This window comes from Cervus canadensis, chromosome X (assembly GCF_019320065.1).
Source record: "Cervus canadensis isolate Bull #8, Minnesota chromosome X, ASM1932006v1, whole genome shotgun sequence".
NCBI lineage: Eukaryota > Metazoa > Chordata > Mammalia > Artiodactyla > Cervidae > Cervus > Cervus canadensis.
Genome location: NC_057419.1, coordinates 142,286,391 through 142,424,774, shown reverse-complemented (window position 1 = coordinate 142,424,774; position 138,384 = coordinate 142,286,391). Strand labels below are relative to the sequence as shown.

The 138,384-nt window shown below is 55.3% G+C and overlaps 4 protein-coding genes and 1 non-coding gene across 18 annotated transcripts; 2 read left to right on the top strand and 3 right to left on the bottom strand.

The window, feature by feature from the left end:
- Positions 1-3,131: 3,131 nt before the first annotated feature.
- LOC122436181 lies at positions 3,132-3,268 on the top strand. Its single transcript, XR_006267939.1, has one exon. It is a non-coding gene; the product is annotated as a small nucleolar RNA SNORA8 (small nucleolar RNA).
- Positions 3,269-24,011: 20,743 nt separating this feature from the next.
- Positions 24,012-33,602, top strand: CCNQ (cyclin Q). 4 transcript variants are annotated; one of them, XM_043459227.1, is made up of 7 exons: positions 24,012-24,328; positions 25,680-25,870; positions 26,812-26,995; positions 28,288-28,420; positions 29,880-30,107; positions 30,924-30,959; positions 33,106-33,602. In XM_043459227.1, exons 3-7 carry the CDS (start codon positions 26,826-26,828, stop codon positions 33,193-33,195), a joined length of 657 nt encoding a protein of 218 aa, XP_043315162.1. In that variant the 5' UTR covers positions 24,012-24,328; positions 25,680-25,870; positions 26,812-26,825; the 3' UTR covers positions 33,196-33,602. The 4 variants fall into 4 exon arrangements, with proteins under 4 accessions (XP_043315162.1, XP_043315163.1, XP_043315161.1 ...); XM_043459228.1 differs by lacking the exon at positions 25,680-25,870 and having other exon boundaries at positions 24,012-24,324; XM_043459226.1 differs by lacking the exons at positions 25,680-25,870; positions 30,924-30,959 and having other exon boundaries at positions 24,026-24,328; positions 33,166-33,602.
- A 4,514-nt stretch (positions 33,603-38,116) lies between these two features.
- Positions 38,117-99,510, bottom strand: ATP2B3 (ATPase plasma membrane Ca2+ transporting 3). Of its 7 annotated transcripts, none has more exons than XR_006267340.1 (23): positions 99,277-99,510; positions 80,896-81,223; positions 77,375-77,572; positions 76,849-77,106; positions 76,518-76,643; positions 76,275-76,400; positions 73,476-73,517; positions 72,205-72,369; positions 71,700-71,914; positions 70,985-71,227; positions 70,419-70,660; positions 67,892-68,126; positions 63,122-63,301; positions 62,918-63,005; positions 62,127-62,233; positions 61,125-61,316; positions 59,554-59,767; positions 58,610-58,821; positions 57,337-57,444; positions 55,849-56,031; positions 55,083-55,179; positions 50,729-50,882; positions 40,862-41,000 (listed from the first exon to the last, which is right to left on the bottom strand). XR_006267340.1 is itself a non-coding variant. In XM_043457566.1 (23 exons), the coding sequence occupies exons 2-22, from the start codon at positions 81,101-81,103 to the stop codon at positions 50,797-50,799; spliced, it is 3,525 nt and encodes a 1,174-aa protein (XP_043313501.1). In that variant the 5' UTR covers positions 81,104-81,223; positions 99,277-99,510; the 3' UTR covers positions 40,862-41,000; position 50,796. The 7 variants fall into 7 exon arrangements, 6 of the variants coding, with proteins under 6 accessions (XP_043313498.1, XP_043313499.1, XP_043313502.1 ...); XM_043457566.1 differs by having other exon boundaries at positions 50,796-50,882; XM_043457563.1 differs by lacking the exon at positions 55,083-55,179 and having other exon boundaries at positions 38,117-41,000; positions 50,796-50,882.
- A 4,893-nt stretch (positions 99,511-104,403) lies between these two features.
- On the bottom strand, positions 104,404-118,254 carry BGN (biglycan). The gene is made up of 8 exons (XM_043457596.1): positions 118,101-118,254; positions 109,501-109,752; positions 109,111-109,223; positions 108,161-108,374; positions 107,529-107,639; positions 107,159-107,252; positions 106,917-107,055; positions 104,404-105,538 (listed from the first exon to the last, which is right to left on the bottom strand). Exons 2-8 carry the CDS (start codon positions 109,739-109,741, stop codon positions 105,341-105,343), a joined length of 1,110 nt encoding a protein of 369 aa, XP_043313531.1. The 5' UTR covers positions 109,742-109,752; positions 118,101-118,254; the 3' UTR covers positions 104,404-105,340.
- A 6,777-nt stretch (positions 118,255-125,031) lies between these two features.
- LOC122434340 (extracellular matrix protein 2-like) lies at positions 125,032-133,036 on the bottom strand. Of its 5 annotated transcripts, none has more exons than XM_043457579.1 (9): positions 132,686-133,036; positions 130,967-131,290; positions 130,521-130,577; positions 129,891-130,006; positions 129,440-129,572; positions 129,075-129,232; positions 128,077-128,216; positions 125,909-126,235; positions 125,032-125,470 (listed from the first exon to the last, which is right to left on the bottom strand). In XM_043457579.1, the coding sequence occupies exons 1-9, from the start codon at positions 132,849-132,851 to the stop codon at positions 125,290-125,292; spliced, it is 1,602 nt and encodes a 533-aa protein (XP_043313514.1). In that variant the 5' UTR covers positions 132,852-133,036; the 3' UTR covers positions 125,032-125,289. The 5 variants fall into 5 exon arrangements, with proteins under 5 accessions (XP_043313514.1, XP_043313510.1, XP_043313511.1 ...); XM_043457575.1 differs by having other exon boundaries at positions 125,033-125,470; positions 130,293-130,577; XM_043457576.1 differs by having other exon boundaries at positions 125,033-125,470; positions 130,293-130,577; positions 131,039-131,290.
- Between the last annotated feature and the right edge of the window lie 5,348 nt (positions 133,037-138,384).

Sequence of the window (138,384 nt, the reverse complement as noted above, 5' to 3'; positions counted from 1 at the left end):
ATGCTAACTGATGTAGTCCCTGTTATTACCTAGTGTGGAGACAGCCATTTGATGACACTGTTATTATTATTGCAAAGCTATCTATTAAAGAAAAACATAAGGCTACCCCTTAAGTATTCTTCCCTGGAGAATCCCATGGACAGAGGAGCCTGGCGGGCTACTGTCCATGGGGTCACAAGAGCTGGACACGACTTAGTGACTAAACTATTACTACTACCCCTTAACAAAAAAAACAAGAATGAGAGAAAGAGAAATTCATCTTGGATGAATTTATCGAGATTTTTGCAATCAGAATACCAAGAAGGAAGTCATTTTTATGACAAAGTACATGCAAGGTTTGTGATCTTTCAAAAGGTGTAAGTTGATTTCTGTTTTTTTCAGCATTATAAACTAGATGCTCTGTGTGACCTTTCTGATGAAAATAATTAAAGTCACTGAATAAAAGATCTAAAAAATCATCTTTTTAAATGGACCAATTAGATGGTAAAAGAGTAAGGAATCCCAGAGTCCAAAAATTCAATCAAGACAGAAACTCAGAGAGGGAAACAGAATGCTGAGGCCAGTCTTGAGAACATTTGTGGATCCTGGTGACCTTGAGCTTCAGTTTTCACAGCATCATGGATTAACTCTAGATATTCAAATGATCAAATATAAACTTGAAAATAGCTAACCATACACAGTTCAAAGATATAATTGACAATATTGATAATTATGGCAGGGAACTGGAGCTATAAAAAGAGCTGCTTAAAAATTCTAGAACTAAAAATGACAGTAATCAAAAGTAATAAACAAATGGGTGGGCTTAAGAGCAGACTATGTATAGCTAAAGAGAGTATCAGTGGACTGGAAGGTAAGTCAGAAGGAACTATGCAGAATAAACTAGAGAGAGACAAAGAGATGGAAACTAAAAAAAGAGGAAAAGAGAGATAGGATATAGAGCTAAACAAATGGATAATTAGAAGAGGAGAGAAGGAAGGGGACATGACTAGCATTAAAAGACCTAATGGCTGAGAACTTTCCAAAAACCAGTGGGGGGTACCTCAAACCACAAATTAAAGAGGGCTTAGAAACTACTTGAAGAATAAATGAAGAGAAATGTGCACCTAGAGATATCTGGGTAAAACAACTAAAAACCAAATCACTGAATTGTGAAATGTTGAAAGCATTACATTTGAGGTCAGATACAAGATAATGCTACAGTCTAATTCCATTTGACATTGTACTTGAGCTCCTGGCCAGTGCCATAGAGCAATCCAAATTAAAAAAGAAGATTTAGACATTCTTTGCAGATGTTATGATAGTTTATGTAAAAAGCTTGAAGATTCTGCAGATAAATTATTCAAATTAATAAGAAAATTTAGCACAGTTTCTGGATATAAATCAGTGTTTAAAAATAAGCAGGGACAGAATTTATGAATAAAGAAAGATAACATTTACAATAGCATAAAATATCTACGTAGGAGTAAATACAAAAAATGACACGTAAGACCATTATTTAGAAATTGACAATCATTTGAGAAGACATTGAAGGAAAAATGAAATAACAATATAACAATAGAAATATATGCTATGTTCATGAATTGGAACACATACATATTTTTTCACTTTAACTTTTTTAAACATAACTTCAAATTTGTGAAAGATTACAAGAATAGTAGAAATAAACAGTGGTAGGGGGACATCTTCAATGTGAAATAGGGCATGTAGGAAAAAATACAGCTAACATTATACTTTATGGTGAAAGACTGAAAACTTTCCCCCTAAGATCAGGAACAAGACAAAGTTGTCCACTCTTGTCACTTTCAGGTAACATTGTGCTGGAGCTTCTAGCCAGGGCAATTAGTCAAGAAAAAGAAATGCAAGGCATCCAGATTAGAAAGGAAGAAGTAAAACTATCTCTAGTCACAGATGACATGATTTTGTATCCTAAGGAATCCACTAAAAAGCTATTAGAATGAATAAATGAGCTCAGCGAGTTGTAGGATACAAGATCAAGGTATTAAAATCAATTGTGTTTCAATACACAGTAATAAACAATCCAAATGAAATTAAGAAAACAGTTTATTTATAAATCACAAAAAAGAATAAAATGCTTAGGAAGAAATTTAACAAAAGAAGGGCAAGTCTTGTACAACAGTATGTTCTTAAAAGACAATAAAGAAGATATAAATAAGTAGAAAAACATCCTATGTTCACAGATCAAAGAACTGATATAAAGTGGTAGTACTGTCCAAACTGATCTATGGATTCAATACAATACTTATCAAAATTCTAGCTGGTGTTTTTGCAGAAATTGACAAGCCAATTCTAAAATTCACATGGAAATGGAAGGGATCCAGAACAGGCAAAATAATCTTGAAAAAGAAGAAAGTTAGAAGACTCACACGTCCTTATTTCAAAACTTCTAACAAAGTGTCAGGAATCAAGACTATACGGTATTGGCATAAGGATAGACTTATAAATTAATGTAATAGAATTGAGGTTCAGAAATAAGCCCTTACACTTATGGTGAATTAAATTTTTTGAAAAGGAAGCCAAGACAATTCAATGGAAGAAGAAATGGTCTTACAACAAATGGTGCTGGGATAACTGGATATGCACCTGCCAAAAAATAAAGTTGGATTCCTACCTCACACCATACACAGAAAGTAACTCAAAATGGATCAGAGACCTGATTATGAGAGCCAAGACTATAAAGCTCCTAGAAGAAAACATAGGTGTAAATCTTCATGACCTTGGATCAGGCAACGATTTCTTAGATATGACACCAAAAGCAGGAGTGACCAAAGATAAAATAGATAAATTGCACTCATTTAAATAGTTTTATGCCGCAAATGATACTACTGATAATGTGAAAGCACAACCCACAGAATGAGGGGAAACGTTTACAAATCATATATTGGATTAAAGGGGGTATAGTTCAGGGGCATATATTGGACAGAGGGTTTGTATCTACAATATAAAAAGAAACCTTACAACTCCATGATAAAAAGACAAAAGATTCAAATCTAATAATGGCAAAGCATTTGAATAGGTATTTCTCCAGAAATGATGTATAAGTGGCCAAAGAACACAGGAAAGATGCCCAACACCATTAATTGTCAGGAAAATGCAATTTCAAAACATCATGATGCACTGCATGGTATCTGCATTCAGCAGTTTGTTCCTGCTGGCTGTTCAAAAGACAGTGCGATATAAATTCAGTATCTGGCATCGTTGGTTTTTTTGCTTTGTGCATGTCAGACCTGGTATTTCTACTGATACAGTATCCTTTTAGTTTCTTATACTGTTCAGTTTGACATAATCTTCAATAGTAACTAATACTTTTTTTTTCTGTGGTTGTCATGAAGAACTAGACATCCCATCTCCTGACCCTAAACAGGTATTTCGCTTTTCACTTTCTGTTGCTTTTAGCAGCTTTCCTTTACTGATAGCATGCTTAGCAAAACAGTGGAACTTCTATATAGGTGCTACTGCTGCTGCTAAGTCGCATCAGTCATGTCCGACTGTGCGACCCCATAGACGGCAGCCCACCAGGCTCCCCCGTCCCTGGGATTCTCCAGGCAAGAACACTGGAGTGGGTTGCCATTTTCTTCTCCAATGCATGAAAGTGAAAAGTGTGCTCAGTTGTGTCCAACTCTTAGCGACCCCATGGACTGGAGCTGTACAGGTGCAGAAGAAGTCTTTCGCACATTCTCTTAAGCTTGGGAAACTTACTTATAAAGCCTCATTCTACTGAAAATGGGCACTTGTTCATGGTGTCCATAAACTGTTAATGTGGCTACATTGAGAAGAAAAAAAAAAAAACAAACATCATGAGATACTACTCTATACCCACTAGCATGCTTGGAATCAAAAAGATGAATGGGGACTTCCTTGGAGGTTCAGTGGTTAAGACTCCATGCTTCCACTGCAGGGGACATGGGTGTAATTGCTGTTCGGGAAACTAAGATCCCTAATGCCATTCAGCGTGACAAAAAAAAAAAAAGAACAAAACGTGTTGATGAGAAAGTGGAGAAACTGAAACCCTCATACATCACTGATAAAAAGGTAAAGTGGTGCAGCTTGTTTAGAAGTTTGATAGTTTCTCAAAATGTTGAACATAGAGTTGCCACATGATCCAGAAATCCACTCCTAAGCATAGTCCCAATAGATAACTTGCATGGCATATGATTTATATCTCACTATAGTTGTTAAAAGAATAGTAGATAGATTTTTTTCTATACCTTTCATAAAGATTTCCCAAATGTTGACATTTTACTGTTTGCTTTATTCTTGTCACTTTTATCTGTAAACACACACACACACACACACACTCATAAACACATTTTCTGAATCTTTTAAATCAATTAAGACATGATGCTACTTTATCTGTAAATACTTCAGAGCACATTTCCTAAAAACGAGGAACATTCTCCAATCTCAGCACAGTTCAGTTCAGTTCAGTTCAGTCACTCAGTCATATCTGACTCTTTAAGACCCCATGGACTGCAGCACGCAAAGGCCTCCCTGTCCATCACCAACTCCCCGAGTTTGCTCAAACTCGTGTCCATCAAGTCTGTGATGCCATCCAACCATTTCATCCTCTGAGGTCCCCTTCTCCGCTTGCCTTCAATCTTTCCCAGCATCAGGGTCTTTTCCAAGGAGTCAGTTCTTCACATCAGGTGGCCAAAGTATTGGAGCTTCAGCTTCAGCATCAGTCCTTCCAACAGTTATTCAGGACTGATTTCCTTTAAGATTGACTGGTTTGATCTTGCTGTTCAAGAGACTCTCAAGAGTCTTTTCCAGCACCATAGTTCAAAAGTATCAATTCTTTGGTGCTCAGCTTTCATTATGGTCCAACTTTCACATCTGTACATGATGACTGGAAAAAACATAGCTTTGAGTATACAGACCTTTGTTGGTAAAGTAATGTTTCTGCATTTTAATATGATGTCTAGGTTGATCATAGCTTTTCTTCCAAGGAGTAAGTGTCTTTTACTTTCATGGCTGCAGTCACCATCTGCAGTGATTTTGGAGTCTGAGAAAATAAAGTCTGTCACTGTTTCTATTGTTTCCCCATCTATTTGCCATGACGTGATGGGATCGGATGCCATGATCTTTGTTTTTTGAATGCTGAGTTTTAAGCCACTTTTTTCACTCTCCTCTTTCACTTTCATCAAGAGGATCTTTAGTTCCTCTTCGCTTTCAGACATAAGGGTGATGTCACCTGCATATCTGAGGCTGTTGATATTCTCCCAGCAATCTTGATTCCAGCTTGTGCTTCATCCAGTCTGGCATTTCGCATGATGTACTCTGTATATAAGTTAAACAAGCAGGGTGACAATACAGTCTTGATGTACTCCTTTCCCAATTTTGAACCAGTCTGTTGTTCCATGTATGACTCTAACTGTTTATTCTTGACTTGCATACAGATTTCTAAGGAGGCAGGTAGAGTGGTCTGGTTTTCCCATCTCTTTAAGAATTTTCCACAGTTTGTTGTGATTCACACAGTCAAAGGCTTTGGCATAGCCAATGAAGCAGAAGTAGATGTTTTTCTGGAATTCTCTTGCTTTTTCTATGACCCAAAAGATGTTGGCAATTTGATCTCTGGTTCATTTGCCTTTTCTAAAACCAGCTTGAACATCTGGAAGTTCTCAGTTCATGTACTGTTGAAGCCTGGCTTGGAGAATTTTGAGCATTACTTTACTAGCATGTGAGATGAGTGCAATTGTGTGGTATTCTGAACTTTCTTTGGCATTGCCTTTCTTTGGGATTGGAATGAAAACTAACATTTTCCAGTCCTGTGGTCACTGCTGAGTTTTCCAAATTTGCTGGCATATTGAGTGCAGCACTTTAACAGCATCATCTTTTAGGATTGGAAATAGCTCAGCTGGAATTCCATCATCTCCACTAGCTTTGTTGGTAGTAATGCTTCCTAAGGCCCACTTGACTTCGCACTCCGGGATGTCTGGTTCTAGGTGAGTGATCACACTTTTGTGGTTATCCAGGTCATTAAGATCTTTTTTGTATAGTTCTTCTGTGTGTTCTTGCCACCTCTTCTTAATATCTTCTGCTTCTGTTAGGTCCATACCATTTCTGTCTTTTATTGTGCCCACTTTGCATGAAATGTTCCCTTGGTCTCTCCAACGCTAGGTCTGTGAATCAAGGTAAATTGGAAGTGGTCAAACAGGAGATGGCAAGAGTGAACATTGACATTTTAGGAATCAGTGAACTAAAATGGACCAGAATGGGTGAATTTAATTCAGATGACTATTCTATCTACTACTGTGGACAAGAATCCCTTAGAAGAAATGGAATAGCCCTCATAGTCAACAAGAGTCTGAAATGCAGTACTTGAGTGCAATCTCAAAAATGACAGAATGATCTCTGTTCATTTCCAAGGCAAACCATTCAATATCACATTAATCCAAGTCTGTTCCCCAACCTCTAGTGCCGAAGAAGCTGAAGTTTAACAGTTCTATGAAGACCTACAAGACCTTCTAGAACTAACACCAAAAAAAAGTCCTTTTCATCATATGGTACTGGAATGCAAAAGTAGGGAGTCAAGAGATACCTGGAGTAACAGGCAAGTTTGGGCTTGGAGTACAAAATGAAGCAGGGCAAAGGCTAACAAAGTTTTGCCAAGAGAACACACTGGTTATAGCAAACACCCTTGTCCAACAATACAAGAAACGACTCTACACATGAACATCACCAGATGGTCAATACCAAAATAAGATTGATTATATTCTTTACAGCCAAAGATGGAGAAGCTCTATACAGACTGGGAGCTGACTGTGGCTCAGATCATGAACGCCTTATTGCCAAATTCAGACTTAAGTTGAAGAAGGTAGGGAAAACCACTAGACCATTCAGGTATGACCTAAATCAAATTCCTTATGATTATACAGTGGAAGTGACAGATAGATTGAAGGGATCATACCTGATAGACAGATTGCATGAAGAACTATGGATGGAGGTTCATGACATTGTACAAGAGTCAGTGATGCAAACCACCCCCAAGAAGAAGAAAGGCAAAATGGTTGTCTGAGGAAGCCTTACAAATAGCTGAGAAAAGAAGAGAAGCAAAAGGCAAAGGAGAAAAGGAAAGATATACCCATCTGAATGCAAAGTTCCAAAGAACAGCAAGGAGAGATAAGAAAGCCTTCTTCAGTGATCAGTACAGTACAGTTATCAAAATTGCGAAAATAACACTGAAATAATACTATGATCTTACCCTTGTCCAGAGTTTGCCAATTGTCCCAATAATGCCTTTTCTAGAAAAGGAGCATATTTTATCATGAATTACATTCAATTACCATGTCTCTTTAGTCTCATTTAATCTGGAGCAGTTCTTGGGTCTTTGTGGTTTACGGCATTGACATTTTTCAAAGGCGTAGGCCGATTATTTGGAAGAGTATCCTCTGTTTTGGTTGGTCTGACATTTCCTCACCATTAGATTCAGGTTTTACACTTTTGGTAGACGTGTCAGAGAAGCGATGTGGTGGCGCATGAGACATGGAGGCACACAATGGCGGTTTGTCCCATTACTGGTGAAGATGTAACTTTGATGGCTTAGTTAATGGGATGTCTGCCAGGTTTCTCACCTGTTGAGTTGCTATTATTTTGAGACTATTTAAACATTTAAGTATTTAAACTATTTAAACATCCAGTTCTTTGTCAAACTTAGACCCAGCAGTTTTTTCAGTCACTGATCATTTTTGCTTGAGTCAGTCATTCCTATGATGGTTTCCAAATGGTGCCTTTCCAGTTATATCATTCCTTCCACATTTATTCTTTGGCTTTACTGTGAGGAAGAACTTCCCTTCACCTCTCCCCATTTACCTGTTTATTTATACCAACACTGAGTCATGGATTCCTTACCTTCTGGAGGAACAGGATGTTTTAAGATTCCTCCAGACCTTCCCTGACCCCCACTCCTAGGATCTGCCATTTATCCTAGGATCCCTAGTTCATTTTGAGTGGATAATTGTTGCAGTTAGAAACCTATTGGGAAATTACACCCACACACACTACATACATTTATGTATAACACATTCATGCATACATGTAGATGTATGTGCTTAGTCTCTCAGTCATGTCCAACTCTGTGCGACCCCATGGACTGTAGTCCACCAGGCTCCTCTGTCCATGGAATTCTCCAGCCAAGAATACTGGAGTAGGTTGCCATGCCCTCCTCCAGGGGATCTTCCCAACCCAGGGATTAAACCCAGGTCTCCCACATTGCAGGCAGATTCTTTACTCTCTGAGCCACCAGGGAAGCCCATGTAGATGTATATCTTTGGATATATATGTACACTTTCACACATCTGTATTATCAATCAGTATTTAATGTCTATCTATTCTCTATCAATGATCTATCTCTGTCTCTCTCTCCACGAGTTCATACTGACATCTCTGATTCCAGGTTCACTCTAGCGTTCTTCCCACTTGCTTACTTGTAACTTCTCTCTCATTGAGAAAGCTGGCTCACATCACCCTCAATTCATGTGTGTATTTGCTCAACCCCAGAACACTCTGAAAGCAGTTTCAGAATTGTCAACTCATGTCTCTGCAAATAAGAAAGCTACTCTCTGGAGTTCAATATTTGTTTGTAGTTCTTTGTCTTTAACTTAAGGGCAGCAAGGCCAAGGACTGTGTTCAAAGGTTACCTGGCTTGCTTCTTTTCTTCCCCTTTAGGGTGGTTATACATTGATACATGTGTTGCTTAATTTGTTTTTGTTTGTATTTCATTTTTAAGAGATTTCCCCCTGTCCTTGTGATTTTATTTATTTTAGGTAATTTGAAATTTGGATGCTGTCTGTCTTCTGGTTATGCTGAGGGGCATGGGTTTTGTGTGGTCGTATTTGTTCTTGTTTTTCTTAATTGATTTTTGGTTTGGAAGCTGTATTGAGAGTTTCAGATATATGGACCTTGCCACCATTATCTTGGCTACCCAGAAGTCTCCAAAAAATCAATGTTTTGAGCATGTTTTGAACATTTCCATTTGATTTATTGATTGACTACAGTAGCAACCTAAATGCCATTTTAAAAATGGAGCTTGACAAGGTAGTTCTTAAATGTATATGGAAAAGTAAGCAAATGGTCAGGTGGACGGAGCTGCCTTAGCAGTTTCTGAGATGGATTCTGAAGGGACAGCATTTAAGCAGCTGCGGTGTTAGCAAAAGGAGGGACAAACAGACCAAGGTGGCAGAATAGAGACAGTGGAAGCAGATGAGCCGCGTGGAGAAATTCAATGTATGACGAAGTTGGTACTGCAAGTCAGTGGAGACAGATGTTTTTCAATGAAAAATCCTGGGACAGTTGGTTATCTGCATGGAGGATAAAGTCTGACAATATCAGGCTCTCTGGGCAAACCACGAGAAAACTCAGAGGCTGCAGGTCCACAAGCCGTGGGAAAGAGATTCATCCGATCTTAGCAGAGTGGAGGGCTCATCTGACATGTGGCCCAGGGGCCTCCCCCTGCCTGTGATCATTACAGAAACTCGCCCTGAACATCAGGACACCTGTCCATGAATGTGTCAAGCCACTCTGTTTGTAACACCACAAAAGATGGACTCAGGCCCACTGTCCATCAAGCTGACCATGGAACTCAGTGTCAGCTCTTAGGGGGGAGCATGGGTGAGTCTCAAGATTCCCATGTTCAATGAGAAAGCAGGTTCGAGAAGAATACACACAGCATGATTCCATTTATGTACACTTGGAATCTGGTGAAAGGAAACATGTTGTTGGGGGATGGACACATATAAAGGTGGTGAGACTGTAAGGAAAAGTCCAGGAGTGATCAGTGCAAAATTCAAGAAAGAGGTCCCGTCTGAAGCAGGGGGGGAAGTGGGGTGGGGTGGACAAGAAGGGACACCCAAGGTCCTTAAAGGCAATGTCACCTTTCTTTTTTCCAAGCTGAGCAGTGAGTAAGCAGGGCCTGCTGGCATTGGTCTTCCTAACCACATACGTTTTGTTGGTACTCTTTTTTTTCTTTCAATTTTTACTTTTAAGTCTTCATTGTTTCCTAAAGTGTTTAACTGTTAAACATTTTAAAAGGAAAAGCAAGTTTTCAAAATTTTAGGCCCTTCATTTAAGCACCTCCGCCAAGTCCAAAATCTTCTTCGCCACCCTGGAAGCAAGACATTCGCAAAGAACCATGTTGCTACTCTTTTTTTTTTTTTATAGGACAGGATAGGATATCTTTTATTAAATTTTCACATAAAAAGAAAAAAGTACACAGGGCATTAATTATAAGTAATACCACAATTAATTGGGCACCATCTCTCTGTAAAGAATAGGCAAGCAATGTATCACTTTAGTAACATTTTTTCCTGGTCTTTCACTTTCTGTATTCTCTTTTCTTGATTTCTGATCATTGAAGACATTGCTGAAAATGTTGATAAAACAAGGTTAGAAAAGCGACATATACTCAGGCTTTAAACACATACTTCTATTACGTATTTCTTAAAAGGTCAGCTTGCTACCATAGAATAGATACATGCTGAGCTCAAAAAGTTCTTAAAAAGTGCAAAGTAGCGTATTAAAAAAGACTTTAATTATGAAACAGAGCTGAGAGTAAATCTTTGCTCTTTTAGCTGTTTTCAATGAACATGATAGGGAATTCCCTGATGGTCCAGTGGTTAGGATGCTGCGCTTTCACTGCCAAGGGTATGGGTTCAATTCCTGGTCAGGGAAGCAGCACTGTGTAGCCAAATAAATAATTAAATAACATGATAGTTATTGTTACAGAAGTAATACATACTGTTGCTGCTGCTGCGTCACTTCAGCTGTGTCCGACTCTGGGTGATCCCATAGACAGCAGCCCACCAGGCTCCCCCGTCCTTGGGATTCTCCAGGCAAGAACACTGGAGTGGGTTGCCATTTCCTTCTCCAATGCATGAAAGTGAAAAGTGAAAGTGAAGTCGCTCAGTTGTGTCCGACTCTTAGCGACTCCATGGACTGCAACCTACCAGGCTCCTCCGTCCATGGGATTTTCCAGGCAAGAGTACTGGAGTGGGTTGCCATTGCCTTCTCCACATGTTGCTACTCTTTTGTGCCTTCTCTTTATCTAGTGGGCTTTCCTGGTGGCTCAAAGGGTAAAGTGTCTGCAATGCGGGAGACCCGAGTTCGATCCCTGGGTGGGGAAGATCCCCTGAAGAAGGAAATGGCAACCCACTCCAGTATTCTTGCCTGAAGAATCCCATGGACGGAGGAGCCTGGTAGGCCACAGTCCACAGGGTTGCAAAGAGTTGGACATGACTGAGCTACTTCACTTCCTTTCTTTTTTCTTTATCTAGTAGAAACAATTTTAGAGACTAAGACTTCTGTGGAATTATCTCTGGTGAGGTGCTGGGATCCTGTCCTGGCTGAAAACTTCAGAAGCCGGGCTCTGGCGCCTTCCCAGGGAGGAGGGCCCAGTGTTCTGGGCCCACGGTCCTGATCACAGCAGCTGGAACCCTGGGAAGGGCGGTACCCGCAGTTAAAATGCTGCAGGACTTCTGCACACATCAGTAAATTGCAGTTCAGATGCTCCTGGTCTGCTGCTCCCCTGCCCCCATCCTGATCCTCTAACAAGGGTTGTGTGAGGCCCACGAGAGGCCCCCTGAGACCTTCTCTTTTGCCCACCCCCCCCACCCCAGGCCTGGGCCCCCGGGGTTGGCAGCATGGGAAATTGGAGCTGCGCCTCCTGGGGCCTCTGGTCTGGGAGGAGGGAAGATTTAAGGTTATGTCTGCTCACCAGGTCCCTTCGCCTCCCTGTCCTCAACCAGTTTGCCTAACCACCAGGTCACCTCCAAGCCTGCATTTGGAATTCAAATGACGGAGTTTATTTCCACCTTTTATTCCAACAGCCGCTCCAGCTTAATCAGTTTTCTAATGATCAATTTGCCTAATTAAAAAAATGAAGCATTTGGAAACCAATTCACTGACGGCCCTTCTGTCTCTGCAGTGTGTTTCCAAGCCTTGCTTTGTGCTGGGTTAGGGGTGACGGCTCTCTTGGGGAAATCTCTTGCTTCTTGCAAAAGTAGCCGTGTCTAGCTGTAAAGCATCTCCTAGAGCAGCCCGCCTGGGTCTACACAGAGAAGGGGCAAGTGGGGCAATGAGGTACTGCCCTCAGTACCTTGGTACCTGCCTGTCACTCCAATCCACACAGGAAAACAGGACTAGGAGACACGAAGCGATGTACAAAACCCCTGAATACTTATTCTTTTTCCTGGAGCAAAACAACTGTAGGGGAAGATCTTTATATCAACACACACACACACACACACACACACACACACGAAAGTCCTTCAACTTTTCTAGGGCGGCGACTGAGTCTGTGGAGCCACCCCAAGAGCCGGAGCTGCCATATCCCCTCTTCCACTTCCCGCTGCAAACAATAAAAGGTCATTTGTACAGTAAAAAAAAAAAAAAAAGTCCTTCAAGCACTCCAGAGATGAGCAAAGGGAAGAAAGGCCAGTCTGGACCCAACAGCTCTGCTGTCCCTGGCCTTTGACCCTGGGCAGGTCACACCAGCCTCCTCCTTCATAAAATGGGGCAACAATGGTGTGTCCTTCACATAGGTGATGAGTTAATCGGGTTAATCCATTTACTGTTTACCGTGGAGCTGGCCTGGAGATCCATTCAACGGCTGTAGAAACACAGATTAATGCGTACTGCCCTTAGTTAGAGGAGTGTTCTTTTTTTTTACATCTTAAAATGCTGACAACTTGGGAGAAAAAATCGGGCCCCATAGCTGCAGCCCCAGCCTCACAGTACTTTCTGAAAGGACCCTCACCACCTCCCTGGGAATGTTTCTGCCTTTCCTTGAAAAGCTCCATGCAGGTCTCTCCATTAGCATCCTCCCCAGGAAGCCTTCCCTGAGTCCCCTACCCTTCACGCAACTAACAGCCTTCACCATCTTTGGGGGGCAAGGCCTGTACCCCTCTTTTTGCCCCCTTCCCTCACTCAGAAGTTGTTAATGGTTTAATGGTGGTGGGGGGATCACCCTCCACCATCAGGCTAGTCACCCCTAGCCCGATGGAAGGGTGACTCAGAGAGTGTCACTCCCCACTCTTCCAGCTGCCTTCTGAGGGTGTGGTGTGGGGAGAGCTGGCTCTGTGGTCTTGGGAATGGGGGTATCCGTATCTCTCCACTGGGGTCTCAGGAGGCTTGCTGGAGTGCCCCCCCCCACTTGCTTGGCCAGGAGGGACTGAGAATGCATGTTGAGAAGGAAAGCTTGGGACCCCTGCTCACCTCTGCCTCCGGGGGCAGGAATTGTGGGTGGCCAGAGGGCCAGTGTCGGGAAGGGGGCACCCACCTGGAGAGGAAGCTGGGCTGTGGACATGGCATGGGGCAAGAAGACAGGGCTGGCTGGCTACCTGAGTCCTTGGTGAGGGGGCGCTGAGCCCACCCTGGGAAAGGGGTGACCCCTCAGCAGGAGTCACAGTCAAGATGGAACAGCCCCCACCCCCTCGACCTTGGGCCGGTGGCACCAGACAAGGCTGGCTGGCCCCAGCCTTAGGAGCAGGGCGGGTGGGGGGGGTTGGGAGGGGAAAGGAGGTCAGAGCTACTTGTCTCCATTCCGGTCCGTTCCAGTCCTGGGGAGGTGGATGGGGCACTTCAAATGAGATGTGAGTCTGGGCTGAATTTTAATCACCCCCAAGGACTAGAAAAATGAATGAGTCAGGGGTGAGGGGGTAGGGACGGGGGGAGCTGGTGAGTGGCATAAACAAAGCCTTTTGAGTGAGTTCCACCGGTGGGGAAAGTGGGAATGACTGGTAGAGACCCAGGAAGTGCCAGAGGGGCTGCAGGTCTGGGTGTGATTCCTGTTCCAGGCTCTGGGTGCCCAGTGCCCCTGCCAAGCCTTGGGGCAACCTCCTCACCCCAACACACCATGGTGCCCTCCCTATCCCAGGAGACCTTTCCCAGAACTAAGGCTGTGGGGACAAGGTGAGTCCCCTGAGTCGTGTTGGAAAACTGAGTAGAGAGAGGGTTCCCGAGCTAGCACAGGGGCTGCCTGCAGGTTTGGAGACTGGAGGGACTCTGATTCTTGCCTACTCTCCTGGGAGGGTGGTGGGCTACCTACAGGGCATCCTTGGGCCCGTGGAGAACAGACCGGGTCCCAAAGGGAAGCTGCAGCCCCAGCTCAGAGCTACCAGCAATTTCTAGGTTCCAAATGGCAGGGTGCAGAGGGTGGGATCCCAGAGTCTGTTGCACTTGCAGGCTGTGGACACCCAAGATGTTCCTCCCACTCACTGTGTTCTGGCCAAAAGAGAAATGGGCTCCTCTGTGCCAAGAACCCATGCCCAGGGCCCAAACCAGCGGTGCCTTCTGCCCAAGCACGTGTTGGCTCTAGCATTTGGATTTTTTTTTCTGTGTAGTATTTTTTGCAAGGCCTCTTGATCTGTGTGCTCAAGGAGTGTATAATGCCCTGATGTTTACTCTCTGGCCCTGGGGAGAGATCTCTGGGACGAGGTTTTTTTTTTTTTTTTTCACCATTTCGCTTGCTTTTGGCCACCGCAGCTGCACACCCAGCCAGCACCAGCATCCCGTTGCGGGAAATGGCTTCCACCGCGCCCGCTGCTTGGTAGCAGAGTGGAAACCATGGCAACAGGAAGCAGGGAGGATCTTCCCGTCACCCTGTAGAAAGGGCAGCCTATTTCTGGGACCTGAGCCCAGTTATTCACTAGTTCTGCATTTTGATGTGAATTTCAGTTGTCGAGATCTGGCTTGGAGGGTGGTGGACCTGAGTTTGTGGGGGCTGGTTAAGTGGCCTGCTCCCTTCTCTCTCTGAAGGAGACCCAAATCCTGGCTCCAAAGAGGGCTGTTTGTGCTGCCACAAGACTCAATCTGTAACACCCAGTCGGATCCCTTCTTTTGCCTGAACGGGGGAGATGGGTGCTTTGGGTGTTGACTAGGGTAACAACCGGATTGCATGAGCTCTTTCTGTTCTGAGAGCCTGTGTCCAGCAGAGAGGAGGCTTTCAGCCACCGTGGCAGCACAGAGGAGGCTCTAACATGGTTGGTGAAGAAACTCAACCCAGCAACGAGCATACCCCCAACACGCCTGTACACACACTTAGACACACACACACTCGCACTCTCCAGCTGTGTGGCCTTTGATGTAGTCGACTGTGCCCCCTGGTGGTAGGCTGTGGCCAGCACACTGGGCTCAGGGCAGCACGCTAGCCCTTAACTCACTGGGATTCCTTCTAGCCTTGACTTAGGGAGACCGTCTTTGGAAATCAAGGAGATAGGAGACTGGTCCTCGGATACTACGTCCAAGGAGAAAACTTCAGGCTAAGGTTGGGGTGGGAGAACTTCTGAGAGCATCTGCAGCTGGCCTCCCCCAAGCCATTCTTTCCACCCACCACCTGCCCCCACCCCTCTTTGGGTGACCTGCACCCTCTCCTTGGGTGACCGCAGCTCCCCTCATGGCTGTTGAGGCTTTTCCAAACTGGTGACAACTCTTTGATGGCTTCCCTCCTCCTCCCTAACACCTAACACCTAACCCTCACCCTTCTGGGGGTTTACATCCCAGATAGATTTTAAATAACCCACTATGATAGGCATAATTTTGACTCTCACGTCCTTGGTCCTCTGATGTCACACCCATGAATATGTTGCACTGCACAGCTGAGGCGACTTTGCAGATGTAATTAATGCTGTTAACCAATTGACCTGAACATAGGGAAGTTAGCCTTGATTATTGGCTGGGCTGTGTCATCACAGGGGACCTTAACAAGCAGAGCTTTGCTGGCTGAGGCCACAGGGGAGTCAGAAAGATTAAAAGATACTGAGAAGGACTCCACTCGCCAGCTTGAAGATGAAGGGACCACGAGTCAAGGAAGCAGGGAACTTGGTCCTTCCACCTCAAGGAAATGGATTCTGCCAAGAACCTGGATGAAGTTGGACACAGAGCCTGGAGTTAAGAGCCCAGCCCCATCAGCTGCCTTTGGTTTTTATTTTGAAATTGTTGCAGATTCACAGGACGTTCCAAAGGCAGTCTGGGGAGTCTCGCGCGCCTTGCTCCCAGCTTCCTCCATGGTGACAGCTACGTGACCACAGCGCAGGCGTCAACTGCTTCTGCGATGAGGCTTTGGGGTCTTCACTTTGCCTTCCAGACAGAGCTGCCCCCGGGCGGCAACAATTTAAGGGTTCCCTTTGGGCTTTCACTTTTAAAAAACAGAGCTTTACTGAAATATCACTTACATACTAATTCACTCATTGAAAGTGTACAGTTCAATGCTTTTAGAATCTTCACCACCATCACCACATGGTTGTGCAAACATCACCACTCTCTTAGGCCAGAACATTTTCATCACTCGCAAAAGGAAGCCCATATTCACTGAGTGGTCATTCCCTAGTTCCCCTCCCTCCAGCCCCTGGCAGCCATGAATCTTTTTTTTTTTTTTTTTCCAGTGCTGGGGGGCCAGTCAGAGCTCAGGAAGCCCCGCCACGCTGCCCTGCTCAGAACTGTTTACTTTTGATGAAGTACAATGTATCTGTGATTTTAGAGCTCCAAAATCTGCAGATGGTGACTGCAGAGATGAAATTAAAAGATGCTTGCTCCTTGGAAGAAAAGCTATGACCAACCTAGACAGCATATTAAAAGCAGAGACATTACTTTACCAACAAAGGTCTGTCTAGGTCCGACTAGTCAAAGCTATGGTTTTTCCAGTAGTCATGTATGGATGTGAGAGCTGGACCATAAAGAAAGCTGAGTGCTGACAAATTGATGCTTTTGAACTGTGGTGTTGGAGAAGACTCTTGAGAGTCCCTTGGACTGCAAGGAGATCCAACCAGTCCATCCTAAAGGAGATCAGTCCAGAATATTCACTGGAAGGACTGATACTGAAGCTGAAACTCCAATATTTTGGCCACCTGATGTGAAGAACTGACTCACTGGAAAAGACCCTGAGGCTGGGAAAGATTGAAGACAGGCGGAGACGGGGACGACAGAGGATGAAATGGTTGGATGGCATCACCGACTCGATGGACATGAGTTTGAGGAAGCTCCAGGAGTTGGTGATGGACAGGGAAGCCTGGAGTACTGCAGTGCATGGGGTTGCAAACAGTCGGACGCGACTGACAGACTGAACTGAACTGAACTGACAATGTATCTACTTATGTTATTTATTGGTATCATATCTAGGAAAACATGAACTTATCCAAGTTCACGAATATTTAAGTCTGTTTTTTATAAAAGAGTTTTATAGTTTCAGCTGTTACAATACATTTAGGTTTATGATTCATTTTGAGTTGATTTTTCTATATGGTGTGGGGAAGGGGTCCAAAACTTCATTCTTTTGCATGTGGCTGCTATCCTGTTGTCCCAGCACCATTTGTTGAAGACACTATTCTTTCCTCATTGAATGTCTTGTCACCCTTGTTGACAATCAGCTAACCAAAGCAGTATGGGTTTCTTCCTATTTTGTGGATCTGTATCTCCATTTTCTTGTCAGTACTACATAGTCTTGATTCCTGTGGCTTTGTGGTAAGTTCTAAAATCAGGAAGTGTGAGTCCTTCAACTTTGTTCTGTTTCAAGATTGTGTTGGCTAGTCTGGGTCCTTTGCATTTTGGTATGAATTTTAAGATGGGCTTGTCAATTTCTGCCAAAAAGCCAACTGGAATTTAGATAGTGATTGCATTGAATTTCTAGACCAATTTGAAGAATATTACTATTTAAACAATTAAAACCTTTTAATATATAAACACAATATGTCTTCCTATTTAGATCTTCTTTAATATCTTTCAGTAGTATGTTCTTGCACAAGTTTTGCCCTCCTTTTGTTATATTTATTGCTGGGTATTTTATTCAATTGATGCTCTTATAAACAGAACTCTTAATTTCATTTTTGATTGTTCATAGGTATTGTGTAGAAATACAATAGATTTTTTATACTACTCTTGTATTCTACAACTTGGATGGACTATTTATTAGCTCTAGGTAGTTTGTGTGTGTGTGTGTTCCTTAGGCTTTTCTTTATATAACATTGTGTTATTTGTGCATAGAGGTAGTTTTATTTTTCCCTTTCCAGTCTAGATGCACTTTGTCAATATTTCAATGGCCTGCCTTCAACGTAATACTGTAACTCTTCAGATACTTGCCTGTGCATCTCCAGACAACTGGCTTTTTCCCAGCTATTTCTTCATCTAGCAATTTAGACCACCTCTATTGACTGCCTGCCAAGAAAGTTGAGGGCTTTATTTCCTTGCCCAGTGAACAAATAGCAAAGACAAGATCTCTGGCTGACCACTGAAAGGTGGGTGATGACACCCTTTTCTCTGAGTCCCTTTCTAGGTGTATGGGGGTGGTGCACAGAGCATAACACCTGAGGTCGTGGGCTCAGATGTGCTGAGACTGACCCTGCCAAATGGGTGTCTTTGGGTTCCTGGGTTGGCATGCTGGTCACTGCCGATCTCCCACACAGCTTCCCTAGGAATGTGTACAGACACTGAGCCAGCCCACCCTGCCGCTGATTTGACCAAAGGTGGCTTCCTGTTTCAGAGGGCTGTGTGTTCATAATGAAGATTCATCCCATTAGATTCTCCCTGGAGATTTAGACCTTTAGAGACAGACTTGGTCAAGTGATGGTGGGCATGCACATGAGGAAAATCTGGGCTGCATTACCGCCCAGTCTAGGCAGAGGGCAGAGACAGCAATAGGTGTGTCCCTGAGCCTTGGTGATTGCAAACACAGGAAGGGCTCTGCTGGTTTGACATTGACAGGGTCTGGTATAGATCGAGATGTTTGGGGCTAGAGAGGCATACAGGAGAGCGGTGTCTGGCAAGGATGACCAAACTGTCAAGAAGTTCCCTTTCTAAGATCCCAGAGCTAACAACCCCGACCCATTTGGGCTGGCATCCACATGCTGGGAGTCTTTGAGAAGCCTCCCGACCTTCTTGGATCTGACTGCTTCATCTGCAGTCTTTTTATCTCTTTTGTTTCCCAGTGCTCTGGGGTAAAGATTATGTGCCCCTCAGGCCTTCTTCCCTCCACTGGCAGAACTTGTGAGGGGCCCACGCAGCCATCAGAAGCCACAACCATCTTCTCTACTGTCTCTGTAGCAGATGGCAAGGTGGGGCTTAATCACTCCTTCCCACACCCCTTTGTGTGAGTTTCCTTGGGCTGTGGCAACAGAGGACCACAAACCAGGTCAACAGAATGGATTCCCTCCCATCTGGAGGTGTTAGGGAAGGACCCTTCTGCATCTCTCCCTTCCGCATCTCTTCCAGCTTCCAGTGGTTGCAGGCATTCCTTGGCTTGTGGCCGCATCACTCTTAAGCCCTGCCTCTATCATCACACAGCCTGTGGGTTAAAGTCACTGGTGAGAGGCACTCGGGTCAAGATATCTCCATCAGCCCCCACTCAGGCCGGCGGATCCTGGATGCATGGAAGTGTCAGGCCTGGATGTTTCCCCATTTCCAACAATCCACTCAACTACCCTCCCCAAGGGGGAGCAAAGTACTGTGGACCATTATCTACCCTATTTCAGGACTTTGAGGGTGGGTCTGTCAGTTCACTGAAGAAGGAAATGGCAACCCACTCCAGTATTTTTGCCTGGAGAATCCCATGGGCGGAGGAGCCTGGTGGGCTGCTGTCTATGGGGTCGCACAGAGTCGGACATGACAGAAGCGACTTAGCAGCAGCAGCAGCTGTCAGTTCACTTGTCTCTGAAGAGCACAGGAACTTTAAAAATTAACAGCTATGGAGATATGTCAGATACCATAACATTCACTCATCTAAGCTGAACAGTTTGACATGTTATTTTTTTTTAAATATTTACTGAGTTATGCACTTATCACCATAATCTAATTCCGGAACATTTCCATCATGCCTTCAAAGAACCCCTGTGCCAGTTACCAGTCCCTTCTGTGGCTCGTTGGTCCCTCACCCCCACTGATCCACTTTCTGTCTCTGGATCTGTGGCAGCTGTTTGTGCATGTCTGTGGCTGAACTGCATCTACTTCTGACCCTCATACTGACTCTCAGCCTTACTTCTGAGGCCCAACTTGGCCTCATAGATCTCATAGGTGCTCAGAGCTCATTCCATTGTTCTCCGTATTGAGTCTGTCTTCACTTGAAACTCGTGTAGTCCAAAGGAAATAATCCCAGGCAGTAGATAAACCAAGAACTGTAATCTCACCAGTGTTTGTGCCTGGGAGGACACTTGCCGGGTAAATAGAGCTGCCTTCTGGCAGCCGGTATGGCTCTTGTGGGGGTTCAGAGAGGGAAGGGCACTGATTGGACTTGGTTTTTACAAAGGTTGTTCTGTCTGGAGCCAGGGCAAGGCTACTGAAGGCAGACCCTGTCTGATCTGTCCCAGCACCAGGCCTGAGCCCGACTCGCCGGGCACTCAGCTGACCCAGGAGGAAAGAGATGAGCCAGGAGAACAGGCCCGGAATTCAGGCCCGGAATGCCCGAAGGGAAAGCATTTGGGGCAGGAGGGCGTGTGTTGTGGTCGGCGTGTGTTGTGGTCACCGTGTGCAAGTGAGATGGACCCCCCTGCACCCCGAATGTGGTTTGGACATGGAGACTGACGGCCCCAAACCCACTAAGAGGTTATGAAAAAACTCCCTGGCTGTGAGTCTGAGGCCCCCCAAGGTGCTTGGAAAACAGCTCGAGTGCATGGTAAACTCTTTGCTCTGGCTGGGGCTGGGGGGAGGGTATCCTGATCAGCTTGTCCAGATGTGGGGGGACAGGGAGCATGAGGCTTCAAAGCTTGCCCAGACTTGGGGGGCGGTGCCTGAAGGGACACGGAGCACAAATCTTCAAGCTGTCCAGGTACAGAGCCAGACCATGTACCAACCAGTCAACTGCAAAGGGTGCCGCGGGTGGGAGACAGCTCAGACGTGATCCTTGACCTTGGCGAGGGCTATGGTCTGAATAGGCCCTCCCCCAGATTGATCTGGTGAAGTCAGAAGGCCCAAGGTGATGGTGGTACCCGGAGGTGGACTTTTGGGAAGCAATGAAGCAGAGCCCTTGTGGAATTAGTCCCCTTCCAAAAGCATCTCAGGAGCTCCCTTGGCTTGTCTCTCTTGAGAGGCCAGAGTGAGAAGCTGGCTGGCTTGTAACCCTGAAGGGGGGGTCCTCCCTAGAACCCAACCCTGATGGCATCCTGGACTTCCAGCCTCCCAGAAGTGGGAGAAATCCGTGTCTCTGGTGGTTTTGTTCCAGCAGCCTGAATGGACCAAGAGGATGGAATGGGGGCAGGGTGGGGGACTGAGGGCACAGTATGGAATCCAGGGACACAAGTAGCTTCAAGGATGCGGTATTGAGAAGGGTGGGTGGGCGGAAGGCAGTGGCGGGTGGGCAGGGAGAGGGACCCACAGGGAGGCTTGAGCAGCTGCCTTCACTGGCCCGGAAAGTGCCAGTGAGCCGGGGTGGGGGGGGGGGTGGCAGGGAAGAAATGGTGATAGTGTGATAGTGGAGTGAGAAGTTTCCAAGGAAAAGTGGCAGGGCTTCCACTGACTGGTCCTTGGGTGGAGGACCCTGGGGAGCAGGTGGGCAGGGCAGGCACTTCGGAGGTGAGCCCTGCCTTTGAAAAGCATGTGGGCTTTCCTGAGGTCCCGCCCGGGTTCAGCTTTCCTCTGTGCCCCAAATGCCTCTGCCCTCCTCTGCCTCATCTTTTGAGCTTCAGTGTGACCCTCTCACTCACTCATTAGTGGACAGCCCCTTTGTGAGGAGGTTGCGGCTCCCTCAGGATCACAGAGCACGGTCAGGGGTAGATAAGGAGTCTTGGCAAATATCAGAGTCCTCTTCCGAGATGATGTCCACCCTGCCTTTATTGGCCATCTTCTCTGTGCAGGGCCTGGAGGTTATCCCCAGGTGAGGTCGGGTGGGGGGGGATGAGAGGGGACAAGGCAGGGAGGGCCTCCATAGCAGGTGTGGCTTGCCTGTGAGAGAAGAAATGCTACCCCGAGGTTGGCTGGCTCCAATTGGTGGCTAGTGAATGATTCATTTATCAACCGCTGTGCCCAGGCGGCCTGCCAGGAGGGTGCCCTGTGACCCAGCGCTTTCAAAATTAATGTGTTCATTGAGTCATTCCCTTGAGTCACATTCACAGGCACCTATTACTCACTGAGCCTAGACTCCTCACACCACAAAAGGCTCAGGGGAGAAGGAGGAATCCCAGGGGCACTGTTTAACCAGCAAGCCCAGTGGGCAAGGAGGTGACAGGCAGGCCGATGGGCCGTGGGCCAGAGGGAAGAGTGATACAGTTTGGGTGTGTGCACGTGCACACCCCAGCGGACGAGAAGGGAGTGTCTGACTCGTGTGTGCGTCTGTGTGCGCATGCGTTTTGGGGAGGGGGGGCATGTGCGTCCTACACAGATGTGGGGAGCTGGGAGGGGTCAGGGGGGTACTGCTCTGGGCCCAAGGACAGACAGCAGTTACAGAGTGATCAAGGCATGACTTGATCACCTAGATTGCTGGTCATTTGTTATAGCAGCCCAGGAGGCTGGGGGCCCCAAGCCCCTTGACAAGCATGCACACGCATGCACACTCAGACATAATCAGCCCAGAGGGCCTGCCTCTTGCCTTGGACAGAGGGAACCAGGGAGAAAAATGTGGGGAGCAGTTCCTTCACTGGGCAGAGAGACCATAACCTTCGGTGAGCTGCCCAAGGCCTTTGCCATGAATGACCAGTTAGCAGGGTGACTCCTCCAGGACTAGAAGGTCAGGCAAGGCCTTGGGCTTTCTCCTGAGGTGAAGGGGCCCTGGAGGCTGTTAGGCCAGGCAGGGTCCCCTTAGCCTCACCTGCAAAAAACTCACTCTGGTGGCTGCTGTCATGGGCAATGGTAGCCACCCCACTCCCACCAGAGATGTGTCCATGTTCTCATCCGTGGAACCATGTGCATGTGGTCTTATTTGGCAAAAGGATCTATGCCGATGTGCAGATGTGATTAAGGACTGCAAGTTGCTACCATCCTGGATTAGTCCATAAATGCAATGACAAGTAGGGCAGAAAAAAGAGACAGACACAAGGGAAGAGGCCATGTGACAATGGAGGCAGACACTGGAATGATGTGGCTACAAGCCAAGGGACATCTGGGGCCACCAGAAGCTGGGAGACAAGGAAGGATGCTGCTATAGAGCCTCTGGAGGGAATATGGCCCTGTTGATACCTTGATTTAAAGTTCTAATGTTTTAAGTCACCTACTTTGCTGGTGATTTATTATAGCAGCACCAGGAAACCAAGCCAGCTGGTGTAAAGAGAGGACCAGGTGGGGGAAACTGACTAGGGAGGGGCTAAAGAAGGTGAAGGTTGGTCTTAAGGTGGCTTTTTCCTCTCAACCTTCCAAGCTCTCTCAAATGATAGGAACTGTCTGGCTGTATCAGAATGACCAGAGTGCACTGTCTATCAGTAGCTTGGGGGTCCCTTTGGGGTTGTACATCCCTAATGCCTGGTGCAGAATTTCCTGTTTGTAGAAGACACGAAGTGTGGGATTGCACTGGGAGCTGGATATTCAATTAACACTCATTGAGCAAACATTTCTTAAGCTCCTCCCTTGCTGCCAGGCTGGAAAGGAGAGCAGCAAGCAAGTCCCCCAGGGATGCTGGGCCCCTGGAAAAGCGTGACACAAACAGCCCTACTAACTGTCCTCATTTTGTGCACAGTGGTTCCTTCGGGGCTCATCTGTAGGTCTGGGAAACTCTGGCAAAGCCGGATTTATGTTTTAGGAACACTGAGATTGAGCCCCACGTCTTGTCTGGTTGGGAGACACCGTTGTGAGCTCTGGTAAGTGCCGCCTCGGCCCCACGCTGGGCCACCAGCCCGGAGCGACACTGTAGGGACTTGTCGCTCAGGCGTTAGGGGGGTTGTTTTCGCGCTCTGGCCCTAGGGCTGTAACCTCCCTGCGCGTTGGAGGAGTAGCCTCCCAGGTTCCCGAGGCCGCCTGTGAGCTTCCAGGGGCGGAGTGTGAGTCTCCGGGGGCGGGGCCTACGCCTCCTGAGGCGGTGCGGGATGACTTCCGGAGTCCAGGCTGAGGGGCGGGGAGCGCGACAGTCGCCTGACAGACGCCTGACAGGGTGGACCTGTGCGCTTGCGCTTGATCTGGAGCCTGCGCAGTCTGCCGGGCTCGCCTTCACCCTCACCCGTGGGGGTGGGGAGGGCCGGCCCAGGCAGGGCGGGGCGGCACCTCGGCTCCCGCGGCGAGGACCCGCGGAGCCAGCCGCCACGCGTCTGGGCGCCTCTCCTTCCGGTGGGGGGCTCTGGGTCTGTGGGGCGGGGCCTCATGGAGGCCGGCGGCCCCGGGACCTGCGGAGGAGGGGCTGAGACACGGGGCTCGGAGGGGCGGCTGGCACCTGAGTCGAGGGTACACTTCCGAGTGACAAGGTTCATCATGGAGGCAGGTAACCGCGCCAGGAAGAGGGCGGGACGTGGGGGCCGGAGCCGCAGTGCTGCCCTAGCGTCCAGCCGGCCCCTAGCCTGTCACGGGAGCCGAGAGCGGGTGGGCAGGGGCTGCTGGAGTAGGGGACCCGCTTCCCGGAGGAAGGGGACCTGCCAGACGCGGAGCTGGCGTGGCTGAATGAAGGCAGAGATCGGGCCTGTCCTGCCCGAGTGGAGGCTCGGCCTGTGCGTTCTGGCCTCAGCCTTGACGCCACACCCTGCCTCCTGGGCTTTTGGCTATTTCACAACTGGCGCCTAGGCCCCAGGAGAGGATGTGGCAAGTGACTGGCCCTAGCTTAGAAGGTGCCTTCCGACATACCTGTCTTCCAGCATAAGGGGACGGCAGCACTTGGTCACATAGAACCTTCTGGAACACGCCATTGGTGGCGCTCCTGACAGGTCCCGTCACAGTGAGGACCCAAGGCGCACCCTCTGTTCTGAACCCTGACATGGTGTCGCCTGTGCTGTTGGACGCCCCTGCTCCCGAGGCTGAGGCTATGAAGCCCGTTGTATTTCCTTGCAAGCATGTTTCTCTGTCAAAAATGCTAGGTTGTTTTCGATCTTGGTTGCTTTGTGTACACCCTGTGGAAGAGGGGTTTGAGTGTTTCCAACCCTGACTTGGCGTCCACTGTAGTGTTGAGCGCCCCTGTTCCCAACAGGCGAGGAAGCCAGTTGCATTTCCATAGAAACATTTCTCTGTCAAAAATACTGCACTGTTTCCATATGTACACTCTGGGGAAGAGCGGTTTGAGTGAGTCTGCTTTCAAGTCAACATAAGCAGACTCTGGAGAAATAGTTTAGGACCATTAATCCCAGTGGTTTGTACATTTAATTTTCAAAAAGTTTTGAAAAGTGTATAATAAGGAAGGATGGCAGTGGCCCCTCATATATGCCACACATATGCTTGGAAGGTCCATGTAAACCAGGGAAACATGCCACCCTTTGAGGCTCACATGTAGCAATACCACCTCATCTGACATCTCTGAGAATGACGGGTTCCATGTAGGAACTGTCTACATAGAACTTCACTGTCTAAGGTCAAGTTTAAACCTTGAAATGCTAAATCTAAGTGCTAAATGCTGAAAGCTAATGCTAAAATGTTTGCATATGTCCTTCCTCTCATGTTTTGCATATGCCCTTGCTCTCTGTGTGAGGCTGAATACTGGTCCAAAGAGTGCCCCATCCTAATCCCCAGAACCTGGGACTGTTACCTCATGTAGCGAAAGAGATTTTGCAGGTAGGATTAAGCATCTTGATGTCAGGGAATTGTCTTAGATGATCTGCTGCATCTGATATAATCACACCCATCCTTAGAGATAGAGGCAGGAGAAGTAGACGGCAGAGGAGAAGGCCATGTGATGATGGAAGCACAGTTAGAAGATGCTGCACTGCTGGCTTTGAAGCTGGAGGAAGAGGGCACGAGCCAAAGATTGCAGGCACCTCTAAAAACTGGAAAGGGCAAGGAAATGGATTCTCCCCTGGAACCTCCAGAAGGAACCGGCCCTGTAAGAGAAAAAGCGTGTTGTTTTTAGCCACTTTGTTTATGGTAATTTGTTCCAGCAGCTCAAGGGAACTAATACATCTTTTTAGGTAGAGGATGTTGAACACAGTTTTAATGATTATTGGTTGTTCTCCACCTTCCCTCAGTCTCTGGGGTGTCAAGTTAACCTTCCCTTGTTAATACTGGTCACTGTGAATTTGTTTTAGTTCTGTGACCCAGTGCAGTGATTTCATTAGTAGCTGTCTGAGGGATATAGGGCTTTTAAGGCCTAAATCAAACTATCATGCTCCAGTTTTTGAGTTCTTTCTGTTCCCTTTTCACTATCTTGCTCTTCCCTCAAGCCTGGCTGTGGCCATCAATGTTCCTTTTCTCCTGCTCGGCCTGTGGTTGCCTTTAGCAGTCACCCTGCTTCCTTTGCTTGCCTTTTCTGACCCTGTGGACTAGTACCCCAGTGCATCAGAACCTGTGGCATCTGTGTGGCACTAAGAGGCCTTTTTTCCTCTTGTCACCTTGGCAGGGTTTTGGTTACGAGCTGCAGAGGTGGGGGTGACCTCTAGTTAAATGCCTCCTCACGTGGAAACAGACACACAGCTGGTGCTTTCAAGATGTGCAGAAAGGGATATGCCAGGCACGGATCGGGGAGAAGTTTGAAGCTTTGGGGGCTTGGGAGAAGTGAGGAACCTGCAGAGCTATGAAGGGAAGGTGGCACTTGAGTGTGAACTCCAGGGGCTCATTAGCCTGTCAGAGTCTGACAAGCCTGCCTCTTAATTCCTCAGGTCAAGAACCCCGTGGAAGGGTCAGCAGCCCCTGTCAGCTGGGCCCTGGGCTCTTGGTGCTGTCTGAGCAGGCGTGTGCACCCTCAGTGCCCAACTGAGTGGCGCACCTCACACTTCACAGGGGGTGAGCTCTGGATGAAGATCTCCCCTGCGTGTTTTCTCTTGGTAGGTGCCAAGCTAGGGATGCGGTCCATCCCCATTGCCACCGCCTGTACCATTTACCATAAGTTCTTCTGTGAGATCAACCTGGATGCCTACGACCCCTACTTGGTGGCCATGTCTTCTCTCTACTTGGCCGGCAAAGTGGAGGAACAGCACCTGCGCACACGTGACATCATCAACGTTTCCAACAGGTAGCAGCTTCTGGTGTCTCCCAGGTGCCAGCAATCAAACTCAGAAGGAGGCACTTGGGTGGCCTTGAACTGGGGCCAGGAGCCCCAGCAGCAGAGGCAGGAGTGAGCACAGTGTCAGAAGTCGAGGGGCACCTGTGCAACAGCAACTGGGGCCAGATTTGGGGGAAACCTCAGAGGCCTGATGGTGTGCAGAGAGGGGTGGAAAGAGGCTGTCACAGGCTGGAGCACAGGGAGCTTGCAGAGGGGCACCAAAGAAGATTCTTGAGGAGTCTTGGACAGGACAGATCAAAGCAATTGGATTCTGGGGCCGTTGTCCTATTTAGATGGTGTGGAAACTGGGTCAGAGTCACCCAGGAGTGTCTCTCGCAGCCCTGGGCCTGAGTAGCCATGTTCCTGCTGGGGAAGAACATGGGGGTCCAGCTGGCTGGGTGGGCTGTGCCAAGGCCCAGCGGGTTTGGGAGAAAAGCAGTTTCTGGAAAGTTACTGACTAGCAGTGTGTCATAGCCCTTCCAGGAACTCTGTAATCGTTAAGGAAGAAAGCTATTTTGTGCTGCTTCTCTTTTAATAAACAGTTAATGGAAAAGCACTCCCTATCCCATAAACATGACAGGTTCGCGATGTACTGAGAATGACTAGGAAAAAAAACCAGAGAGGGCACTGTTGGGGTGGGGGCAGCTGGAGTCCACCTGTAATTGCCAGGGCCCAGCAGGGAGGGCGGGTGGGCATGAGGGGAAGTTGTGGGGCTCACTAATTGGATGTGGGCACCCAGGTGGGTTCTGTGGGGAGCTCGGAAGACGAGAGGGGAGCTGAGAACAATGACTCGGTGGCTGAGAGTTCTGATCACTCGAGTGTAAATCCTGTTCCCGTACATCTTAGTGATCTTGCATAGATGGGAGTCTTGTAGACAAATAAGGTGTACACAAGGACAAAAAGATCTAGAATGAAAGAAAGAAAATCTGGGAAATAGCTGAAATACTTTCATGTTTCTGAGTGTGTATCATCCCTGTGTTTAAATACCTTCCCTGGGCCCAGACTGAGTGCCCTGGGCATTGCCACCCCCGGGTGCAAAGAGCCCATGTCTTGCTGAGTGCCATGGCACAGCCATTGGGGCTAACACTGGAGGCAGCTTCTTTCCTCCCTGGTTCCTGTTTTTATCCCCTATGCAGACATGTGGGTGGACCGTATGTTGGTCGATGGCAGAGGAGCCCTGGTGTGTGTATCTGGACACTCCATGACTGGGGGCTCCTGGGGGCACCCCCTTCTACTGCCAGCCATGTTGTTTCTCTGTTCAGATACTTCCACCCGGGCAGTGACCCCTTGGAGCTGGACTCGCGCTTCTGGGAGATCCGGGACAGCATCGTACAGTGTGAACTACTCGTGCTGCGGGTCCTGCGTTTCCAGGTCTCCTTCCAGCACCCGCACAAGGTTTGGCGGGGGTTGGTAGAAGGGCAGCAGTCACTTATGGTTCCCAGCGGCATGAAAGTCTTTGCTCTTTATCCGGAAAGTGCAGTCACCTGAGCCTGGAGCCACACGGGGCCCCAAGGAGGCGCAGTGACGCTAGGGTGGCCTCTCTCATCCCCACTCCCAGGGTTCTCAGGCAGCTCTGATTTCAGCTTCTGCCTTTCTGCCCACTCGGCTGTGGCCGAAAGCTGGGATCCGTGTGCCCTCTGAAGCCTGTGCCTGTCTCCAGACCCATATAAATTGTGTGTTCACTGACCCACAAAAGCGGAGGCAAGGCTGGTTTCATGATCTGCTGGAGTCTCTGTTCCTGGGAGTTGCTGCTCCGCCTCACAGCTCATACGCAGCTCATCTGTGCAGAAAAACCCTGAGAAAAGTCGGGTCACTGACTTCACTGTTAGGAACACATTCCTCCCAACAGCAGAGTTATCACAGAAAGCAGCCCTGCAACGGTCTCCTTTGGGGACCTGAGGCCTCATGTGGGCAATTGGTGGGTGGACTGCAGAGAGAAGGGGGAGGCGCTGTGATGTGGGCCTCTGCACTGTGGTTTTGTCTCTTTCCCATTGGAATTTTTGTTGAGTGAGTTGTAGATTTAGAAGGAGTCAGAAGAAATAGCCCAGCCTCCCCAAATGGCATTTTGCAAAACTCGAATAAATATAAGATAACAGTCAGGGTGTGGGTGACGATACAGTACCCCTGCCCAAGTTCCGGGTGTTGCTTGCTTGTCATGTGTACTGGTGGCCACTGCCTCGGTTAACGTATGAAACAACAACTTGGTCACCATGGAGGCCTTCCTATTGCCCCTGTTATCATCTCTTCCCCCCACCACCTCCCTAATCCCAGAACCCATGGTGAAGATGCTCAGCAGTCATGGTTTGTGTCTGTGTGCAGTGCAGGGCTGCCCTCCCCATGGGCTCAAGGAGAGCATGTGTTCAGGCAGAACAGGAACTGACAGTTGAGCTGGAGGGTGTTCAGAGACTCGAGCCCCCCTGATGTCCTGTCTCTGGCTGGCCCGTGGGGGCTGTGGTCTGTTCTGCAGATCAGGCCACAGTTTCTGGAGCTTTATGTTTGAGCTGGGCCAAGGGGAGGAGCAGAATAATTGCTGATGGTGTCCAGGGCAGGGCCATGTTGACAGAGAGGCCCAGGCAGGTTTCAGGAGCTGGGTTCAGAGGACAAGAGCGGGTGAACCCGTGGGGACCTGGGGTGGGGGCTGGTGGAGGTGGACCTGGTAGCAGGGTGGGGCCAGGCCTGTGGAAGTCACTGGGGCTTTTTTCCCCAAGTGACACAGGGAGACGACATCTGATCTGTGATGTATACACACTGTGGCAGTTTAGGAGAGAGAGGCTGGCAGGGGGAGGGCCTGCAGGCTCCCGGTTAAGGAGGCAGGTGATGGTGGGGGGCGGCTGACTGGCATATGTCTTTACAGTACCTGCTCCATTACCTGGTCTCGCTCAAGAACTGGCTGAACCGTTACAGCTGGCAGCGGACCCCTGTCTCCGTCACCGCCTGGGCCTTGCTACAGGACAGCTACCACGGGGGGCTATGCCTCCGCTTCCGAGCTCAGCACATAGCTGTGGCAGTAATCCACCTGGCCCTGCAAGCCTATGGGGTCGAAGTGCCTGCTGAGGCCGAGGCCGAGAAGCCATGGTGGCAGGTGAGGTGACTGCATTGGTGTGTGTCCCCTCCCCCCCTCCTCGCCTTTTCCCTCCCTGAGGACCTTCAGCAGTCCCCGCACCAGGTGTCAACTGTCTTTGTAGTAATTACCTGCAAAGAAAGATACAGGCTACTGGAGAACCTTGAAGTTTGAAAATATCCTGTCGCCATAGCCTAAGCTGGGCTCTTCCCCCTTGATAGTGTGGATGTTTGGGGGGGGTCATGCTCGGCACTGTTGGGTGCAGGGCGGCATCACCAGCCTCCACCCACTGGACGCCATGACAACCCAAGCAGTGTCCAGACATTGCCAAGTGTCTCGGGGTGGGGAGGGATGCCAAGTGTCACCCCTGGTTGAGAACTACTGAGCTCAAGCGAGCGCTTTTATTGCATTGAGTGGGAGCTTTCTGTAGATCAGACATCAGTAAGTCTGGCATCACATCCAAAGTATCGGGGGTGCCCTTAAATGACAGTGGCTGGTAGGTAGGTGGATAGGCGATAGATACAGAGATGGATCAGTGATGGGTAGATGGCTGGCTGGATAGATGTTAGAATGGGAATGTCGATGGATGATGGATGGGTGGGTGGATGAATGGATCAACAGAGGAGATAGATGACAGCCCTCCTCCTCAAGACTGGCTGGACCCAGGGAGCAGTTTATTGAGAGCTGAGTCAACTGTGTCCACCAGAAAGGCTGCATGCAGTCCTAGCAGGTTTCCCTCAGTAGTCCCACCGTTATTTAAAATGGGATTTTGAGATCATTCTCTGTTTTTCCTTTCCCATGCTTGAAATCCGCTGTTCCTTTCTTCATGAAACGAAGCTCATTGTCCCTCCTCGTCCTGGAATGAGATTCCATGTGAGCAGACTGAATTGCTGGAAGACTCCCTCTCTTTGTGCACCACCCCTCCCCTGCGAACCTACAGTGGCTGCCTCCCCCTTCCTGAGCGCCGCCCCACCTCGGGCTGCCCTTCCTCGGAGATAGCAGCTACTCTCTGTGCTTCATTGTCCTTTCCTGCTTGTCTGTCCTTCCCCCTCCCCTGAGGCCAGGGATCTTGTCTACTTCATCAGAGGCCCCAAGCCCAGCGCCTGGGCCTGACGGGTAGTAGGTGTGCAAGTGTCCTCAAACAAAGGCATCTGTGGCCCCAACCTCAGGCCGGATGTAGCCTGATGGCAGCTTGGAGGGGGGAGCAGGAAGGGTAGCTGTGTGGACAAAAGCATTGCTCCATGCTGGACTTCTTGGGGACTTCCAGATTGTGTGACCCCCTGCATCCCCCCTCCGTTGAATCAGGTAGTGGGCCTCTTTTCTGGGTGACACACTTCCCCTGGGTGAGCCTACTTCTCTGGACGGTATAGCTGTGCTTCCCCCGTTCTTCACTCTCTTTGGGTGGCTCTGGGCTCCATGCACCAGAGCCCTTGGACCTCCTCTGGGCATGTGAGGGCCACTTGCTTGCTGATGAGAGACACCTCCTGCTTGCGTGCTCCCAGCTGCCACCTTTCTGATGCCACTTGTCTGCTCTGAGTGGGCTTCCCATGCTGCTTAAGAGACTTGACATCCCCCCTGAAGCCTGTCTGCCCTTGGGTGTGGTGGTGGCGATGGGGCAGACCTTAGCACCCAACTGTGTTGGTCCTCTGGGTGGATGACGCTCCAGCTCTAAAGCAGTAGTGAGTTGTAGCAGGACTCAGAATTTCCATCCTTTTTAAGGCTGAGTGCCGTTCCATGGTATGGCTGGTCTGAGTCATGTTAGTTCATCCTCTGTGGATGGACTCTTGGGTTGCTTCCAGATTTTGGCCCTGGGCTACTTTTTAATGGTCATTTCTTGGCTTGGGGTCTCCAGAAGCATTCAGGTAGTGGATCCTGACAAGCAAGCCTGTGTTTCTGAGATATTCATTTTCCACCCAGAGTGCGGGGTTGGGGGGGGGGGGCATGGCTGGATCTTCCTGAGCTGGATGGGGAGGGCGGGGGTTTTTCCAGGTCACTGTCTCCCACCTGAGATGATAGCCCATGATGGGTTCAAGCTTCCTTGGGTGTCCATGCAGCAGGGGGGACTCAGGTCCAGCTTTTGCCCCAGCTCAGCCCCAGACCTGGAGCCCAGGCAGCAACCCCTAGGCCTAGGGGCCACAGCATCCAACCAGGGACTCCTTTTTTTGCCTTTTACTTCTGGTGTTATCAGGGGTCCCCAGGAGCACCCTTAAGCTCCATGTGTCACTGGGAGGATTCCCAAAGTTCAGAAAAATCATTATACTCATGGTTATGAGTGTCAGGGTTAGTTCTTGGGGAAGGATGCAGGTTGAAATCAGCCAAGATAAGAGGAATGGAGGTAAGGTCCAGGAGAGAGCAGGTCCAAGCTCCCAGGTCCCCCTCTCATCAAGCAGGGACTAGCAGTCCCTTCCCAGGAGCAGGGCCAGGGCCAGATCTTACTTGGAAACAGGCAGGGTTACCCCTTTCATTTGGGCCCCTGGGGACTCACCTTGCAATTTTATAAGTTCTGTGGCACAGTCAAGGGGCAGTCTGAGCAATTTCCTGGTGGTCCAGTGGTTAGGACTCTGCACTCTCACTGCTGGGACCTGGGTTCAGTCCCTAGTCAGGAACTAAGATCCCTCAAGCTGAGTGTTGCCACTGAGAAAAAAAAAAAAAAGGTGGTCTGGTCCAGGCTAGAGAGCAGGTCCATGTGTTCCTCAGGGGCTGGCCTAGGGTGGGGTGTGTCCAGTCTACTTCTGGAAATGGACCCCCCAGAAACCATGGAGCTGAGAGCCCAGGGTGGAGGGTAGGAGCTTGTGCTCTGGGCCCAGCTCTGTCACCAGCTCCCCACGTGCCCAGGACAAGTCCCCTCTCCTGTGTGAGCTGGATGATCACCAAAGCCTCTTCTGTCTGGAATGGTCTCCCATAGCAGAGTCCCCATGCCGTCCATACTCCCATGTACTATGGTTCTGTGCTTTGTGGCAGGTGCCTTGTTTAACCCAGAAGCAGTCTAACCAGAACCTGTTTTCCTTCTCCTTTCTAGGTGTTTAGTGAAGACCTTACCAAGCCAACCATTGATAACATTGTGTCTGATCTCATTCAGATTTATACCATGGACACAGAGATCCCCTAGAGCCCTGGTCCAGGCCTCCCCAAAGAGAAGCCCGGGACGCTTGGCGGCCTGGGACGGCACCGCCACAGGGCCGTGAAGGCCAGCCCCCAGAGGACCAGCTGGGAGGGCTGGTGAAGGCAATGACTGTCCCCAGCAGCCGTGGTCGGGACAGTGACGGGAGTCACGCCTTCAGCGGGCAGGCTGAGCGTGTACCAAGTGGGGCAGCTCAAGGCCAGTCGCTGCATCAACATTTGTGCTTTGAGAGGACCTGACTGCCATTGAAGAGTGATGTCATCGGCAGGAAAATCTAAGAAGCTATGGAACTGCACCCCTGGGGATTTTTTAAAAGCCAGATTTATAGAAAATATGAATGAATGTTCAACATAGATGAAATTTTATTTTGTGTAATAAAAGATGATAGAAATCAACTGAGACGCCCGGTGTCTGCTCTGTAGCCCGTGCTGCCCTGCAGGTCTGTGGGTACCATCCAGACTCGATTTCTCCTCAGAGGCTCTCCAGGTGGAATTGCCCTTCCTACAACCTGAGGTGCCAAGGGCAGGCCCTCCATCACTTCTGGAAGGGCAGGATGACACAACTTGTACCCATGTCACAATGGCACCCCCTAGAGGAGCCAACGTGACCTTCCTCTGCTGGGACGCTTGCAGGGCTTGGCAGTAATTCTGCTTGGTGAATGAACTTACATTTTGGAAGGAGGGGTTAAGGACTATCATTTGAGATTAAGAAATCTAGATCTGACCAAAATGTATCTAGAAAGTTACAGATTTTTTTTAAAATGCTGAAATGGTGAGTCTAGATGCAGAGTCTAGTTAATCTCCGGCCCAAATGTCCTTCTGGGAGAAAGGGTCCAGGCTCCACACGTACTGGTGGGACTGCCCTTCACCATGATAGTGTGGGGCCTGGTGGACTGTCCCAGACACTTCACTGCATTTCCGAGCTTGTCACCCAGGGAATGTGGGCTCTGGACGCCAGCCACTGTGCCCCCTGGCACCCACAGGTGTGGGAGCTGGTTGGCATGCCTGGGGTCCACTGGGTCAAGGGCATAAGGAGGAGTCATACCTGGGTGACAAGTCAGGCAGCAGGGCTCCCTTGAGTTATGAGTGACTGTGTTCTTTGGCTTCAGGGTGAAGGATATGAGCCAAGGTCCCCTTTTCCACTTTGTCCTTCCCTTTGAGAACAGAACTGGTGCCCAAGCCCAGGGCCTGGGCTCTGAGTGTGGACGGCAGAGGGTGAGGGCCTGGCTGGGCTCTGAAGGTGGCTTTGGCTTTCTTGCCAATCCTTTTCACCTTGTGCTTTCTAAAAAGGACCTTGCCTCCATCACCCCCTTCCTCCCCACAGGCTGGGTGTGGCCCCCCACCCTGGGACTTGCCTGGCCTGCGTTGACGAGCTCTGTCCTTGGTGTCCCCACTCCATCTGAGAGTCACAGAGCTGAACTGGGTGAGCTCTGGGCTGCGGGGCTAACAGCAGCCTCTCTGGAGGTTTTGTGGCCCTAAGTTTCCTCTCAATGATTATCAGGTATCAGGCAAGTTCCTTTGTCTCAGTGGGACTCAGTTTCCCACTGTGTAAATCAAGCAGGTTAGACCAAAACATTTCAGAATGTGATGGCTGTTTTAACTCCCTTGACCCACGTGTGTTATCTGTCACATTGCCCTGGGGACTTAGGGGGTCACTGAGGGGTTGTCTGTGTGTGTTGTCATTGGAACAGAGGTAAGGAATGGTATTGGGACATATGTGACACTTTTGGGGAATATGTGACATGGCCAGCTCTGCTTTGTAAGGACAGTTCAGTCACACAATATGAATTAAAATCCGGTGCAGAGTTATTTTCTTTTGTTTGCTTTGGCTTCCTATTACTGAGGCTTTGTAAAAGATAATAGGGATTAAAGAGATACTGTCTTCTGTTTTTTTTATTTTAGGTTCAAAAAGGTCAATAATGAGAGATGAAGATTTTCTAGAACCCCAGGCCTCCAGGAACTTTTTAGTCCAGAGCACATCTTAATTAAAGTGATAAATCCTTCCTTGGCCTGTCAAGCCAGAGAAAGGAGGGGGAAAACCAGGTCCTGGGAGGGGCTCGGTCCATCTCTCCATCTCTTTTGTAGCTGGGATGGGGTGTCTGGTGTCCCCCAAAGACATGGTCACGTCCTAAGCCCCAGAACCTGCGGAGATGGGACCTTATTTGCAAATAGAGCCTTTGCAGTGTCATCAAGGTAAGATGTGATCCTACAGGAGTAGGGAGGCCCTCGTACAATATGCCTGGTGTCCTTTATAAGAAGAGAGAGAGACAGACACATACCAGGTGGAGACACAAGCTCATAGGGACAAGGCCCCATGATGATGCAGGCAGAAACTAGACTTACTTGTCTATAAGCCAAGGACTGCCAGTGATGCCAGAAATTGGGGAAAACTAGAATCTGCCTTCTGGCCTCCAGAAATAGGAGGGAAGAAAGGCCTGCTGCTTAGGTCCCCCGAGTTCATGGCACCCACCCGTGTTCCCAGGCTGCCGGCTAATAAGAATGGCTCTCAACTTGTGAAGGGATGGGTGTTGTAGTACTTTCCCTGCCTCAAGGCATTGGTGAGTGACCAGTTTTTTTTGTTTTTTTGTTTTTTTTTGGTTTTGTCTTGCCTCTTGGCAACCTGAGTCCTATTTGCTCATGGAAGTCCACGGAAAAGAGAACTCAGATATAGATGAGTAATATCTCCCCAGAAGGCACAGCTATCTTGATACAGTGTTTGTCCCTACCTCCACTGACTTTGCCTTCTTATTTGAGAGGACCTTGTATATCAATGAAGCCAGAACTTCTTGCTATTCATTTCTCTGCTGTTTGCTGCCATTTGCCTTTGGCCTTTTCTGGAAGTATAGCCTCAGGTGGTTGGGAGGGAGCTTAGGAGCCATTTTGCTTGTTTCTTGGCAGTTTCCCTGGAAAATGCTCCCTCTGGCACTGCCAAGTCTACCAAGGTGATGTGCACAGTGGAGGAATAGAAATATGAGGAAATAGGATGCAGGGACTTTGGGCCCTGTTTCCACGGGAGTCATTTGTAAATCATGAGTCAGGGTTGCCCTCGTGGCTCTGCTGGTGGGGCAGAGGGGCTGGGCCATGCAGCCCGGCTGTCCCCAGGACAGATGTTCACACAGCTGGCCCCAGCACAGATGTTCAAAGACGCCTGATGTGTGAAGGCATGAATGGTGCAGTGACCCTCGGAGCCAGTGAATGAGGGCAATAATGGGCTTTCTTTTCATGGCTTTGGTTTAAAGAGGAAATCTGTGACGGCAACCCTTGTACACTGCTGGGGGGAATGGAAAACGGTGCCATGGAGAATGGTCTGGCTGTTCCTCCAAAAAGTAAATAGAAGATTACCATAGGTGGAGAACAGTGTGGAGATTCCTTAAAAAACTGGAAATAGAACTGCCATATGACCCAGCAATCCCACTGCTGGGCATACACACCAAGGAAACCAGAATTGAAAGAGACATGTGTACCCCAATGTTCATCACAGCACTGTTTGCAATAGCTAGGACATGGAAGCAACCTAGATATCCATTGGCAGATGAGTGGATAAGAAAGCTGTGGTACATATACACAATGGAATATTACTCAGCTATCAAAAAGAATGCATTTGAATCAGTTCTAATGAGGTGGATGAAACTGGAGCCTATTATACAGAGTGAATGAAGTGAGTCAGAAAGAAAAACACCAATACAGTATATTAACACATATATATGGAATTTAGAAAGATGGTAACAATGACCCTATATGTGAGACAGCAAAAGAGACACAGATGTAAAGAACAGACTTTTGAACTCTGTGGGAGAAGGTGAGGGTGGGATGATTTGAGAGAATAGCACTGAAACATGTGTATTACCATATGTGAAATAGATCGCCAGTCCGGGTTCAATGCATGAGACAGGGCGCTAAGGGCCAGTGCACTGGGATGACCCTGAGAGATGGGATGGGGAGGGAGTTGGGAGGGGGGTTTAGGATGGGGGATACATGTATACCCATGGCTGATTCATGTCAATGTATGGCAAAAACCAGTACAGTATTGTAAAGCAATTAGCCTCCAATTAAATAAATTAATTAAAAAAAAGATTACCATAGGATCCAGCAATTCCACTTCCAGGTATCTACTGAAAAGCAGTGAACACAGGGGCTAAAACACATATGTGTACACCCGTGTTTACAGGTACACGCGGTTCACAGAAATCAAAAGGTAGAAGGAACCCATGTCCATCGATGCATGCCTGGATGAAGAGAACATGGTCCAGCCTCACAATGGAGTGTGATTCAGCCTTAAAAAGACAGCCACTACAACACGGCTGGACCTACAAGGCGTGATGGTCAGTGAGAGAAGCCAGACATAAGGACAGACCCCATATGACTCCATTTGTATGAGATGCCTAGAGTCGTCAGACCCTAGACAAAGAGTAGGATGGGAGGACACGGGCTGGGGAAGTAGATGTCGGTGTCTAATGGGGACAGAGTTTCCATTGGGGAAGATGGGCAGTTCTGGGGATGGCCGCACACCCACGTGAATGTACTTAATGCCACCAACCTGGACACTTAAAAATGGTCAAGATGCTAAATTTATGTTATTTGTACTTTGCAGCAGTGAAAATAAAAAGACACCATCTGCATGTGTACCAGGGTTCTGGCATTTGGGTAGTGTTCCCTACCCCACCCACCTCTGAGGATGCTAGTCTGGACATTCAGGTGAGGCCCTTCCAGGTCAAGACCATTCAAGCCTGACCACACAGAGCAGGTGAGCCGAGCACTCTCCTCCTTCCATTAGGATCAGCAAGGTGGCTGCACCCCCAGGAACCCTGCTGTTCCTGGGGCTCACCCCAGCTTAATGAAGGGGAGAATGTCACCTGTCTAGCTTCAGAGGAGAATTCACCAAATAATAAATCACACACATTACCCAGAGAGAGACTGTAGGAGCCTTGCATTTTTTTTTAATATACAGAAATTTTGGTCTAGTCTTAAAATTAGGATATTCAACTACAGACTTTAAATTATGATGCATCTGTGGTCTTCCTCATTAAGTTATTTTTGTTCATCTTTTTTAACAGGCAGATAAAAATGTAAAACAGATTTAATAACTGAACACAGTTGACCAAGCCATTCCGTATAAGATAATGCTTTAGAGAGAGGGGCTTCCCAGTGAGACAGGGCCCCCTGGTCTGAAGATGCACAGAAACGAGAGCAGCGGTCTGCACCCCACACCCCGTGGAAAGGCACCCGGGGACTAAACGGTCGCCGAGCACAGGAGGCGACTGGATAGCAGCAGTGAGGCTTGCGCTATATGTCAACCATGTGTCCTACCAGTGTGTCTACAACAGAGGATGAAAAGAAGCCCGTGAGCAAAGTGTTCTGCGTGCATCGTCTTCCATTTCAACATCTCCAGTTTGAGTTCTTGTTTAAGAACACACAGACCTGCGACAAATTGAGTTGCCCTGTTTGTTGTTGTTTAAACAAGGACATTGGGGAACAATTTACAAATGGGTAACATTCTCAATGTGCCCTTTGGAAAAAAGGGATGGCTTTAAGTTATCTGTAGCTGGCATTGTGAGTGGGATTTGCCTTTCTAACTGAAATTCCTTGGCCCAAGATATGGTGTTATGTTAACAGTGGGGACATGGTGTTATGTTAACAGTGGGGACTTGAGCGTGCTTGGGATGCCACCCATCCAGACATGCACAGACACAGGTGGAGGTCAGGCCAGCCCTGGCCAGGGGCTGTGGGATGGGCCCGGGATGGGCGAACCAGCCTTGCCAGCGGTCTAGCTAATGCCTCTCCGCCCCTCAGCTCCCAACTGTCCCCCAGAGGCTCAGCTCCTAGGCCCCAGCCGCAGGCTGTGGCTGGACCCCAACCTCCTCCATGCAAAACAGGAGACAGAAGAAGATTCTGAAGGTAAAAGAACCGCTGCTTTTTTCTGCATTTCCCTCCTGGGATATCATAAATTTGAGAAAATTGAGGGCACGCTGGGTGCTTACACTGCCAGGAGAGATCCCCAAGGGAACTGTCCGGGGAACCCAGGCCCAGCCATCCATGTGGGCTCAGTCAACCACGTGGCAGAGCTGACCTCCTCAGCTTCCCACCTTTGCAATTACAGCCACAGAGATGAGGTACAATTGCCCCCAGGGGCTTGGCATCCCCGAGGTCACCATAGGTGGCTGCAGACCCAAATCCATGCCCTCATGCATCATAGTTATCCTTGAGCGAGAAGACCAGGGTCAGGAGAGTGCTTTGGTGAGGGGTGACTGAGAATTGATCCCAGTCTCTTTAGGGGCACCTCAGCGACTTCTTGGCATTCTCCAAACCAGAGTGGGAGTCCAGCTGGAGGTGCCGACGGGGGCTGAGGTCTGTGCTGTGGCCGAGTCAGCTCCTCCTGGGTTTGGTCCCTCTCTGCTTTCTTTCTGACTCTGCATTCTGCCCCACCTGCACCTGCAGACCTGGCTCTCCTGGATTGTCCCCAGGAGGTCGGGCACATCCAGGGCCAGGCTTCGTGCTCTTCAAGTTGGAGATGCAGACAAAGAAAACCCACCCACTGGCCAGAATTCAGGACTTAGAGAATCGGAGTTGGAGCCAAAGGAAACCGAAATCAAAACTCCCCCTTCCACCTACTGGAGGGGATCATTCTCAACAATACTTTGGTATTTTCCTTTGAAAGAAAAATTTTGACTTTTTTTTTTTCTCTATAGGCAGGGGTCTCAAAGTGCAAATGTTCCCAGTGTTCTGATTTTGCCTGCCTTCCGTGACCTTCCTTACTGCTCCCAGGAACTGTGCTGGGAGGATGGGGGATGGAGGGGACTTGTGGGGGAAGAGCAGTGAACGGGGGTCCCAAGCAACCAAAAGGAGATTCTTGTAGTCTAGTTCCCTGAAAAAACAAACAAACAAACAAAAAAAACCGACCCTGGCACAATAAATAATGAAATTTCAAAATGAAAATACCGGATAAGAGGAATGGAAATATCATGCCAATAAGCAGTTCCTTATTCTTGAGATATTCATCTGGTCCTCTGTGTGCACACACATGTATATATGCACACACACGGGGCTACGCACACATGCACACACAGACCAACTGCACCCATCCTGGAGAGGGGGTGCTGGGCTGGTGGGCCGCCTGGGTGAGAGCATCCTTCCTGCAGAGTGGCGCTCCCTTGTTGAAACTGTTGATCCAATTGCTCTGCAGTGAGTGCTTCCCCCCACCAAAATGACAAGGAGACCTCTGTCCCACCGCACCGCCAGAACAGTGAACATCTGGTGGAATGACAGTGTTCATTTAAAAAAGCTTCCATAGAAAAAAGGGGGGGAGGACACACAACTCTTCTCACTCTCTGATCTCTCCTTCCTCCTCCTTCCCCTCCCAGAATGGATTGGCTTCAGGCAAGGGTGGTCAGGCATCTTCAACAGTCCTCGCGGCCCGTGACCCCACCCATCCGAGTGCGCGTGTGTGCATGGTGCGAGTGCCCAGAGCAGTCCTGCTTAGAGGGACGTCTCCACGCTGTGGAGCGGGCTCCCGGGTCTGGAAGAAAACAGTGACGAGGTAGCTGACTTGGTGCCGCGCGTGGTCAGGTAGACGCCGCTGTCTATGGCATTGTTATTCTGGTTGGGAGAGGGCGGAGGGGGGGCTCTCAGGCGTTCCTCGTTCTCATCCACGTCCGTGTCGTCAATCAGCGGGATGTTGTGGGTGTAGTCATTGATTAGAAACTCGGGCGTCGCCATGAAGTTATGGATGGAGGTCTTGGATTCTGGTTTCTCCAGGCCTTCATAGAGGGAGCTACGGAACGCTTTCACCACCCGAATCTGAAGGGGGACAGGGGGAGGGAAGGGAGGAGAGAGGAAAGAAGGAAGAAGGAAGGAGACCATGAGCGGTGGGCTGGCGCTGCCAGTTGTGCCCACATCCATGGCAGGGGTCACTGCATGACAAACATTGGTCTTTTGGAAGAGAATGGTCGGAGCCCTCTGTCTGGGTGCGGTTACCTCCCATCACCTGACATGCATGCAGGACAAATGGTAGATATTCTGGAACTCAAGAGCAACGAATGCAGTGGACTGCTGGCTACACGGGAGAGGTGGGGAGGCAGGGGATTCCAACATGGGAGATGAGAAAGTTGACTGGGAAAAGGGAATGTGATGGGCCCTGGGCTCTCTACTTTCTCCTCCCGAAGAATCTGGAACTTTCTGGCATGAGAAAAGTCTCCAGCCTCTGGGCAAATGGCAAGCCTTTCTTGAGTGGGTCCCCCTCTGGCTTCTCCAGGTCCTCTCCTCTGTCCCCCAGCTCCGATGCCTCAGCGACTGCCCCTCTTTCTGGAAACTTCCATGACACCGCCCCTTTCTGGCCCTCCTACCTCACGTTTCTGTCTCCCTCTCCTCCACTCTTTCTTACTCTGTCTCAGGGTGCCTAGAGTGCTGGCCTGTCCTTGTCCCTCCTCCTCCCTGACCACACTGCCAGGCCAACCTCTTGGCCCTGGCCACAGCCCAGGGCTCATCTGGCTGAAACCAGGGATTGGGGCTCAGGCCCCTGCCAGTCCCCCATCTGGAGGCACCCAAGGTGGAAAATGGCTCCACTTTTGATTTCTACCCACCAAGTCTGTCCTGCTCGGATGCCCAGCATTTGACCAGGTCATCACTTCCTTTCACAGACCCTTTGCAGTGTGCTCCTAACCTGCCCCTCTTGCCTTTCTCACCCTCCTCCTTTTCAGTCTCCAAGACACACAACTTCTTTCAGTCCCTGGAATCTGCCATATTTGCCCCGTTCTCAGGTTCTCTGGCCACCTCACTGGCATCTGCAGGCCTCAGATCAGCACAGGGGTCCCCAGGAAAGAGCTTCCCACAATGCCTTGCTCCCCAGCTACCGCAGCTCCAGCTGCACTCAGGCAGCCCTGAGCCCCACACCCCCTGCAGGCCTAGCCCCTTGACTTCTGCTGGCGGCCCTGCCTTCACGTGCATGCGTGCTGAAGTCTCATCGGGTCTACAAAGCCGTAGAGCTGCTGCCTCTCTCTGCTCCTTCCTTGGGCCCCCAGCCTGGCTGCCCTCATGCTTCTAGAAGGCAGAATGGATGGGAAACCCTCAGCTGGGCCCCATGCTAACCAACTGGCCCTGTGCTGAGATTCAGAGGCCTGACCCTCCCTATGTGAGTGAATGGACACATGTCAATTCTAAAGCTACTTCCAAGTCCAAGGTGCTAGGGTTGGATTTTCTTGGTTTAGACAAGATATTGGCAACTGTGGCCCAAGAGCTAACTCTGGCCCTCAACATGGTTTTGTTAACAAAGTCTTAGTGGGGCCACAGCCACACCCATCCCTGTGAGCATTTTGTCTGGCTGTGTTGGAGGGCAGAGATGTGTAGTTTCCACAGTGACTTGGACCACAAGCTAAAAGTACTTGCTCCCTGGTCCTTCATAAGACAACTTCACTGTCCCCTGGTTTCGATCATGAATCCCACTGTTAACAATGAGTCCTTTGCTACCCTCTAGTGTCTGGACACCAGGGTTGGCATTGCTCAACCAAGCTCAGTGCTCCATGATCAGTTTAAACCAGGAGAACCTCACTGTCAAGTGCCAAAAAATGAGCCACACTGCGCCATCAAATTGGAATTTTCTAATTGCATGTCTTAAATCCCGTGAAGATTTTCTTGGAATTTGGCGAAGACCCATCTTCTGGCTGCTAGATGGCCATCATTTGTTGTCGGCTCCTTCATTCCCTAGACTGGTTTCTGAGACAGGGCTGACACCAAAATTGAGTGTCATTTTGACCTTTTTAATGAAAAGGAACAGTTCACTTTTTGTAGCCATGGCAGATGTGGCCTCATCATTTGGAGCTTTTCTGGTGCCAGGACTGTGGGGGAACCACGGGCAGCTTTCAGGCTGCAGAGTCGTGCTGGAGGACTTGGTTTGGCTCTCAGCCACACCCCCCAAGCCACAGAAGCTGAAGCAAGTGGCATCCTGCCACCCTCAACCCTGGTGGCCTTCGTGGTAAGTTTACCAGCAGTCATCTGGTGCCCTGGCCACCTCCTTTGCCCTCCCTTGGACCTGGGTCGTGTGATCAGGCCAGGCCTCTGCTCAAACTCACCCACAGCTCTCCCAGTCCACCCTCGCCAGGGCCGTCGTCCTGGCTGTACTCAAAGACTCACTTGAATGCCTGTCACTAGCCTTCTTTGCTGCCTGGTGCCAAAGCCTGGCACAGAGCAGCTGCTCAGTCACCAACACGAGGTGCCAGGACTGCCTGCTCAAACATGTGCCCCTGGCTCAAGTCAACCTGAGTGTGTTTATAGCTGACCATGAGTCAGCTTCCCTCCAGCTTCCGTTTCCCTGTATCCTAATCTTGGGCTCTTAACAAATGGCTTGAGATGGGTCTTACGATGGGATGTTTTCAGGCCACCTGCCACCAAAGGGCACAGCCAACCTCTGGGGCATGGGTTTGGTGGGAACTGGGAAGACAGGACCACCCTGGAGGCCTGGGCTCACACCCGGGGGCCTGAGAATGTCCCCATGGTGGAGTTGGTGCCTCCCTGTGAAAGCCCGGTCACAGCCAAGTGGGTCCAGCACCCTTCCCTAGCTCCTCTCCTGGCCTGGGACTGTCCCAGAGGCTGGGGCAAGGCCCTCAGGTCACCTCTCCATCTCGAGAACCCCAAAAGGATGTCACTGTGCTCAAGGCTGCCAGTGTCGCCCACGGCTCACAGACTAAGTTGATGCCATCAACACCCGCTGTACCACGACCACCTGCAGCCAGGACCCACCCTTCCTGGCACCTGCTGCCCCTGCACTTCCTGTGGATGGCTAATAGGCCTCTCGAACTGAAGGAGGTCCTGGAGGGACCCCCCAGCCTTGCCTCTGCTGACCCTGCCCTTTGCCTCGTCTTCCCATCCAGGGGGCAGGGCTCCGGCTGAACCTTGGAGGCACCCAGTACTGCGACCCCAGGACTGAACATCAGCGTGTCTTGCGGCCCCTAGTTCTCAAACCTCTCCCCAGTGGAGCCTTTCCCACCTCCATGGCTGCAGCTGTGTTCCCCGGGGACCACAACCCCCAAGCACAGAGACGCTGGGAGCCAGGCCCTTGGATCTTCCCTGGGTCCCCAGGGGTCTTCCTTGTCCCCATCCCTTTTGTCTGACACTGAGTCAGGCCCTGCCCTCGTGTCTAGCAGGTGAGGACTCCAAACATCCCAGCAGCTGCTGAGGTAGCTCTGGGTCCTACTGTGGTGGCACTCACACCAGTCTGTGCAGTATGGGATACCCCCCACCCCCGAGTCCAGATGACTGTAAGATAATTTAAAGGTGAAAGAAAGACATGAAAAGCACTAGCCAGTGAAGAGGACTCCTAGGTTAGGGCAGGTCTGGCTGGAGCTGGACGCCGTTTTGCAGTTTCTTGCCCCATCTCTCATGAGACCCGTCGCAACCCCCACCTCCTGGCATCTGAGAACTGCCATGTTTTCTCCTTCACTGCCTGGGCGTGCCACCTGGCCATCTCCCTGTCCCTCATCTAGGTTACTCTTTGCCCCTCTCTTGGTGCAGTGGTCCCTCCAGCTGTGGCCACGCAGGGCCCCAGCTTCATTTGGCTCTGTTCTCTTCTGTCCCTTGCTCTCCACACCAACCCCTGTTTCCAGGCTGGACACCGGGTCATCCAGGCCTTTTCTTCACCCATGTCCATGCATCTCCTGGGTGCTTCTAGCTGTCTGTCTGGTAAGGAGGCCCCATCTCTATGTCCATACTCAGGGCTCTGCCTGCTTCCTTAACTTTACCTCCCACTCCCACACCTCCTCCCTTGTCTGGCTGTTGCCGCTCTTGACCTCCGCCCTCTCTTGGCATGGAAGCCTGAGCCATGTTTACAAACAAACACAAGTCAGACTGCGTCTCACCCTCCAGTGCTCCAAACCCTTCAGTAGCCCTGTCTCCCTCAAAGGAAAAGTACTGCCAAAGCCTGCCTCGGGCCATTGTCTTCCTCTTCCTCCTTTACTCTCTGCAGCCCCCTGGCTCTTCCTCAAGCGGGACACTCCTGCCTCAGGGCCTTTGCACTGGCTGTTCCCTGTGTCAGGAAGGCTCTTCCCCAGTGAGCCTCATGGCTCCCCTTCACCTCTTTCTGTGTGTAGCTGCAATCCACCCATCTTCCTCAGCAACCCGGCACCTCTTCTGCCTCCTTTTCTCCCCAGCACGGTTCGCCTTCAAACAACTCACACATCCTATTTATTCTCTGTTTCCTGTCACTGGAACATAAGACCCCTGAGGGCAGGGGGCCCACACATACTGGCACATGTCTCCCATCATAGCTTCCCCAACCAGCACTCTCCACCTGCGTTGCTCAGAACAGTTAGTCTGAGTGTCCCACAGGGCCATCACACCTGCCCCCTTCCCCCACCTAGACTTTTCTTCCACCAGGTCATCCCGTCAGCCTTGTCTCCTCATTTGGAACTCAGCTCACAATCCACCCTCTAAGAGGCTGTCTCAGACAAGCTTTATCCCAAACAGTGCCCCTAAAGTTTCTCTTGTTCTCCTTCCTTTTGTTCTGAGGCTGGTGAGCATCTGCACTGAGCGAAAGCTTACTTCTATATTGTCTGCTGCCTGGGGCCTGCTTTCTCCTCACTCTGAGCTCCTTGAGCAGGGACCAGCTCCTGACCCACAGGACCACCGGAGCCACATGGAGGAGGGGTGCTTGTGTCAGACTCTGCCATGGGGCCATGCTACTGATGAAGAGTTGGGGTCTGAGGAGGCGGGGTTGTGAAGGTCACGGCTGAAAGTGGATGGACTGTGCTTTGGTTTTGAATTTTAATCGCTGGAGTTTGCAATGGAGGTGCTGGTGGTGGCAGGGAAGGGCCATGAAAGCAGACAGGAGGTGAAGGACTGAGGGAACACCTACCCTATTAAAGGAAAAGAAAAGAAGAGAAAACTAAAAGCAATGACAACAGTCACAACAGAAACTGGGCCTGACGCCTTCTGTCCTGTGGGATGAACAGGCCCTGGGGGGTTGACATCCTCTCTACCCTCTGCTCCTGTCTCAGCACGAGGCTCACAGAACTCAGAATTTTTCTGGCCAACTCCTGCCCTGTCTTGCTCTACTCCCTGAAAGCGTGTACATGATTGATGGACATGCTTGGCTCTGGACCAACCACTAATCCAGACTTTCTGTAGGAGGAAGGAAGCTGGCAGCTTCCCTGGCACTGGGGCTTTGGATTTAAAGCAAATTCTGAACACAGCAGCCGGGGAGAGCCATGAGGCCTCCATGAACTTCAGGTTCTCAATTCCCAAACCCTCCCCATAGGCATGAAGGTGAATCATGACTTGAAAGCAACACAAAGACATGTAAGGTGATGGAACCACAGTTGAGGGGACAGAAAGGGGAAGGTTCCCTTTCCTCAACCATGGAATTAGGAGATGTGAAAATGCAAACTCCAGAGTTGGCCCTTTCACTGAGGTACTGAATCCCAAACAAAAGACGGATTTGTGGGTGTTGGCCAATTGAAAATGCTGGTGACTGGTGAGATTGTGAAGATAACCCCCCATTCTGTGGGCATGTGTGTGTGCCCAGGACTGGACAGTCCACCCTCAGTGGCTGGCATCAGTACAACATTGCACTCAATTGACCCAGGCATGGAGAGTCTTGGGCTTTTGGGGATCTTGGCCTTGCCTCTCACCCCAGCCATCTTCAGCTTCAGGATCTCAACTAAGTCTCTTGAGCTGTCTCAGCCCTGGCTTCCAGCCCCTGGAGTTGGCCTGGAAGTGCCTACTGGGAAGGGCTCCAGAGCAGGGCTTCCAGGGTCGGCCTTAGGCTTTCAGCTGGTGTGTGCTTTTGGAATTGCCTGCAAGGTCCTTCCACATGGTAGGGCCCCCGGCTGCATGAAGGCTTGGGCAGGGTTGATAACTGCTCCTAGTGTGGAGACAGTGTCCACACTGTCAAAGAGCCAGCTGCAAATGCCAATACACTATTCCCAGAAACCCACAAGGGCAGAGTTGGCTCGAAACCAATGGATTTCCTGAGAAGGAAGCAAACTCCAGCAAATGAGACAGCTTTCACTTGCAAGACTCCTTCCTCCATCTTCCACAGGGCTGCCTTAACTACTGCTCTGTGAGCATGTGAGGAGCATGTCTCCCTGCTCTCCAGAAGGGCATGTCCACAGAAGACCCAAGGCCCCACCTAGTGGGGCTTTGCCAAGTTGGATGGAATGTTTTCACATTGCAAAAGCCAATTAAAATAAAACAACTGCCATGATATGTTTCTGGCATGGTTGATCAGAACAAAACCGCCCTGAGGGAGTCCTTCTGGCCACATCTGACCAAACTCACAAGCTGCCCCTGCTACAGTAAACACTGGAGTATGGATGGCTGGACTGATGTGGAACAGGCTTTGGATGTGTGGCTGGGGAGGGCCTGGGGTGTGTCTGTGTGTCCCCCCTCACACCTGGGAGCAGCCACCTGGCACCCTGGGCTTGCTGCTCGTAAGTAAACCTGAGTAAATAGACACTCCCTGTCTGGTTGTACCTTGGGCATCCTGACAGCCAGCATTATTGTGTGAGAGTGTAATCAGGGCAGGAATGGGGGTGACTGACACACTAACAGAGGATAGGATTTCACACCCCTTTCATTTCCAAAAGACTGAAGGTGGTTAGTAAAGGATGGCATTTCCCTAAGCCACTCAGATGGGTGGCCTCAAGGCCAAGCATGGCTGAGGTCCTGTGAAATGAAGTGGCAGGCCAAGAATGAAATGGCTGTGGTGGGGCAGCCACTGAGCCAGGCGGGAGAAATGGCTGAGTGAGCAAGGAGGAGGCAGCCAAGGGCATTGTGGAGCTGGGAGGTCATTGCCTGTGACCAGGGGTGTGGGGACCGAGTTAGGACTCCCGAATCCAGGAGCAGCAAAGACCCGCATGCACATATGGGCATGGGGAGCCCGGTTGGGGGGGGGGTCAAAGGTTGACTAGGAAGCGTGGGTGGCTGTGAATGTGGGCACGTTCAGCCCCAAGGATCACTGCATCTCTAGCCTCCCCCCAAAACACCCTTTGGAAGGATTCTCCTCCCCTTCAGATTCTGAGGACATTCTCTGGCCACTTCTTCCATTGATATTACATGCTGGGACCTGCATTGGGTGATCTGTGTCATGTTTCATTCTGGCCTTCAGGCTCCTTGTCCATACCCTGAACCGGGCCTTCCACCTAGAGAGCCCGAGGTTCTCCGTAGAAGTGACACTGGGCTGGGACTGGCTGTGGTGCTTAGGATGAGGCGTGGCCTGGCCAGGTGGTGGGCAAGGCGGACAGGAGACTTCCTGAAAGAGCCAGGTTTTCCCGAGGAAACCTTGTGCCCCATGACCACTGGTAAGTTCTGAGAGGGAGAGTGAAGGCCTGGGGCTGTCCTCTGCTCCACCAGGCCTTCCCCTGATTTGCATGATGCGGGTGCCAGGCTTGGTGATTTCTCAGGGTCTTTGAAGCTCAGACTGGGAACCAGTTCAGAGTTCCAAGCCAACCTGCCACGTGGTGATGGTGGGAGGAAGCAGTTTTGGTGGGCAGTATCTGGAATCTGGGAATGTCCCCTGGTGTCACCTGGTCCTCCATCCAGCATCTTCCTTCGCAGAGGGGTCCTTTCCGAGGTGCTGTGCCTTTGAGGCCACCCCTTGTGAATCAGAACATCAGAACCCTCCGCAGGCCGAAGGCACTCATCTCCCAGTGGCACAAGGTGTGGAAGGGACAGCGAACCTTCTTCTGGCCAGGAGCTACTTGGGTCCCTGTCGAGTGGCTCCTACTCTGCACTGCTGGACTCCCAGCAGTGGGAAGGGAGGTGCGGCACGTGGCCACAGAAAGAAGGAAGGCACTAGGAGCCAAGGAAGACACAGGAGAGACACTGCCCCAAGGGAGGAAGCTGGAGGCACCCAGACAGACAGGCAGATGGACAGACAGACAGAGAGAAAGCACAGAGAGAGATGGCAAAGGAACACATGGAAGAAGTGGGGCAGGGGGAGGGCAGCAGCTGCCCAGTGGGCCCTGGCCAAGCCTCCTGTCTGTCTTCCTGGGTGGAGTGGTGGCAACTCCCCTGTGGGATGAGGCTGGAGCTTTCCAGCTCACCCATGAGGGCCATCAGCCAGTATTTGTGGCTCAGGTGGGTGTCTCAGTGAGCATTCTAGGTAGCCGGATGTATGTGTGGCCTGTGGGATGGAGAATGCATTTGTGTGTGTGTGCGTTCACGTGTGTGACATTTTCAAAGGGGACAAGGTGACCCCAGTGGGGACCAGTGCAACCCACACCACTTCCTTAAAGGGCAGAGTGGCCTGAAACGACATCTTAAGCAAGAGGAGGGACACTCTCCACTGGGGACCTCTCACCAGTTCCTAAAAAAAAAAAAGAAGAAAAAGAAGAAGAAAACAAACAAACAAACCAAAAACCAAAAAGAAAGTACAAGACAACAGAAAAAAAGGAAAAGAGAAGAAATCAAGGTAAAGGAAAATCCGAGTCTGGTGGGAAAAGCATAGTTAACGACTCTTGTCTGTGGGGAGTGGTGTGTTCTCAGAGTGAGAGCTGCCAGGTCCCACTGGAAGGAAAGGAAAGAGGCTCATACCTGAAGGTTTACTGTTTTGTTTTTGAAAATGTCAAGTTTGTTATGAGAAGTAGGTGACCCTGGGTTGGGGGGCACACATGGTTCCTTGCATTGTCGTTTGGGGGACCATGGGGTAGTGGATTCAATGGTCCAATGGCTTTTCCTTTGCCTTTGTGAAGAAATGTGAGCAAATGTGGAAGTTTCTACCTCTTCAGGTCCGCCCCTGGGTTCCTTTCTAAATGTGATGACATGGCGGGAAGTTTTCAGTGGAACGTATAGCAAGGAATCAATGTCTCCCAACTTCTTGAAGGAAGGAGGACAGAGAGTACGGACCAGATCAGGTTAAGACCTTCCAATCCTGAAGCCTGCTTGGAAAGAGCAAAGATGCATTGGGGACAAGTGGAGATGTGGCCGAGGGTGGATCTGGGGCATGAGGAGGGCTCCTGGGGACACCTCTAATGCCTGGTGGCTCAGGTCTACTGCCTTTGGAAACCACTTCAAGGAGAGTTCTGGAAGCTGTTTCTTTAGTCCCCAGTGGGTGGGCTGGGTTCTCCACTGTGAAAGATGCTGCAAAAGCTTCTCCTTCGAGTCCCAGAGACGGCCCTGAGCCCGCGTGCCAACATCATGCTGCCCCGCAGAACACTGACCAAGTCCCCACCGAGTCCCAACGCCACCAGAATACGGCCCAAGTGAAGAACCATCAGCAAAGGCAGACCAGTTCAAGAAAAGAAAACCAATGACAGAAGGAGCACCAAACGAAAATTAAAAACATAAAATAAAATAAACCAAACAAAGAAAAGAACGAAGGTCCAGCAGTGCCATGGATTCAATACATTTCATAAGAGGCTATGGCTTTGGAGCGACACACCGTCTGGTGGGAAGGACTGAACGGGGCAATAAAGAAAGAACGGAAAAGCCACGGTGCGCGGAGGATGCAAGACTGGAAAAAAAAGAGAAGGAAGAGTTGGAGGCTTTTTCCTCCCTAGAGATGCCATTTATGAGAGAAAAGGGGACTCAAGACTCACTCCCAGCGGCACTGGTGGGATTGGCAGCAGAGAGAATTACGTGAGTAGGGGTAGAAAGATTGGTTACGTCATGGAGCTGGCTGAGGACCGAGGACCGCCGGCGCACAGCACCCTGAAATGAACCGCTTCTCTTGAAGGTACTCACTACCTCCATCTGTGGGAGAGAAAATGAGATAAAGGTTGGCTTGCACTGTGGTCCTGGGGATCGCATGGGGGTGGGGCTGGGTGGGGACAGGGACCACGCTGGGCACATATCGTGACAGCAAAGCCTCATGGGGGTCGCCGCGGTGCTTCCGACGGGACCATGGCCGAGGCCCTTGGCCTTTGCATCATCCATCAAGAGACGATTTGCTGAGTGAATGATTTGGGCTCAGAAGACTTGGGGCACTCGGGGATTAGTGATGGATCGGGTGCACCACAAACAATTTTAGGGAGAGCCATTTGCATTCACGATATGCTCATTGCAAGCCACTCATCAATAAATACCTGTGTCTGGCAATACTTTGTTATCCTAGGTCAGTAGTGCTCAACTTTTTTGCTGCCCCAACACACCTGAAGGATGTGACATGCTCCCATTAGGAACGAGGTCATGGATGGTGGTGACAGCTGCCCTTCCCTGCCCATCCTTGCTTACATGGCTCTAACCTGGCATCACTCTGCTTCTGTGGCTCATCCAAGTGACTGAGGGGTACTTAGAGGGAAATCTCAATGGAAGAATGGATTTTACAAGAGGGGGAGGGGTTTCCCCAAAGCCCCCGCTTTATCTTATCAGAACGCCTACCCGCAGAGCCACAGGCAGGGTGGGAGGAAAATGGAGAGCTAGGTCTGGGGAGCAAAGATGGCTTTGGCTTTGGCCCTCACCCCTTAAGCTTCCAGGGAGCCTTTGGGAAAGAAGAGCCATGGGGGTGAACTTGCCAGAGACACAGTGTCTTCAGATTTCCCGACCCTGCCTTTGGCTGGCAGGGGGACTGGGGGTGGAGCAAAGCCAGGCATGGGCTTCCAGGTAACTGTGGGTGGGTGGGCACTATGAATGTCCCACTATCAGAAATCTATCTGTCTAGATTCTGGGATGCCAGCCTGCTGTGACGCACTTGGGGTACTTCTTAGGGAATGACCTCTTGGGCGGGCTATGTGTGTGTGTGTGTGTGTTTATGGAATTTTTTGGCGTTAGAAAGTGGATCCGATTTCTAGAAAGTGCCTATCTAGAACTATTTCTAGAGAGTTCACTAGATGATGTGATCAGTATGCATTTCTGGAGCCCAGAGCACACTGGCTGCCTGCCCTGGGCACAAGGTCATGGCCCCTGCTCGCAAGCCCCCAGGTGGCTACATGGTAGCCACCAGGGTCAGTGGTGTATCTGACATAGGGCCAGGCTCTAGGAAGAAGGCAGCTTGAGTGCTCGGACTCCCTCCATCCCAACCACAATGAAGATGTCCATCATTTCAACCTTTGGATGCACTGTGAGACAGATACTTATTGTTGTGTGCCCACTGCTGAGTGCCCATGGGGCTGGCACAGTGCTGAGCACCCCAGTGCACTGAAGGAAGACGACCCATGTCATGATGTTGCCGTCTCTTTCTATTTCTTCCCTAGGTTGAGATGTTTCTAAGGCTACAGAGATAAATCTGTCTCAAGAGGGGACTCTTACTGTGGAAAAGGCAACAAAGGTAGGAAAAAACGCCTTTCCTGTCTCTGATTGGGCCTCTCTGGGTGGTGTACCGATGGGATGATGGTATCAGTCAAAATACCACATCATTTTCCCCTCACCCCCACCCCATCCCAGAAGCCCCCACACTGGGCCAGGAACAAGGCCCAGTCACTGCTGAAGCTTCTCTTTGGTTTACAATGGAATGCAAAATAGACCGTGTCATGAATGCTTCGAAAAGCCCCAAGTCCTTAGTTTTGAGGACTCATTCTGGAATGAGGGTTCCCTGATAGCTCAGCTGGTAAAGAATCCACCAGCAATGTAGGAGACTCCAGTTCAATTCCTGGGTCAGGAAGATGCCCTCGAGAAGGGGTAGGCTATCCACTCCCGTATTCTTGGGCTTCCCTGGTGGCTCAGACAGTAAAGAATCCGCTTGCAATTTGGGAGACCTGGGTTTGATCCCTGGATCAGGAAGATCCCCTGGAGAAGGGAATGGCTACCCACTCCAGTATTCTTGCCTAGAGGATTCCATGGACAGAGGAGCCTGGTGGGCTACAGTCCACAGGGTCGCAAAGAGTCAGACACAACTGAGTGACTAAGCACAGCACTACACGTTCTCAAATGATGTCCTGCCTGGCTGGTGCGCTGCCATGATGGGTGGGCAGCAGGTTAGGAAAGGCCTCCATTTAACAATGTAAAAAGTTGTGGTGGCCTCTGAAATCTTGGGAGCAATTCTGTATTTTGCAAAAGTCAGAAATAGGCTGGCTGCCTAGACAATGGCTCTCTTGGCTAGGGGTATATACAACCTGAGGGACTTTAATTTTCCTGGGCTTTATTTTCTCATTTCAAGTAGGTATTTTGAATAAAAAAGAACTTTTAAAAAGTGAGCTACAGTAACGTTGGTTCAGCATTCTTGAGAAGCGTGGCGGGTTCGATGTGACCAAGTCAAGGGGAGGGAGGCTTGGGTGACCTTAGGTAGGTCCCTTCTCTCTGGGCCCAATTTCTCTGTGTGGAAAGCAGGGGTCAGAAGTGTCAGACTCTGTCTGAGGGGACACAGCTAGCTGGGGCACCAGGGAACTCCACCCAGACACCTTGGATGGGGGCAGGGCGGCTGCCTTCAGTTCATTGATGGGATTGAATAAGCTCTGCCACACAACCTGCCTGGCATGACACCCCAGAGCCGGTCGGGGCCGGGACAGGGTGGGTAGGGGCTCACAGATGAGCAGCAGGAGGCCACAGGGTAGAGCTGGGCAGCTGGTATCAGAGGCTCCTCCCATTCTGGGTACTCGCTGTTATGGCTGGGCCGAAGACATCCTTCTCTGGCCATGCTGGTGCTTGGGATGCCAGGAGGCATGAGCCAGAGGCCGGGAGAAGCCCCTTGGGACCCCAGGGAGCTCCTTCACATGGTGCTCTTTGATGCCCCCTCATCCAGCCCTATAGGATCCCAGGCTCTGGGTGACCCAGGACCCTGCAGCTTTGGAAAGTCCCCCAGGGCATCCTGCCCGCCTCTGATGCCAAGTGGAGGCACAGATGCCCTGAGTGTGTGTGCCCTGGTGGCAGCAGGGTGGACTCTGAGAAGGCTTCACAGGATGAGGAGCTAAGGAGGCCTGGGGCCCAGAGAGCAGCCAGCTTGGAGGCACAGCAGCAGCATGGAGAAGCAGAGAGGAAAGTCTGGAAAGGCAGCAGGGATTCTCGGGGCACAGGGCGCATGGGTTAGGAGAGAGGCTGAGAGCTTCTGGCCAGGGCTGGGGGAGGAGAGAGGGGTGCCTGGAGGCTAGGACCCCAAGGTCTGTGCGGGAGCAGCTGGTGAGCCATGCACACCAGGAGGGAACTTTGGGATGAACCCATGGTGATGGGTGAGTTGCTGCAGGCAGATGCCGCGGAGAGCCGTGGGCTGAGGTCCCCGTCAAGGCCAAGGGGCCCATGGCGGGAAGTTGTCTAAACAGGGGTTGGGCAGTGTTCTTCTCTTCCATGGGTCTCCAGTGGAAGAAGCAGTTGGAGCTGGCTCAGGGCAGTGGGGCTGGGGGTCCGGTACAGAGTGTGGAGAAATGCACAGGAGAAGCAGGGAGTGGTAAGTGTCACAGACTGGCTAGGTTGACAAAGAGCTGCAGGGGTCCAGGGTGGACACAGGAAACCTCAATCCAGGCAGAGACGTGGGTGGTTAGGCCCAGAGGAGGCCGGCGGTGGCTGGACTGCAGATGCGTATTCGAAGGGCCATGGCCACGCACCCAAGTGTTCAGGGACACAGGAAGGGGGCCAGGGGCAGCTCCAGGTTCTTGGCTTGTGCAGAAGTGATGGAGCCATCCATCAGCAGTTGGGGGTCTGGGAGGTGGTGGGCTTGGGGTGGTGGGGCCTGTGGTCTGGGCTGAGCAGAGCCCCGGCCCAGGGCTGCTGGGTATCTGGCCAGGAAGAGGAGGAGGTGGTCGCCATCTGGAGGCTGTGCAAGGAGGGCCAGGCCACGGGGAGTGGGAGCCCCCACTCCCCCGCACCCCAGGGCCTATGGGATTTCCAGCAGCTGGGGTCACAGCCAAGAGGCGGGGGCAGACCAAGATCTCAGCAGGGGGTGGGAGTGACAGGCAAGGAAGAGGGAGAGGGGACAGGAAGTTGCCAGGAGAGCAGGGCAGACTGCACTTCCGGAAAGGCGCTGGGAGGCAGCAGGAGGAATGGAGGGACGGCCCAGCTTGGAAGCCAGGAGGACGTCTCGCAGACCTTGGTGAGGACTGATGTCAGGCCATGATGAAATCACCAGGGAGTGCCAGGGAAGGACCCGGAGAAACAGCAAGTATGGAACATTCTGGCAAGAAGGCTGGCCGGGAAGAGGTGGGGGCAGGAAGTGAGGGTGGCAGTGTCAGGCAGGCTCTCATGAAGCCTTCGCAAGTGCCTCCAGGGGTTACCCATCACGACTGTCTGACTTTCTAGAGGACAGCTGCTGATGGCCTGGACCTTGACTGGCACTGACATTTGGAGATTGGGATGAACAGAATGGACCACCTTGGTGGCCAGAGTGTGCTTCCCAATGAAGTCTTTCCCTAGAATTCACAATATAACCCAATAAATGGTGAGCTCATCAAAGGCTACTTGGAGTGGGCATCTGCCTCAGCCTGAGAAGGTCCCTTTCCCGTAACCTGGGACCACCCCCAGGAAATAAAACAAGTCTCAGTAGCTATTTGAATAGCAGGTGGCCTGTGCCCTCGCCTCCCCAAGACACAGCTCTTGGTCACAGCAAACACTCTTAGCTGCCACTTGCACCCACTCTGGGGAGGGCCACTTGGGCTCTGAGGGGGTGTCAGGGAGAGGCCTTCTCGGTGACATTCTGTCCCTGGGCACTGCCAGAAACTGCCCTTGCGCTCATGGCGACCAGACCCCAGGGCCACCCTGTGGTCTTGGGCTCACCTCACCCATTCTCTACCTCTGGCTTGCTGGCCCCCATCTCAAGGCAGGAGAGCCGGAGTGGCCGAGCCCCTCGGTGGCTTACCTGTGTCTGGATCCGGTTGAGGCCCCGGAACCAGAGGATCTGGCCCCTGCGGAGCTCCCGCTCGGCATGGTCAATCTCTTCTTCTCCTTCAGCCAGCTCCTCGTCAGTCATCTCATCCTTCCCGGGACCATGTCCTGCTTCCTTCAGGCACTTGAGCTGGCTGGTGGGGATGGTGGCGATGACCTGGATTGCCGGAGGTGAGGGACAGCAGGCAGAAGTGACTGTCAGAAGTGGGAGGGCCGCTGGGGCCGGGAAGGGACACACACTGCCCACCTCCCTTGGACCCAGGCCAAGGCCGCTCCCATCGCCTGCCCTGCACCATGCTCGGCTACTTTCTCAAGGCTTCCTCCCAGTGAGGGGGCAGTGTGCGTGCCCAGAGGAGCAATGCATGTCACCTTTCCACACAGCATGTGATATAAGGGACTCGCCTTACCAGACCAAGGTCTGGCTCTGGCCTGGCTCCTGGGAGGAGACCTCTAGGGCCCTGCCTGATGACTGGGTCTTGGTTTGCCCGGGGCTGAGGGCCAGTGGTCTATGCCACTGGAAATCATGGCAGCGTGATTTCTGGCAGGGCCCTGGACCTCATATACCAGCTTGACTTCTGGGGCCCAGATATCAAGAAACTGAGGTGAGCCACATGGGTGCTCCAGGCCTCCAAGAGTGACTCCCCCTCAAGTCCCCAGATGGCACTGCTCAGGGGAACTTCCCTGGTGGTGGTACCTGTGCATGTTGTTACATGTCACTTTTGGGAGAAATCATGCTGCTGGCGGCTCCTGTGGTGGGGACCTGGAAGCCTGTGCCTGCCCCCCTCCTGGATCTGCCCTAAGTAAGCTTGATCTTGGATGTCCAGCCTCTAGACAGTAACATCTGACATTGAAGCTGCTTGGTCTATGATACTTTGATGTGGTGGCCTGAGACACAGGGTAAAGCACATGCTGGTCTCAGCCTCCTACACCAATGTTCTAGAACTCTGGAGAAATGCCCTTAGGGGCCTCTTGTGTTCCCAGGGCCTGATCTGGCCCCTCCTGGCCTCTGCCCAGTCCCAGTACCCAGGCCCCTTCTTCCTAATGTAACCTTTGGCACTAGGAACTAGCTTTAGCTGCAGCCACAGAGCCAGAAGTGTGAGACTTGCCCTCTGTCAGCTCAGAGGATTTCCTCATTTCCCTTGAGATATTCTCTTGTCCTCTTGAAGGTTCAGAGAGGTGTTGTGGAGCTTCAAATATATGAGCATCTTCCAAGTTACCCAATTCTAAAGCACGATTTTCAACTCCTACTGTATAAAAGGGAGTGGCAGGTGGTTTTACCAGGGCCTGCCACATCCCAGCCATGGTCGTTTGCATGCTCTCCACTGATGCTTTCACTTGTGGCTTTGCACCTAGGTCATGGCCTGTCCCAGAGGCAAGACAGGAGCCCCTGGGCTGTCTGCACTTACCCAGACAATTGGGAAGGAAGCACAGGGCTGGAAAAGTGGCCGAGGCAGATGCTTACCTGTCCCCAAACCAGTTCCCCAACACCGACAAACAGGCACCAGAGCCACTGCTCCGTGGACAGCGGGGAACAGCTGAAGGGCTTTCCACCAAACTGGACGATGACAATCTGTGGGAGAGGGGTGGGCAGGAGGTGGGTCCAGCCAGCACCTCTAGCCCTCGGGGTACCCCCTGCCTGTGGGCCCAGCTCAGGGAGTCAGAGGGGCTCCTGATTCACCCAGAGAGACAGGCCATTCTTGGGAGAATTCCTTTCTCCAGGCTCCTTCTCTTCATCTCCCTCTCAGTCAGTGCTGAAAGAAGCTTCCCAGACCAGCTGACCATAGGCCGTGGGTGCCATGCCAGATGGGCTCAGGGCCTTGCTTGTTGCCAGGAGCCTGCTGACCCTGGTGCCCCGGACCATCCTCTTTCCAGCATGCAGGTGTGTCTTGGCCATGCTAGCCAAGTCCCCAGCATCTGTGGACATGGTGTTTGAATGTGCTAGGTGCTGGACACTCCAATGGGCCTCCTGCAGCCTCATCACTGCTCCATGGAAGGTAGCCTCTTCCCAAGGGTGAGCTTTCCAACTCCAGACAAACTGGTCCTGAGCCTGCACTCCAACTCCCTCTGTTCTGGACTCTCACCCTCCAGGTCAGTGTCCTCCTGCCTTAACCACCCAGGGCCAGGTCTTAGACCATGAAGTAGACAGCCCTATACCCCAGAGCCCAGAAATTGTTCTTACCATCAGACCCTCAGCCTGCTCCCCCAACCTCACAGGTCCTGCCTCCATTCCCCACTCTCCCTCTGCCTCCCGAGAAGCCCAGGTGCTTCCCCGGGTGTTCCCGTGGTGTGGCAGGCCTTCCTCTGAAAACTGCAAGGAAAAAACTGTCCTGGCCTATTGGCCTCGCTCTGCCTCACATTTTCTATCAGCATGTCCTGGTTTTGAATGCTCAGCACCTCCTGGAGAGCTGAATGACCAGCCTGACACAGGGAGAATTGCCACAGGAAACTTCTGGAGCTAGGGTGGCCTCTTGCCAAGGAATCGAGTGCTAGACATGGGAGTGGCATATGTGGAGTAACCTGTGAGAAGGTCAGCTCTGGGGAAGATCCACTGAAACCCTCTGGAACTGAACAGGTGAGCCTGGGGCCATGCCAGGGCTTTTGAAGATGAAGATGCTCAGAGGGCTGGGCATCGGGGAATGTGGGCAGGAGGGGCAGAGAAGCCAAGGCTGGTGTGGAGAGTCGGGTGATAGTCCCCTCTCCCCCACCTTTTCCAACAGTGGAGCCGCCCATCCTACCTGGATGGCAAATGTGCCTAGCACGATGGTGCAGAAGATGGGGTTGCTGAAGATGCCATGGAACACATTGCGCTCGCCGTGGATCTTGCGGGCGTTGATCTCATTGAAGAGCTGCATCATGACGAAGGTGTTGAAGATGATGGTGTAGTGCTCGGAGGGCGGCGAGTGCAGGGGAGCATTCCGTCCACTGTCAATGTCAAAGAAGAGCTCCCCTGCAAGTCCAGGGCCACATGAGGAGAGCCGGACCCAGGTGGGTGATACCTCACATCGGGTGATACAGGGGGAAGTCATGAGTCCCCCAGCCCCCCGGGCTAACCCACATTAGGTCACAGCAAAGGCCGGATCCTGACCAGGGGAGCTGTCACCCAGGACAGGAGTGTCCCCAGGACATGAGTGAAGACATTGAAACCCATTTGCACATCGGCTTGAGCTAGGGAAGGAATGGGAACTGAAGTCTCAGGGCAGGCCTGACCCTCCTCTGCCCTGCCTGTCCTGCCACAAGGACCAACCTTGGCTCAGCCATGAACAGCTTCTGCTCCCAAGATGGCACAGAAAGGTCCCATGAGAATACGCCCAGGGGCTGTCTTTTGGTGCCCCCAAAAGATGATTTGCGTGACTATTACCCTTGGCCAGCACCATCCCTGCACTGAGCTTCACGTCTGCTCCCAGGAATGTGTGCTGAAAGCTGAGCCACCAAGGGTCACCTGACCCATGGAGAGCCCCCTGATGTCAGGAAGAGAGGCCACGAACAGAAGTGACGATCCCACTCCATGTAAATAAAAGAATCACCTAAAAGTTGCTGATGCCAGACACAGAAGAAAACTCCCAGGACAGCAGTGAGGTGAGGGCTGAGGGGTCCTCACTGGAAATCAGATTCCCAAGTGCCTGTCCCTTCCACTGCTACACAGGGCCACCAGAGCCTTTGTGGCCCTGGATTAACCTACCGACGAAAAGTAGGGTGAAGATGATGGTGAGCTGGTAGACGGCATGGCCCAGGATGTTTTTCATCATGGTCCGTGAGATCAGGGGCTTGTCCCGGCCGTATGGCTTCCGCAGCAGCAGCGACTCAGTGGGTGGCTCTGTTGCCAGGGCCAGAGAGGCAAATGTGTCCATGATCAAGTTCACCCACAACATCTGCACGGCTTTGAGAGGAGAGTCCTGTAGAGAGCAGCCAGTCACCCCAACATGGGCCTGGAACCCTCACTGGCACCCCCCACCCCCTGGGAAGAAACTCAGCTAGGGGTCAATGTTACTGGAATTTAATTCAAGTGAAATTGCAACAAATCCAGCTTTCCTGTAACATTCTGACATTTCTATCCCTATGTTTCCTTAAGGTGAGCAGAAAGTTTTCACTGGCTCTCAGATTGCTGCTCTTAAAATGTTGCTAGTCTCCCTTCTTCTCTCACCTGCTGGCATTGATGTAGAAGATGTGGTCCCAATTGTTAGCAGGAGGTTGCCACCCCCTTGTCAGTTGCCACAGACCATAAAAGAGCGTGATGGATGGGTGCTCTCCTGTGCTCCCATGCCCATGGGCCAGGAAGAGGCAGAAACTGCACTGGGCCTTCCTCCTCATCACTTCTGACTTGTTGGTTAAAAATGAGCTTCACAGAAGATAGACACCAAGGACATCCTGTAGGAGTCCATTCCTATGAAACTTCCAGAACTGACAGATCCATGGAAACAGAAAGCAAAAGGGTGGGTGCCAGGGGCGGGGGGAGAGGAGAGTGACGTGTGGCTGCTTAGTGGGTACAGGTATAGGTAACAGTTGCACAAGATGGAGACAGCATCAAAAACCACTGAATTGTACACTTTGGTTCAAACGGCTATTATGGTACAGAAGATGTTATGAAGATTTTATCTCAATTAAAAAATACCTTTGAGAAAAAAATACCTTTGAAAGAGAGACAAATTCTGAATACTCACTAATGGGGAGAATCGGATGACAGAAAAAGGGAAAGAGGCTCCTGCAGAGGTTAACCACAGAGTTCCCAGCAGACCCAGGACAAGACTTGCACACACAAGTCCACAGTGGCCACAGGTGGAAACAACTCAAATGCCCACTGAAGAAAGGATGCAGAAAAGCTAGGTGCTCCATCCATACAATGGAACATCAGTCTGCCATCCATAGGAATAAAGTACCTGCTACAACATGAATGGATCTTAAGAACATTGTGCTAAGTGAAGGAGCCAGACACAAATGACCACCTATGATTTGCTTCCATGGAGTTGAAATGTCCAGAACTGGTGGGAGGTGAGTGGGGAATGACTGCTGATGAGGATGGCGCTTCCTTTGGGGTGATGAAAACACAATGGAACTAGACAGAGGGGACGATGGCACAGTGCTGCGAATGTACTTAGAAGTCACTGAATGGTGAATTTTTTGTTAGGTGAATTCTATCTAAATGGAAAAAAAGTCAGCAGCAAAGAAAAACCTGGCATCCTCCACTGAGCCCTGAGGCCAAGGCACACCAGGTGGGAGGGCTGTGGTCACAGAAGGGAGAGCCCCATCACCCACCTGAGTGATGCAGGCGCCCGTGAAGGCCACGATCACGGCCACCACGTTGACCGTCAGCTGGAACTGCAGGAACTTGGAGATGCTGTCGTAGACGTTGCGGCCCCACATGACAGCCTTGACAATGCTGGTGAAGTTGTCATCCGTCAGGATGATGTCCGAGGCCTCCTTGGCCACGTCCGTCCCTGCAATGCCCTGGGGGGCACACACATACCGTGTCCATAGGCCCCTTCCCCAGCCCTCCTTGCCCACTCCAATCGTGTCCTTGTACTAGAGAAGTTTGGCTCACAAATGAAGGAGACACCACCCCTGCAGTGGCCGCCCCCTGGTTTCCTATCGGGTCCCTGCATAAGGGGCCCCGGGAGTCCCAGAGTGAGAACATGGCTTCCTAGCCCACACAGGTCACCACGGTGCTGCCCAGCTGGGTTCCCTCAGTGCCGGGAGCTGGGGCTGGGCCCCCTCTGGATATGGCCCTGGGAAGGACTGCTCTGTGCCCCTGGTGCCTGCACTCTGAGGGCTGCGCCCCTCCTTCGAGGTGGGCTGGGAGAGGCCTTGCTTGGTTTCTGCCTTAGGCAGCTGAGCACAACCTGTTTCATGCCAAGGCCTCCCTGCTCAGCCATTTTTACAGAAAGAACCAGCTCTATTTCAGCCATGAGAGAGATACACAGAGGAAAAGCTCATGTGGGGACTCGGCTCATCACACTTGGGGCTGAGGTTCACTTGAACTGGACCTGGAGATGGTGAGGCAAGTGCTCAGCAGACAAGTCCCCGTGACCCCCTAGCAATGCAGCCAGTCCCTCGTCACCTTGGGTACCATCACACCAAATACCTTGGCACAAATCACCGGCAGAGGACTGGGTGGTCAGGACGTGAGAGAAAGAAATGTCTAGCACTTGGAAACTTGTCTCAATGCTAGCTCCCACATTCCTGCCCAAAGCTTACACATCCTATGTCATGGGGCCCCACCTGGCACAGTCACCCAGACTGGCACAGCAGGCGGCTTACCATGGCGAAGCCCACATCCGCCTTCTTGAGGGCTGGCCCGTCATTGGTGCCATCTCCTGTCACGGCCACCACCTGCCGTTGCTCACCCGTGTTGCTGTCGATGATCCCTGGAACATAGATCGGGGCAGGGCACGGCTCCTGCCATCTGTGGCCCTGGGTGACCAGCCCAGGGGCCGTGGGAGGCCAGTTGGCTCTGGAAAGCCTTTGAGATTGCCACCAAGCCTACTGCCTCCAACTCTCCATGCACTCCATCACCTTTGGGACCAAGTCTTGCATCTTGATTGGCAGCTGCATCCTGCTTCTCCCACCCTGGTCCCTCACCCAGTGAGATGATACAGGGCAGTGGGATTTGGTACAAGGCAGGGGCCTGGCACTGAGTGACTTGGAAAAATGTCTCCTTCTCCCGGGCCCCCATTTGCCCATCTGCTTTGATGAGAGGCTGGCCCCTACTGGCATCTTCCATTGATACTGTGAGTGCAAGAGAGTGGAGGGTTGAGCTCTGGCCACTCAGCCCTTGGAGGGAGTCTCCATTATTATCCCCATTTTCCCAATGAAGAAACTGAGGTTCAGGGAAGACCAGTGACTTCCCCTGAGACAAAATCTCCAGGAGCCATGTGTCCAGAGCTGAGTAGCCTGCTTTGTAGGCAGGGCCCAGAAACCCGATTGGAAGCTCAGCGCTGGGCATCTGGGAACAGACGACCCACAATCGAGGTGACAGCCACACCCCTCCCCTGCATCATGCCACCTGGGCCAGGGGGAAAGAGGGGCAATGAGCAAGCCCACTCCATTACCTTTAACCAGAGTATGTTTGTCGGTGGGAGATGATCGCGCCAGGACCCTCAGCTTAGGCCACACCTTGTCCAGACGCTCCTGCTCTATCTGGGAGGGGAAAGCATGTAGATGCTGCAGAGTCTTGGAGGGGCTGAACCGAGGGGCAGGGTGAAGAAAGTGCCAGAACCCTGGACCCCCCGGGGTGCTGATGGGCGGAGAACTACCTCGCCTTTCTCGTTTCGGATCCGACGGTTGAACTCTTTCCCCTCCAGGCACAGGAAGTCCTCCCCGGGCTGGATGATGCCGCACTTGGCTGCAATGGCGCGGGCTGTGTTGATGTTGTCCCCCGTCACCATGCGGACTGTGATGCCGGCCCGCTGACATTTGCGGATAGCTTCAGGGACCTGCAAGGGATAAGATGGCTGGGTGCAGCTGTCCAGGACAGACACAGCAGTGTCTGAGCTCTACCCTTTCCTCTGTCCAGATCTGCGGTGCCCCTTGTCTCAGCACGGGGCCTGGAGGTGGTGGGGGAAGTGTCCTGACCCACAGGGAGCAGGGTCCCCCCATCCCCTGCCAGGTGCCTCCTTCCTTGTGCCAGTCCTAGGGAGCAGCAACAACTCAGACCCAGGCCCTAACCCCACGAGTAAGGCCGAGAGAAGCCACGGGAACGCTGTTGAGCAGCACCACTGGGGCCATGTCCAGCAAGGTGACTGTAGAAATCACCCAGTTTCCACCAGGGAAATGGAGACCCACAGCAGCTGAGCCAGGTCCAGCCCCATTAGCAGGCTAGCTGGTGGGGTACCGTGTCTGTGAGTTCCAGAAGGACGAGAAAAGAACTTCTGGTCCCAGTTGCCCCATCAGATGGCAGGAGCCATCATGGGCCTCCCCTCCCAGGCCTTGATTCACTTGTCTCTGCATCTCTTCTTAGTTTTTTTTTTTTTTTTAATAATATAAAACCTAAGACTTTAACAGCTTCCCTGGTGGCTCAGATGGTAAAGAATCTGCCTGAAATGTAGGAGACCCAGGTTTGATCCCTGGGTTGGGAAGATCCCTTAGAGAAGGGAAAGGCTACCCACTCCAGTATTCTGGCCTGGAGAATTCCATGGACTGTATAGTCCAAGGGGTCGCAAAGAGTTGGACATGATTGAGTGACTTTCACTTTCACACATGTATATTCACACACACACATACACACACAGATGGGCTTCCAGGTGGCTCAGTGATAAAGAATCTGCCTGCCAATGCAGGAGATGCAAGAGATGCAGGTTTGATCCCTGAGTCAGGAAGATCCCCTGGAGGAGGAAATGGCAACCTACTCCAGTATTCTTGCCTGGAGAATCCCATGGGCAGAGGAGCCTGGCGGGGTACAGTTCATGGGGTCACAGAGTCAGCCACAACTGAGTGACTAACACAGGACTAACTTTGGTAAAGAATCTTTCTGCAAGGCGGGAGATGCAGCTTCGATCCCTGGGTGGGGAAGATACCCTGGAGAAGGAAATGGCCACCCACTCCAGTATGCTTGCCTGGAGAATCCCATTGACAGAGGAGCCTGGTGGGATAGTCTAGAGGGTTGCAAAGAGTCGGAGACAGCTGAGCAATGAATGCTTTCACTTTCAAGACTTTTAGAGCCAAAGGGTTGACATGATTAGGTGTTCTCAGGGGGAAATGGGCCATCGCTGTGGTTCCTCATATCTCCATTTTCCTAACATAAGAGAAGATTCCAGAAAAGATAGAACAAGATATCCCTCTGGTGCTGAGGGGAAAATGGGTTGTAGGGAGAGGAGACCAACTGGGAGGTGGTGTCCTTGTTCCAGAGAGTGGAGACACTCCTGTTTTTTCGATGAGGACGGGCTGGTGAGCCCTGAGATGGCAATGTGGAGGGGAGCCAGGGTGACAGTGCCTGAGGGCCGGGAGGGGACAGGAGTCTCAGAGCTCAGGGAACTGGATTAGGAGGTGAGACCTAGGCCTGTGACATGTCCAGATGGGGGTCTGGTGCAGGGTGCAGCCTGGGGAGACCCAGCTCCCTGCTGTGTCCACTGGCCCCAGCACAACCCTCTGTGAGCTCCTAGTGGGCACCGCCAGAAGCCTGGGGACAATGTGAGCCTGGGAACAGAGAGTGAGAAAGTGTGCCATGCCCTGGGTGTGGCCTGGAAGCTGGGCCTGGGCACCGGGGACAGAGGGGTGATCGGGGACACACATGTGCGGTGGCTGGGGAAGCATGGGCCAGGGGTGGGGGGCAGGGCATCCATGAGACCCCAGGGCAGGTGGGTGGTAGGTAGGGCCAGGTGGGCTGTGGGGGAGCCCTGGCCTGGGAGGTCGGGGCACTTGCGAGGCTGGGGGCTCCCCCAAGACAGGGGGTGGTGGCTGTGATTTCTGCCATGGAGAGAGTGGGGAGAGGATGGGTACCCAGGACTGTGACAGAGTGACCTTACACATCTTGCCAAGTGGCCTAGAAGCCCAGCCCTGGGGGCGTTGCATCCTGCCCCCTCTGTAATGTGTCTGTCTCCTCGCTCAGCCTCAATTGAGGACCCTTTCTGCTCTTGGGAGCTGCCAGGAGACACTGTCCCTTCCAGCAAGTTCCCTTCTGGCGCTGAAGCATCTGGTAGCTGGCTCTCTGCTGCCACCCAGTGGTCATGATGCGCCTGAGCATGCGGAGCTTCAATCCAAGCCTCTGCTTGTCTCTGCGCGGCTGCGGCCCCACTGGCTCCCTCTCTGGTCTGAAAGGCCCTTGGCCTCCCAGGCAGGTAGCAGGAAGCTCCCCTCCATCTGCAGGTGCCTTCTCCCTCATCGGATGACTGTCCTGCCTCCCTGCTGTCCCAGTGGACACAGCCCTGGTCCACTGATGCCCAGTGGCTCCATGTCTGCACGAGCCCCTGCGCCCCTCTGGCGTAAATACAGCATGCCTACAGGGGCCAAGTGATCCCCCAGGGGCAGAGACATGCCACTGCCAGGCCATCTTTGGGTTGCAGCTCTCCCAGGCCCACAGACATCCTGACAAGTCTAACAGTGCTATCGGTCTTCCTGCCTGCCTTTGGGACCCAGGGTGTCCTCCTTGGCCACTGCCTGCTGGCTGATCCCCATGGTGGGGGGTGGGGGTCCTGCCTGGCTTCCCTGTCCTGGCTGTGTTGGTGCCACCTGCTGCCTGGCCTCTCATGCAGCCATTCACCAGCCAGAGGCGAGCCATCTTGCCCCCAGGGCCCCTTTACCAAGGCCATTTCTGGTTCTTAAACAAGCACCCCATTACTTTGCCTTGAGGGTTCTCCCCCCCTCTGATTCAGCCCACTGGGGCAGCCACTGAGGCTGAGCCTTCATGGTGACCTTCTTGGAAATTTTATCCAGGTTTTTTCTAAGATGAAGACTTTTTTTTATTTTAATGTATCTCTGAGAAGAGCACCAACACGGAAAGGTTTAGGCCTTGCCCCACCCACATGCTGGCCTTCTAGACTGTTCCATCTAGCCTCCACCCCGGTCCTCAGACTTGAGCCACCATGGACCTGCCTCTGCAGTTCTGTCTTAGGATGTATGCATACATCTCAGGCATCCAACCTTGTATCAATGACCAGAGCTTCAGTTTGCAATGAATATTTATGTGGGAAATGAAGGGAAACTGGAAGGGCTCCTTGGCCCAGGGGGCTGAGGTGGAGGGGCCGGATGGCCTGGTTATGATGCTGTGGACATGGCCTTGGCCATGGCTCTGGGAATCTGGGAACCTCATCTTCCTTTCTGATAGCTAGGTGGAAAAGTGTAGAGCTGTTGCCGTTGATACTGGGGACAGCAGTGGCGAATGGCTCTGTTCAGAGGGGGAGGCCATTGGTCTAGGCAAGGGCCACATGGCTTTAGGACTCGGCTTGCTGTGTGGACACAGCCCTCCTCTTTGCCTCAAAGTTTCTCCTTGGTCCGGTGAGGGGAAAGGCTTGCTTCCTGGGGCCCCTGGGGTGGCCCTGCCACCCTCAATGGCACCTTCTCACCCTGCTCTCCTGGGGAGCTCCTCCCACTGCCCACCTTCTCTGGGCCCACTCCAGGGCCAGCCTAGTAGGCTCTCTTCCTCCAAGATGGAGTTTCCCATCTTGAAGGACCCACACCTCTACCCATTGCTCTTCCTCTCTAGGCCCTGATTAGCTTCTGCCCTGTTGGTGTGTTTCCTGTTCAAGAAAGCTCTGAGTGAAGTCATCTCCAAGCACTGGCTCCCTGCGCCATTCCACAGGACCTGCTCAGCTCAGGGTGGGACATGCCACCCGCCCTCTTGCTCCAGCCAACACGTTTCCCATGGTTTCACCTCCCTGCCTGGCCCTTTCCTTTGCAGGCTCCTCCCACCATCTGCTCGGCTACCCTCATGACCCTAAGTTATGTAAAGTCACTTCTGGACAATGTCCCTCTGGCTAGGACCTTTGCTCTGAGCTTTCCACCTAACCACCTCTCCCTAGGGATGTCCGGAACCCCACTTGGCCCCAGTCAAAGCCTCAATTGAGAACTGTCCTCCTCTCTCCCAGTGCTCCCCAAGTATCATGTACCCAGTTCTCTGAACCAGAGCCCAGTCACCTGTCCCTGGCTCCTTCCTCCCCTCCTCCTCATCCCCTCTGGTCCATCACTTCTGCTGGCCTTGGCAGCCATCAGGGTTCTACCTGCTGTCCTCTCTCCCCTGGCAGAGGCAGTACCTGAGACAGGCATGGATGCCAAGCCAGAGGGGACCTTCCAGAGGGCAGCACAGAGCCTCCTGAAGGGCTCCAGGGCCAGAGGACAAGGGGGCTCCAGGGTGCCTGGGAGGTCTGACCTGGGCCATGGCAGCCACGCCCCTGAGGCTCTGCCATCGTCCACCCTCCTCACTTGGTCCAACTCTGGCCAACTGCCGTGTGTTCTACCTAGAAAGCCTGGCAGGGAGGGGTGTGATGGCTAGGAGGGCAGGAGGAAGGGGCAATCCCCTCCTTGCATTTGTGTCCCAAGGCCGAGGCCCTGTGCAGACAAGGATGGCTCCCCCAGCCATCCTGACAAGCTACCTCGGGCCGCACGGGGTCCTCGATGCCCACAACGGCTATGCAGGTGAGGTCGCCCACCACCTCGTTTTCGTTGTCCCAGTCAGGCTCCTGGGCAGCGGTGAAGTCCCGGTAGGCAATGCAAATGGTGCGGAGCCCATCGCAGGCCATCGGCTCAATGATCTTCTTCACCATGTCATCCCGGTCCCGAGGGCGAAAGCTGCGGAGTTCCCCATTGCTGTTCAAGATGTTGGTGCACCTGGGGCGGACGGAGCAGAAGCCGGTATGAGACAGTGTAGAGGGTTTCTCCGGGGTGGGTGGTGCTCTGTTGCTGCGGGGGCTTAAAAGACCCCCCACCTTGTTCTCCCCAGAACCTCAAAATGTGATCTTATTTGAAAAGAGGCTTGTTGCCAATTTAGGATGAGGTCATCCTGGATGAGTGTGGGCCTTCAATCCAATGCCTGCTGTCCTTATAAAAAGAGGAGAGGCCACATAGAGACACAGACACAGGGACAAGGCTGTTTGATGATGGAGGCAGAGACTGGAGAGATGCAGCCACAAGCCGAGGAAGACCAAGGAGACACACCAGGGAGCATCCTACCCTGGAGGTCTTCCGGGGAATGTGACCCCGCCCACACCTTGACTGAGGACTTCCGGTTCTGGCACCAGGTTTATGGTACTCTGTTTCCCCGGGAGCCAGGAGCTCAGACACTTGCACAGCACATCTCTGCACACTTGATGGGACCTGGTGGCAGGGGCGGGGGTGTGTTACTCTTGCCCTGTTGAGCTTTGGGGCAAGAGGGGGGATGTGAGCAAAAACCCAAGGCCCCAGAAGGGCTGGGACGGGGAGGGCTGACGGGATTTGGGTGCAGAAAAGGAAGGAAAAAGGAAACCTGAGCTCCAGGGGCCAGCATGGCCATTGGACAAGTGGAGGCTCCGAGAAGACTGGTGAGGAAGGAAAAAATGTTGGTTATGGAGGTTCTGCTCAGGCCTTTGTCCTGAAGGCTCCGGAAGGTGGTGGGGGCGGGGGGATGGAGGGGTGAGCACTGAGGTACAATTAGGTCAAGTCTTAGGAGGTGGCTCCTCTGGAGAAGGCAGCTGAGGAGCCAGGTGGGTGAAGGAGGGTGCTTGAAGGCCGCAGAGGTCAAGGCCAAGGGAAGGTGTGAATGCTGAGGGGTTGGGGGGGCAGGGCACTTGGCAGGGCACTGCCTCAGTCTTCCTAACAGCTCTGTTGAGATCTAATTCACACAGCACACGACTCACCCATGCAATGGCTCCTAGTATATTCATAGTTGTGCTGCTATTACTACTATCACCTTGAGAACATCACTAACCTCTAAAAGGAACCCAGCAGAAGCTACAAAAGAGGAGAGATAAATTGGACTTCCCAATTGAAAGATATTTGTGTGTCCAAGGACAAATCAAGATAAAGAACAAGAAACCTATCAAGGGAGTGAAAAGACAGCAGCCCACAGAATGGGAGGAAATGCTTAGAAATCAGATACGTGTTAAGAATCTAATATTCAGAACATACAGAGAACTCTCACCGCTCAACAATAAAATGACAAAGAATTCAGATCCAAGATGGGTAAGGGCTGGAATAGACATTCCTCCAAAGGAGCTAAACAAATGACCAATAAGCGCATGAAAAGGCACCAATATCCCTAGTCATCAGCAAAATGCAGATCAAAGCCACCGTGCGATCCCGACAGCTATAGCTATAGCAGCAACAATAATCAGGTAATAACGGTGAGGATGAGAAGCTAGAACCCTTAGGCACTGCTAATGGGAAGGTAAAGTGGGACAGCTCCTGAGGAAAACCGTTTGGCATTCATCAAAAGATGAAACACGGAGTTACCAGTTTTGCTCCCAGGAATATACCCAAGAGAGCTGAAAATATGTGTTCAAGCAGAAACTCTATGCGAGCCTTCAAAGTGGCACGACTCACGGTAGCGAAAAGGTGGAAACAACTCAACGGTCTGCCAGTGGGACAACTGGATAAGTAGAAGGTGGTTCATCCATGCAATGGAATGTTATTCCATCGCAGAAAGGGATGAAGCACTGATAAGGGCTGCAATTCAGATAAACCTTGCAAACCACACTCCATGAAAGAAGCCAGGTACAAAATGACACATCGTGTACGATCCCTTCATATGAAATGTCCATAATAGGTAAATTCACAAACAAGAAAGCAGATGTTGTTGGTTATTTGTTTGGTTGTTTAGTCACTAAGTCATGTCCGACTCTTGTGACCCCATGGACTGTAGCCCACCAGGTTCCTCTGTCCATGGGATTTTCCAGGCAAGAATACTGGAGTGGATTGCCATTTCCTTCTCCAGGGGATCTTCTCGACCCAGGAATCGAACCCGAGTCTCTTGCAAGAACTGGGGGGATGGGGATAGGCATGGGGTTTCCTTTGGGGTGATCAACTTGTTCTGGGACTGAATGCACTTTAAAGTGATTTAAAGGGCCAGTTTCAGGCTACTGTCTATTGCAATAGGAAAACCAGAAACGCCATAGCCTTTGGCTAGCCCCAGTCCCATCCACTCACTTTTTCAGCAGGATCTCTGAGGCGCCCTTGCTGAAGAGGCGGAAGCCGCCGTCAGGCGTGCGGATGACTGTGCTCATGGACTTGCGGACCGAGTTGAAGGTGTACACTTTATAAAGCTTATCTTCAGGAATCCGCTCCCGCACCGGCTGGAAGTCCCGCTTGAGGTCCAGGACGAAGCCAAGCAGAGCGCACTCCGTCTTGTTGCCCACTTGGCGTGGGAGGGCGCCTTCCTTCTCTGGAGGCTGTGAGGTGAGGAGAACCATTGTGGCCCTGGGGGCCCCAAGTCTACCCACCTTACTGTCCTTGGACCCCAGGCCAGCCTTGGCCTCCAGCGTGGACTAGATGGGCAGCTTTCCCACCATTCTCTGGGCTGTGAAGGGCTTCCAGAACCTGTAGGTCCTGCCCAGGTTCCACAGATGAGGAGGGAGCCCAGCACCCCAGAAATGATTGTGGCCCTGCCCAAAAGAGTCCTTAAGGGAGCCTAGCCAGCCCCTGGCAACAGCCCACCCCACAGCCACGCCTTGCTGCCCCTGCCTGGGCCCACCCGCCGCTGGCTCCCAGCTCACTAGTATTTTGGTGGTGTAGGCACTGTTGATGGAGATGGCGTGGACCAGGAGGTCGAGGATCTTGGGGGTCAGGGCACTGGGGGCTGGAACCTCTTTGTAGTGGGTGTCCCCGAGGTAGGACTGCACCACGGTCATGCGGTTGGTGGTGAGTGTGCCCGTCTTGTCGGAGCAGATGGCCGTGGCATTGCCCATGGTCTCGCAGGCATCCAGGTGGCGGACCAGGTTGTTGTCCCTCATCATTTTCTGTAAAGGGCACAGATGGAGGCTTGGGTAGCCAGCTGTTCTGGGGGAGGGGGTTGGCCCAGGGCGTGGGGGAGCAAGAAGCACAGCTCAGATGGGCCAGGATGATGCCCCTGCCCAGTGCCCCCTCTCAGGCAGGCCCTGTGGGTTCTCCACCCACCACAATCTCTGCCTTCATCCCCTGTGTCCCAAGGGTCATCCTTCCTCTTCTCTCCCATCTCAACCCCCTGCCCCCCGGGACCCTGCCCTCATCTGGCAGATGCTGGCTTGTCATGCCCCCATGCTCAGGAGGCTCAAGGATGTCCAAACCCAGCTCTGTATCCCTGCTCGCCACCCACCACGTTCTGCCCCTGAGTGATCCCAAACTTTATCCGGTCCTCGCTTGTTCAAGCTACTTAAGGGCTTTGCGCCTCGAGTCCTGGTTCTGTATCCTGGTACCACGGGACTCGTATCCATGGTGTGTTGATTTTATTACCTTGACGGAGTAAGCTAAGGAGATGGTGACAGCAAGAGGCAGGCCCTCCGGGACAGCCACAACCAGCACGGTGACACCGATGATGAAGAACTTGACAAAGTACTGCACATAGACAGGCGTGCACTCCGCCAGCCATGCCCGGCCATCTATGACGAAGGTCTCGATCACGAAGTAGAGGACCAGGATGATAACAGTGATGGCGGACATCACCAGCCCTGCCATAGGCAGTGGAGGTAGGAAGGGAGAGCAAGACGGAAAAGATAAGGGATGCTGCAGCCTGTCCCTGGATTCTTGGAGGGTCACAGTCCATCCTCACCAGAAGGGGCAGAAGCGGGCCCTGAAGGCCATCACGTGTCCCTGGCTGGTCCCCTGGCTGATTGGCCCATGGTCCCCATCACTTTTCCCTTGCCCACTTGTTCTCCTTGGCCCAGCCTCAAGCCCAGGAGCCCAGCATCCTCCCCGCCCACCAGGTGGCCCCCTGGGCCACCCCGTCGACAGCCCCCACCTGCTTTCCCAATCTGCACGGCCAGTTTGGTGAGCTTTCCCTGTAGGACCGACTTCTCCTTCTTGGGCACGTTGGCTTTCTTCTTTTCCCGCTCCTCCATCTCCCCACCCTCTGCACTCTTCAGGGGCTGCATTTCCATGGCAACGGCCCCATCCTGCTTCTTTGCTGTGCAAAAGAGAAGCCCGAAGCCAAGGTTAGGACCTGCCTGCTGGGGTGACGGCTGCAAGCGGGGCTTTCACAGGGCAAGCAATGGCACGCCAGCCCTCCTCTCTCATCAGCCCAGGCCCTCCTGAAGCGGGCGCTGTCCAGGGCAGGACCGAGATGCTCCTCTTGGGGCCTCGCAGGGGAAGAGAAGATAGACAGAAGCACTGCTAACTGGGGCGTGCACACAGCATGGCCAGTCCTGTGACGCCCCAAATCTCAATATCCGAGAGCAGAGACCTGGGGTCCATGGAATATTCCAGAACCCAGAGCTGACTCTGGCACACTGGCGTCTAAGCCATGTCCCCACTCCCCTCAGGGAGGCCCAAGAATCCCCGTACTGTCCTCCCCTGCTCTTGGCTCAGGCCTTTGCTCCTCTCCACTAGCTGTCTGCCCACCTCCTCTCTGGAACTAGCAGTTCTGTCACAGCGCCCCTGGTGCACCCTAACTTAGTGGTGCTGTTTCTCATCACCCTTTATGGTCCCTCCACCACCTGGAGTGGGCACCCAACGCTGACACTTATCCTCGTCTCCACTCAATGGGCTCTCAGTGACTCTGCACGCCTCCTGCCACCTTGTGGGGTCAGCCAATCCCTGTGGCCTCATCTCCTAGCCCTTTGGCTGCAGCCTCAGGGACACTCAACATCCCACCTAGCTGGACCACTCTAGCCTCTGCCCCCAATGCAGTCTGCCACTCCCCGTCCCAGCCTGGGGCTCTGGCCATCGGACTATCCTCCAGTCCCAAGTGCCCTCCCAACCGCCAGCAGCCTCTGAACTCTGTCTGCCTCATCTGAGATGGCAGCAGGCCTCAAAGCCTCAGCAGAAAGGCCATTGAGCTGGGAACCCACTGGCCCCACGAGGACTTGAGTGAGTCCCCCTTCCGGAGCGTCAGATACCTCACCAGGATGCAGGCTCACGGGCCATCTTTGTGCACTCCTGGTGGGGTCTGCTGACCGGCCGCTCGCCCCACTCACCTGGCCTCCAGGTCCTGCCCCTGCAGCCGAGGCAGGCGGCCCCCCCACCCCGTCTGGCACCCTCTGCCACCCATCCTGAGTGCAGAGAGCCCATTACCTTTGGTCTGGCTACTCTCCATCGCCCCATCCTGCTGCTTGCCTACAACGGAGAGGAACGACAGACACGGAGACTTGAGAACACCACGTGGCCCTGGTAACACACATGCACACGGGACAGCGGGGCACAAGACACTGCAGCCAGTGTGTGTCGGAGGAGGGGCAGGCGGTGAACCCGCGGGCCAGAACCAGCACAAGGGGCTTGCCTGGATCGGCGGTCCCCAACCTTCCTAGCCCTGGGGACTGCTTTCATGGAAGACAACGGCTCACGTCCTGCTGTGCAGCCCAGGTCCTACATGGAGCAGTATCCATCCGGGGCTCGGAGGGTTGTGGTTCCCTGGCCTAGATGGTTCCTAAGCCCGGTGGCCTAGAGATCAGCTTTCTACTCAGCACGGCCATGGAGAGAGAGGAGTTGGCCAGGGTCAGGACACCCACAGCACTGGAGGGAGCATCAGGGCTGGACCCCAGGTGGATCTGTGCAGGGGTCTTTCGCTTATGTGCTTTGCCACCATAAAGCCTGCAGCTGGCTGCTAGGAATGGTGGCAGTGACCGACTTCCCTGTGCCAATGTAAACGGTGCCAGCCATGCCTCTGGTTCGCAAGGTTGGCAAGGACTGTCCCGCTGGGAGGGCTCAGGAGAGCCAGCAGGTGAGGGGATTCGGGCTTGGGAGTTCGGGTTCTGCACCCCAGCTTCTCTTGCTTCACCTGCACTCAGGAGAGCTCTCCAGAAGACACACATGGACAGCCCCATATCCAAAGACCACCGACCCTGGGCAGGAAGGGCTCGTGTGGGCTGGCTCATCAGCCCCCATGGAATAGCTCATGGTCATTGGAGATCCTGGGATGCAGACTGGAGGAAACGTAGCTCCCAGGTGGTGGGGTGTGGTCTGGGGGGTTCTAGGCAAGCAGGAGAGGACCCCTCCCCACCCCCATGGGGGGTTGGTTGGGCCCCGTGGGGGCGTTCAGAAGCGAAGGGGTGGGTGACAATCCGGCATGAGGAAGGTGTGTTGCCCTGTGATTGGGGGAGCCTTCTGGGGGAGGGAGGGAGGTTTGAGAGGAGCACAGCCAGAAGACGAGGGCTAGACCTGGCCTGCAGAGGGGGCAGGAGCCAAGGGAGGGGAGGAGGAGGAAAGACAAGTCAGCCCAAAGTGGACCACGAGGAGTCAAGCCAGAAGGCAAGAAACAGCCTTTAGTGGTCAGGGAGTGCTGAGCCCCGCAGGCAGGATGGATCTCAGTGGAGGTGAGGAGAGAGTGAGATCCCACCTTCCAGTCTCCAGTGTGCAGTAGTGGGTGCAACGCCCCCTCCCGGAGCCTGGCCAGGTTGGCCTCCCCTCGGGGCTCCCTTCCTCTAGAAAGCCAGGTGCTGGGGATACCTCCTACCTGACATAGCAAGCAGGGGACAGGAGCTGGGGCTGCGGGGACCCAGGGGACTGGAGGTCAAAGTTAAGGGGCCTAGGACTGAGGCCTTCAGGCCTCTGACATTGAAGGGACCTAGCATGAGGGGAGGAGCCTGGGAAGGAACGTAGAGTGGGGGCGACCTGCCAAGTAGTCATCAGGATGTCACTGGAGGGTCACCGGGGACTCCAGTCCAGCCTAGGGGAGGTCTGGGGCCCGCCTACCCACCCACTGGTCCTCCTGGGGGCCCCAGGGTGCTGACTGTGCAGAGACACTGGACTGAGCCCTGCGGGGAGGAGAGCCCACAAAGGGAACCCAGGCCCAGGCTGCCAGGACCTGGGGCCCTGGTAAGCCTCTAGGCAACAGCAGCTCACCTATCTCCTCCAAGGAACACAGTGGCCCAGGGAGGGGGACATGAGGATGTCTTTCCTTACATTGACCCGTCCCCGTGTTCCTGGGTTGGCAGACTGATCCCACCTGCACTCAAAGCCCAGTGGCTTTGATTGACTGGGGTGGAGCTGGTGACTGGTGACCTGCTGCCCCTGTCCACAGGACCCTGGCTGCAGGTGTCTGGCACACAGTCCCCCCATACCAGTGTGTGTCTTTGTACTTCTAGTGGGCCCAGGGGGCTTCACAGAGAGGTGGGGTGCACATGGAGCAAACACCATTCCTCACCTGCTTTGTCACAGGAGTGGCCTGAGGGGAGACCCAGGTCAGTGCAAGGTGAATTGTGAGCAGATGTTGTGAGGACTGCAGGGGGCAACTGCCATGTCTGGGGCTCAGGATGGTAGCAAGGGGAGGCAGCTGGGTAGCCATGTGCCAGGGTGGATACAGAGCTGGGATCTCTGAAAACATCTGTACCTCGACAGTGCTTTCCCTTGGGGTGAAGGCCCTGGCCCCCTCTCAGCTTCCCCTGCCATGATGGCCTTTAGAGAGGCCTTCCTACTTGGGAGCCCTCCACCTCGGCTGTGTTTCCCTAGCTGTCGTGGCCTGGACCCTCAACACCTCACCATGGGGGCTGAACACCCCCCCCAGGATTGCCCCGAAGCTCTCTCCCAAGCCAGGGTGGCTGGTCTCTGCCCTCCAACTCCCTTCCTACTCAAGCAGAGCCCTCCCCACACCCTGGTACACCTGCACCCGGGCACACATGCCCCAAAGCCTTCAGGGCACAGCCATCCAAAGGAAACTGCCTTGCACAAGATTTGGGGCCCCAAACTGCTGGACCTGGGGGAAAGACCTCAGAAAAGGGGCCTCCAAAAGGAATTCCAGGAGAGAGGGTATGGGTTCCCACCCGCTGAGGGCTGGTTCTCATCAGTGCCAGAACAGGGATGGGTTGAGCGAGGGACCACCAGCAGGCAGGCTCAGAGGAGAGAGCAGGCTTCATACAATGGTTAGTGCTGCATTACCTTTCTTATCCTTCTTCTCTTCCTCCTCTCCACCAGCTCCAAGCAAGGTAAAGATGATGCCCGTCTGGGAGTTCACACCCACAGCCGTCACCACCATTCTTCCAGAACCTTCCATGACATGAGTGCCTGGCACAACAACACAGAGAGGCTGAGACAGACACCTGTACCACGGGGCTGGGAGGTATGCTCAGCACCTCCAGGTCTTGTCCCAGGACCAAGAGCCCTGCTTTCCCCTGGGCTCACCTGACAGCAGCATGGGGTCCTTGTCTGTTGACTTGCGCACATGGTCCGACTCGCCCGTCAGGGAGCTCTCATCGATCTTGAGGTCGTTGCCCTGGATGAGCACGCCGTCGGCAGGCAGCAGGTCTCCTAAGGCCGGCCAGGCAGCCAGAACCACAGACCGTCCATGCGTCTGGGCAGCCTTCCTCCGCACTGCCTCCCGCCACTCCCAGAGGATGTCCCTTTGGGCCTGGGTAGCCACCCATCCCCAGTCCTGTCGTCCAGCTGCCAGGGAACCGGGCCCACAGAAGCACCCAGCTGGGTGCGCTGGAGGGGCTGCCCTGGGCGCACTCACCATACTTGACCTGGGCGATGTCCCCCACCACAAGCGCAGCCACGGGCACCTGGAGGAGCTGCCCGTTCCGGATGACGGTGAACTTCTGCTCCTGCTCTATGCGACTCTGCAGGCCTCGGAACTGCTTCTCTTTGCTCCAGTCGTTGAAGGCCGTGACCAGAACCACGCAGATGACAGACAGCAGGATGGCGGCCCCCTCGATCCAGCCCGCCTCGGCTTCCCCTTCATCTTCCGCCCCAGCCGACACGTTCCCACAGGCTGCGCCCACCCGAGGACAGAAGGGAAGGACGGAGGCGGCAGATGAATTCCTTCACTGGCTCCTTCCTGCTGCCGGTACCTCCTGGGACCCCCTCCTGCCCGCCCCTCGGTGGTGCAGCCCTCGGGCCCGCTATGCGCCTCCACGCCCCGTCCCTCCGCGTCCGCCCCGCCCCTCCGCGTCCGCCCCGCCCCTCCATGCCCCGCCCCAACACCCCGCCCCCTGCGCCCCTCCACTCCACTCCCCTTCACGCCCCGCCCCGCCCCTCACCTTCGCTCTCCTCCCCCGGAGGTGCATAGAATGAGAGGCCCAGGGATACGATGGCGGCCACCTCCAGGATGATGAGGGTCACATCCTGCAGGGCCTCCCACACCAGTTGTAGGAAGGTCTTGGGCTGCTTGGGGGGGATGAAGTTCTGCCCATAGATCTGCCTGCGCTTCTCCAGGTCGTTGGCGTTGTCAGCCAGGCCTGCGCAATGCGGGGACACAGAGCAGAGGCACAGAAGGAGACGATGGCACACACCCCCCGCTCCCTTCTCCGCATCCGCCCGCCTCCCCCTCTAGACTGAAAACTCCCAGGAAGCGGAACCACACTGGCCGAGCGCCTGGAGCCCTTCTGCAAAGCCTGGGGGGGCACATAGGGGGCGCAGGCAGCATCTCCAGCTGCCTGGACGGCACAGGTGTACGAGCACGCCATAGTGAGGAGTCCCCAGCACGAGGAAGGGCTGGACCACCCTCCCACATGCCTGGGTGGGGCCAGGAGCTAACACCTCCCTCTGCATCCTCACAAGCTAATGTGTGTGGGGTGGCAGGGAGGGAACGCGGGGTGCAAAATCCACACCCACAAAGGGGCTGTCCCAGGCACTCATTTCAGAATCTGTGGCCTGACTTCTCATTCTGGGGACAATCCACTTCCTACCCAGGTCAGCACCAAGGCCTCTGGGTCTCTGCTTTCACAGGGTGAGTCTCCTCAAGCCCATACCTGAAGGCAGCAAAAGCTTCCACGTGGGACTGGCATTCAGGTTGCTGCCTCCCAAGGCCAGACATCCGCTTGGCCATCTTCCCCAGGGGTCCCACCCTCGGCCTTTGGGCTTCAGCTTCCTTCCGGGCCCTTCCACAGGACCCCTCCACCCCAAAGCTTTCTGGCTTTTCGGTGCCCCCAAGTGTCTGGCCCCACACTGACACCTCATGGACTCCGTGGCTTGCAGTTGCCAGCCCTGAGGAGCTACAACTCCCAAGGCCTCCAGTGTGGAGGGGCGGCAGTTGGGGTGGGGCAACCGGAAGGGCTGGGGTCCCAGCCCATGGGGTGCTCCTTGTGGCAAGATGTGGTCCTAGATGACTTAAGAACATGAAGGTGCTGAGGGTGGCATAGAGGAGTCCGAAAGAAGGAGGGTGGGTGTGTGCTGGGTAGGGAAAGGTGGTTTCTCGGGAGGGGATGATGGAGCCCCTAAGGGTGGAAGGACCAACAAGAAAACACCCTCTGAGCTAGGCTGTGACTGCACACTGTCTCCCCCACCCAGCAGCAGCCACAGCTGTCTCTGCCCTTCTCCGCTGGCTTCACTGTGCCTGGGCCCAGCCGCGGGTCAAGTTTTTGGAGGCTGTGGTCTCCCACTGGGAGAAACTGAGAACCTCAGCTCCTAAGGGCCCGGGGACCCAGCTGAGGGCTTGTGTCCCACTCCCCTGACCTACAGAAGATATGAAAAGTGGGCTTACTACTCAGAAGGTTCTTGAACCCTGAGTCTCCCAGACACCCAGAGTCTCCACTACCCCCACTCTGGGAAAGGGCGCTGACTTGGAGCCACCAAGAACCACAGAGGCCCAACCCACCATCTAGAGAGCCCCTGGGCCCCTGTCACGCCTCAAGAATCTGCACGCTGCCTGCCCAGCCCCATCTGCCCAGCCGGGCCCTCAGGGCCCCTTTCCCAGGAGTTTCCTCTCTCCCTCCCTTGGCCTGTCCGTTGGCCTTGGTTTGCCCTTGATGCTGCCGCAATGCTTCTCTCTCCCTTGCCCGACAGCAGCCCGAGGGCCTTGGCCTTCCTGTTGGCGCTGGGGTCTGGAGAAGTGCTCATGGGGGGTGACCCAAGACAGCCAGCAGCCCCTCCAGTTCCGAGCACACACTGGTCCGGCCCAGGTCCAGGCTGCAGGGGCAGTGGCCGGCGGTTGGCATGGACACAGATGGGCACCCTGCCCGGACCAGAGGCCAGATGCCATCAGAATTGGATTAGGACCACATCGTGCGGCTCTCCGCTCATCTGCCCCTCCTTTCCATGAGTGTCAGCGGAGGCCAGCCAGGAAAAGGGCCACTCACCCTAGCCTGGCCTAGGCTCCCAGCTTCTGGAATTCTCTTGGATGCACTTACTGCTGGGAGGAAACCCAAAGTCCCCTCCTCCAATATAGCATGCACCTGCCTGGCCTGCTGCACCCCCCACCTTGCCAGGGGGTGTGCGGGGACCCTGGGGCTCAGCTAAGCTGTACCCCACCACCCCCCATCCTGGAGCTCAGGTCATTGTGTCTGAATGGCAGTGGGAGCATCTAGGTGGGCCAGGACCTGCGCCTTCTTCCAGATGCAGAGTGGGCTGGCTGGCTCCCTCTGCCATGGCTGGGCCACCCACCTGGGCACCTGCTCTTCTCTAGGCCTGCCCCTCCACCGGGTGAGCGCCAGAGCCGCTGTGGCAGAATCGGGCATGTTCCCAGGGGCCTTGACATTTTAAATATTTAACAAGGCCTGACAGGCAGAGGAAGGAGCTGCCAGCTGAAGCCCATCTGCTTCCTTTCATCTGGGAGAGGCCAGAGCCCTGGTGGCTAAATGGCCCTCTACCCCAGGCCTTCCCCCAGCCCCAAGTTGGGGGTGGGGGGACGGGTCAGGAGGAGGGGAGGATAGAGATCCTCTGGCTCTGAGCCAAGCCATCTGCCCCTGATCGATCACACACCCGCACCAGGCTGGGGCCCTTGAGAGCACAATGCAGGAGGGACCCAGGCGGGCCCTCAGTGCTCCTGACCTGGCCAGGTGGGTGTGCTCTCACCTGGCCTCAGGCCCACCTCCTCTGCGGGGAGCAGGGGCGCATCTCTACCCCCTGTTGCAGCCCTGGTGTCACCTGCAGACAGATGGAGCCAGGGAGCAGGAGACAAGGGCAGCAGCCAGGGCACTGGTGTGCCAGCCGAGACAGGGCTGACGGGATCCATCTGCACTGGCTGGGGACTGTCCTGGCACCGGCCTGGGGTAGCCCCAGTAGCCCTGCCAGGGAGGTGGCAGCTAGGCCAGAAATGCTCCAGCTGGTGGAATCCGGGGCCAAGCCTGGCTCCCCCCAGGGGGTCCTGGCCTCCCAGCAGACCCATAAGGCCTCCACACCCAGAACCTTCTGGAGGACACAGAAGGGGGACAGCGTGTGGGGAACACTTGGTCAAGGGCCACCCCGCTCATCTCTTGCTGAGGTTTCAGTTTATGGCCCATCCTGCCAGCATGTGCCATTCAGTGCCAGCTCCCTCCCTTACTCAGCTTGAGTACTCCATTGCTATTTCATCCAGAGAAGAGATGCGAGTGGGAACCGCTGGTGATGGAGGCAGGGGGACAGGGGGGAAGGTTGCCCCATGCAGAGCATCTCCTGCTCTAGGGGAAAATGGTTGCCCAGGGAGGGCACAAGGGCACAATCGTGGTCATGGTTTAGTGAAGAGTGCCTCTGGGAAGCAGCTGCAAGCCCGGTCTGCTCTGGGGCTATGGAGCCTCTTCAGAGAGGAGCGTGGGGAGGTAATGACCCTGCACCACTGGCATACCCACCCTGCTGGCAGACTTACCCTCGGTGGGTGAGGTCTTCAGCCTCCTGCAGAGCCCGCCCACATCCCCGTAGGCCTCCTGGACTTTCTGCAGTGCCTCAGCCCCCCGGAGCTCCATGAGGGAGCGCAGCTCGGCCAGCGTGCACCCGAAGCCGCCTGCATGTGGGGCCTCCCGCTGCTGCTGGGGTTTGGGGTGGAACTCGATGGAACTGTTGGCCACGTCGCCCATCCTGCCTGTGGCACGGGAGGGGGTGGTGTTCTCACAGGTGCAGCCTCCGTCTGGGGCAGGCAGACCCCCGAGGTCCCAGCACCGGGGTGAGGTGTAGCCGGGGCGGCCAAGTGCAGACACCTGGGGAGAAGGAGGTGAGAAGCGCAGTTGAGACGAAACCAAGGTCCCCTCTCTGTAATGTTCTTTGCAAATGTGCACTCATGTCGAGCCACAACTCACTGGGTGCAAAATTCCCCCACCCCCCACCACCCCCAGGCCACGCCAGGGCCCCTCATGCCCAGCAGGCCTGCCTGCCAGGTCACCTCTCAGTCCTGCCCACCACAAGCACACAAGCTGGCAGGGCTTGCCACTGGGGGCAGGAGGCAGTGTGAGAGCCTCCTGGTGGGGACCTTCTGTCAGCAGCAATAGGCAACCTGGGACATGGGGGCTCTCGCTGCCCCCCAAGTCCACCTGGGCCCCCACACTGGAGCAGGTGCGACATGTTGGGATGGAACGAACAGTGGGTGGTCCTGCTCCGGCATAGATGCTCCGTCACATTCCCTCCCTTGCCTGATTTAAGACTCGCCCTGAGTGGCAGGCATGCTGTAAGTCCCTGGCGGCAGTGGTCTTCGGGGGGGGGGGCCCTGCGGTTCAAGGTTTCAGGCCTGCGGGGGTCCAGGGAACAGGGCAAGCCACGGTCAGAGCCAGCTGGGCGCTAGGTCAGGGCTTAGTGCACAGGTGTTTCTGCTGCCCTGGGGGCACCTGGGGTCCAGGGCTAGGAAGGGAGAGGGTGGGGTGAACAGGGGAAAAGGAGGGGAGAGGGCCAGAGGGGGAAGGAGGCAGGGAGGGAGGGAGTGGAAGGGGAGGGTGGAGGAGAAAGCGGAAAGCAGCCACAGGTCACGGGTGACTTCTCTGTCGCCCTGCCCCACAACACAGCGCCACCCCGTCCCCCATACCCTCCAAATGGCAAAATGAGGAGCTGGAATCTCACCCAAATTAACAGCAGCTGGCTAAGTCCTGGGCCACCCACCTTCCTCCTCCATGGAGCATCCTGAAACTTGCCTGAGGAACTCTGGTACCCCTGGCTGCCCTGTCCACAGCCCTCACTGGGTCTGGTGGCACAGACCACGGGGGCCTCTGGGCTGCTGGGTCCTGGGTCCCGAGCTTCTCCAGCTAGTCTCTCCCCTCCTCTCATCCCGGATGGCAGCCTGCACGGAGTGGCAGCATCACCAAGGCCACGCATTAAGCTCCTGGAACTGAACAAGTCTCAGTGCATGTGGCCTTGGCCTTCACACCAGTGCAGACGCCTCCTGGCAACGTGGCTCAGTTGGGCTGGATCCCTCACCTTTGGGGAAGCTCCCGGCTCACAAGGATCCTCTTGGAAGCAGCTCTTGGCTACCCACCCAGGTTTCTGATCTAGAACTGCCCATGGAAACACAATGGCCCGGAGGCGTGCAGCCTCTGATCTCAGGAGAGCTGTGGCTGCTCTCAGAGGCCGGCCAATGCCAGGAGCAGGGACGTGCCCCAGTCCTCAGGGGCTGAGACCAAGTCTCTGGGAAACAAGGTTCATTTCCTTCATTGCCCACCGGCCCAAGGGGGCTCAGAACACAGAGGGGCTCTCGGTTCCTCTGGACACTGAGGCAGTCCCTGCCACAGAGGTGCAGCCTGAGAGGCATCTCAGCCAATGGCCATCTAAAGTGAGCCAGGTTGTCAAAGTTTGGGCACCTAAGTGTTAACTCTCTAGACAGTTTCTGCACGAAGCAGCCTTCCCTGCCGGAAGACGTGGGAACAAGATGGCAGACTCGCGAATGCATGGTCCTCTCTGGCTCCCACGCATCTCCCCACTGCCTGTCCCTCTTGTTCGCCATCTGACCGAGCTTTCCTGAGCACCTACTCTGTGCCCATGCTGGCCATCCCTGCTGGCTATGGAGGGGTGGGCAGGACTGAACAGGTCCTTGCACTCTCTGGCCAGGAGGTGGGTACCTAGCGGGTCCCGCTGCTGAGACACGTGGCCATAACAGCTTTGGAGTGTTGGGGGGGGGCACAGTTTCAGCTGGGGGCCGGGATGGAGGAGTGAGCCATTCTTTTTGGAGGGAAGAGTGTTCTGAGACCAGGAAGGAGGCAGGTAATGGGACAGGGTCCCGGACAGGAAAGCAGGCTGCTGACCCCATGGGACCAAGAGTGGCAGAGGCCACCACCAAGCAGAGGGCTGCTGGCTGATGATGGATGATAGGGGAGGGAGGCAGGAGATGAGGGCTGGGGCTGCAGGAGAGGGGGGAGTGGGGACCCCAGGGTGCGCCTGGAGCTCAGGGGACTTGAAGGAAGTGAGACTTCCAGGCATTAGTCTGGGGCCAGGTGGGCTTCTTCCGGGATGCTCTGTGAAGGCGCTACCCACCCAGGCAGGCACGGCAGGAATCCCCCTCCCATTTGTCACTTGGGCAGGTGAAGGGGCAGAGACACAGGGATACCTGGGTCTCCTGCTTCTGACTGCAGGCTCTTTCTGGAAGCACTGAGGCTGAGATGGCAACTTCTGACTGTCAGTAACACTCCTGAGTCCTCTGCAGATGCCCCGAACTGTCACCCCCCCCTCCCCAGCTTCCTTCTCCACCTTCACTTAGGTGCTGCCCGTGCTGGGATACCTGTTTGCCCTGCTTTCTCTACCTTGAGCTCTGTGTCCGTGCTTCGGCACTCCCAGTAGGGAGCACCCTGGATGAAACTGGCCAAGTTGGGCTCAGTTGCCCCAGCCCCTTGCCTATTGGTTGCTGGAGGGGAGAGGGGAGTCTCGTCCATCCGCGGAGGCCCCAACTTCGGCTTTGATCAGCCCTGGGCCCACGGACAGGGCACCAATGCCCTCAGGAGTCTGATCCCGGAGCTCAGACAGGCAGCTTGATCTGGGGGTCCTATGAGTTCGGGAAGCTGGGGGGCATCCAGCAAATATGTGAGTCACTTGTCCCTGAGCAGAGTTCCCAGCTCTGGCCGGCACTCACCCCAGGCTGTGATGTCCTTGGCAGTTAGGCCACTGGCCTGCATTCCAAGATCTTGTGAGTTCGACCCCGGGGTCCCAAGGACAAGCTAGGTGACTTCGCGGCCCCCCCACCGAGCCACCTCCCCAGTGCTTTGTTCTAAAAGGGAAGCTAGGTGAACAATCTGTTCCTTTTATCATTTTGGCCTCTACACTCACTCAGACAAGACTTAAGGCACCCAGGCCTGCCCACATGAGTCAGGTGGGCTCATCCAGGTGAAGGTTGCACCCTTCTAGGGCACAGCACCCTCCCTCCTGGCCCTGACAACCAGGGTTCACCCAAGGGTGCCTTTATCCTCCTCCATTAAGCAACAGCAGTTGCCCAGACCCAGCCACACTGGGGCTCTGAGCTGCTCCTTACTGTCATTGCTGTGGCCTTACTGGCTCCAAAGTGACTCCTGGTAAGGGGACCAGGCAGAGATTTGAGGCCTGGCCTTCTTCGAGGGCACAGAGCTCTCCTAGCCCCTCGCCACGGTCCCTTGGCTGGATTTGCCATTGCTCCATGCTGCAGCTTGGCCTCCTACCTGCAGCTGTGGAACAATCCCTGGCCCTCAGCGCCTGCCAGGCAGGCCCCAGAGGTCTCCCCATCTACTACCCCACAGGTCTCACTCCAGCTGGGTGACTGGTCACTACGTGGCCTCGTTCAGAAGTTGTCAGTCTGTGCCTCCAAGCTGCACTGCCCAGAAAGCATGCCCCAGCATCAGTCCTCCTAGCCCTCCCTTTTGCACATTTCTTCAAAGGCCCCCTCAGCTCCTGTCCTGTGCTGGTTGGTCAGCTCCATCCCATAGCCCGGTCAGCACACCGTCCTGTCCCCCACTCCCCTGAAGGCCTCTGATGAACCTGAGTGGCAATTCACATGGACGGTTCTCCACACAGTTCTGCCCAAACTGACTGCTGCTGAGTCTAGAATCCCAACAGCCAAATCCTTATTTCACTGTTTGCCAGGGTGCCAACCCGAGAGTGGGTCTGTCCTGTGCTTGGGTCATCATCCCTTTGAGACACGTGGTTGTTGAGTGGGTGGGGAGCCCACTTTGTGGTGGGCCGTGGCTGCGGACGGGGACCTAGACAAGTGAGTGAGTGGAGGCCTGAGTGGTCTGAGAGAAGCCAGGGGCCCATCCTGGCCCACCATCCCCCAGGAGGTGGGATGCAGGGATGATAAGTTGACCCCCCAAGTTGGAGAGTATGCTCTTGAGAATGTTCCTCTTCATCAACTCCACAGGCTACCAGGTACAGGAGTCATCAGTAAGATCAAGACCAAACAGCATATCCTTTGGTTTCCCTGTAAGCCTGGGGGATGGCCTCCCTCCACCTGAAAGAAAGGACAGCAGTCATCCTGAAATGGCCAAGAGCAGAAGTGATCAGGCCTATCAGGGCTGCAGGCCTGACAGAGACTTTCTGGCCTGGGCTGGCTGCCTAGAACGGTTTGTAGGCACCAAAAGGGCAGGGAACATACCATTTCTGTACACTTCCATCTCTCAAACCTTAATTGGCTTAATTGAATTGTAAACCTCCATGGAGGGGGAACTCAGACTTTCTGGCCTTTGCTCCATCCTGGCCCAAACTGGCCAGCACTGGTGGGGTGGCAGGAGCCGACCTGCTAGGGGCTTCCTGACCTACCTCCCCCGGTTGTGTGACTTTTAACAGGCTGCTACCCGGGGGGTGGGGGGAGGTTGCGTGGGGCACGGCCGGAGATTGCTCAAGTTCATGCTTGGATTTTCCGATGCCTCTTGCCCCTGGGCCCTGTGACTCATGCCCACCCAACCAGAAACCCAGGAGTCTTCTCTGCCTTGCACCGGCCCTCCCTGGCCACCGCTGACCGGCTTTGTGAGCTGTCCCAGCACCTCTGACTTAATCTGCCTGGGTCCCCCAATTCGCCTCCTGTGAACCCCCTCCCCCCGGGGCCCTGGGCAGCTAGGAGCTTTCTGAATGAGATGGTGCTTCTCTTCCCAAGCCCCGGCTCCAGAGGCTTCCCTCACTGCCTCTTCACAGACACCCCATGAGGGCGAAGAGATGCTTTCGCTCCATTTCAGAGAAGGCAAAACTGAGGCTCAGACCTCCAGGCCTCACCTTCCATGTCCCCAAAGGGAGGGTCAGACGACCCTGGGCTACCAGGAGAGATAGCCCTTCCGATTCCCCAGTGCCTTCGAGGAGGAGACGAGGGGTGGAGGACATCTGCGCCCACAGGGCTGACCGGGCAGCCCTGTAATTGGCACCACCCTGTAATTGGCACCACCACCTCCCTGGGGTGGACAGATCATGGCCGGTGGCCCTGGGCTAGAAGTCCCTGGGTCCTCCTGGCAGTAAGCTCGGGCTGAGAACACCCCAGCCAGGGAGCAGAACCCCCACGGTAGAGTCCCCAGTCCCATCTGAGTCCCATCCAAGTCCCATCCGAGGCAGAGTCCCAGGGCACCAGATGCCGCCTGACGCCCACCCCGTGCATGCCCTCCCGGCCGACCCAATTGCGCGGGGACCAGGGGGCTGAGCATCCAGACTCGCCATGGGGATTTCTTGAAATAACAATCCCTTCCTCTCGCTACATCCAGGCACCTGGAACCTGTAGATGGGCTTGGGGCCGGGAGCCCTTGTAGACTCAGGGAAGCGGGTGTCCTCCCCTCGTCCGGCCTGGGAGATCCCCGTAATCCCAGGCAGGTGGGCCGGGGAGCCCAGCAGCCCCTCCCCCTTGACTTCACCCACGCCACCCCTCCCACCCAGGCCCTTGCCCTCCTGCTGGCCCTACACCCTCCCTTCTGCATCATGCACCTTGGTGACCACCGGGGCAGGGGAAAGGAGGGATCCAAGGACCAGGCCTGCTTTCAGCCAGGGAGGGAGGGAGGGAGGCTGGGGGGGAAGGCGCTGAGGCAGAGAACAGCCTCATTAATATTTCAGAGGCACCATCACTGCAGCTCCTGGGCCCTCACAGCTCCGACACTTGTGCTAGTGGAGGGAGGAGGATGGGATAAAAGAAGGAACTAAAACAGAGAAAACAGATTTAAAGGGACAGCCCAGCTCCCCCACCCCACCTCCATGCCTTCCCTCCCTCCCCCCCACCTTGTTCCTGGTACAATCTGTGCACCTGCCAAGTGGCTCTCCCAGGGAAGAGCTTTGGGCAAAAGCAATAACAGCAGAAAAGGGTCAATCCTCTCCCTAAACCCGCTCCTGTCTCCACCCACGTGGGGCTGCTCCTTTCGCGCTGTGACCAGGACACCCAGGCTGCCCCAGGGACAGACTCAAAGGACTGTGTGAGGTCAACCAAACCACAGATGCACGGACTCTGGACATTGGAGGTCCCCACTGAGCACAGTCCACTCCAGAAGGATTCTAGAACCCGGAGAAACACAAGTCTGGATTCCTAGAGGTGGCAGGGACCAGGCTCTCCCTGATTCAGCTCTTGCCCTTGGGTGGGTCTCAAAAATGTAGACATACAATTACCATAGGATCCAGCAATCCTACTTGAAGGCGATCTCCCCAACAGATGGGAAGGCAGGGACTTGAAGTGATACTCGTTGCCCTGTGTTCACAGCAGCCTTATTCGCAATAACTAAAACATTTAAAACCACCCAAGACTCCATCGATGTAGAGAACGTGGTCCAGCCCCACAATGGAGTGTGATTCAGCCTTCAAAAGACACCTGCTACAACACGGCTGAACCGACAAGGTGTGATGGTCAGTGAGAGAGGCCAGACACAATGACAGTTCCCGTATGACTCCACTGGTATGAGGTGCCTAGAGTTGTCAGACCCTAGACTGAGAGGAGGATGAGGAGGGGGCATGAGCTGGGGGGGGAGTTAGAGTCTAATGGGGCAGAGTTTCCATTGGGGAAGATGGACCATTCTGGGGATGGCCGCACACCCACGTGAATGTACTTAATGCAGCCAACCTGGACAGTTAAAAATGGTCAAGATGCTAAATTGGAAGTTCTGTGTGCTTTCCCACAATTAAGAAACCTAAGAGGCCACGTGGCCCCTTTGCTCCGTATCCAGATTAGCTTCCTGTGGTGCCCCAGGCCATACAGTCATCACAGAATTTCCACTGCCTTGATAGGTAGATCAGCTGACCATTCGGCCCACGTGAATGTTAACTTCCTGGAGCAGCACCTGCCTGCACAGAAACCTAAGCAGACCTTTCTGCACCCCAACCCTGTGGCCTCAGGGGCTTTCAGCACCACCCATAGCCTGCCTCAGCTGGGTGGCTGCCTCAATACATGGCAGAGAAGCAGATGAGCTGAGAGGCCAGGCTTGCTGGCAGACACTGCCACCACTCTTGTCCCCTTCTGGAAAGCCGTGTGGCCCCCAGGGCCTCTGTGGGTGCCCTTTCTCTCCTTGGTGTGCATGTGCACTTCCTCAGAGGTGCTGATCCCATCCTGTCCTCCGAAGGAACCAGAAGGTGGTGTGGCCAGAGCAGACAATCCAGCCTTAGGAGCTGCTCACGAATCCCCAGGAGCTCGTGGCAGAGACTCGCTAGACTTTCCCTGATTTCTATTCCCGTCTTCCCACGTCGTATTTTAATCTCTAGCTAGGAGTCTAGTCATCCAGCTAACGACTATCCTCCCCCAACTCCAGTGTGGATCCTGGCCAATGCGAGCAAAAGGGACATGGAACTGCGTTACTCCCGGGCAGCACTAAGGGTTCTCAGCACATGGGACAGAGCCAACTTCAGGGTTGTGTCCTTAAAGAGAAGGATGTGTTCTCCCCTGCCCCTCTCCTCCTTCCTGCCGGCTGGAATGCTGATGTGAAGACTGGAGCAGAGGCAGTTATCTTGCCCCATTTGGCATGTGGAATCCATATGTCAAGGATGGCAATGCCATGCAAGGAAGCCAGATCCCTGATGGCCAAGTAACCCAAAGTTGCCTCCCTAGACTTTTACGCACAGAAGAAATCCTCTCTCCCTTTCACTTTTATGTCCATTAAGCTGGGTCTCTGTTACAGAGCTTAAACCTCTCTCCTGGGTAATTCAGGTGTATAGGGAGGAACTCACCAGCAGGTAATATGCCTGCCTTCCCTCCCTGACCAAAGTCAGCCCTGGTTCTCGGAGAGCCAGGAGGCCTCCCTGAAGTTTCCATGACCTGCTAACCTGTGACATTTCCATGGGTTCCCTGGAACATGGGGTGGTTCCGAACTGGGCTCCCTCTCATCTGTGTCATTTGATATTGTCCTAGAAGTTCTAGGCAAAGGAGAAGACAGAACCAGCAGAGTACCAGAGAGAGAGACACAGACAAGCCATCAGGTCATAGGCAATACTGAGCACCCTTCTGTGTCGTGGCAGAATTCCACATTCCCTCTGTGCCCCAAGCCTCGAAGGCGGGAAGAGTCATTATCCCCATGTTAGGACTAAGCTGCTGAGGCACAAAGAGGTTAAAGAACTCACTCAAGATCACACAGCCAGGGACTTCCCCTGGTGCTCCAGTGACTGGGACTCTGCACTCTCAAGGCAGGAGGCCCAGGTTCTGTCCCTGGTTGGGGAACTGGGAGGTCACATGCCGAAACTGCAGCTCCTACATGTCTCGGCGAGGATCAAGGACCCTGCAGGCTGCAACGAAAGTCTGCTGCAGTCGATAAATCATTCTTAAAACAGAAGAGGATCACACAGCCAGCAATGGGCAGAGGCCAATGTGGACTCAAGTAGTCTGATTCTGGAGAACTCTACATTGCTCATCTGCCAAGTGACGGCCCAGAGAGTCCCAGAAAAGCGATGAACACATGGTTTAAACCAATTAAAAGAGTTCACCAAAGTGACCAGACAGGAAATCTATTTCCATATACCTCAGAGATTGGGGGTGCCAGGGCTAGAGTGAGGCCCAGCACAAATCTCTCAACCTCTCTTGGTCTCCACTTTGGAATCAGGGAAAGGTGCCCTTGTTCCTCCTGGTGGCATTGCTGTGAACTCTGCTGTGAACTCACCACCACCACACACTGCCCCCCTAGGAAGGGCCCCAGAGCCCCGTTTCCCTGGAGGGTTTTCTCAAGCCCAGCAGCCACACCTGTAGACCAGAATTCATGGGTCAGGACCAGGCTCCACCAGGGAGGCCAGCCCATTCTGCTTGGCCAGGGGCTGACCCCTGGAGGGGCCTTTCACATCCTCCCCTGTTTCTGGGGCCATCCTCAAGCCAACCCAGGCCCCAAATCCCTCCTGTGGACCACAAGGGGCCTGGAGAGGAAATGAGTCCCTAGGATGCTTCTGGGGGGAAGTCCACACTCCTACATGGGTGGCCTCGCATTGCTGGGTACCCCTCCATCCCGAGGGAAGCGGGAAGCCCTTTTACTTACTGGGGCCTTGCAGCGTTATGGGGGTCATGACTCTACCCTGGGGGTGGGGGGACGGTCATTTGTTTTCTGCCAGGGAAGGCGACAGCGTGAGCGAGCAGGAGCGGAGAAGCCCACAGGCAGGAAGCATAGTGACACTAATTATCCAATTACGGCCGCTGTACCAGGAGAGCGCTGCATTGCAGCAGGGAGCCCGGGCCAGCGGCCCCACCCCCGCATGCCAGGCTGCCACACTCTGCCCTCCTGCTTTACCCTGTGAGCGGGTGGCAGCCACTGAGGTCCTGGGCCTGTTCCGCAGAGCGGGGCCTGGCTGACGGGCTCAGGAATAGTGGGCTTCAGGGGCGGGACCCAGAAGCACTCGGGCCTGGCCCCTGGGGCATGCCTCTGGCCCCCCAGAGGGCAGAGAACACATGCGTGGGGCTTGCGGAGCCCTGACCTCCAGGCTTTCATCGCCAAGAACACGTGGATAGAATGAGGGGCCCTCAATCCTGATCCCCACCCCACAAAAAAAAAAAAAAATCTCCCTGGCTCTGTCCATGGTACCACAGTGCCCACCCCTGCCAGCTTCCAATCCCCGGAGCCAGCTCCAAGCCACTGGAAGCAGCCAAGTCCTAAGCAGGTAATTAAGGAAATTACAGACAGCTGGAGGCCATGGGATGCTGCAGGCCCAGGGGGACTAGATAAGGAGACTGTCAGGACACATGCTTCCTCCTAGGGACAGCCTCTGTGGGGACCCCATTATGGGTCCTCATGGGGATGGGTCTGCTTTCTGTCTCCCCTTGGGAAGGCGGGCTTGGAAGGACTCTTCAAGTTAAGGTCAGGGGCTGGGGGACCGTCAGGGAAGAATCCCCACTTCCCCTTGGCCAACAGAAGAATCCATAAGGCCAGGCTGCAGATGGGGGACCTGAGATGCGTGGGCTAAGTTGGGCCCCACCTAGGGGGTCTCTGAGTGATGGCAAAGCAGGTCTCTTTGGGTCCCTCATAGGACCCAGCTTGCCCAGAGGTTGGAGGTAGGTTTAATGGCCAGGAGAAAGAAGTGATGCGGATCATTACCATACAGGGACCCTGGGCATAGGCCACACCAAATATGTAGCAAAGACCTTGGTCGTGGACACCCCACTGGGATGGGTGAATGGCAAGGATGCTAGGTGGGGCAGAGGAGACACGTTCAGACTGAATGTGGGAGTCCAGTCCAGCTGACCTTCTGTGACCCACACATGAAAAGCTAGCACGCTGGAGTGCTTGGGCCACATTTCCAGGCTGACCTGCTGCCAAGAGCACGGACAGAGGAGGAGAGAGTGGCCGGTAGTACCACCCTGGAGGACAGCTCAGAAGCTGCGGCCCAGGGAGGGGCATCTGCATAACTTCCAGGCTCTGCTCCAGCATCCTTACCAACCCCAGCTGGCAGCCATGGCAGGATCTGAAGGTCACCAGAGCATCAGATGGCAGGGGCCTGGCTGCCATCTGAATCATGGACCCTATGCCCTCCGGTTCCTGAAAGCTATCTCTGATGGAGGACCCTGCACACAAATGCAGAAGCCTCTCCAGTGAAGCCCTGCAGCCCCGGGGGGGGGGGGCTCGGGAGGGAGTAGGGGGTCATGCAGAGCCAGGAGGGCCCCCATCACAACAATACAGGGTCCGAGTGCCCCCCACTGGACTGATCACGGCCCACTAAGGCCGAGAGCCAGGAAGGGGCTGGTATGGTGGGGGATGAATTGGTGGGACAGGTCTGGCACCCCCTGCAATCAGATGACAGTGCCACCTCCTGCTCAGAAGAGGGATGCCGGGGGCCCTGACCAAGCCGCTCCCTTCCTACCCAGAGCTGCAGCCACGTGGGCCTCTCCAGGGGCTGCCAGGGCCAGGGTCCCAGGCAGCAGCCCCCAGCCAGTCCTTGCCCTCCAGCCCTGTGGTTGGATGGGGGTGCTGTGGGCACCCTCGCTCTGCTGTGCTCCCCATGACAGAGAAGGGGAGCACACCCAGGGCCCTCCCACCAGGTCCTGGGAGGAAGGGCCTAGTCAGCGGCTCAGGAGGGAGGGGTCAGGTAGGGTGGGGGGGCCCCCAGCACCGCTGGAACCCCAGCACCAAGGGGCCTGGACTCCCGGCCCCAGCTCACAAGCCTCCCTCCCAGGCCCCTGGCTCCAAACTAACACAGGACACTGCCCAGGCTCTTCTAGCAGGAACAGAGCTAAGGGCTGAGGAGTGGGAAGGTCCCCCTGGGCCCACCTGGCAGCTGGACGCCTGAACGAGGCAGGGAAGCAGGTGACCCAACTGAGGGCACCGAGCGTTCGCGGTCGGGCTGGTCCCACCACCACAAGCTGCCCAACGGTCATCTCGCAGAGGCTCGGCCTGGAGCCCACCGCCGCCAGCCTCACCCCCGGGGGGTCCAGGGTGGGTGTCAGCACGCAGCTGTGCCAGGATGCTCAGCACCCCATGGTCTTGGGCTGGAGGACATGCCCAGGCCCCTCGGGAAGAAGGGCCCATGGTGGCTGGGTGGCATCCACCTGCGTTCAGGGCCAGCCTGAGTTCAGATCCGCGACTCCAAAGGGAGCCAGGAGGACCAGAGCCCCAGGCTCTGAGGTCCCCTGTGGCCAGGATGGAGGTGGCCGGCAGTGACGCCTGTGTTTCCTGGCCCCTTGCTTGGTGGCCGGCTTTGTCTTCCCGCTTCTTAATCAGCAGGGTCTGGTGACCCTGGGCCGTCTGGCCATCCTCACTGTAGGCCTTTGCCTCTGATCATGCTCTCCCACCCTCCCCTGCCTCCCCTGTGTCCCTCTGTGAGGAAAACCCAGTGTCTGCGGAGAGCCAGACTCCAGCCAAGTCTGCGGGGAAGCATCCTTGTTCCAGAGGCTAAAGAGACCCAGACAACAAGAGCTTGATTCGAGGGACTGGACAAGCAGCTCTAAAGGTCAGGGGACAAAGAGGCAAGCAAGAAGAGCAAAGGAGTTTTGCTTTCAGATAACTGACATGGGACCTGCAGGTCAGGTATCAAAGGATACAGGGTGTGGGCAGACGACCCAGGGACAGGCCCTACCAGACATCAAGATCACACATTAGCCAGGGAACAAATGTTTTAATAAAAGAAATGGGAATGATGGCTTACCACTTGGGAACCTCACCTTGTACTATTCCCCAACACGCTTTTTTTTTTTTTTTTTTATTAAACTGGATTTGGCAAATTCCAGTCTCAAAGCCAAATCTGGCTGTGAAGTGTTTTTGTGAATAAAGTTTTATTGGTACACAGCCACAGTCAGGACAGAGACATTGTGATTTGCAAGGTGGAAAATATTTACTCTCTGACTCTTCGAAGAAAAAGTTTGCCGACCCCTGGATGAAAGAATTAGACATCTTAAAAATGCAGCTACACATACGCTCACTCACACACACACAATGTGTGTGTGTGTGTGTTAGTCACTCAGTTGTGTCCAACTCTTTGCGACCCCATGGACTGTAGCCCACCAGGATCCTCTGTCCATGGAATTCTCCAGGCAAGGATACTGAAGTGGTTTGCCATTTCCTCCTCCACACACACACACACAGATAGGGCCAACCCAGATAGCTCTGGACAGTTCTCAAGTTTCTGTAAGGGATTCTGTAAGCCTAGAAGCAATGGAAGGGATCACACACACAAAATTGTGAGACAGAAATCGTTCACCTTTTGCATGAAAACATGAAAAGGCAAAGAACAAAGGGGATTTAAAACTATTTGCAACCAGGATGCTAAACTGTCTGTATCTTTCACGGATCAAGTTTACCCAGAACCGCAAGAAGAAACACTTGGTCCTTCATAAATAAAGGTGAGGAAGAAATAAATCACTCAACAAGAAGAGAGACAATCAATAAACATGGAAAAATGCACACCCTAGGGAATAATTCAAGACAGAAACTGAAGTAGATATTTTGAACCTAGATATTTATGCCAGGTTGTTTGATTATAAAACTTGACACTGGCAAGGCTGCCTTGAGCCAGCCCTTCAGACGCCCAGAAAAGCCCTTTAGAGCAGAATTTGGCAGAACGAGCTTCCGTCTGGGCACTCTCTCCTTGGGACAGAGGGAGTCACCTGCCGAGATGCTCAGCAGAGCCTCACGGAGGATAGTGAAATGAATCCGACCGCCTGAATCTCCACAAATAGCCAAATAATTAAGCGAATTACAATCTCCTGAGAGAATATTATTCAGCCATTAAAATTTGTAATTACAGCCCTGAGGAGCATCCTGATACATCCTGGGTGCTTGAGAAATTGCTATCAAATGAGTGAACCATCATGTGTCATTCCTTCAAGTACTTTATTTGTGCGATAAGTACTGACTGCTTTCATAATCTTAAAAAAATTAAACCATATCCATTTTGAAAAAAAATCATTTAGAAAGGAATTGCATTAATAAAAAAAATGCTTGTGTGAAGTAAAAAATAGATTCCACAATGGTGCCCACAGTATAATTACAATAATGTGAAAATAAATAGACCATGCAAAGAAAACGGCGCAGAAATGGGTCCAATGAAATGGGAAACACTGGCTGGCATTTTGGTGATAGGATGGGGAGGGCTGTTTCTACATCTTCTACTTCTCAGCGTTGCATGAATTTTCTGGTAAGAGCATGCATGTTAAGAGCATTATTTTAAACTGAAAGGCATAAGTGTTATTAAAAAAAAAAACCCACCCAAGAGCCTCCCCCATCTGCAGAGCTGCCCAGATGCCTCCAGCATGCCCAGTGAGAGATCCTGAGCCCAGGGCAGGAGACAGATCCAGTTTGCCCAGTTCTGTGGGTGCATCTGGGCTGGCCCTTGGTAAGTATGGGAATAGACTCAGGGTCCCCATGAGGGTCAGTCTGCATTGGCTCTAAAGTGGCATGGGGTGACACAACATCCTGGACTGATGGAAATGTTCTGTGTGTGACTTCTGAGCACTTGAAACATGGTGTGTGGCCAAGGCCTGGAATTTTCAACTACAGTTTTCATCCACTTGCACTTGTGGCTAGTGGCTACCACACTGAACCTTGGCCGCTATAGGAAGCACATTTCTCATCTGAAGACAATGGTTCGCCTTTACTGAGGAGCCACCTACAGAACATCAAGTCAGGCTCAGGACCACATTATGTAAGGCGATCCCCAAGGATACTGACCACAGTACCCACTTCACACGACTCTGATGTGGACCTGAGTTGCCCTGGACTTGGGACTCAGTAGAAACCTCTTGCTCTGCCCCCCAGCTGCACTGGTCCCCCTCGTCCTGTGGTTCTGGGTGTTGGTTCTGCTACCTCCTAGCCACGTGACCTTGGCCACATCCCCTTCCCAAACTTGGGCAGTCTGATGATCCCCAGCCCCGACTCCTCTGGCAGGGAGCCTCTTTCCTCTGTCCTGGGGATGTCTGGGCTCAGATCCTGCTCTCCAAGCGGCGCTCCCAGGCCCACTTCCAGCACCTCCCACCCAACAGAAGGTGCACAGGCAGGGGAGGGCTTTGCAACCAGGCACTGCTTGGCCTGTCTTCTTGCAGCTTAACCAGGGCAGGGCAGGGAGAAACAGCCAGCAGTCGGGGTACCAGCTAAAGAACTGGCCTTCTGGGGAAGCATGGGGGTGAGACAGCATCTGTGCAGTGCAAGGGTCTGCTTGCTGTTCCCAGTAAAGTAATCACCGAGCCTGGCCCCCTGAGCCCATCTCACAGGCGGCACGCCCTGGGTCAGACTGAACCGTCTGCCTTCGCTGCTACAGCCTGGGTCTCCATGCATCAGCAGACACCTACCCACTTTTGTAGAGGTGCCCTAGAGGGGTCCCAGGGAATAACACTGAAGGATAGATAGTCCCCCCAACTTGTTCTGGACTCATATAACCCCACAGTTCGTCCATTTCCCTCAGGGGGTAGCTGGGGGCCCAGCTACTGGGTCATTCTGCAGACTCAGTGAGGTGTGAGGTGTAGGGTCTTCCCAGGACTGGAAGCGCCCTTGACCCGAATAGGCTCATGCATCCAACGCTCCGTTTTGCTGAGTTCCACCCAGACTCCTAGAGGCGACGGAACCAGTGGCGACACGCACAAACCAGACTCGAGAGTCTGACTGGCCTGCCTTCCAATCCAGCTTCGAGCACCTTCTCCTGGCTGTGTGACCTTGGACAACTTGCTTAACTTAATTCTGGGCCTCACTGGCCTCATCTGCAAAACGGGGACAGCAACAGTTGCTGCTTCATTTGGTTGTTTCACTGAAGTGAGAGAATGTCTGGGAAGCCCTGACCACCGTGTCTGGCACAAATTATCATCACTGTCAGGGCTGACATTAGTTGACGTGCTGGTGACCTCTGACAGAGACAGCAGCCATCAGTTAAATACATACAGCCTCAGTTTACAAACCGAAGGGAGTGCAGCAGGCAAAGTCCACATGTATGCTGACAACTCTGTAAGGTGGTAGGAGGAAGCTGGGCTTGGCTTTGCCCAGCTGGGAGAGTCCCAGCTGGAGTTGAGCTCTCAAAGTCCCCAGGAGCCCAGGACCCTCTGATCTCACCCACTAAGGAGGCGAGGGACTCTCTCTAAAAGCCACACTGGAGGAGGGGCAGAGAGGCTGTCGCTGACCCCAGCACCCTTCGCTGCCTCCTTGTGCACCAGGAGAAGCTGCTCTGGACTGGACGGAGAGCGCACACTGAGTCACGGCTGGCCTCCCCATGCTCCCAAATGATTCAGTCTCTGAAGCTCCAGCTCTGAAGCTTGAAATGTCAGCGGAGTTCACCAAGGCCCACCCCCGGGCTCCCTGGGCCTGCAGCGGGAAGAGACTTAGCCAAGGTCACAAAGACCAGCAGGCCCAGAGCTGGCACCAAAGCGGGGTGCTTCTGGCCACCTTCTTTGTCCCCTCGGGGCCTGCTGCAAAGTCCCCGCCTGCCAGCTGCCAGCGCTCTTAGCCTCTGGGTCTTCTTTCCCCAGAGGACTGGTTTCCCTTCTGGCTCTGCACAAAGCCCCCTCCCACGCCACCCCGGTTCCATCTGCCTGTGTTACTCCCCCAGCCCCCAACTTTTGTGCCAGAGATGCCTGCCCCTTCACTCAGACCACCTGGTGGCGCTAGGCATGGACCAGGTTGGTCTGATACAGACTGCCTGTGTCCTTGGCCCTCCTCCTTGAGGCTAGCAGCAGGGACAATCCATGCCCTCAGATCACAGCTGCCCATCCCCCTCCGAACGACTTGCTCTCCAGGGACTGGCTCCACCCTCAGACCCTCTGCTGAGCCTCAACTGAGACCCTCAGGGGCCTGGGCAGCACCCCTCAACCCTTCCCTCCGTGGGCCAGAGCAGGCCTGGGGTTCCCACTGCCCAGGTCTGCACCCCAGTTCCCCTCTCAGGAGCCACGTGGCCTTGGCTTCCCCAGCTGGGAAAGGGGGTGATGGCAACAGTGGCAATGCTCGTTGAGACTCAGCTGGAGAGTCTAGATACCCTATGAGAACCATGCCAGGACCTCTGGAGCTGCTCCCCCACCAGCCACCTGCTCATCCAGGCAAATGCAAGCCCTAGTCCCTTCCCCTCTTCAGGTCTCAATTATCCCATCGGGAAAATGGGGACAAGAATGCGGGCCTGGCCTCCCTCCCTGGGTGATTCTGCAGATTCTGTGAGGTCAAGGTCGAAAACGTGCCATGCAGAAACCCATGCCCACTCTGAGTCAGACCTCCTGTGCTGGGCACCCGAGCACTCTGTGTAGATGACTACCCAGTCCCTGCCTGAAGACACTCACCGACAAGTGAGGGGTGACACCAGTGGGTTGAGAGAGGACAGAGCTGGGGGGCAAAGGAGGGGGCTGCCTCCCAGGCTGGCACTCAACTCCTTGGGGCAGCCAAGGGAGATCAGAATGATTAGGGTCAGGCTAGACCTGACCCCGTGGCTGGCAGCGATGCGCCTGAGGTTGGGGGCCCAACAGGCTCAGCTTTGATCCACCAAGTGGACCCACTCCCCCGCCCTAGACCTGAGGAGTGTCAAGTGCTGGATTCGGGGGCTGTGGCCCTGCCCTGTACTTTCACGGAATATCGCCACAGTCTCTCCCAGCCCCTCACCAGACCCCCGCCCTGGGCTCCCCAAGGCTGCCTCTGGTCCTGCCAGCCCCATGCAGGGCCCCCACCCATCCCCAGTTGACCAGGCCGCTAAGCCCTAAAGGGGCCAGTGGCAGGAAGGAGACCAGGTCTGCCAGAGTGCAAAGAGGAGACCCAGGGCTCCCAGCCTCAGGGGGATGTGCCACACCAGTGCTCCAAATGCCAGAATCCGAAACCCCAGAGAATGCGGCAGGACCCTGGAGGGAGAAGCCATCTGGCCAAGGTCACCCAGGTGAGGGGGGGGGGGAGGACGGCGGTGCACTGAGTGATGGAAGAGTTAGCCAAGTGTGGCCGGGGCTGCTTGCCCTTTGGCATTGCCCGGGCCGGCGGCAGGGTCGGCCCAGCAGCTGTGTGGATGTGCGGGGGTGGGGGGACAGTGTGGGAGCGTGTGAGGGTTTCTCAGACTGTGGGTCCGGGAAGGATGATATAGTGTGAGGGCGCGGGGTGCGGGGGGTGGGGGTGGGGGAGGGGGTGCCTAGAGGCTCCGAGAAGGTGCGTGTGCACGCCACAGCTCCAGCCGAGGCCCGGCGCCCCGTCTCGGGCTGTGCGCCCCCCACTTTCCTGGACCCGCCCGCAGCCCCCCGGCGGTCTTTCTCCCCAGACGCAGATGCGCGTGCGCGCAGGATGCGGGGCGCCGGGCGCAGGTTGCGGGGCGCTGCCCGCCCTCTCGGCCGCCCAGGGCCCCCAGGGGTGACGCTCGGCCGCGGTGCCGCAAGGACACGCAGGCCAGACGCAGGGCACAGGTGGCTCGGGGCGGGGATCTGGGTCCCCCCACCTGCAGGTCGGGCCACCTGCCGGGCCGCCCGCTCCGCCTGCGCCCGCGCCCACCCCGGTGGCGGCCGCGCGTCTAAGGCACCACTTACCCGGTCATGGGCACGGCCGCTCCCGCGGCCTCGGTTCAGGCGGGCGCTGTCTCTAGTCTCTGCGGGCGGGCGGCCCGGCGGGCCACGATCGGCTCCGGGGACCGCAAGGCCCGGGCACGGGGCGGCCTGGCCGGCGGCGCGGGCACGACCCTCCGCGGCTGCCGAAGGCTGCGGCCGAGTGCTCCCCACGCTCTGCACCGGCAGCGGCAGCGGCAGGCGACGCGGCGCGCTCGGCTCCAGCCGCAGCTCTAAGCGCGGAGGGAGGGAGGAGGGAGGGAGCGGGAGGGGGGAGGAGAACGGAGGGAGGAGGGAGCCGGCGCGGGGGGCGGCGCGCGGCTCGGGGGCCGCGGGGCGCGAGCCATGGGACTCCGGGGCCCCGCGCCCATTGTGCGCCCAGGACGCGCGGGGGTGCCTGCCCTTCTCGGTTTGGCAGTGACCCCCAGAGGGCGGCGGCCGAGGATGGGGGTGGGCGCAGGCTGGTACTGGGGGACCCTGGCACCCGGGAGCTCAGAGAAAGGGCGTCGAGAGCGGCAGGCTGCCTCTCCCTCTCCAGGGCACCGCCCGGAGTCTGTCTCCTTGACAGTCGAATGGGGCGTGAAGCTGAGTTGTTGATTTGTAATGTGGGGGTCTTTGCTCTTCTCCGGCCCCCGACTCCCACCCCGCGGCTTCAGAGGTGTTGGTAATTCTCAGGAAATCTAAACAGTTTTCCGGGAGGGTGGCCAGAGCTTGGGACAGGGTCTCAAAGTCAATGACCCCAAAGGTTATCACACAAACACCATCATACAGGACCCAGGGCGATCCTGCACACAGGTGAACACCCAGAGGCAGACACAGAAGAGCACACCTTACGGACACGTGGAAACAGACACACAGACCAAACTCTAGTGTGGAGAAGACCCCCCTAATCCCCATCACCACCGTATGGCCAAATGCACATAGGGACATCTGCAGACAGACTCAAGCATGTGCCCATGGCCACCCAGTGGCCAGGTGGGAGCTGGCCAGCCCTGCTCCTGGTCCTTAAAGCTCCAAGCTGCCCAACCCCAGGGGCAGTCAGTGCCTCCACACCCCGATTGGGCCTTTGCCACCATCTGTGAGCAGTGAGCAGAGTGCCACGGGGTGGGGGTGGCATGGGATGGGGGCTGAGTGTGTGGAAGACAAGTGCCAGGCCCCAGTAGGCATCACCACCCCCGAGCAGGCAGGGAGACAAGGCCCAGACACAGCCGCTAAATCTTTCTTGCCTCAGACAAACAGGGTCCCAGGGTATCCTGTGTGCCAGGCCCAGGCTGGGCACCAGGGGTGTGGCTGGGACCCTGACACAGGGAGCTGGTGGGCAGAGCTTGAACTCAAGGCATGGCACTTGGGGTAAAGGCCGCAGGAGATGTAAGATGGTACTGGGAGCTCGGAGAAGAGGTGCCAGGGTGGCAGGACCTAAAAGCCACAAAGGCACTGCAGGAGGTCTTCCCCAGGTCAGGGGACAGTCTCACCTTGTCACAGTCTGTCCCTTCTGCAAGAAGCCCTTGAGATCTGGTACATTTCAGACATTCCACGTAGGTTCACACGTGCACACCCACACACACACACACCCACTCTGACTTACACATGCTGACATACATCCTCTTGCATGCAGACACACTCGTACATGATGACATTGTCACACGTGCTGACACATACATGGTGACACACGCACGCTCACACACGCTGCCACTCACATATGCTGACGCACTCACAGACAGTGACACACATGCTCCCGCATGCTGACATTCCTACATGCTCACTCAGAACACACACACACTTATGCACGCACATTCACACCAAAGCTCACCCATGGTCACAGCCTCACACATGCACACTTACCAGTGCTCAGCCACAATTCCTCATAGCCACACTTACTGCCTCACAGGGCTCACTCATACTCACTCACCCACACGCACACATGCTGTTATTCTCACACCTTTACCCTCTCATCTCCAATTATTCACAGTCACATACTCGCGCACAATTGTATGCACTCAGTTATTCACACACACACACACACACACACTCAGAGCACTTGGGGCTCTTCTTCCCTGGTGTGGATGCCTGGGTCAGGCTTGCGCCCCATTACCCGTCTCAATGAAAACCCAGCTTGACCACCAGCTCCGGGTACAAGTGGGTGCCCCCAGGGCCCAGACGCAGGGGTGGCCAGGACAACCAGGCAGAGAAGACCCCAGGCTGCAGGGGCCATACCATCTTGAGCTGTGGGCCCTACCTGTTGTGATAATGTGTGTGTCCTTTTAAGAGGGAGGCAGGAGTGAATTTTTGTAGCCCTCCTGATACCCTGATTTTGGACTCCTGCGTTCAGGAACACGAGACTTGATCTGTATTTGAAGCCCCTGTGTGGTCTTTTGTCAAGGTGGTGGCCCCGGGCAGCTTGTACCAGCCCTGACCTGGCAGCCCGTGCTGGGTCCCTTCAGTGCTGGAGCTGCCCGGGCCCTCTGGGGTGGCAGGGGCCCTGTGTCACCCCTGACGATGACACTCTGCTCCAGGGGTTTGGCCTTCACCTCTTCCAGAAAACTCTGTCCTCCTGAGACTGGAAGCCACGGAGGTGGGGCCAGCAATGGATGAATATCCCCTCCAGGTTCTCAGAGTGGGGCCCCTCCACCCCTTGGGCCCTTCAGGAGGGGCTGTCACTTTCGGTGCCCTGGCTCTCGCCCTCAGACACCTGGCTGACTGCCCCTCGGACAAGCCCCAACTTGTCTAAACCTCAGCCGTGGATTGAGCTTAGGCTCCAGCTGGGCCCGGCCACATCCAGAAGGCACCTGACCTGCCAGGAGGGCTGGGAAATATCCCCTGCCCCAGCCCTGGGTCACTCAGGCAGCCCCTTGGTGGCCTCTCCATTCACGGGACTGCCCGCCCCCAGTGAGCTGCTGCCATGACTTTCATTGCCCTGTGTGTGTGTGTGTGTGTGTGTGTGTGTGTGTGTGTGTGTGTGTGTGTGTGTGCCAGCCCCAGCTCACTCTCAGGGTCAGACCCCTCCTGCAAGTCACACCTGCATGCCCAGAGCTCCCCAGGGGGCCCCAAGCTGCCCCCTGCGCCCTCTCCAGCTCTCACCCCGTGTCCAGTCTGTACCCAAGGGCAGGCTGGACCCGGTCCAACTCAAGGTTGGCTGGACCCGGTCCCTCCCCCCTCTTTCCCTGGGGGTTACTGTGGCTTTGGAACTGGACTCCCCTCCACCCATCCATCACTCCCCACCCCAGCTTAAGCCCAGTATCCCAGCCTTCTGTACGTGGCAGGCTGTGGGCTGGCAGAGATGCGGCCTTAGGCTTTTTTCAAAGGCTGGTCACTCTCCACTTTTGCTTTCTTCTTGCTATCATCTCAGACCTTGCCATTCACCCCGTAGCTGACTGACACTAAGTGGACTGTTGGTCTTGGACCTGGGGCTCTGGCTACGGAGACCTCCCTTCCAACTGGTCTCCGAACCTGCAGTGGGGAGGTGGGATGGTGGGGTTGCCTGGGTGGTCCCCTGGGTCCCTGAGAGCCACACTCTGGTCCTGCCTGTGGGGTGTTGTCGCCTCTCATGCAGGGTGACCCATTGGGCCCATGGGCCACATTCCCAGGAACCCTACCCCAGGGGTTGGCTCTGTGCCTCCCAGCATTATGACACGGGTCCCACCGGCTTGTCAAGGCACCCATGTCCCCGAGGGAGACGGAGGCAGGGAGGGAAGGAAGGGCAGGGCAGCCAGGAGAGAAGACAGGCATCCACGATCTCCAGTGGGGGCGGAGGGTACTGAGTTGAACCCGTGCCCCAGGATCTGGTGCCCTGAGCTCCCGCCAGCGAGGGGACTTGATCGAGGCCCTGACTCCTGGCTCCCCGCCACTGCCCTTGCCCCAAGCCTGCCCAGCTCAGCAGAGATCGCCAGGGCCGTGGAACACATGGCCCAGAATAGTGCTATGATGCCGATGAGTGGCATTTTATCGCGGGGCCAACCACATTGAACAGCACCTCCCGTCCCCCAAAGGAAAAGCCCTCCTCTTGAAGGGCCTAAGGGGTGGAAGGGCCCCACTCTGAGAACCTGGGGGGGTGCAGTATTCATCCATTGCTGGCCCCCACCTCTGTGGGCTCCGGCCTCAGGAGGGAAGGGCTTTCAGGAAGAGGCGAAGGCAGTTCCATGCCAGACCCCTGGGGCAGAGCATCATCGCCAGGGGTGACACAGGGCCCCTGCCACCCCAGGGGGCCCGGGCAGCTCCAGCACTGAAGGGACCCAGCACGGGCTGCCAGGTCAGGGCTGGTACAAGCTGCCCGGGGCCACCACCTTGACAAAAGACCACACGGGGCCTTCAAACACAGATCCAGGCTCTCGTGTTCCGTCGGTGGCCCATGGCTGCTCAGGGAAGCCCTGGCTCCCATGGCCCAGTGCCCAGGACCCTGGTGCGGGACGAGGGCAGAGCCGTCAGGCTGGAGGTAGCCTGCCTCCTGCTTAGCCCGATGGGCTTGCCACCCAAGGGCATTTCTCTGACTGTCCTCCCTTCGTCCTCTCTAGGGCAGATCTGTGTCCCCCGGCTTCACCAGCTGTGTCCGCGATCCTTCCTAGTGAGCCTGAGCCTGCGTGCTACGACCTGGGCATGGCTCTGCTGGCATACAGGGGGACCTACTGGGTGGACGCGCTGCTGGGAGCCTAGGCCAAGCCAGCACAGGTGAGTGTACATGGCACTGGATCCTGTCCCCATGAGGCCTGAACCTCCTAGGAGTGCGCCCCCTGGTGCTCACATGGGTGTGGCGCACGGCTCTGCCCACAACCGACATCCCATACCATTCTGAGCCCCCAGACTCCAAGACCAGCTCCCTCTGGTGGTCTGCAGCCAGCTCTGCTTCAGGGATAGCCCAGGCGACAGAAGGTAGGGCTAGAAGGGAGGGAAAGGGGGAGCCTGGGGCCTTCTGCCTGGTTTCCCGGGTCCTCTAGGTCCAGCCTCCAACCTGAGGATGCTCAGGACCCTTCCTTGAAGGCAGGGAAAGCAGCGAGTAGGCAACCCAAGGCTGGGCGTGGGCACACAGAGGCAGAACCTGGGAGCCAGCCGCAGTAGCCCAGTGTGGCTCCCCCTTCTGCTGGGTCCCCAGGCACCCTGAGAGGTGGCACGCACACAGCCTTATTGCACAGTGTTTCTTTAATTGAAAGACAACAATCGACCTCAGAAGCAGCCCCTCCTCAAGCTGGGTGTGATGGTTTGAAACCCCCACCAGACCAGAGGCCAGAAGGCAAGGGGAGGGGAGACTGAGCCATCATGGGGGGAAGATGGACAGTGAGAAGCGTGATGGGAACTCCAGTGGGACAGACCCTCAGGGTCTGGCTGAGCCCAGGGCTCCACTCTTGGCTGTGGAGGAGAGGGTGCAGCACCTCCCTGTCTGCTGGGTTCCAGAAGGATCACCCAGGCTTTGGGTGAGCCTGGGCAGAGTAGGAGGGCAGCTGTCCCCCACTCCTGCCTGCCTGGGTAAGGGCTGGGCAGAGCCCAGAGAAACAGAAAGCAGACCTAGCCCAAGTATGTCAGAAACGAGGGTGGGGGGGGGGGACAGACAGAGAGAGCTGGACAAGACTGGTCCAGGGGCCAGGAGACCCAGGAGGCTGCCCTGGGGGGCCATGAACTTGCAGAAGGATGGCAGGGGGCTGAGGAGGACAAAGGTAGCCGGCTGGGCTGAGGAGTGATGTGAGTCTGGCAGGTGGGGTGGGCTTAGTGGGGTCTCCATCCTTGATCCCCCCAGACCCAGGGACCGTTTTCCTTGGACTGGAGCCTCAGATCATTTGCTTTTGGGGTGAATGGGAAGAAAGCTTGGTGGGGGGGCGCCTCTGAATGGGTATGATGTGGGTGGGCAGGGGCAGCTCTGAAGCCAAGGGGCATGTGATGGGGCCCAGGCATCACGCCCCACCTGCACACTTGGGAGCCAGTGTGGGGGTGTCAAGGGGCCGTGAGTGGAGGGTGGGGGTCAAAGGCAGGGCTTGGCTCCCTTGCTTTGCTGCCCCTTCAGGACACGTGCCATACACCCCAAGAGACCCTTCCCAGGCCACCACCACAGTGGCTGCCACAGCCTCTACTTTTTATAGTTGCCAAACTGGATGGCCAGGCGGTCAGTGACGCAGCGAAAGGTGGCCGGCTGCACCTCCCAGTAGGGCACAGGGTTGTTGAAGAGGCTGATGCCGTTGTAGTAGGCCCGCTTGACCCCGAAGCCCACCGGGCAGAAGTCGTTGACGCCCACTTTGGTGATGTTGTTGGTGTGCAGATAGACCACCTGGGGACAGAGAGGTGTGGCTCAGGGCAGCAGGCCCCTTTGCCCCCGCCCCTAACCCTGTTCCAGAGTCGGCCCCACTTGGGGAGCCCAAACAGCGGGCAGAACCCATAAGGCTGGTGCCCTCCATGCCAGCTGAGTCCTGCCCAGCCGCCTCAGGGGTTCATGTGCTGCATCCATACGACCCTTTGAGGGCCTGGAGGTGATTCTTCCATTGTCTGGAGGAGTACAACCAGGCTTGCATATGGCTGTCAGGTGGCTGTTGAGCAGTGTTCAGGCACTGGTGTGTGACTGGGTGCTGGGATGGGGGGTTAGTGGGGTGGGTGTGAATGGGGCTGTTGATGTGGGAAGGATGCCACCCTGGGTTCACACAGTCCCTGGCCTTCTTCTGGGTTCCCTGGACTGAGGGTCTCCTCCTCCTCCCAGTTCTCAGGAGCTCTTGCCCCCCCAACTCCTTGAAGGCTCTCTCTATGGGACAGTAGGGTGGGGGGCGTGGACTGTCTGATGGGGTGGGGCGGAGGGGTGCGGCATGGAGGGCTGCAACAGTGCCTTCTAGAGGTGGCAGGATATGGCCGCCAGAGGGCACTGCCGCTGTAAGTTGGCAATCCCCTTGCAGGGCAGGGTAATGGACTCGCCCCGACTGGACAGCCTGCAAGAATGGCCAGTATCCTGGCATGTAGGCAGAGACTGAGGTCCAGAGCAGGCCCGAAGAAGACCTTGAGAGGACCCCTTGATCCCCTCATCAAGCCACTTCCTGCCCAGACTGTTCCCCAAGCCCCTGGGCCTGTGGCACCTTTGTGGGGTCCCACCCACCCAAGAAACTCCAATACTTTGGCCACCTGATGCGAAGAGCTGACTCACTTGAAAAGACCCTGATGCTGGGAAAGATTGAGGGCAGGAGGAGAAGGGGATGACAGAGGATGAGATGGTTGGATGGCATCACCCACTCAATGGACATGAGTTTGAGTAAACTCTGGGAGTTGCTGAAGGACAGGGAAGCTGGTGTGTTGTGGTCCATGCGGTTGCAAAGAGTCAGACACGACTGAGAGACTGAACTGAACTGAACTGAACCCACCCGAGAGACCTTGAGCTCAAGTATCTACCAGGCTGGCTCTGGCGCATCCTGCCACCTCGCCACCCCTGTACCCAGCCTCCTCGCTGTCCCCAGTGCGGTCCCTACTCTGCCCTTTCACTTTCTCATCACCTTTCCAGATGAGGAGCTGGAGTCACCAGCCAGAGCACACATCTGACCAGCTGCACAGCGAGGTCCCGTTCTGCTCCGCGATGGGTCCGAGCACTGACAGCTAGGGTCTCAGCAGCTGCCCTGGGAACATCGGCTGCCCCTTCCCCTCGCCGTGTGTTAGAAAAACCTGGCTCTCACCTGGAGGAGCTTGAGGTCTGGAAGACCAGCCGGTACCCTGGACAGCTTGTTGTTGTCCAAGTGCAGCTCCCGCAGCGTGGGCAGAAAACTCAGGCTCCCGTTCTCAATCATGCGGATCTGGTTGTGGCCCAGGCCCAGCCTGGGAAGGGATAGATGAATAAAAGACGATGTAATGGGGTCTGTGGGCCACAGGGCACTGGGCAGACTCAGGGCCCCCTGAGACACCCCCCTCCCCAGCCTACCTGTACAACTTGGAGTAGCGGAGCAGATCTTCTAGCTCGATTGCCTGGATTTTGTTGTGGTCCAGGTGGAGTTCATTGAGGGTCTCGGGGAGGTCTGCCAGGAAAAAAGGATCCTCTGAGTTGAATCCAGGAGGGAAGACTGTGGGGTGGGGGAGGGCTGGTCCTGAGTGTGTGTGTGTGTGTGTGTGTGTGTGTGTGCACGATTTCACTCCTGATGGAGCGGAGAGCCGAACTCTGCCCCAGGATGGGAGAGGGGCGACCAAAGCCCTCCCCGAGTACACTGGGTGGTGGCTCCAGATGGCTCCAGGCTCCTTACCTGTGCCCCCCACCTGTGCCCCCCAAAATGTGAGAAAGAAGGCTACCTCCCTACCTTTGGGGATGCCAGTGAGCTTGGCCTCAGAGATGCGAAGGTAGTTGAGCTTCAGGCCATCAAAGGCTCCAGGTTCAAAGCCACTGTTCTCCAGGGGGTTCCCACCCATCTCTAGGAGAGAGGCTCTCTCAGCCCTGAAGCCAAGGCTAAGCATCTGTCCCCATACCCCTGGGGCCTGTTGCTTCCTAAGGGGACCCCACTAAGCACCCGCTCCCCCATCTCCCCCTGAAAGCAGTGCCACTAATTTACTGGATGAGCTGCAAACTCCTTGCTGTTGAACACCATGAACTACCAAGGGCCCTGGGCCTGGCATGGGCCCTCGGGGACAAGGGGAGCCAGCCCAGCTTCTCCCACCTGGCCCCTGGCTGGCAGGCTGTGCCACCTCTATACTTGTCCTTTCCTTACAGGCCTGGGTTTCTCTTCACCTGGCCTTGGCAGCTCTGGGGTGTGACCCTAGGCAAGCCTCCAGAACGTTCTGTGAGGCCAGCTGGCTTGTCCATGGCACCTGGCTGCTCCGGCCAGCAGAGACCCCCTCCTTGACCCTCCCCCTTCCCTGTCCACCCTCACCACAACGGGGGACCACCACAACCTCAGGACCACCTGAGGACCACCACAGGGCGGGCCTGACTCACCAATGCAGTTCATATTGCGAAGCCCACTGAACACGCCCTTGGGCACCTTGCGGATGCGGTTGTCATGGATGCGGAGCTCCACCAGGGAGCTGGGCAGGTTGGGAGGGATCTCCACCAGGTGGTTCTTGGAGATGTAGAGCTTCTGCAGCTTCCGCAGGGGACTGAAGGCCTTCTCGTGGATCTTGGAGATCTTGTTGTTCACGAGGACCAAGGCCTGAGGTGGCACAGAAGGCCTCAGTTCCCCGCCTGCCTGCCTGCCTGCTCCTCTCCCCTCTTGCTTGCCCCTGAGGTAGTGATTCACATTGTCGGGGCTTCACAGATGCTGGAGCCCCAGCTCAGCTTCCAGGAGATCTACCTCTGTTCATGGGCAGAGTGCAGAGCGGGAGCCGGCACTCAGGTCCAGCAAGGTTGCTGCAGCTCGTGCCCTGGTTACCCTACCTGCACCCCGGTTGCGATGCAACCTTTCCTTTCTGAGTTGCTGGGAGGAGCCAATAAGATGCAAAGGTAACAGTCAACAGAGAGAATTGGGCTGGGTGATCCTGTCCTTCCCTGGTGGCTCAGAGGGGAAAGAGTCTGCTTGCAATGTGGGGAGACCCGGGTTTGATCTCTGGGTGGGGAAGATCTGCTGGAGAAGGAAATGGCCACCCACTCCAGTGCCCCTGCCTGGAAAATCCCATGGATGGAGGAGCCTGGTAGGCTACAGGCCATGGGGTCGCAGAGTCAGTCGTTTCCTTTTATCTTGTCCTGACATTGCACATGTGCCCATGACCCTGGGTGCTCCCGCCACAGCTGCCTCCTAACCTCTCTCAGGACTCCCTGGGTCCCCGGTCTCCTCTCACATTGCACAAGTGCGTGCCCACACCCATCAGGACCCCACCCCTCCACACGCCCACCGGGCTGCAGGCCTGCTGCCTCTTCCCAGACCCTTGGAAGAGCCAGGGTAGGCTTACGTAGAGGTGCTGGAGGCCTTTGAAATCATCTTTTCGGAGCTCAGAGATGTCATTGTTCTGCAAGTCCAGCAGGGTGGTGTCGGGTGAGATCTCCTTGGGCACAGCCTTCAGACCTGGGGGCCGGCGCAGCAGTCAGCAGTGTGAGCCAAGGCCACGGCCACGGCCACAGCCCCAGCCCCAAAGGGGCGCACATGTGGACCCTCATGTGGGGACTCCGCGGCCGCAAGTGGGTGCAGCTCCAAGGCCAGGGTTGGACACTCTTTTCCCTCCCCACATTCTTTCAAGCAGACCCAGGGACACCCTCCCACAGTGAAATCAGGGTCCCTGGGCTGGATCCGGATCACCCCCTGCCCACCCTCAGGCTTCCACATCCATCCGCCACAGACTGACCCAGGTCGGAGCACTGAACAACCCGCAGATGGCAGTGGCAGCCAAAAGGGCACATGGCGCTGTAGGTGGGTGGGAGGGAGTCCAGGTCTGGGATGCCCGAGGTTGTTTCTGCACCAGAAGCTTCCTCATCATTCAGCATGGGCAGCCCATCGTCCAGAGTGAAGTCCCAGAAGGCTTTTTGCTCAAAGGGCAGGGCCTGGCTCAGGGCCAGCAGGGCCGCAAGAGGCCACAGGGGCCACATGGTGGGCGTGCCTGCAAAGCCAGGGTGAGGAGGGGCCATCAGAGGAGCCCAGCCGATGCCCATGCCCAGGGGGCTGGGGTTCTGGGTGTGTGCTGTCCTCATGTCTGTCACACCTCCCCAGGGCAGCCAGACCCTGGGCTGGAGTGGCCAGGAGGGAGGTGTGGGTGGGCAGGAGGCCCTGGGCAGGGTGGGGGCATGGCTGGCTTCCTTCTGTCCTGCTCCGTTTCCAGGCAGGACTTGGCCACCGTGGGCCATGCCCTATCTTTCCAGTTAGGGAGTCTGCACCCCTCCAATGCACAAGCACACACACACACATGCATTGCCCCCCTCCCCGCACAGGACACTGAGTCAGCCTCAGCCTGTGTAGGGGGGGATCGGGGAGGTTAGTGGAGGTGGAGGAGAGGGAAACCCAGTCCTCTGCCACCACAGATCTTGAAGAGTTAAGACTGAAAGATAACCACGGGGGCCAGGGCCAATCCTTTCCTGCCTGAGCCCCCTTTGCAGTGCACCCACGTTTTTCTAAGAAAGTCAAGAGACCAAGGCACCAGGGTGGGCATGCTGGGCAGAGCTGGGCTAGCCCTGGAGCAAAGCAGAAGAGGGGGCATCCTCTCAGCCCATGTATGGAATGCCAGAGATCGAGGGGGAACCCTGACGTCCCCCCACATCCTTGCTGCTACTGGGGGGCCTTGGCTTCCTCCTCTGGCCCACGAAGCCTTCCCCTGCCTTCTATCCACGGCCCGCCCCCTTGGAAAGGCCACTGGAGGGGAACAGGCTACTGCCAGGGTGGCGGGCAGGGTCAGGCTTGTCTGGAGTCCCCCAGGCCAGGAAGCAGGCTGAGGGTGGGAGTGGGGGGAAAGCCGTCCTGCCCGAGCCTGCCCCTGGTGCCCACATCTGCCTGCCTTCTCCTCCTCCAGCAGAGGCTGCCCCCATCCACACGGGCTCCTCTAGCAGAAAATCTTGTCCCTGAAGAGGATGCCCCCTCACCCAGATTTCCTGGGCAAGCCCCAGCCTCATTTTCCCAAGTGTGACACAGGGATACACGTGCCTGCCTTGCTTGTTTCCCAAGCACAGGGTGTCTGGGGTTGCCCCATGTGCGGACCTCAGCCCTACCCCACAGAGGCCCTCACTTGGGGCCCATCTTGGCCAGGGGAGGGGTTCTTTGGGGCTTCAGAGGGGTTGGGGTGAGCCCCCCCGAGCCTGAGGCCTGGTTGCAAAGTGGGGAGAAGCCCCGGGCAGGCCCAGTGGATGTGGGGCTGGGCTGGTGGCCTGGGGGGCTGCTGCCTTGGAGCCCTGCCACCCTCAGGCGGTGGGAGGGCCTGTGGCCACTTGCAGACCTGTTGGCACAACAGCTCTGCCCCCTGGGGTTCCCATTGATTGCCATCTGGCCACCCTCTCTCGCACCTCTCTGGCCCCTCAGAGCTGGTCATGTGACCTGTCCTGGCTCCCACCTTTGCAGCAGCTGGGGCGGGCAGTGCGCTTGGCAGACAGATGCTGGAGGTGGGGGGCGGGGTCCCCAGGTGGGGGTTCAGTGGCCTTAGCGTCAGAGTCAGCCCCAGAGCGCCCCCAGCAGGCCGGCAACCCTCTTGAGTGTGCAGCCCCCACTGATAGACTCAGAAAAGCCGCCTTGCCTCCCAGGTCACACAGCAAAGTTAGGGTTCCTCCTGGTTGGGGGAGCCCCTGGCCTTCCTGGCTCCTTTGGGCCTTGAGTGCCCGTGGTCACACTCAAGGTCCCACCAGCCCTATGCTGGTCCCATAGGACTGGGGGAGTCTCCACCCCACCCCACCCCCAGCCCCGAGGGTCTTGGCACAGAGTGGGGAGAAGACCCTGGGTTTGCCTACCTGGACCACTAGTCCCTTTTCCTTCCCACAGGTTTTCAAAGCACAGGGCAAGGTAGGGTGGGCCCAGGCTTCCCAGGCACGGCTGGACACCCAAAGTTGAGAAGAGGAAGTGAAGGGGAGGATGAAGGCAGGAGGGCAAGATGGAGCAGGAGGCGGAGGAGACTGTTCCCCCCTCCCCTGGCACCCCTCCCAAAGCCGCTACCTCACAGGGGGAATGAGTCAGGGCTGGAACACCCCACTGGAGCCTTGGGAGGCTCTGGGATCCACCATCCACCTGGACGGCGGGGGTGGGGTGGTCCGGCCAGGCCTGGGGGACCGGGGAGGCCTGGGGGCCTCCACAGGGAGCCTTGGCCTGGGTTTGGGCCCTCCACATGGAGTTCCCAGGCAGAACTAGCCACCGAGGCCCTACGTGGGCTCCTGGGACCCTCCCTGGGGGTGCAGGGTGGGGAAGGGCGGGCTCCATTGGAAGCTCAGTCTGAGGGAGAGGGAGGCTGAGGTCTTGAAGGCCCCCAGAGCCCTCAGGGCAGAGGACAAGGTTTGGCTGGTTCTCCCTGGCTCCTGGCCAGGCCCAGGCAGTGGGCAGGCTGGCGGGCTTTCCGCCACAGCCCTCCTTTCCCCACAGAGAACTGGCAAGAGACTCAGCGCCCAGAACTGTGCAGAGGGGAGAGGGGCCGGCTGCATACCAAGCCTGCCAGAGACCACGAAAGACACCCCCGGGCCTCAGGGCCAGAAGGAGCCAGGGAGGGGCCAGGAGGGGGCGCCCAGGACTGAAGTTCCATCTGATGGAAGAGAAAATGGAGACCTAGAGAAAAGAACCCACCTCAGGTGATGCCAGGCCCTCAGGTTTTCACTATGGACACAGAGGGTGAGAACCATGGCTGGTCCCCCCAGCCTAGCCAGGCCTCCGGGCCTCAGTTTCCCTTCATTGGCCTCCCTGGGCGTGTCCCAGAGGACTTCAGGTGGCCTTGGGCCTCATCAGGGGGTTCTCTGAGCTCAACGAGCTCCACCTCCTCAGAGCAACGGAAAGAAGTGGTGATGGTGGTGAGGCCTCAGGCCAGGCGCCCACAGGTGGGAGTGAGGACCGCCCCCCCCCAACATGGCTCTCCTTGTCTGGCCCTCTGAAAGGCTGCGCAGTCCTCTGACTGGGATGGCTCCAGGTCCCAGACAAACAAGACGCACTGGCAGCCACTGAGAACACGGAGGGGCCATGCCAGGCATTCACGCCAGGCCAAGGGTGGCAGGAGCAGGCCCTGAGGTCTGGCAGGCCCTGGGAACTCGCTTACAGATGTGTGGCCCACAGCTGCCAAGTCACAGATGCCGGACGCCTAAGCCCAGTGCCTGGCTCCACCGAGCAACCCGACCTGAACTCGGACACACGTGCCATCTTCCACTCAGCCCTGCTGGTGCCCACTTTTCTGTCCGCTTCCCTCCCAGAATCCAACCCATCATCCCCTGCACCCTCCAGCTCTAGTCTCCCCTTAGGTGGCACCCAGACAGAGGGCACGGGTGCCATCCCTGGGTCTTCCTGAAGCTGACGTGTGTGCGCGCATGTGGGGATGACTGTGTGAGGGGCTGGTGGCTGCAGTGGGGGTTGGGGTGAGCCCTGCCCTGCTTGTGTCTACACCCCAGCCACCCCTGAACCCACCGCCGTGGCCTCAACACGCCTTCCAGCTCTGAGGGAAGCGGGCATCCAAGTGTGGCTGGCCAGGACGGCTCCTTCCTGTTGGGTCCTGTGCCCCCGCAGCCTTCAGGCACAGACTCGACCTGGATGTGGGTGTCAGAGACCCACAAGGAGCCAGCCCATCTGCTGCAAGGAGCTGGCCCTGGGCCAGTGGCTGGTGCTACCCAGGCCAGACCTCTCTCCCCACAGCCCTGAAGACACCCATCACACCCCCATCCTGCTGGGAAACCTCTGGAAGGCGGAAAGGTCTAAGGGCTGGCCTTCCACCGTGCCAGGAGTCAGGCAGGAAATGAGCCAGGTCACCTGGTCTTTCCACCCCAGAGCTTTCCTTCTCCTGCTCGCTGAAGAAAGCCCAAGGGAGAGTGAGGGTGCTGTCGCTTCCCAGGGGTGCAACAGGAGGCCCAAGTGATTTCCTAACTCAGCCTTCCCCAGGGCCAGCAGGAAGTGCTGTCTCTCCCATTGCCTCTCCACGACTCAGGCTGGAGGTGACGCTGATGGAAAACAGGGCTCTGTCTTGTGGGTCTGGAGGCCCCAGGCTTGCATCACGCAGCTTCTGGAAACAGCATCTCTCGGGCCGGCACCATCAATAGTTCCCCTCGGCCCGTGGGGACAGATGGCCCTGGCCCGCCTCCAGCTGCAGGGAAGTGGCCTGGGAAAGCCATCACGCCACCCTGGCCTGGAGGGTCCCCCAAGCCTTTAGGTCCCAGCAGGCGCCGGACCCCACAGGGAGATGTTCTCAGCCCGGCTCCCAGAACCTGAGGCCCTTGGCTGCCTTGCTCCCTTGTGGGACTGGGGGCTTGGCTTGGGGTGGAGGTCACCCTCTGCAGCCAGCCTAGGTCTTGCTGGACCTGTGACTTTCAGCCCCTCCCAGGGCTCCCCCTCCGTGTGGTGGGGTAGCCTGTAAACCCCTAGGACCACCATCAAGGCCAAACTGGAACTGAGACTGTGAGAGGTTGGAGGTGGCACCCAGCTCCCCAGCAGTCCCTGTCTCCGGAGACAGGGCTCCCAGAGCCAGTCTCCCTCTGCCCTCTGTCTGGCTCCTTCAGGTCCCAGTTTTGTTGCCCAAATCTGTGATCCTTTGGAAACTCTGGCCTCTGACCGCTGCATCCCTTTTGGGCCATCTGATTCTCCTAGAGGCTGCTGGTGGGCAAGACGTGGCAGCAGGTTCACTGTTGCATGCAGCCTGGGACCTCTCCCAGCCCACTGCCCCATGTCCTGCAGCTCTGCTCCGTGCTGCAGTTTCTGCTGACTTGGGCCTTCACGCCATGGACCAGGAGAGCTAGGTGTGAGCTGGCTGGGTGGAGCCCCAAGGCGCCTGAACCCCGAGATTGGATGTGTTACCCAGGGAGAGGAAGCGGGGAGTCGTCAGAGTCCCCAGCACCTTTGGTGGGCTTGGGATGTCAGAGATCCCAGCCCACCAAGGAGCACAAACTGGGCTGCTGAGAGGGTAGGGGAATAGCCAAAGAGGGCTGAACTGTGGCTGGTGCTCCAAGAGCCTGGGCAGGGGCCCAGAGGGAATGAAGGAAGCCCTGGGGGACCCTGGGGCTGACGGCTCCAGGTGTGGGAGGGCTTTCACCCCAGGACCTCTTATCTAGAAGGTTCATCTTACCACAGCCCCAGTGAGCAAGACTAAGCAGACCCCTTCCCCATTCCCCCTCAGGCCATCTCCCACTGGCTTCCTTGAAGATGGGATTCACCAAGAAGGTTTTGTGCATGATCGAAGTTTGGGTGGGCCCAGTACATGAGCAGAGAGGACAGAGGGGATGGGAGGGCACTGTCTGGCCCGAGAACCAGCCAACAGGAGGAGGGTGGAGCTGGCAGGATCCTGTGTGCCTGCCTTCAGGAGCCCATGCTCATCCCCCTTCCTCCCCTGCAGCTCATAGCAGGGGGCCCCAGGAGGCTCACTGTCACCCTCCAGCCCCTCGAGTGGAGCTAAACCCTTGGGCTGGTGTGTCCCGTCCCACCAGCAGGGTAGAGAGGCTCAGGGAGGGGTGCCCAGCTCAAGGCAGGGGCCGAGATCTCCCACCCTGGGGTAACTGATGAGGACGATTGGGAGGCTGTTGTGGTGGGCGTGGGAAGACCTTTTCTAACAATCTAGGGTGTTAGCACATGGGCAAGGAAGGGGAGGGCCCAGATATGCCAGCCAAAGGACCAACAGCTCAGTGGCCTAGCAGGTGGAGCTTTGGAGACCCTGGAATGGGGCTGGGGCCCTGCCTGGGGGCAGGGGGCACACGCCAGACAGTGCCTGGCCCTACGGACACTTTAGGCGTTGGGCTGTGCCTGCTGTTCACGTGCTCCTGGGTGGCCCTGGGGGCCAGCCACTGTCCCAGGCTATGTCCCAGGTGACCAAGGACAAATGACCACTGGACGGGCCTGTCTCCTTGGGGTTTCTCCAGGGCTGGCTGTGGGTGGCTCTGGGAAGCAGGCTTATGACTGATTCCTCCTCTGGGACTTGACGCCAATGCTGGAAGGGACCCTCTGCAGTCCTGAGTGACTACAGAGTATCCCTAAAGAGAGGAGATGCTTTCTTGTCTTTTGAATACCCCCTCTGCTCCAGTCCTTCCCCTTTCACCCTTCTGTGATGAGCCAGGGCCATTGATGGGACTGGGGAGAAATTCAGGCCAAGGCTTGTATGTCACCCTGCACAATGGTGAGAGGGCTAGCACCCCACGTTTCTGGGCCCCTAAAATCAACTGGCAAAGAAGTGCCGCCAGACCTGTGGTTGAAGGGGCTGGGCCTCAGACTCCCCATCAACACAGTGAGACCCCTGCTCCAGGGCAGGGCATTAAAAGCAATAGGCTGGTTAATGCCTTCTGTGACCTGGGTCCTCGGAACCTGAAGGTGGGCCAGTGGGTGAGTCAGCCAGGGTGGCAGGGCTGCCACTCAGCTGCTGGCTACATGGTGATGGGAACCCTCCCTGATGCCAGACTCTTTCCACGGCCTTGCCCCTGTGGCTGCAAGACAGCCATGTGCCTTCCTCTCGATGCGCCTATGGCAGCTGGTCATGGGGCATTCCGCACAAAAGCACCTCTGCCCAACCACCAGGGTGCAGATGGCATAAGTATTTGCAGGCAGCCAGGAGGCGCTCACTTGTACACACACAGGGGCAGCGACGTGTTATCTCTCCTCATGAACCCGAGAGCCTGGATGCACATTCCAGAGCATCTACAGCTTCTCTCAATCCCAACCAGTCCCCACAGGGTGGCCGGCCAGGAGGGGAGTGGGCACAGAAGCAGGAGACCTCAGGGCACGGGACTGGCCACATTGGCGACCTGAGCGGCCCTTAAGAAGACTTCAACTGTGAGAGCAATCTCCCAGGCCTGAGCGAGGTCTGCTCTGTGCCCCCCACCAGCACCCTGCCTCAGAGGACCCTGGGCCTTCTGCTCCACCAAGCAGAGCCAGCTCAGGAAGCTCTTGCCAACCCATGCCTAGGTCCCAGACCCATCCACAGAATGGTGAGGTGGGGCTCCCACCCCCCTAGTCTTCCAGGGCACGCTGCTGGATTCCTTGGCAGGTCCCTTGGCATGCCAGCCATTTTGGGAGCTTGCTAGTACACGGGCCGGGGGTCTGGCCGCCTCCCACACCAATCTGCACACCCTGCAGTTGACCATAAGCTATCATGATCAACACTCAAGTGTCTCTAATGGCTCCCTGGATGCTATGGGGTCAATAGCCAGGGTCTGTCAGTCAGAAGCCCTGACCCCTGGCCCCAGCTCTGCCCCTGACTGGCTGGGCCACTGTTGGCAGTTTCCTGCCCCTCTCTGGGCCTCTGTTGCCCCCTGTGTGCAATGGATGGGGTAGGGGGTCCTGTGGGACCAGCTCTGGAGGGCAACCCTGTTGGCGCCATTTGGTTTCAGATCTGAGATGCTCTCTCCATTCTAGAGGTGCCCCCAGGTACCTGCGGGGTGTGGCCTTTGGGGAACAGAGCACCTAGCCTGGGATCTCTTGAACCCCACCCCTCCCTAAAGGTGCCCATCCTGGAATGATGATGTCCTCGAATTGACCCATGGAGCCCTCTGGGGCCCTGGGCCAAGCCGGCCTGGCTAACATGGCACAGTGGCCTGGGCTTCCTTCTGCACTCCGCTTTGGAGCCTCAGTTCAAGGAGGTTCTGGGGACAGAGAAGCCTGAGCCACTCAGGCAGCCCCACCCAGGCCCCCCACCCCCCACCCTTAGCCACGGCTCTGTGGACCCATGCCTCACCCAGGAGGAGGTGAACGCAGAACATTCGCCTGCGAGTAAGCGAGGAATATCTGGGCAGGGTGCCTGGGGCGTGCCTGGGAAACCAAGTCTCCGAGCCCATGCCGTGGTCTAGCCCCAGGCCCTGGGGATCGCTCCCCAGCACTGAGTTCAGGCTGGCGCCCGCAGGTCTATGCTAACCAGGGGCCGGAGCCAGGCCAGCGGTGGGGGTGCAGGGCGTACCTGGGACTTGATGATGTTCTGGGGTGGCCTCCAAGAGGCAGAAGCCCAGGGGGATGTGGAGTGTGAAGCAGGGCTGAGCAAGGGGAGAGGGAAGGGGATGGAGAAGATGCCTGGAGGACCCAGGGGGGAAAAAAGGCCTAGACGGGACCGGGACCAAGGAGGGGCTGCAGAGTGGCCATGAAGGGGCATGCTGGGAGCCTGCAGCCGGGGGCCGTGGGAATCTGCAAGCAGCCTTGGGGGCAGGGGGTGGGAGACGGCGGTGAGGGGGCCACGGGGGCAGGGGTAGGGACGAGGAGGGTGAGTTTGGGGGGTGCAGGGTCGGGGCATCTGGAGGATGAGACAGCGGGGCAAGGGTGGTTCCAGGCCAGCTGTAGGAATGGTGGGGGACAGGATGGGGCTTGTGGGGGTGGGGGCCTTACCTGAGGAGGGCAAGCGGTGGGCACGCGCTGGCTGGTGGGCAGCCTGAGGAATCCGCCAGTCCCTGTGTCTGTGTGTTGGGTCGTCTGAGAGCAGCTGCTCACTCCTGGGCAGTTCGGGGAGAGAGGGAGAGAGGGAGAGGGAGGCGGAGGGAGGGAGGCTAAAGGCTGGGCGGGCGGGCAGACCGACGGGGAGGGGACGGCGGCGGGGAGGGGGCGGGGAGGGAGGGAGAGAGGGAGGGAGGAAGGGAAGGAGGGGGCAGGCTTCCAGGCCCCCCTGGCAGCTTCAAAGGGAGTAATTTTCTTGTAGACGGCTGGGCTAGCTACACCCCTCCCCCTTAAGCCCCCCCACCCCGAGGACGACGCCCCCAACTCCAAGGCCACGACCCCCTGCTCCCCACCCCGGGGGGTGCACACTCTCTCACTCAGACAAGGCCCCTTGGCGTCTCCGGGCCAACGACGACGCAGCCTCAGAGATTCAAACTTTCCACCGTCCAGATGGGGACACTGAGGCCCAACAAGGGGGGCTGGAGCTGGCTAGCTCGCCGGTGCTCGGCCTGGCAGAGGAAGGCGAGAGGGCAGAAAAGGAAGGGGGATAAGGGGGTGGTGGCCTCCTGGTGCTACTCCAGCGAGGGGCCCCTGGAATCCTGTCCTGAGCCTTCCCAGAACAAACGTGTGGCAGCCGCAGTCTGGGGAGGAGGTGGTTGTTTGGGATCAGGGAGGGAGTCGTGGTGGATTGCTGGAAGGGCTGGATCCACTTCCCAGCCCACTCCAGCCTTTTTGTCCCCGTGACCTCAGAATGGGGTTCAGCTGGGAACTGGCAGGGGGCAGTACAAATTCTGGAGGTCCTCCTCCCCGGCTTGCCTCCCCCGAGCTGAGGCTCGCAGAAGCTGATTCAGAGAGGTGGAGCCGGCCAGTCATCCTTCTTGCTCCATCTGAGCAGGTCCCCCAGGGTGCAGGAACCGTGGTGAGGGTGGCCACTTCCTCAGCGCTGAGGCTGGTGCTGGCCACTTCTTGGGGTAACCGGGTCAGCCCACCAAGTGTCCCAGAAAGAGGCTGTCAGCAGCCTTGACACCCACGCCATCCCTGGTAGCTCAGCCACTTCCTGAGAGACAAGCCCACCCCTCCTCCCCGTCCCGTGGGGTCCCAATTCCTCCCCCTCACCTTGGCCCTTTTTGCCCAGCTTCGTCCTCAGGGAGCCTCCTGCAAGAGCAGCTTTGGGGAGACAGAGGTGAGGGTTTAGATGGGACGAGAAACTGAGGCAAGGAGCGCCGCTGAGATCTGCAAAGGAGAATGGGGAAAGAAATGAAAGCCAGACAGAACTCCAGTGGGCCCAAAGGAGGGAAAAAAAGAAAAAACTCAAACAGGCAGGGGCCGAGGGCAGGTAAGGGAGAGGCAGCGCCAATGAAAGGAGAAGGGGGGTGGTGAGGCCTCAGGGTCCGCCCACCCAGCTAGCAGGTAGGTTCTAAAAAGTTCTATGAGGGCAGTGGCTGGGCCCAGATCCCTTTTCTTTGTGGAAGCATCCATTCAGGCATGGCCGGTTGGACCTGGGACACAGCCTTGACAAAGCTGTGGTGGCTCCCTCTTGTTCCTGTGGGTGAGGTAGTCACACTTGGTTGGAAGCATGTGCCCTTCCAGACATGGGGGTTGGTTTTGCTTATTTGTTTGTTTTTTTTTTTTCTCCTGTTTATTGGTGACATATTCAAATATCTCTGGCAGCAGAAGGACTCATACCATGAAGCCTGGGTCACCCCACGGAGCAGCAACCCTCATTCACAGCTGGGAAGGAGGAGAAAGAGGGTCCAAAACACATACAAGACCTTGTGCTCACATTGCGTGAGCCTGCAGGAAATGTCTAGAATCGGCACATGGACAGGGACAAAAAGTAGATTCGTGGTTTCTTAGGGGGGCATGACGGATAGAGTGGTGATAGCCAAAGGTATAAATTTTCTTTAAGACTTGATGAAAATGTTGTAAAATTGACTATGATGATGTTGGACCCTCTGTGAAGATATTAGACAAAAACCACTGTACACATTAAATAGGTGAATTAATTGTATGCTATAGATCCTTTCCAAAACATATTATGGAAAAATCTAGATAAGCTTTTTGGTCGATGCAATATAGCTCCATAAAGTTATTGAAACATTTTTTAAATGAAAAAAAAAAAAGGGCGCAAGGCATGCCTACTGCCCAAGGAGCCAAGTTGTTTACTGAGTAAGGTCCCACCTGGCCTGGTGCCCCTAGCCGCCCTCTGTGGAGCCTTGCACTGCTCTGGGGACTCTGTGGCCGGGCTCTGAGCTCTGTGGGGAGGGGACTGGGTCAGGCCATGGCCACACACAGCGCCAGAGGCACTCAGGAAGGCTTCCTGGAGGAGAGGACTTAGAGCAGACAAGTAGAGAAGAGGGATATTGTTGGCAGAAGGAAGACCATAGGGGAGCAGGAAGGCAGTTAGGTGGGAAACCTTAGTGGTGGGCCAGGGAGGCTCCTGGAGGGAACTTGGGACAGCAGCGAGGCGACACCCTGCACCTTGGAGTTCTTCCCCGCAGCTGGAGGTGTGTCTGGGACAATATGTCCGTAAATACGGTTCTTGCGCCTGGAAGGCTTTTCTGTCTGTGGTTTGCAGTCTGCAATAAGCCATAACTGCACGCCCGGCCCAAGGCCCATTGAGTCACTGGGCCTGGCCCTCTAATTTGGGGGCCACTCCCAGACCAGCCAGGCTGCACCTCGGTCCTGGGCCTCCCCCACTCCCTCCCTCTCCTCTGTAGCCGAGGAACAACGAGGACCCCAGTCGAAGCAGCCACTGAGCACAGCACATCCCACTGGCCAGCAGAGCTGCGGCCTCCTGGCCTCTGGCCTCCTGGGGCTGGGAGGAGGCAGCAGGAGGCAGGGGAGGGCAGGCATGGGGGCAAGGCAGGAAGGAAGAGCAGGCATTTCCTGAGGCCCCCGGGCCCTTGGAGGAGGCTGATGCACAGCTGTCTTAGCTCCACAAGAACCAGTGCAGACAGGGCTGGCTGAGGGACTGGAGGTGGGGGCGGGTGGACTGGGAGGCAGAGGCCGGCCTCTGCCAGCAGGAGCCCAGGGGTGACTAACGCCCTTTCCCAGCATTCTCTGCACCTCTGGGACATCACTGTACAGGCTCCCAAAGCCCTAGTCTGGACACTAGCCCCAAGGGGCTAAAGAGGACTGGGTGATCCTGCCAGCAGCCCCCTGCCCCTCAGCCAGGATACCTTAGCAGCCTCCACTTGTTAGAAGGTCCTTCTGCCAGGAGTCAAGAACACAGCCCACTCAAGCTGCCTTTGCTGCGTGTTCCTCAAGGGCAGAGCCTGGTAGCCTGGGAGGTGGCCCAGTGGGCCGGGCTCCCAGAGGCTCAGAGAGCGCCTGCCCCAGCCTGAGCGCCAGCCCACCCAGATGCTCGCTCCCATCCTGTGTGCTTCTAGGGCCTGGAGAGATTAGCCTGGCCCTGACCTTCAGGGGCCCTCTGCCAGCCCCCTTTCAGGGCCTTCCTGGCCTCCCTGCCCTGCTGTGTCTGGCTGGTGCTCCCCTCTCTCTGCCTCTGCTAATCACTCCCCTTCTCTGTTCTTCTGGGCTCCCCAGTCCTTTTTCAGGTCTCTCTTCTGCATCTCTGTCACTTCCCTGGGCACTGAGTCAGTCAGCCTCAACTTCCACTGGTCTCCCTCACCCACCTTGAGCTCACTGGATGGGGCACAGTGAGGACTTCTGGGAGGAGGGGGCACAGGGAGGACTTCTAGGAGGAGGGGGGCAGGGAGGACTTCTGGGAGGAGGTGGCTCCCAGCGGTGTCCTGGGGCTGCCTTCTAGCCCCTCCTTGGAGTGCTCCCATGGGTTCTTGCACAGCCAGCCCAGTAGGGGGCATCACCCACAGGAGCCCCATTGCCAGGCAGGGACCTGTCACACACATACATTAGGGTCACTTCCTGAACACGCCACCCTGCCTAGAACTCAGCCAAGATCTCGGAGAGGGCCCTCAAGGCTTCTAGGCACTGCAGCCCCTGCACCCAAGCCGACACCCCCAAGTTCACAGCCTTGCCTGCCGTCACTCTCAGCCTTCTGGTTTTATCCACTCCCCTCATCCGCACTGCCCAAATCTCTGCACCCTCATGGGCTGGGCAGGGGCAGGGCAGGGGCCAGGCCCACAGTAACTAGGAGCAGTCCCTCCCACCTCATTGGTTCCTTGGCATTCCGGAGGCCCCAGGGCCACAGGTATAACGTGCCCAGGGGACCCTCTGGATGCCTGGGGCCAGTCCCACTCCTTAGAGTGGGCCAAACCTCTGCTTTCTGGAAGGTTCCCAGCGCTGATGCCTGAGGTGTGGTCGGTGAAAGCTGGCACTCTCTATGCCAGAGCTTTTTTTGACCTTCCCTTGAGGACATAATCACACAGCGGCTCTGTGTCCCAGGCCACCAGGGCTGTAATTTCAGGGCTTGAAGGGGGCTCCGTGGGGGCCTGGCCCACATCTAGCTATCTTTGGAGAGGCACGCTCTGGGTGTGGCTAGAGGAAGCAGCTGGACAGGGGACTGTGCCACAGGGCTGCATCTGTGGCCGCCTGCAAAGCCGGGAGACCCCAGAAGGCCATGAAACAGGGTGGGGGGGACATGGTCCTCCCTTGGTGGACACCAGCCCCCAGGAGTGGGCCCTGGATCTGCCTGCTGCCCTGGGGCCAGCAGGCTCCAGTGGGGGTTGTAGCCGAGAGCAGGTGCAGGGCTGGGGGCCAGGCAGCGAGCCTTACTGGACTGGCCCTGTGTGCCCACCATGGTGCCACTGCTCACAGGTCAGGGTAGGGGGAGGCACAGGCCTGGGGGGGGCAGCATGCCTGCCACATCCTTTGCCCTCCTCACTCTCTAATGCCCCTTCCTCAGCCTGTCTTTCTCCAAGACCAGCACGTGGGTTTATAAGACAGGAGGAATGCTTGGAACCTGCTGGGGGAAGCCCCTCGAAGGACTGGGTAGCTGGCCCTCGGGTTGGAGCCCTGGGGAGGAGGAAGAGGTGGTTGGAAGAACGTTGGTGGGCAGGACTCTGGGATTGTGCGTGGGGCGGGGCCCTTGAGGTTCTTGGAAGGAGTGCCCCCCAATTCCCTGTCCCCCTTCTCTGCTCCTAGTGGCCATTAGCCTCTGTGACTCACTCCTGATTCCCACTGTCCCCACTGGTCTCATCCTTAGTTGTACTCCTACCGTCGGAGGACCTCTGCCGCCTTGGTCCAGGGACTGATGAACACCTTGCTTTTAGCCACCTGAAAGTAGTCACCCCTACCCTGTCATCACCACCATCACCGTGATGACCATGAGGAACCCTCTGATGCCCAGTGTATCTGGGTTACTCACTGGGCCACGCCCACTGCTGGGCACCACCGCCAGCAGGCACCAGTGAGCAGAGGGTGCAAGGTGGGCTTGGTCCTGCCACCAAGTCTTGGCCTCACTGTGCTTGCTCCCCTGGCTCGGGGTCTATCTGGGGTTCTCACTCTCCTCGGGGTCGTGCCACCACGGGCACCACTCTGATAGGACTGAAGGCCCTGACATCCTAGCCCTCTTGGGGAGTTGCCTGAGCTGAACAGAGGGTCTTTGCCCCAGTCACCCCCTCCTTTGCTGGGAAGGCCTACCTAATGATGACAGGGGATATAAAAGTCCTGTGCCCTGTTTCAGCTCCCGACCAGCTTGGATCCAGGGCACCTGTGGGCCTTGGCTTGTCTTGCATTGTCGGTCACATGCCAGCTTCTCCCTGGGCCCACTCTTTTCCTCTCCTCCCCTCAAGAGCCTCCGAGGAGACTTCCTCACACCTCTCCTCGCCTCTGAGTCAGCTTCTGGGGAGCTCAATGGTGGATACCCACTCGGGGCTGAGGAGGGTCATGGAAGGATTGCCCAGCCCCTGCTGGGTTCAGTCCACCTGACAGAAGCCCCAAGGGCCAAGTGTTCTCTGTGTGAAGTGGAATTAGTTCAGAGGGTCTGCTCAGTAGGGAGGTAAGAGCAGTTGGGGGTGGGGGTTGCCCAGCCTGAACTTCCTGTGCCTGTCGGGGGCCAGAACTCTGAGTCTGGGGAGGGGACTCGGGGCTGACTGAACAAGCTGAAGGGGCTGGGGGTGGGGGCAGGCAGCCAGACTGGGGAGGAGGGGTTGTGAGAGCTGGGAAAGCAACAGGGGGCCTCCCCACAGGGCCAGCGCCTCAAGGGCTACTGACCTCTGACCCAGTCCAAACAGGAAGTGCCATATCTGTGGGCCCAGGCCCAAGAGGAGAAGGAATGCAAGGATGAGTCCAAAGCAAACACTCCGCCAGCTTCCCAGGCCTCTCCCCGCCCCCTGCCAGAGTCTGGCCTTTTCTCTGCTTAGAACTCAGGGCTGAGGCATGTGGGGGCTGACTACAGAATGGGACCGACGCAGAACTCCCAGCTCCCAGGCCCAGACCCCAGGCCAAGGCACTGGCAGGGCAAGGTCTTCCTTCAGCAGCTGTGCTGCATCCTCAGTGCCTGTCATGTGCTCTCTCTCTGGCCGCCATATTGCCATGAGCTCCCCATGCCCCAGGGCAGGGGCTGTGAACTGTTCCAGTGACCTCCAGCTGGCTCTCAGCACAGTTGAAGGGCCCGGTGGGGCTGAGCGCTCATAGCTAGCTGCTGTCTCCCCCACCAGGCGGACAGTCACCACCTCTTGTGTGTGTCCACTCCCAGGACAGGGATGCTTCCTGGAAAAGAGGGTAGTGATGCTTCCCTGAACAGTGGAGGTGAGCCGGGCCTCTAGATGGCTTTGGGCCAAGCTGCAAGGGGACATCAGGACCCTGGCCAGGGTGGGTGGGGGTCGGGGGGCTCTTGGAGAAGATTCTAGAATCAGGCCCTCTTAACCTCCTGCTGATGAAGCCATGTCCAGGATGTGGGCTCTGAGGGCTCCATGTACCCTGGAGTGCCAGCATGTACAGGCTGCCGAGATCCAGGAGGGAAGGAGGGAGGCCGGTGGAGGTGAATGGGCTTGAATGAGATACATCTATTATGTTTAAGTCCAAACGAGCACCGTACCAGGCTGGGCCATCTACTGAGTGAAGGGGCCTTGACAGTCAATGGGACATGGGCACATCTGAAGCAGCAGGGTCTTCTAGAACTTTCTCCCAGTGGCGCATCAATCCATCGGAGCTGGGCCTAGGCTCCTGCCACCTCCAGTCCCCCCAGAGAAGGGGGTGGAGAAGGCTGGCAGTAGGGCTAGGCAGACTCCCCTTCCTTTTGCTGGGGTTCGAGGACCACGCTATGGTAGGCCCGGATGCAGGAGAAGGCAGTGGGTGGGATGCGGCGCCGGTCAATAAGGTTGTTCTCCAGGTGCGTGGAGATGAGGTTGGAGTCCTGGGCCACACGTGTGTCACAGATGGAATTCAGGGGCACATGTCTGTGGAGGAGGGGTTGCAGGATGAGCCGAGACCCCAGAAAGGAGAGTCAGGCATCAGGCGAGAGGAGAGAAAGCGTGGCCCCACAGTGGATGGTGGGGACACCGAGGCACAGACACCAGGTCCAGGGTGGAGGGTCACCTGGCCACTCGGGGCTCCCAACCTCTCCCGCCCTCCCCCAGCCCAGATTCTTCTGCCAGCCACTGGGCACAGCCTCCAGTCACAGCGATCAAGATGGGCCCATGGAGGCAGGGAAGAATGCCCCCACAGTGCTGCTGCCAGCCTCTGGGGCCCCTGCGTGATGAGCCCACAGGCCAGAACATCTGGCCAGCCTGCCAGGTGGGGTCTCCGGGTCTCAGCAGAGCTGCCTCCCTCCCAGACTGGAGGTGGGGACAGGCCGGGGCAGGGTGGGGGGAGGGAACAGCAGGATGTGGCCCTACCTGATCTTGTTGTGGCTCAGACGTAGCACCTGCAGTGCCCGGAGGCCCAGGAGACCCCTTGGGATGGCCTGCAGCTGGTTGTGGTCCAGGAGCAGCTCGGCCAGGGAGGCCTGCAGGCCCAGGAAGGACACGCCGTGGATGCCATCCTCGCGCAGGCTGTTGTGGGCCAGGTGCAGGGTCTCCAGGCCGGGCTTCATGTGCGCAAACACGTAGCCGGGGATGCGCTCGATGCGGTTGTGGTGCAGCATCAGGTGGCGGAGGCCCCGGGGCAGGAAGGAGGGCACGTGCACCAGCCGGTTGTAGGACAGGTCGAGGGCCTCCAGCTTCCTAGGGGTGCAGTAGGGGAGTTATAGTCGGGGCCCCTGGTCCACGCCCCAGAGGAGGGTGGTGATTTGCTTCAAGATGGCAGCCACCACCAAGGCTTCCAACGGCTGGGGAGGGCCAGGCCCTGTCTGGCTTGTGTGCCCTCTGTCCACGGAGGCTGGGAAAGGGTCTGCGGGGTCCTCCCTTGCTCACCGCACAGCTAGCGAGGCTGGCCCTCGGGGCGGAGATGGAAGATCCGCTCCCTTTCCTCTCTCTCCCTCCTAAGCCCGAGCAGAGGGGCCAGTGGTCTGGGTCAAGAGCTATCTCCCTGGTGGTCCCCATGCTGCACTTTTTTGACCTCTTGGCCCTACCTAGGCTGAAGGCAAGCTGAAGACTGATGGGGAGGGAAACCAGGAGCACAGGGTGATGATGCTTCTAGAACAGACTGGGGCAAGGCAAGTGGTTCCTCTCACTGATATCCCCCCTCCCCCAGCCCCTGTGGTTGGGGTCAGCTCTTTGGCCTTGGGGTGGATGCCATCCTCTGTCCAAAGCAGGTGGGTCTCTGGTGCCTCCCAGGCCTGCCGAGCCAGCAGCCCCCTCTCCATCTACCAGCCGGAGAAAAACTGGCCGGCGCCGGCCTAGGCTTGACTGGCCGCCAGCCCCCTGCCCAGGCCCCGCGGCGGGAGTGGAACACGGCTGGGCGGCCCCTCCCTAGGCTGCTGTCTGCTTTCCTTTGCCCCCTTGGCAAGAGGGGGAGAGGAAAAAGGAATAATTAAACCCAAACGTCCTGGTAACTTTTTCCTGGAACACGAGGGCGCAGGGCGGGAGGCTCTGGTCCCTGGAATGGCGGTCTGGACTCTCAACCCCTCCTTCACCCTACCCCTGCTCTGCCTCAGTTGTCTTCAAACCCCAAGGATTGTCCCTTTCCAGCCCTTTGGCCAGTCCTGGGGTCACATCCTGACTCCTTAGGCAGTGCCTGTAAGGGCCTTGTCTGCCTCCTAGCCCCTCCTGCCGGTGACCTGACTCAGCCATCCAAATGAGATCATGGGGACTCATCCTGGACCCTTCTTCCTATAGTGGGGTGACTAGTGCCCCCCAAAGATATGGCTGCCCAGAACCCGTGTATGTGACCTGATTTGGCAGAAAGGTCTTTGTAGATGTGAGTGAGTGAAGGATCTTGGGATGACATCATCCTGCTTTAGGATGGGCAGGAAATGCAATGGGAGGTGGTCTTAGAAGAGGAGAGACACAGTCACAGAGGGGAAGCCAGGTGAAAAATGCAGAGACTGCAGTGATGCGGCCACAAGCCAAGTGGCACCTGGAGCCCCCAGAAACTGGAAGAGGCAGAAGGGATCCTACCCTGGAGGGAACATGGCCCTGCCACACCTTGATTTTGGATCTCTGACCTCCACAACTGTGAGAACAGAGCTCTGTTGTTTTAAGCTGCCCTCTTTGTGGTACTTTGTTATGGCTGCCCCAGGAAGGTCACAGGCCTTTTTCCTGTGGCTGCCATTTCTTCCATGCCCCTTCCTGCCCTCGTTACTTCCTAGCTAAACCCAGCATGGGGACAGCTTGCAGCACCTAGACTGCCCTCCCTCTGGGCACAGGCAGAGGAGGGATTTTGTGGACTTGGGAGTTCTGTCAGGTGGGAGGGCCAGAGAGAAATCTTGGAGAAGCAGGTGGTGACTGAGGGCCCAGGCCACCCTGAACCCTGGGCAGGGATGCAGGTGACCCAGGTGACCCACCAGGCCCCGTGAAGTCTCTCTGCCTTCCCTCCTAACTCTCTGCTTCCTTTGTGAGCATCCTCTATCTTTGTGCCCATGGGGGCAGAGCTTGGGCGGTGCCAGGGGGACCGCAGTACTCACGGAAGATCGATCCAAGCACGGGGTGCCAGTCGGTCCTCCTGGAGCCGGTTGTTGCTGAGAACCAGAACACTGAGGCTGCAGCTGTGGTTCAGTGTGCCCTCTCTCACCTCCTCGATGATGTTTGTGCCCAAGTGCAGCTCCTAGGGCCAGGGTTCAGGGTAAGCATTCGACCCACCAGTCAGTGGTGGCCTAGCTCAGCTCCTTGCCCCCTTCCACTAGGCCCCACTGTCTCTGCCCCTCTCAGGGCTGTGGCCAACTGTGCAAAAGATCCCAGTTGACACCTGCAAGCTGTACCATGACTCTTCAGAGTCCTGCAAGACACAGGCTCAGAGAGCATTGCCAAGCACCAGGGATCGTGCGGCCCAGAGAGGGCATGAGCCTTGTTCAGGGACACCTGGCAGGTCCACGATGGTCCTTGAGGTTCAATTTTAGGCTCCAGGAAGGTTTCGTCGGGCTGAGGAAAGGCCCTTTGGTGCTGAGGCCTTGTGGGTTTAGCATCAAAATTGTCCCCACAGGCAGCTGGCCCAGCTGTTGTGGGCAGACACTCCAGTCTTTTGGCCACAGCTCACCCTTGTGACTCAGTTGGTAAAGAATCAACCTGCAATGTTGGAGACCTGGGTTCAATCCCTGGGTTGGGAAGATCCCCTGGAGAAGAAAAAGGCTACCCACTCCAGTATTCTGGCCTGGAGAATTCCATGGACTGTATAGTCCATGGGGTCGCAAAGAGTCAGACACGACTGAGTGACTCTCACTTTCAGGGATTCCCTGGTGGCTCAGACAGTAAAGCATCTTCCCGCAATGCAGGAGACCCGGGTTCGATCCCTGGGTCAGGAAGATCCCCTGGAGAAGGAAATGGCAACCCACTCCAGTACTCTTTGCCTAGAAAATTCCATGGATGGAGGAGCCTGGTGGACTACAGTCCCTGGGGTCACAAAGAGTCAGACAACTGAGTGACTTCACTTCACTTTGCCTCTCGTGGCCTCGGGGCTCATAGTCACCTGCAGGGAGGCTGGCAGGCCGGGCGGGATGGTTCGAAGCTGGTTCCGGTCCAGCCTCAGGTACAGCAGGCTGCGCAAGGGCTGGAAGGCCAGGGGGGAGATGTTTCCGTCATGTAGCCGGTTCCCTTCTACCTCCAGTGTCAGCAGCTGGCTGAGACCTGTGGTGGCAGGCCGAGGGGGCAGGTGAGCTGACTGCCAAGCTCAGAAGGCCGGCTGGGAGCTGCCCACCTTAGCTCCAGAGACCCCCCACCCCTGGTCCTTGAGGCCAGGGCCACCTTTCTAGGTTGGTGCTCCCTGTCTGCCCCCCAGGAGGCTGCCTTGGGTGGAGCCTCCTCTCGCCCCCTCCCCCTGGGGCCTGTTCGCACCCCAGAAGCTGCTGTGCTCCAGGCCCTGAAGATGGTTGTCATTGAGTTTGAGCTCCTGCAACGAGGTGGGCAAGGTTGGCACTGTGGACAGTGAGTTCCCATCCAGGTTCAGCCGCTTCAGCCGCGTCAGATTCTAGGAGGTTGGAGAAGACCAAGCTGGAGACTGGGATGCCACTGGCTGGGGCTGGGCCTTCCCGGTGTGGCCTTGGGCTCGCCCTGCCCACAGACACCCTGCTTGGGTTGCATCATGGCTTCCTGGTTCCCTCTTGGACCAGACTTGTCTGGCGGTTTCTAGAACTCTCCTCAGGTTCTCCCAAGAGTGCTGGTCCCTTGGGGGACCTCAGGATCTGTGTTGGCCTCCATGCTCCCAGCTATGGACCATGTCACTCTACATCACTGATGCCCCTGGCACTGATCCCCCAGGAGACCAGGATGAGGGGCTGCTGTGTACCTTGAAGGCGTGGGGGTGCAGGCCAAGGGCATCCAGCTTATTCTTGCTCAAGTCGAGCCACTCCAGATTAGGTAGTCCCAGGAACGTGTGGGCTGGGATCTTGGCAATTTCGTTCTCTGCGCACACACAGGGCAGCCATTTTCCCGGCCCCTCCAACCCCCTCCCCTCTGCCAATCCGTACCTCCTCCACACAGGCCAGAGGCCGCAGTGACAGACTCCTTGAAGGAGCTGGGTCTTCTGATTGACCTGGTCAGAGCCTCTCAGGTCAGAGGGGCAGTGAGTCGTCCCCAGGCGTGGCGGGGAGGCAGCCACAGGGACCAAAGACCAATTGCGGCAGACACCCAGGTGTATGTCCTTCTACCCCTGCCATGGGAGTGGGTGTGAGAAAGTGGGGCCACCCACCTGCTAGGTAAAGCATGGTCAGGCCGGGGTCGGACAGGACAGGGACACGTTTCATCTTGACGTTGCCGCAGGCGATGGCCGCCTGGGCCAGGAGGCAGGAGGCTGGCAGGGAAGGCATGACCCGCTCTGGAGTGCCTGGGCCTATAGGCCCAGGGCTCTGCCCTCTCCTGCTTCCAGGTCTTTTCCGCCCATGACCTGTGGTCCCCGAGGTGTTGCTGCCCCCTTCACCTTGGCTATGATCCTTCTTCTCATGCCAGTCTGCTGGCCTGGGTTGCTGGGGGGCCCCTGGAGGATGAGAGATGAGGCTCTAGCCTGCTCACATAGCAACGGGGGCCTGCTGAGGAACAGGGTCTTTCCCGGGGCTCCCCAGACCCGCTGGTGACTCAGCCAGCTGTACCAGAAAAACAGGCCACTGGGCCTCCTGCTCTCGGCACCAAGGGCAAAGACCCAAACTAGGGCCCTGAGGCTGGGGTAGAAGATCTGCCTTGGCAGGGTTGCCCTCCTGCCTTGCAGATGGGGGCACTCAGCTTGGGCACTCTGAGAGTGGGTGGGGGTCTCAGTAGGTGGGAGTGTCAGTGCAGTTGGGCTATGTGTCCGAAGTCAGTCTTCACCTTTGGGGTACCTCTTGGGCTTTGGGCCCTTTTTCTTGGCTTCCTGGCCTCTGACCTACCTACCCTGGCCCTTCTTGTCAGCCATGGCACCCTCTTGGGCTCGGGGGGTCCTTGCTGCCCCAGGCCTTGTTGTACCTGTGGCCTGGGGGTGGACCTGTACAGTGCCGGCCCCATGGTTGTGGCCCTGTTTGTGCTCCCAGGCTGCTGGCTGTGTCGACTTCCTCTGGGTCAGCCTGGGTCTGGCGAGGACCTTCCAGCGAGGGGCTGTGGTCCAGGTAGGGGCTCTGGGGGCCCCCTCCTTGGAGGCAGGCCGCAGCCATGGCCTGTCCAGCTGCCCGTCACCAGGCCTGTCTGGGCTCCCGTTCCTGAGCATGGGTCGCACTTGACCTGCAGAAGGAGCCAGTGTGGGGTGGGGTGGCTGGGACCCCTGCGTGCCTGGGAGGCAGCACCTCTTTCCCGAGGAGGGAGATCAGCCATTGGCCTGCCTGCCTCTCTCCTGTATTTGCCCAGGCCTCACTTCTGCCTTTTTCTTCTCTCCTTAGGAGCTCTTGGCCTTCTGTCACTAACCCAAAGCCACCAAGTGTCAGAGATTCCCTGATCTCCAACTCACACTTTCACGGTGCCAGAGTGGAGGATCCTGAATAGGAGAGAGGTTCTCAATGTGATAAGCAGGCTGTGTCACCCTGCCTGCTTCTCAGAACTCCCAGGGATCCTTCAGGGACAAGGCACCAGCTGGTCCTTGGCTCATGACTGTGGGCCCAGGAGACCTTTAGTTGCCCTATTCAGAGAGGCGGGGCCTGCTCCTGTGTCTCCAGTTCCCTGTGGCTTCTTCCTGGGCAGGGAAAGGCAGGGACCCCCTCTGGGAAGATGAAGGGTCACTGCCACATGGCATAGTTTGCTCTTGGAGGTGGAGGCCCCAGTGCTTACTGGGAAGGAGGTGTTGAGGGTGAGGAGAGCCTACGGGCCACTCTGAGGGGCTATCAGCCATTGAAAAATGGGGATAATAGTCTCCCACCCCAGACCTCCCCTCCACTGCATGGTGCATGCTGAATCACTCAGTCGTGTCCAACTCTGTGTGACCCCATGCACTCTAGCCCGCCAGGCTCCTCTATCCATAGAATTCTCCAGGCAAGAATACTGGAGTGGGTTGCCATGCCCTTCTCCAGGGGGATCTTCCCCACCCAGGAATAGAACCCAGGTCTCCTGCGTTGCAGGTGGATTCTTTACTGCTGAGTCACTTGGGGAAGCCCCTCACTGCATGGTAGCCCCTCCTCAACCAGCACTGACCATGAGCCTGTCCTGCAAGTCCTGCTGTCTGCAGTGGGTTAAGGCACTGGGTCCCCTCACGGGCCCCTCCCATTCCACCCCTGGGCCTGGGCGGGGCCTCCATTTTCAGCCTCCTGCGCTTCTCTCAGTCCCCTTGGTAGGCATTAAGGCAGCCAACTGTACTCTCCAACCAGCAAACCTGGGTCCATTCTTCCAGATCCAGCTGCAGCAGCCTCTCTTGGTGAGGGGGTGTCTTCTCTCCCCTGTCCCCACCATGGGCAATCAGCACAAGGGCCTCTCAGAGTCCATCATGCCCCCTTGCCCTCCAGGAACAAGTTCCCTGAGGCTCATGGGACCCTCACGGCCCTGAATGGAACACTCATGGTGGGTTATGAGGTGGGCAGCCTCAGGGTGAATCTGCTTGCTCTCCCTCTGTGCCAGCCCTGGAGGTGGCGGGTCCCAGTAGTGGGGGAGAGTGCCATCCTGCCAGCCACCCTGCTAGTGCCACTTACTCACCGTCCGGGGGCCCAGATGCGCTGGGTGGTGGTGGCTGCAGGGTGGGCATCCCTGTGGGGGTTGGCTGGGCCCCAGGCCCTTTTGGGCCCAGGACTTGCTTGGCCAAGGCCCCTCCAGGGCAGCACCCCACCCAGAGAGCCAGGACAGGGAGCAGCACCCTCTTCATGGCCACCGGGGCTGGTGAAAGAGATGAAAGGCTGGAAAGGATGGAACACCAGTGGAGTGGCAGGCGACAGTCCGGCTCCCAGAGCTACAGTGCTTCGAGCCTCCCCTACCTGGCCCGGCCCCCCTCCAGGAAGGCTGCCCCCCAATAAACGCCTCCCCAGGCCTGGCCCCCGGCTTCCCGCAAAGTCCACTGCTCTCATCTGAGGAGAAAGAGAGATTGATTTTTTTTTTCTTGGACCTGAGTGCTCTCGCTCCTTTTCTGAGAAGCCTGCGTTCATTCTCCACTGGCCCTGACCCAGTGGCCCCCGTGAATAGGGCTTCTGTCTCTGCACACAGGGGGACCTGTGAGGCCCACCACAGATGGGGCTGCTCACCTCGGGCTGCCAGATCCTACCTCAGCGGCTGGGAAAAGAGAGGGTCTGGGCCTTGAGAGCCAGCAGCACACCCCAGGGCTTCCAAGGTCCTTGGGAGCCAGGGCAGGATCCTGGGGCACCGAACCATGGTGGCTCCAGCCCCTCTGTCGCAGTTGCTGATGCCGAGGCCTCCCAATTCCAGGGAAGACAGAACACGTGGGCAGAGCTGGGATGGGGTCCCAGTGCCCCCCACCTCTGGGCAGCTCCCTTTCCTCCAGGCCTCCACCTCCTCCTCTGTGAAATGGAGAGTGGGTATACATACACCCTGCAGGCCACCCCTCCCATGCCCTCACCCCTACATGGGAGTGTGTGTGGACCAGGGCAGCCAGGTTCTTCGGGAATCCTTGGTCTGGGGTGACCTGGCAGCCATCTGGGTGAGGCCATTTCACAGGTCCTCACAGACTTCTTGGCTAACAGTTTCCAGGTCCCACTCGGACTGCTGACATCAGGCAGATGGGTCCCTCTGGGTCGGGATGGGGTCTGAGAGTAGGGGCAAAGAAGGGGTGTCTTAACCACAGGCTCCCTGGCCCGCCCTCAGAGGGCCCCAGCTCCAGGCCCAGCTGTGGCAGCAGGCGGGGGCTGGCAAAGTGGCCAGATCTCACCACATGGCTCTTTGGGGCCAGCCTTGAGGAAGCTTTTCCTACAACTCTGTCCAGCATTGACTTATGTTTGGAAGCGATCTTAAAAAATGAGTTAATTGTGGGCAAGGCTTGGGTGGAGGGGAGAGGGGGAGGGGGTGAGGAACAGGGCCAGGAGGCTTGTGGAGGAGTGTCCCGTAGCCATCTGGGGCTCAAGGTATCTGTCAGGGGTCAGGGAGGAATGTGTGAGACCTAGGATGGGGCAGGGGGCACAGATTTCCCCCCACAAGCGAGTCTTCCTTTGTGCCTGGGGAGCAGTCTGAGTCCCGAGTGCCAGATGTGGTGAGGACACAGCAGTCACTGCCTTCCCAGAGCCCTTGGGCCACCTAAAAGTTGCACGTGAGCCATACAGGGTCCCCCGTCCTATCCGGGACTCTGGGTTAAGAAGTGAATTTGGGACCATGAGACAGAGACAGTCTAGGGATTGTGATCAAGCGCCCTGGGAACCAAGGATGAAGCCACCATCTGCTTGTGTGCTTGTAGGTGACACAGGATATCCTGGGCTAACGTTTTGCTAAAGCTGGGGGAGGGGGAGAACGTAGGCACAGGAAGCCAGGGTTTGCCCAGGGATCCTGGACCATTGAGCCCAATCCCTCCCTGCTCAGTACAGAGAAGGAACCGAGAGGGGGTAGGGTTGGCCCAAGTCTGATGCCAGAGACCGGGTCTCCTGCCTCCCGACCTGGGCATTGCTTGAGGACGTGGTAGGACCCAGCCTGAGATGGGCCCCTGGAGACGGACGGACTGGTGGGAGCCCCGGCTCTGACCCTCCCCCTGCCTGGGGATGGATTCTGGAATCCTGGCCCCCAACCCATTTCCCCTGTTTGCGCCGCTCCCCAGGCGCTGACTAAACATCCTGCCATCTGGTTCCCATTAGCTGGGCTGGAGGTGGGGGAAGCCTGCTCCCAGGTTTCTCTGGCACAGTGGCCTGGAGGAGGGAGGCCTAAGCTCCTACCCACCTAGGCAGGAAGGGGCGAGGCCTGGAGCACTCTCAGCCCCCCAGGTCCCATGGAGTCCTGTCCTCACTGCCCTTCTCCCACCGGGGGCTCATTGGCCACCTGGCTACCTACTCTGTCCAGTATCAAGGCGTCTGGCCGTCGTGGGGACCTTGTAGCCACCCTCACAGAGCACAGCCTGAACACAGAGCTTGCTCGTGGACTGGGCTGAGACAGGCAGGGCCCCAGGCCAACACTAACCCTGAGCCTGGTGTCTGGATTTTCCAGGAACCAGAGATGTAGCCTGAGGGTTGCTGGAAGGGTTTTGGGCTCCCAGCTCTGCCCGGACGGCTCAGCCATGTGATGTCAGGAGGAAGCCTCCCTGTTCAGGGCCTCGGTCTCCCCATTTCGTTGTGACAGATATGGTCTCTTTAGAAAGTTCTAGAATCTGAGAACTGGAAGGGTTTTGGGCTCCCAGCTCTGCCCAGACGGCTCAGCCATGTGATGTCAGGAGGAAGCCTCCCTGCTCAGGGCCTCGGTCTCCCTATTTCATTGTGGTGGATATGGTCTCTTTAGAAAGTTCTAGAGTCTGAGAACAGGCAGGGCCCTATAGTAACTGGATGAAATGATCAAAATTGCTTCTGGCTGCACAATCTCAAGGTTCTGAGGACTAGGAAGGGAGTCTTGCTCCTTCTCCTCTGGTTCTTCCCTTCCACGTGGTCCACTGTCTACATGCAATTATCCCCCAAGAACACCCATACCCTCATGAGTCAGGACTCACTCAAATTGGCAGCCTAGAGGATGACAAAGCAATGCCCTTCGTCCCTCAAGCCTCTTTAGAACTGCACAGCGGAAAGCTCCTGTCCTGTCAAGGGAGGATTGGAGAATAGATCTTTGCTCACAGAACATTCCTGAGCCCCTGTGGTGGGCCAGACACCATGCCTGGCACGGTGTGTGGTACAGTGGTGAACCACATGGCCAGCTTTCCTGTGCTCACAAAGTGTGCTGTCTAGTGGGGTGTGTGAGGACCCCATCAGAAGGAAAGGGGCTGGCCACGGTGACTGTAGGAAGAAACACTTTCGACAGGATGAGGACTGTGAGAAACTGATGTTTGGGCTGAGATGTCAGTGAAAAGGAGATATCCATGCAAAAAGGGCTCCAGTAAGGAACCCCCCCGAGGAGGATGGACAGCAGTGCGAAGGCCCTGAGGCAGAAAAGGCTTTGGCCCACTTTGAGAACCAGCAAGGAGACCAGTGTGGTGGAGCAGGCTGAGTGAGGGGTGAGGCCGGGGAAGGGTTGCAGGGCTAGCTAGCTTGATAACGCATCAAAATGTGGCCAGTGGACTTTGCCTTTGACCTTGAAGGAAGCAGGGAACTGCTGTGGATTTCTGAGCAGAGGAGTTACATGTGATCTGACTTTTTAAAAAAAATGTTATTGAAGTATAGTTGAATTACAATGTTGTGTTAATGTCTGCTGTACAGCAAAATGAACAGTTATACATACACACACGCACACACACACACACACACACACACACACATATATATATACATATATATAGTTTTTCTTTTTCATATTCTTTTCCATTATGGCCTATCACAGGATATCGAATATAGTTCCCTGTGATATATAGTACAGAGAAGGAAATGGCAACCCACTCCAGTATTCTTGCCTGGAGAATCCCAGGGACAGAGGAGCCTGGTGGGCTGCCATCTATGAGGTCACACAGAGTTGGACACGACTGAGTGACTTAGTAGCAGCAGTAGCTATACTGTACGATCTTATTGTTTATCCATCCTATATATAATAGTTTGCAGCTACTAATCCCAAACTCTCAATCCTTCCCTCTCCCTCCCACCTCCCCCTTGGGCAACCACAAGTCTGTTCTCTATGTCTATGAGTATATTTCAGAGATAGGTTCATTTGTTTCGTATTTTAGATTCTGCATATAAGTGATATCATATGGTATTTGTCTTTCTCTTTCTGACTTATTTCACTTAGTATGAAAATCTTTAGGGCCATGCGTGTTTGCAAATCCATGTTGCTGCAAAGAATTTCAGTCTTTTTAATGACTGAGTTTTATATATATATATGTATGTATGTATACATAACTCAGCCATTAAAAAGAATGAAATTATACACATATACATACACATGTATGTGTATACAAACATGTATATATACATGTATGTATGTATATACTATATATACATATATAGTACATATATGTATATATGCATATACATATATATACATACACATATATGCATATACATATATATGTATTTACAATATACACATATATACATACATATATACACATATATGTATGTATATACAATATATATATATACTGCATCTCCTTTATTCATTCATCTGTCAATGGACATTTAGGTTGTTTCCATATCTTGGCTATTGTGAACAGTGCTGCTATGAATATAGGGGTTTAATTAGAGTCTTATCTGGGTATATGCCCAGGAGTGGGATTGCTGGATCATATGGCAACTCTGTTTTTAGTTTTTTTGAGGAACTTCCATACTGTTTTCCCTTGTGGTTGCACCAATTTACTTTCCCACCAACAATGGGGGGGGGGTCCCTTTTCTCCACACTCTCCCCAGCATTTATTATTTATAGATATCTTAATGATGGCCATTCTGACTGGTGTGAGTTGGTACCTCATTGTAGTTTGGATTTGCATTTGTCTAATAATTAGCAACTTGGAGCATCTTTCCATGTGCCTATTGCCCATCTGTATGTCTTCTTTGGAGATTTCTCAATTTAAGGCTTCTGCCAAGTTTTTGATTGTGCTGTTTATATTTTTGTTATTGAATTGTATGAGCTTCTGTATATTTAGGAAAGTAAGCCCTTGGGCACATCATTTGCAAATATTTTCTCCCAGTTCATAGGTTGTGATCTGACTCATATTGTAAAAGGATCCTTTGGACAGCAGGGTGGAGCACAGACTTGTTGAGGGCACAAGGGCAGAAGGAGGGAGCCAGTGTGGAGGCAGCTGCACCCTCCACTGGAGAGGTCTTTGAGTCTAGCCCAGGGTGGAGGGGGCTAGTGGGAAAAGTTGGTGGAGCCAGAACAGTGAAGGCCGAGTGAGCCCGGGGCAGAAACTTGGGAGGCCAGCTCCTGACATGTCAAGTGTAAAGTGGGTGATCAGACAGCCAAGTTGTCAAATCTGTAAGGTAGTTCTGTGTATGCATCTGGAGCTCAGGGCCAAGGTCTGGGCTACAAGTCCTGCCCTCCCACTGCCTGTCATTAGACGAGTTCATTGAGCCCCTACTATGCACCAGGCCTTCTGCCAGGACTCAGGGAAGAATAGTGGCTCTGCAGCCAAAGACTCACTCCTGGAGTGACACCCAGAGCAAGCAGACAGGCCTGATCTTGTGCCTTCCACAATGTGTCCCAGTAACATCAAAGCTTATCTGTGCATGTGTGCACATGTGTGTGTGTGGGCATCTATCATATATAAACAAAGGTACAGTGGCCTTTTCCCTCTTCAAACTTTGAGAAGAAAAAAGGCAAACTTTCCATACCCTCTTCCT

What these genes read in the sequence shown, in the direction of transcription:
- CCNQ (XM_043459225.1), top strand. Translation starts at nt 24,211, where the DNA reads ATGGAGGCCGGCGGCCCCGGGACCTGCGGAGGAGGGGCTGAGACACGG. An exon ending in AAGGTTCATCATGGAGGCAG is followed by an intron (nt 24,329 to 26,811) that starts GTAACCGCGCCA and finishes TTCTCTTGGTAG; the next exon opens with GTGCCAAGCTAGGGATGCGG. An exon ending in ATCATCAACGTTTCCAACAG is followed by an intron (nt 26,996 to 28,287) that starts GTAGCAGCTTCT and finishes TTCTCTGTTCAG; the next exon opens with ATACTTCCACCCGGGCAGTG.
- ATP2B3 (XM_043457563.1), bottom strand. Translation starts at nt 81,103, where the DNA reads ATGGGCGACGTGGCCAACAGTTCCATCGAGTTCCACCCCAAACCCCAG. An exon ending in TCCGGGGGAGGAGAGCGAAG is followed by an intron (nt 77,107 to 77,374) that starts GTGAGGGGCGGG and finishes GGGTGGGCGCAG; the next exon opens with CCTGTGGGAACGTGTCGGCT. An exon ending in TCCGAAACGAGAAAGGCGAG is followed by an intron (nt 63,006 to 63,121) that starts GTAGTTCTCCGC and finishes TTCCCCTCCCAG; the next exon opens with ATAGAGCAGGAGCGTCTGGA.
- BGN (XM_043457596.1), bottom strand. Translation starts at nt 109,741, where the DNA reads ATGTGGCCCCTGTGGCCTCTTGCGGCCCTGCTGGCCCTGAGCCAGGCC. An exon ending in AAGGCCTCCAGCACCTCTAC is followed by an intron (nt 108,375 to 109,110) that starts GTAAGCCTACCC and finishes GTGCCACCTCAG; the next exon opens with GCCTTGGTCCTCGTGAACAA. An exon ending in CGCTACTCCAAGTTGTACAG is followed by an intron (nt 107,056 to 107,158) that starts GTAGGCTGGGGA and finishes ATCCCTTCCCAG; the next exon opens with GCTGGGCCTGGGCCACAACC.
- LOC122434340 (XM_043457575.1), bottom strand. Translation starts at nt 132,851, where the DNA reads ATGAAGAGGGTGCTGCTCCCTGTCCTGGCTCTCTGGGTGGGGTGCTGC. An exon ending in GACCATGCTTTACCTAGCAG is followed by an intron (nt 130,007 to 130,292) that starts GTGGGTGGCCCC and finishes GTGTGTGCGCAG; the next exon opens with AGAACGAAATTGCCAAGATC. An exon ending in CTGAGCCACAACAAGATCAG is followed by an intron (nt 125,471 to 125,908) that starts GTAGGGCCACAT and finishes CCTCCTCCACAG; the next exon opens with ACATGTGCCCCTGAATTCCA.